A 144179-nucleotide genomic window follows, 5' to 3' on the forward strand; every position below is an offset into this window, starting at 1 on the left:
CAGCAGCGCAACTCCAGTCCCAGGCTTCTGGCCCAGACAGGGACCAACACTGAGAGAGGGTCTGCTGGCTCCCCCCCAATCCCTTTACCCCCCCATCACTTTCCACCCCCAATCACTTTCCCCCCATCCCCTCCCTTTCCCCCCCTCCCTTTCCCCCTCCCTTCCCCCTCACTCTCCCCTCCTTCCCCCACACCCCCTTCCCCCCCAACCCCCCTTCCCCCCTCCCTTTCCCACCCCTCCCTCTCCCCCCTCCCTTTCCAACCCCCCTCCCCTTCCCCCCCACACCCCCCCTTTCCCTTCCCCCCACAACCCCCCCTTCATCCCCCACCCCCCCTTCCCCCCCACACCCCCCCTTCCCCTTCCCCCCACAACCCCCCCTTCACCCCCCGCACACCCCCATCCCCCCCACCCCCCCTCCCCACCCCCCCTTCCCCCCCACACCCCCTTCCCCCCACCCCCCTTCCCCCTTCCACACCAGCCTACCCCCCCTTCACCCCCCACACCCCCCACACCCCCTTCCCCCCCACCCCCCTTCCCCCCACCCCCACCCCCCTTCCTCCCCCACACCCCCTTCCCCCCCACACCCCCCGTTCTCCCCCCACCCCCACACCCCCTTCCCCCCCAAGACCCCCCTTCACCACCCCCCCTTCCCCCCCACACACCCCACACCCCTTCCCCCCCACAACCGCCTTCCGCCCCCCACACCCCCTCCCCCCCACACCCCCTTCCCCCCCACACACCCCCACCCGACCTCCCCACACCCCCTTCCCCCCCCACACCCACTCCCCCCCACTCCCCCCCACACCCCCTTCCCCCCCCACACACCCCCACCTCCCCCTTCCCTCCCCCACACCCCCTTTCCCCCCCACTCCCCCTTCATCCCCCCACACCCCCTTTCTCCCCCACACCCCCTTTCCCCACCACACCCCCTTGCTCCCCCCACCCCACCCCTTGCTCCCCCCACCCACCCCTTGCTCCCCCCACCCACCCCTTGCTCCCCCACCCACCCTCCCCCCCCCCCTTGCCTCCCCACACCCACCCTTGCTCCCCCCACCCACCCCTTGCTCGCCCCCACCCACCCCCTTGCTCCCCCACCCCTTGCTCCCCCCACCCCTCTCTGTCTCTCTCTCGTCCCTCTCTCTGTCTCTGTCTCCCCTCTCTCTCTCTCTCTCAATCCCTCTCTGCCCTCCTTTGCCTTCCCTCTCTCTTCGTCCTTCCCCCTCTCTCTCGCCTTCCCGCTCTCTCTCGGCTTCCCCCTCTCTCTCTCCTTCCCTCTCTCTCTCCTTCCCTCTCTCTCTCCTTCTCTCTCTCTCTCCTTCCCTCTCTCTCTCCTTCCCCCTCTCTCTCTCCTTCCCCCTCTCTCTCACCTTCCCGCTCTCTCTCTCCTTCCCTCTCTCTCTCTCCTTCCCTCTCGCTCTCTCCTTCCCTCTCGCTCTCCTTCACTCTCTCTCCTTCCCTCTCTCTCTCTTTCCTTTCCTCTCTCCTTCCCTCTCTCTCTCTCTCTTCTCGCCCGTCTCTCTCTTCCCACCTCATAGCTCTCTCTCTTCCCCCCCAGTCGCTCTCTCTCTTCCCCCCCAGTCGCTCTCTCTCTCTTCCCCCCCAGTCGCTCTCTCTCTTCCCCCCCAGTCGCTCTCTCTCTTCCCCCCCAGTCGCTCTCTCTCTCTTCCCCCCCAGTCGCTCTCTCTCTTCCCCCACAGTCGCTCTCTCTCTTCCCCCCCAGTCGCTCTCCCTCTTCCCCCCCAGTCGCTCTCTCTCTTCCCCCCCAGTCGCTCTCTCTCTTCCCCCCAGTCGCTCTCTCTCTTCCCCCCGTCGCTCTCTCTCTTCCCCCCCAGTCGCTCTCTCTCTTCCCCCCCAGTCGCTCTCTCTCTTCCCCCCCAGTCGCTCTCTCTCTCTTCCCCCCCAGTCGCTCTCTCTCTTCCCCCATAGTCGCTCTCTCTCTTCCCCCCCAGTCGCTCTCCCTCTTCCCCCCCAGTCGCTCTCTCTCTTCCCCCCCAGTCGCTCTCTCTCTTCCCCCCCAGTCGCTCTCTCTCTTCCCCCCGTCGCTCTCTCTCTTCCCCCCCAGTCGCTCTCTCTCTTCCCCCCCAGTCGCTCTCTCTCTTCCCCCCCAGTCACTCTCTCTCTTCCCCCCCAGTCGCTCTCTCTCTTCCCCCCCAGTCGCTCTCTCTCTTCCCCCGCAGTCGCTCTCTCTCTCTCTTCCCCCGCAGTCGCTCTCTCTCTCTCTTCCAACAACAACATGCCCTCAAAAGACCCTCGGCACTGCCGGGCACTTCAGCAAGTATACATATAGATTGGATGCAGATCCAGTCAAGATCAGCCTGTAGATAAAGGCCATCTAAATGTTTAACCAGACAAAAGGGAACAGTTTCATATTCATGAGAAGAGCATCAAGGACCCGTTAAGGACATCACCAGGACATTAAAAACAATGAAGGTCATTCCAGACCAGAGATGGCCCTTTACCGGCCATCCAAGAACAGTTTAAAATATAATAACTACCCCATTGTGCTCCCAGCCTGCCAAAATTAAAACAAAAGACTAACCTGATTTGGCGCGAGATAAGGGCTTCTGATGAGAAGTATATCTGAGAACCCAGGGGTAGGAAGGAAAGGGAAGCCATCGTGGTGCTACCATCGTATCGGTAGCATCATCGCTAGAAGAAGGAGAAGAAGCTGGTTCGAGCTGGTGTCCCGCCCCGGTGTAAAACATCGGGAGATCATCGACCAACCCTGGGCCGTTGACAAAACGGGAGGCCATCGACCCACCCCGGCTCGGGAGAAGAGACAATGAAAAACTACAGAAAAAATGATGGGGGCCAGCCCGAGGCTCCTCTGACCGGGGTCGAGCAAATGATCCCCGACCCCGCCGACATCCAAGCCAGCCGGTGTCCAGCCGTCCCCGACCCCCACCTCAGGAGAGAGGTGTGGCGCAGTTCGCTGGGGCTCCAACAACCACGTGGAGACGGGACACCTGAAAAGATCAAACGCAGACCTGTTTCAAAACATTACACTTCCTAGTTGGATTGGTGAGCATGTTTCTGGCCCTTCATAATCAGATCTAGATAGGTTTAAGGGGGTGGACATTTAAGGGTATAATTAACATGAGTTGTTGTCCCTCGATGTTCCGTGTGTTTCCCCATTTCATGATGATCTTTGTAGAGTATAATATGCCTGTACTTGCCTTAGTTAGTATTGTATCGTTATGATTCGTTTGTGTTTTCCCCTCCCATGTACCCTCTTATTTGCTTGCATTTTGATTTGTTTTACATTATGCAATAAAATTCTATTTCGTTTCATCAAACTTGGTCTATAAGAGTTTTCTCTACATTGTAGTTCCTGCCCCAAAGGCCAGAGTACAGAATCTAAGGGGCGAGTGGGTCGAACCACTCACGGTTTTACTGTGCAAAAGAGAAAGGCCTCTAGAGAGAGAAACCTCTGTGATCTAAAACCCCTTACCGTCTTTCCGTGGCTTAAACCACTGGACGCTTGTTCCTCCCTCCAGTCAGAATTGCCAGTGAAGCTGAAGATCTCTCTGTTATGGACAAGCCGTCATTTATTGTTTTCCTTTTATTTTTAAAAAAATTATTCAAGTTATTATTTAATGAAAGGGAGATGAAGATAAGATGCATTGTGGTTAGGATCTGTTTGGTCATTATCACATTATTGTTTGTTGGAGCTTGCTGTGTGCAAATTGGCTGCTGCACTTCCTACATTACAACAGTGACTACACTTCAAAAGTAATTAATTGGCTGTAGAGCACTTTGGGACATCTTGAAGAGATGAAAGGTGCTATATAAATGGAAGTCTTTTTCTATTCTATATATCAAATGTGGATCCAATTTGGTGGTACCATGTAAGATCCATATTTTTTTGAAATGCTCCTTGACACTTAAATAAATGGTTTTCTTTTCTCTGCTGTTCCTATTTTAAGCTGTGTTTTGGTACTATGTGCTGTACAATTTCTCCCACAATACATATATTCTATCTTGGCTGCTTTGACGTCTGATCCCCATCTGTTCATTGAGTCATTTGTTCTCATTATTGTCTCAGTTACCTCATCCTCTGCCTTACCTTTCCAGAAATGAGAGGAAAGATTTTCTACACTTTTCTCACTGCCATTATAGTTCACAGGGGGGCTTGTGGGGTAGCCTTGTCAGTTATGAGATTGAAAAGATCGAGCGGGTGGTATCGCTGCATCTCTGTAGCCTTCCCAGGGTGATATTTAACTATAATCAGTCAAGCCTGGAATTCTGCAGGCATCTCTTCTACTTTATGATGCCAATTGGGTGGGTGGCTTGTGGGCATTGGAGCCAGGATCGGACCGCCACCTGTATGTCATCTACAGCCCCTTTTCTGTGTGCATCAACGTACACAACCTCCAGTCATGCCACCTGATGAAAGCTATTTGCAAAGAACAATGCTTGCATGTAGATCAAATTTAGTTCAATTTTTATTTTAAACCCTACTGCTTGTGTGCTTAGTCCTTCTTAACACTGTGCGTCCCTTTGACCAAATCGTGTTTTATTTTTATTCATTCATGGGATGTGGACATTGCTGGCCAGGCCAGCATTTATTGCCCATCCTTAATTGCCCTTGAGAAGGTAGTGGTGAGCTGCCTTCTTGAACCGCTGCAGTCAGTGTGGTGAAGGTACACCCACAGTGCTGTTAGGGAGAGAGTTCCAGCATTTTGACCCAACGACGATGAAAGATCAGTGATATACTTCTAAGTCAGGATGGTGTGTGACTTGGAGGGGAATTTGGAGGCGATGGTGTTCCCATGCACCTGCTGCCCTTGTCCTTCTAGGTGGAAGAGGTCGCGGGTTTGGGAGGTGCTGCTGAAGAAGCCTTGGTGACTTGCTGCAGTGCATCTTGCAGCCACGGTACGCCAGTGGTGAAAGGAATGAATGTTTTTTAAGGTGGTGAATGGGGTGCCAATCAAGCGGGCTGCTTTGTCCTGGATGGTGTCGAGCTTCTTGGGCGTTGTTGGAGCTGCGCTCATCCAGGCAAGTAGAGAGTATTCAATCACACTCCTTACTTGTGCCTTGTAGATGGTGGAAAGACTTTGGGGAGTCAGGAGGTGAGACACTCGCCACAGAATACCCAGCCTCTGACCTGCTCTTGTTGCCACAGTATTTATGTGGCTGGTCCAGTTAAGTTTCTGGTCAATGGTGACCTCCAGGATGTTGATGGTGGGGGATTCGGCGATGGTAATACCGTTGAATATCAAGGGGAGATGGTTAGACTCTCACTTGTTGGAGATAGTCATTGCCTGGCACTTCTGTGGTGCGAATGTTACCTGCCACTTATCAGCCCAAGCCTGAATGTCATCTAGGTCTTGATGCATGCGGGCATGGAATGCTTCAATATCTGAGGAGTTGTGAATGGTGCTGAACACTGTGCAGTCATCAGCGAACATCCCCATTTCTGACCTTATGTTGGAGGGAAGGTCATTGATGAAGCAGCGGAAGATGGTTGGGCCTAGAACACTGCCCTGAGGAACTCCTGCAGCGATGTCCTGGGGCCGTGATGATTGACCTTCAACCACCACAACCATCTTCCTTTGTGGTAGCTATGACACCAGCTAGTGGAGCTTTTTCCCCTGATTCCCATTGACTTCAGTTTTACTCGGGCTCCTTAATGCCACACTTGGTCAAATGCTGCCTTGATGTCAAGGGCAGTTACTCTCAAGTCACCTCTGGAATTCAGCTCCTTTGTCCATGTTTGGACCAAGGCTGTAATGAAGTCGGGAACCGAGTGGTCTTGGTGGAACCCAAACTGGGCATCTGTGAGCAGGTTATTGGTGAGTAAATGTCGCTTGATAGCACTGTCGATGACACCTTCCATCACTTTGCTGATGATTGAGAGTTGACTGATGGGGCGGTAATTGTCCGGGTTGGATTTGTCCTGCTTTTTGTGGACAGAACATACCTGGGCAGTTTTCCATATTGTCGGATAAATGCCAGTGTTGTAGCTGTACTGGAACAGCTTGGCTAGAGGCATGGCTAGTTCTGGAGCACAAGTCTTCAGCACGATAGCTGGGATGTTGTCGGGGCCCATAGCCTTTGCGTATCCAGTGCGCTCAGCCGTTTCTTGATATCACATGGAGTGAATCGAATTGGCTGAAGACAGGCTTCTGTGATGCTGGGGACATCAGGAGCAGGCCGATATGGATCATCCACTCAGTACTTCTGGCTGAAGATAGTTGCAAATGCTTCAGCCTTGTCTTTTGCATTCACGTGCTGGGCTCCACCATCATTGAGGATGGGGATATTCATGGAGCTTCCTCCTCCTGTTAGTTGTTTAATGGTCCACCACCACATTACATAAGAACATAAGAAATAGGAGCAGGAGTAGGCCAATCGGCCCCTCGAGCCTGCTCCGCCATTCAATAAGATCATGGCTGATCTGATCCTAACCGCCAATCTACTATCACAGAACCATCTCCTGAATCTAACAGAATTAGACACACAAAATAGGAGCAGGATCAGGCTACATGGCCCCTGGGCCCACTCCGCTACCCACAGGGCCATGTCCGATCCGAACCTAGACTCATGTCCAAATTCCTGCCCGCTCCCCGTAACCCCTAATTCCCTTTACTTCTAGGAAACTGTCTATTTCTGTTTTAAATTTATGTAATGATGCAGCTTCTACAGCTTTTTGGGGCAGCATATTCCATGGACCTACCACCCTCTGAGTGAAGTAGTTCCTCCTCATCTCAGTTTTGAAAGAGCAGCCCCTTATTCTAAGACTATGCCCCCTAGTTCTAGTTTCACCCATCATCGGGATCATCCTCCCCGCATCCACCCGATCCAACCCCTTCACAATCTTATATGTTTCAATAAGATCGCCTCTCATTCTTCTGAACTCCAATGAGTAGAGTCCCAATCTACTCAACCTCTCCTCATATGTCCATCCCCTCATCCCCGGGATTAACCGAGTGAACCTTCTTTGTACTGACTCGAGAGCAAGTATGTCTTTTCTTAAGTATGGACACCAAGGCCTAGAAATTCACTATGGCCCCGCCAGCTGGCTTGCGCCCAAAAGTTAGCGCTGGGCGCGGAGCCAGTTGCGACCGTCAGGTATTCAGTTTTTGCGCCCCAAGTCAGAACCGGGCGCTATTCCAGGGTGTGCCCGCCCCCGCTTTGGGCGCTGAAACTGAATTTCAGCGCTCTAGGCGCCGCTGCGCCACCCGCTGTGGAGCGGCAGGCTGCGGTACTGCAGGCCTCCTCCTTCTCTTAAGGGGGAGGTGCCTGCCACGGGGAGATCGCCGCTGGATTGTGCCGGCAAATGAGCCCGGCACCACGGAGAAGTGCAGGGTTCGCGGAAGGCAGCCGGCAATGCCGCGGGGGGGGGGGTGGAGGAGGCTGGGGAAGGAGGTGCGGGCAGGCGGCCGCCGAAAAAGCGGCCGGCCGCACCTCCACCTTAAAGCGCCCCACTAAGGCTACAGTACGGCCCCGTTTTCTGGTCACTATTTGCGGCCGCTGCGGAAGAGGCGGCCGCAACTAAATATGGGGGTCGGGCCGGTATTGGGGGCGGAACCGGGGCACTACGCACACCGATGACGTCATCGGTGCTGGCGCAGCGCTAACGGCTACCGCCGCCATTACCGCTGCGCTGAATATCAGCGCAAACTCCTGTATTGGCGCAGAAGCCCTCTTTAGGCGGTAACTGGCCGCAAAGCTGCCGGCGCCTTAATGAATTTCTAGGCCCAAAACTGTATGCAGTATTCCAGGTGCGGTCTCACCAATACCTTGTACAACTGAAGCAATACCTCCCTATTTTTATATTCTATCCCCCTAGCAATGAAAGCCAACATTCCATTGGCCTTCTTAATCACTTGCTGCACCTGCATACTAACCTTTTGAGTTTCGTGCACCAGGACCCCCAGATCCCTTTGTACTTCAGTACTTTCCAGTTTCCTGCCATTAAGATAATAACTTGCTCTACGATTTTTCCTGCCAAAGTGCATAACCTCACACTTTCCAGTATTGTATTCCATCTGCCAAATCTCTGCCCACTTACTTAGCCTGTCTATGTCCCCTTGCAGGTTTTTTATGTCCTCCTCACTCACTACTTTCCCTCCCATCTTAGTATCATCTGCAAAATTTGATATGTTACACTCGGTCCCCTCCTCCAAATCGTTAATATAGATTGTAAAGAGTTGGGGACCCAGCACTGACCCCTGTGGAACACCACTAGTTACTGATTGCCAGTCTGAGAATGAACCATTTATCCCAACTCTCTGCCTTCTGTTAGATAGCCAATCCTCTATCCATGCCAGAATATTACCCCCAATCCCGTGATTTTTTATCTTAAGCAATAATCTTTTGTGTGGCACCTTGTCAAATGCCTTTTGGAAGTCTAAATACACTACGTCCACTGGTTCCCCTTTATCCACCCTATATGTTACTTCCTCAAAGAACTCCAGCAAATTTGTCAAACATGACTTCCCCTTCATAAAACCATGCTGACTTTGTCCTATTAAATTATGATTATCCAAATGTCCTGTTACTGTCTCCTTAATAATGGACTCCAAAATTTTACCTACCACAGATGTTTACTGCCCTTTTTAAATAAGGGTGTTACATTAGCAGCTTTCCAGTCTGCCGGTACCTTTGCTGAGTCCAGGGAGTTTTGGAAAATTATTACCAATGCAGCCACAATCCCTACCGCCACTTCCCTCAAGACCCTAGGATGTAAGCCATCAGGTCCAGGTGATTTATCCGCCTTGAGTCCCATTATTTTACCAAGTACCACTTCCTTAGTGATTTTGATTGTGTTTAGCTCCTCCCCCCCTATAGCCCCCTGTTTGTCCAATGTTGGGATATTCTTAGTGTCCTCTACTGTAATGACTGATACAAAATATTCATTCAGTGTTTTTGCCATCTCCATGTTTCCCACCATTAATTTCCCGGTCTCATCCTCTAAGGGACCAACATTTACTTTAGCCACCCTTTTTCATTTTATATAACTATAAAAACTCTTACTATCTGTTTTTATATTTTTTGCTAATTTACTTTCATAATCTATCTTCCCTTTCTTAATCAATCTTTTTGTTATTTTTTGCTGTCTTTTAAAGTTTTCCCAATCCTCTATCCTCCCACTAGACTTGGCTACCTTATATGCCCTTGTTTTTAGTCGAATACTATCCTTAATTTCTTTACTGAGCCACAGATGGCTGTCTTTTCTTTTACACCTTTTTCTTCTCAGTGGAATATATATTTTTTGGAAGTTGTAAAATAACTCCTTAAATGTACACCACTGATCATGTATCGTCTTACCCTTTAATCTATTTTCCCAAGCCACTCTACTCAATTCCACTCTCATACCTTCATAGTCTCTTTTATCCAACCTTCTCACCCTCTAATTGAGCATGGAATTCAACCATGTTATGGTCACTCATTCTAAGGGATCCTTTACTAGGACATTTTTAATTAATCCTGTCTCGTTACACAGGACCAGATCTAAGGTTGCTTGCCTCTTGGTCGGTTCAGTTACACCCTGCTCAAGATACCCATCCCTAATACACTCAGTGAACTCATCCTCAAGGCAGCCCTGCCCAATTTGATTTGTCCAATTAATTTGATAGTTAAAATCCCCCATAATTATAGATGTTCCCTTATTACAAGCCTCAACTATTTCCTGATTGATACTCCGTCCAACAGAGTTGCAACTGTTCGGAGGCCTATAGACTACGCCCACTAGTGTTTTTTTCCCCTTATTATTCCTTATCTCCACCCAAACTGTTTCATTATCCTGATCTTTTGACCCAATATCATTTCTCTGTATTACAGTGATTCCTTCCTTTATTAACATAGCCACCCCACCTCCCCTTCCTTCCTGCCTGTCCTTCCTGATCGTTAAATAACCTGGTATGTTTAATTCCCAGGCATTGTCACCCTGCAGCCATGTTTCTGTAATGGCCACAAGATCATACCCATATGTAGTTATTTGTGCCATTAACTCGTCTATTTTGTTACGAATGCTACGTGCATTCAGATAGAGAACTTTCAAATATGTTTTGTGACACTTAGTTCCTGCTTTTGCCCTTTTTATTACTTTACCTTTTACTCCATACCTTCTGCCCCTTCCTGACACGCTCTGGTTTTTAATTTCCCCACTGCTACCTAAGTCTATGACCTTCTCTGTTGTCATTTTTATTATTTGCTCTCTGGGAACCTCCCCCCCACTAGTTAGTTTAAAGCCCTCTCTACAGCCCTAGTTATATGATCCACCAGGACTCTAGTCCCAGCACTGGCCAAGTGAAGCCCGTCACAAAGGAACAGCTCCCTCCTGCCCCAGTACTGGTGCCAGTGTCCCAGGAAGCAAAACCCATTTCTCCCACACCAGTCTTTGAGCCACGCATTTAACTCTCTAATTTTATTTGTCCTAGCCAAATTCGCTCGTGGCTCAGGTAACCCTTGAGGTTCTGTTTTTTAATTTGACCTCTAGCTGCTCATACTCCTTTAACAGAACCGGCTTCCTAGTCCTATCTACGTCGTTTGTACCAACATGGACCACGACAACTGGATCCACCCCCTCCCACTGCAAGTTTCTTTCCAGCCCAGAGGAGATGTCCTTAACCCTGGCACCGGGTAGGCAACACAGCCTTCGGGACACTCGCTCTCGGCTGCAGAAAACTCTACCTATCCCCCTAATAATACTATCCCCTACCACTACAACATTTCTATTTCCTTCCCCCTCTTGAATGGCCCCCCGTTCCACGGTGCTGTGGCAAGGTTGCTCATCCTCCCTGCAGTCCCTGCTCCTGTCCCCACAGGGAGTAAGAACCTCGAACCTGTTGGACAAGAACAAGGGCTGCGGCTCCTCCAGTTCTACCTCCTGGATCCCCGTACCTGTCTCACTTGTAGTCACACCGTCCTGTCCCTGACCATGGGCTACATCTGAATTACTTAACTTCATATGTGTGACCACCTCCTGATACACAGAGTCCAGGTACTTCTCCTCCTCCCTGATGTGTCGCAGTGTCTGAAGCTCAGACTCCAGCTCATCAACACGGAGCTGGAGTTCCTGTAGCAGCAGACACTTGTCACAGACGTAATCACCGTGAGCCTCAATGGGGTTCACCGACTCCCACATCTCGCAACAGTAACACATCACCTGCTCCATTCTATGTAATTAATTAAATTTTTTATTGTTAGTTATGGACACCCTCTGCCGGATTTTAGATGCTAGTATCCCCTTTAATTAATTGGATTTAAATTAAATCAATCCCTCTAGTTACACCAGTTAAATGGTTTACCAACAGTCACTCTGCACCAGAAACTCCTTATTAACTACAACCCACAGAGTTAAAGTTTGAAAAGAGCACCTAACACCCCACTTACCCTCACTCACACTTACCCAAACTCAGAGCACTCTTTGATGACTCGCACCCAGTGCTTGCTCGCACTAGGACTGGTCTTTTTATACTGTTTGTTTGTTTACAGCCAAATGAGCCACCCCTGCTGATTGGTTAGAAAACTAGTTTCCACTGCCTGCAATGCCAATTTACTCCTACTGCAGTGTACCCTTGTTTTACTCTTCTTAAACCAACAGAATCCCAAATATTTAACTTTTCCCCTTTACTTAAACTGCTTAAGTAATCTTATCAAGAATGATTTAAAGAGAAATAACAATTAAAGAACTCACACTTACCCAAACTCACAGCACTTTTTGATGACTCACACTCAGTGCTTGCTCGCACTAGGACTGGTCTTTTTATACTGTTTGTTTGTTTACAGCCAAATGAGTCACCCCTGCTGATTGGTTAGAAAACTGGTTTCCACTGCCTGCTGTGCCAATTTACTTCTACTGCAGTGTAACCTTGTTTTACTCTTCTTAAACCAACAGAATCCCAAATATTTAACTTTTCCCCTTTACTTAAACTGCTTAGGTAATCTTATCAAGAATGATTTAAAGAGAAATAACAATTAAAGAACTCTCACACTTACCCAAACTCAGAGCACTCTTTGATGACTCGCACATTGTCGGATAGATGCCAGTGTTGAAGCTGTACTGGAACAGCTTGGCTAGAGGCGTGGCTAATTCTGGAGCCACACAACACCAGGTTATAGTCCAACAGCTTTATTTGAAATCACAAGCTTTCGGAGTGCTGCTCCTTCTTCAGGTGAAGTGGAGAAATGCATAAAGACACAGCTTATATAGTCAGAGAATCATGTCAGATGTTTACAGGTAACCTTTCCAACTGCCATTTATCACACCTCGGCAGAGAGATAATCACAGCAGTCAAAGGTGTGAATGGTGTCCAAACAGGTCAGTCAGGGAAACATTACATCAAAGAACAATGAGGTGGGGTCACAAGGGGTCAAATATTGCAGATGCTGGGGTCTGTATGAAAAACAAAAAAACAGAAAAAAAACATTTTTTTTGGCTGGAAATCACAGCCGGTCCGGCCGCATCTGTGTAGAGAGAACAAGCCAATGTCGACTCGAGTCTGGATGACCCTGCATCAGGTGGGGTTACATGTAGCGTGACATGAACCCAAGATCTCGGTTGAGGCCGTCCTCATGGGTGCGGAATTTGGCTATCAGTTTCTGCTCGACGATTTTGCGTTGTCGTGCGTCTCGAAGGCCACCTTGGAGAATGCTTACCCGAAGATCGGAGGCTGAATGTCCTTGACTGCTGAAGTGTTCCCCGACTGGGAGGGAACACTCCTGCCCTAAGCTTGACATGTATGCAGTGCAGCAACCGAAGAAGAAAGAGTCAAATTGGACCCCTCCGGAGGGTCGCTGCCCTAAGCTTGACATGTATGCTCAAGCTGTCAGGAGATGCATCAACGCCAGATTCATCAGCCGCACTCACAAGACAGTCCAGAATGTCACCCGAGCACAATGCAACGCCATCCACGCTCTCAAGACCAACCGCAACATCGTCATCAAACCAGCAGACAAAGGAGGTGCCATCGTCATACAGAACAGAACGGACTATTGCAAAGAAGTATACCGACAACTGGACAACCAGGAACACTACAGACAGTTACCCGCAGATCCGACCAAAGAAAACACCCGCCAGCTCAACAGGCTGATCAAAACCTTCGATCCAGACCTTCAAAGCATCCTACATGCTCTCATCCCACGTACTCCCCGCGTGGGAGACTTCTACTGCCTCCCAAAGATACACAAAGCCAACACACCTGGACGTCCTATCGCATCAGGCAACGGAACCCTGTGTGAGAACCTCTCTGGATATGTCGAGGGCATCCTGAAACCCATCGTACAGGGAACCCCCAGCTTCTGTCGCGACACTACAGACTTCTTACAGAAGCTCAGCACCCACGGTCCAGTTGAACCAGGAACACTCCTCGCCACGATGGACGTCTCGGCACTCTACACCAGTATCCCCCATGATGACGGCATCGCTGCGACAGCCTCAGTACTCAACACCAACAACAGCCAATCTCCAGACGCCATCCTACAACTCATCCGCTTCATCCTTGACCACAATGTCTTCACCTTCGACAACCAGTTCTTTACCCAAACACACGGCACAGCCATGGGGACCAAATTCGCACCCCAATACGCAAACATCTTCATGCACAAGTTCGAGCAAGACTTCTTCACTGCACAGGATCTCCAACCAACGCTATACACCAGATACATCGACGACATTTTCTTCCTATGGACCCACGGCGAAGAATCACTGAAAAGACTACACGATAACATCAACAAGTTCCACCCCACCATCAAACTCACCATGGACTACTCCTCAGAATCAGTCTCATTCCTGGACACACGAATCTCCATCAAAGACGGACACCTCAGCACTTCACTCTACCGCAAGCCCACGGACAACCTCACGATGCTTCACTTCTCCAGCTTCCACCCTAACCACGTTAAAGAAGCCATCCCCTATGGACAAGCCCTGCGAATACACAGGATCTGCTCAGACGAGGAGGAACGCGATGGACACCTACAGACACTGAAAGACGCCCTTGTAAGAACGGGATATGACGCTCGACTCGTCGATCGACAGTTCCGACGGGCCACAGCGAAAAATCGCATAGACCTCCTCAGAAGACAAACACGGGACACAACCAACAGAGTACCCTTCGTCGTCCAGTACTTCCCCGGAGCGGAGAAACTACGCCATGTTCTTCGCAGCCTTCAACATGTCATCGATGATGACGAACACCTCGCTAAGGCCATCCCCACGCCTCCACTACTCGCTTTCAAACAGCCGCCTAACCTCAAACAGACCATCGTTCGCAGCAAATTACCCAGCTTTCAGGAGAACAGCGACCACGGCACCACACAACCCTGCCACAGCAACCTCTGCAAGACATGCCAGATCATCAACACAGATACCATCATCACACGTGAGGACACCACCCACCAGGTACATGGTACATACTCATGTGACTCGGCCAACGTTGTCTACCTCATACGTTGCAGGAAAGGATGCCCCGGAGCATGGTACATCAGCGAGACCATGCAGACAGTGCGACAACGGATGAATGGACACCGCGCAACAATCACCAGGCAGGAGTGTTCCCTCCCAGTTGGGGAACACTTCAGCAGTCAAGGACATTCAGCCTCCGATCTTCGGGTAAGCTTTCTCCAAGGTGGCCTTCGAGACACACAACAACGCAAAATCGTCGAGCAGAAACTGATAGCCAAGTTCCGCACCCATGAGGATGGCCTCAACCGAGATCTTGGGTTCATGTCACGCTACATGTAACCCCACCTGATGCAGGGTCATCCAGACTCGAGTCGACATTGGCTTGTTCTCTCTACACAGATGCGGCCGGACCTGCTGTGATTTCCAGCCAAAAAAAATGTTTTTTGTCTGTTTTTTTGTTTTTCATACAGACCCCAGCATCTGCAATATTTGACCCCTTGTGACCCCACCTCATTGTTCTTTGATGTAATGTTTCCCTGACTGACCTGTTTGGACGCCATTCACACCTTTGACTGCTGTGATTATCTCTCTGCCGAGGTGTGATAAATGGCAGTTGGAAAGGTTACCTGTAAACATCTGACATGATTCTCTGACTATATAAGCTGTGTCTTTATGCATTTCTCCACTTCACCTGAAGAAGGAGCAGCGCTCCGAAAGCTTGTGATTTCAAATAAAGCTGTTGGACTATAACCTGGTGTTGTGTGACTTCTTACATTGTCCACCCCAGTCCAACTCCGGCACCTCAACACCATAATTCTGGAGCACAAGTCTTCAGCACGTATTGCGTGAGTTCTTAAACCTATCCTCGTGCTTGGCCCATTTGAATGGCAGGAGTATGTGTGGTGGCTGCCTGCTGCATTCTTATAGCAGCCTCGTTGGACGAAGGTGATCCGTTTCATGGCAGCTAAACTCTGACATGGGCCTTCTGCAGGCTGTACTTCTTGTGTGGCCACATGTGTTGGCATTGCAAGGGAGCAACAGGAGGGCCTGCATGTGTTGCCATCCTTATATTGATGACAACACATTAATTCCCATTCCTGCCATGTGACTGGTACCAAACTCTGGCTCCACATGGTCACTGGTCTGCAGAAAAGTAAACTGAATAGTACCAACGAGGTCAGTAAAGCCCATGAGATACTTCTGAAACTCAGCCCCAATCATTAGGAAGCTGGAAGAGGCAACCCTTTCGAATCAGACACCCCAAGCCTCTATGGCAACAGTCTGAGCATAATTGGAGGAAACACAAGCTGCCCTTGTAGATAGTACAGTGAGCAAGGTTCTCTGTTTGACCTGTGGGTCTCTATTTCTTTAGCTGGATACGAGGCAAGACGCACTCTGGTTTATGAGAGATATAGGTTTGCTTTTGCGAGTGATCAGTGGCCGGAGCCCGAATAGAATATCTACTGTGAAACATAGCAAACAATTCTATCATTGGTAAATTTAATGATTATGGACACATTTGTAGGTTACTGTTCTCCCTCAGCATAGCACTAGCTAGTACAGTTTCTGGATGCAATAGCTTTTAGAAGCATTTCTGTTCTAGCTTAATGATGCATTTCATGCCTTCAATATGGTTGCCATGCTTACATTTCATTCTGCCTGGTTTGTTAAATTGGGTGTTGGTACAATGTCTGTGATTTTTATTTGGGTCGATGATCTTTGCTCTGTTGAACATCACTCTCCATGTGTTCTGTCAGTGCCTCCCATAACACCTTCTGTCAGAGACTCACCTTTTTCATCACCATATGTGTTTAGTTGTCTCTAGCTCTGCCCGCCAGAATCAGCTTGTTAGATTTTGATTTTTAACCACTCGTCTGAGCTTGGTGGAGAGAGTTGGATCAGAAATTCAGTCCTTCTCGAATGCAGATGGTTGCTTACAAACTACTTCTGCAGCAGCAGTGCTGACAGCACTGTGGAATTTGGAGCATGACTTGCCTCTGCCTTCAAATCTCAGTTGATTAAGACTATGTTCAAACCTTACCCTGTGTCAGGAGGAGGAATGACAAGCTACTTTGCGTCTTTGATAAACGAAACAGCAAAGCAACTCATCATGTTATAGCTGTTTCCTTCTATCTGAAACTCTTCAGTACATCTCATGTTACTATTCTGTTGCCTTTGGTCTTTTTGTGATATGCTGCCTCTTTTCTGTTGCACATCACAATTCCTCAACTAAACCAATGGTATATCTTATTCATTTTATTTTTTAAGGATTATTTCTTTCTCATTAAAATTTAAACAAGTTTTTCCACCATTGGAAAAGTTTGAGGTTATCATTGTTTCCTCTTGAGCTCTGTCAGAGTAGCTAGAACATTGAGCAAGTGGTGGGTAGTGCTGTTGGAATCTATCACCTTGCAGTACTGTACACTCACATGGCCTCAGCTTCATTGGATCCTTTCCACAGCATCACAGCCCAAGGTAGTTGCTTGTAGACTCAGGTAAAGCCTCTGTGACAAGAAGGGTGGTGAACTGTGGGCAGCCCTGGTACTGGCTGCAAATAGAACATATCTGCCTATTGAATGGGCTTCTATCCCACGATAGTTTAAGGATGTTTAAATGGGGAAGTTGTCATTCGAATTACCAAATAATATTATTTCTAACAAAATGAATAATCTTTATTCTGACTAGCTCTAATTTTAACCATTGAAGTCAACGGAGAGTAAAATCGGGTGGGGTGTAAAACTAGCGTCTAACCCGATATCCTGTCCTCTTTTCTGTCGGGTGAATTAGGTTGAAATCGGGGCTTCTTCCTGTTGGTCCTCTGTGCCATGTATTAAAACTGCTGGTTAATGATTGCCTGAGAGCTTTTTAAAATGCTGGATGGGATAGAGGGCCACTCTCCCTTCCTGAATTACAGGGTTTGAACTTTATGATAATTACATAAGAACATAAGAAATAGGAGCAGGAGCAGGCCATTCGGCCCCTCGAGCCTGCTCCACCATTTAATGAGATCATGGCTGATCCGATTTTGGCCTCAACTCCACTTTCCTGTCTGTTTCCCATAACCTTTGACTCCCCGTTGCTCAAAAATCTGTCTATCTCAGCCTTGAATATATTCAATGACGCAGCCGCCACTGTTCTCTGGGGTAGAGAATTCCAAAGATTCACGACCCTCTGAGAGAAGAAATTCCTCCTCATCTCCATCTTAAATGGGTGACCCCTTATACTGAGACTATACCCCCTCATTCTAGATTCCCTGATGAGGGGAAACATCCTCTCAGCATCTACCCTGTCCAACCCCCTCAGAATCTTAGATGTTTCAATAAGACCACCTCTCATTCTTCTGAACTCCAATGAGTATAGGCCCAACCTGCTCAACCTTTCCTCAAAAGACAATCCTTCCATCCCAGGAATCAACCTAGTTAACCTTCTCTGAACTGCCTCCAATGCAAGTATATCTTTTGTAGAAACGGGGGGGGGATGTGTTGGGGTTATTGTCTCTGGCCAGTCAGAAGTATCTGAGCTACTCCAGAGCCCCATGTGGTTTCGAATCGCTCCACTTTTCTGGTTCTGACCGCCGGACTTATTTCAGTAGCGATATAGACAAAATGAGACTTGTGGTTGGGTGCAAAGAAGACCAGTATTTATTGAAATAAAAAGAAATACATTGAAAATAATCAATACAGCACACCTTTGCTTAGTACAGCACTCTTTTGCTTAGTACAACAGATTTTTATTTAATACAGCAGACATTTACTCAATACAACACTCTTTTGCTTACTACAGCACACCTTTGCATAGTACAGCACTCTTTTGCTTAATACAGCAGACTTTTACTTAATACAGCACACTTTTACTTACTAGGGGAGGAGAAAACGGACATATCGAGGGAAAATTGACTAAAATTCCCCTTTATTCCCACCCCTTATACCTATCTAGGTTGCCTTGTAATGGGCCAGAAAATCTATGCTCACCAGTGAACGCCTGCTCCGTGCTCCTGCGGTCTTATCGGACAAAGTCAACATGGATTTACTGGAATTTTTTGAGGATGTAACTGGTAAAATAGATGAGGGAGAACCAGTGGATGTGGTGTATTTGGGCTTTCAGAGGGCTTTCGATAAGGTCCCGCATAAGAGGTTAGCGTGCAAAATTAAGGCACATGGGATTGGGGGCAAGGTATTGACCTGGATAGAGAACTGGTTGGCGGACAGAAAGCAAAGAGTTGGAATAAACGGGTCGTTTTCCGAGTGGCAGGCAGTGACTAGTGGGGTACCGCAAGGATCGGTCCTAGGACCCCAGCTGTTCACAATATATATTAATGATCTGGATGAGGGAATTGGATGTAATATCTCCAAATTTGCAGACGACACAAAGCTGGGTGGGAGGGTATGCTGTGAGGAGGATGTCGTGAAACTCCAGTATGATTTGGACAGGTTGGGTGATTGGGCAGAAACATGGCAAATGTACTATAATGTGGATAAATGTGAGGTTATCCACTTTGGTGGCAAAAACAGGAAGGCAGATTATTATTTGAATGGCAATAGATTGGAAGAAGGGGAAGTGCAAAGAGACCTGGGTGTCCTTGTGCACCAGTCACTGAAGGTAAGCATGCAGGTGCAGCAGGCGGTTAAGAAGGCAAATGGTATGTTGGCCTTCGTAGCAAGAGGGTTCGAGTACAAGAACAAGGATGTCTTGCTGCAGTTGTACAGGGCCTTGGTGAGACCGCACCTTGAGTATTGTATGCAGTTTTGGTCACCTTACCTGAGGAAGGACATTCTTGCCATGGAGGGAGTGCAGTGAAGATTCACCAGGCTGATACCTGGGATGGCAGGAATGACGTACGAGGAGAGATTGTGTCAATTGGGCTTATACTCACTGGAGTTTAGAACATTGAGAGGGGATCTCATCGAAACCTATAAAATTCTGTCAGGTCTGGACAGACTAGATGCAGAAAGGATGTTTCTGATGGCCAGGGAGTCCAGAACCTGGGGTCATAGTCTAAGGATAAGGGGTAAGCCATTTAGGACTGAAATGAGGAGGAATTTCTTCACCCAGAGAGTGGTGAACCTATGGAATTCTCTGCCACAGAGGGCGGTGGAGGCCAGTTCATTAAATATATTCAAGAAAGAGTTGGATATATTTCTTGAGGCTAAAGGGATCAAGGGATATGGGGAGAAGGCAGGGACAGGGTACTGAATTTGAATGATCAGCCATGATCTCATTGAATGGCGGAGCAGGCTCGAAGGGCCGAATGGCCTACTCCTGCTCCTATCTTCTATGTTTCTATGTTTCTATGTTTCTATATTCTTCACCGCCCTGAAGTAGACTTACCCCAGTATTTAAAAGTAACTGCTGGTATTCCACTTCTTTGGGCAGGCTGTTGAGTTGTTCTTCTTGCAGGCAGAGCATGGAGGCAAGGCGGCAGAGAGAGAGATGGCTTCCTGAGAGGCTATCTTTATACCCCATTGGGAGCCATAATCTTTGTGCCCAAATCCGGATGTATCTGGGCTATACAAAAGGGATCCAAACTGTCCCCATTGACTGTAATGGGTTTTGAATGTATTACACATTTCCTTATGACTGGTATGCGCTTAATACAAAATGTCTCAGACATCCTGAAGTGTTCAGTCAACATCAACTCAAGTGGTTTGTAAACAAACCCATTGTCCTGTGGTCAGTCCAACGTCAATTGATTGACAGCTTTAAGTACTTAAGCCTTTGTGTCAACATTGTAGAGAGTTCTGTAAACAAACAACCCCTTTGTCCTGCGGTTGAAACTTCCTAAACTGCAGTTGATTGACAGTTTCAAGTACTTCATGCATTTCGCATAGGATGGTGTTTTTTTCAAATCCTTTGTAGATATACAAGCAGGCTGTCTTTTGTCTCCTGCCACGAGGGCTGACAGCCATTTTTTATGCCCTGGATTTTTAAGGTATATTCCACCCAGGTTTTCTTTAATCAAAAAAATAATCTTCGGGCTGTAGAAATTTTTGAAATTCTTGCAAAACCTTACAGTCCCCCATCGGATACTAAAACTTGCTTGTAGTATCCTGTCCAAAGGTGAGCAATAATTTCTGACCCTCCACAAATAACCTTCCCTTATACTTATCTATATCTATCTTTGATCCCCCAACACCTCCATCTCCCCTACCCAGAGAGAATCACAGCACACGGTAGGCATCTATTGACAGAAAAACAAGATTAGTTACAATAATGCAAACACGGAGGGGTCCAATGCCCCTGCACCACTGAGTATTCAAAATAATTCAAGCATGGAGGGGTCCTATGCCCCTGCACCACTTGTGACATAGTTTTAACACGATACAACATCTTCAATGGGGTTACCACAAAGCCAAAACATATCTGTTAAAAATACAAATGGAAGAAAACGAGCTTCCCTTTTTTTAAATGCAATTGCCTGACACTTTAATAAATGGCACCATCCTTCAGCCAAAAATGTTTTTCAAACTTTCACAATCTACAAACACAACAATTCATAGGCACATGCAATTTATTCAATTAACTCTAAACAAGTAGTACAATCTCACAGTTAGGAACTAAATTCACACATTATTTCCTTTGGAGTTGGGACCATTACATAATACAAAATATAAAATATTTAACAAGCTTTTTGCTAACTCTTAATCTTAATCGGGATTTCTAATAACAGTTTAAATGCTGTGGGCATCTGCCTCCTGCAGAGCCCTCCCTTCGTGGGCTAGGGGTGCTCCCTTCCTCGAGCATCCAAAGACACTATGGTCCTCTGTACCTTCCGAAAACTCTGAAAAAGACTTAAAAAAACATCTAGCCAGGTTCCCTGGCTCGGGGGAATGTGATCGGGTCCCGCGACCTTGGCTCACATAGACACTCTGGAACGGTACCATACTTAAAACTTATACTCTAATTATTAACACTACCAAATTGCAATATATAATATTTTAAAATTAACACGTTCTAACTTAATCCTTTATACACATTACTTGAACAAAGCTATATACAAGTGCCGCCCATCTCCGGGCGGCCAGCCTAATCCCTGTTTGGGCTGCCACAGGCTGCTCCCTGCGGCGTGGCTGGACTGATTCCAACTTCGAGTCCCTCGCAGCTTATGGCTGCTGGTTGGGGACTTCTGTCTTTTGGCTTCTCCCTGACTCGGGAGACTGCCCTATTCCACTGGAAAGCTGGTGACCATACTTTCTTGTGCTGGGGTACCCGAAGAGATCTCCTAGGGAGTGTCGCTGGTGGGGCTACCCTGACGAGCGGACCCTTAGCTCGGGTCACAGTCCTTGTTGGCTGGGGACCCTCTCCCTCGGGTCCCTCCCTTCCCAAACCTGGGCTGGGGACAGGCAATCTCTTGCCACCGGCTGCCGGTGGCTGAGAGTCTTCCCCTTCAGGTCTAACACCTGTTTCAGGCTCCTCCCCGGAGTCCCACAAGAGAGGGGGAATCGCTCGGGCCAAGTGCTGGGGAACATCTCATCTCACGCACGCGACTGTGCCTGCGTGTGCAGTCTGTGTGAGTGTACGTGCTGCAGGCTGAGGATTTCTGATCTCAGGTTCAATCCCAGCTGCCTGTTTCCCTGCCTCCGGCTTAAACAACCTGCATTGTTATATAACTGGCAACCTGCCAGTAACCTTGTTCTAAATCCTTTTCCCTTACCAGGGTGGCCTTAAAGGCAGAATCTTGGGCTTGGACCTGCTTTTGGTCTGGGGCCAAAATTATCCCCTGTGTGCCTCCCTTGTCCCGGATTGCTGCTACCGGGCCTGCTCTACAGGGGTCCCAGAACTCTCCTTCCCTGTCCCCCTGCTTAAACAACTTATAGTGGTCATGAATGGCTCCTCCCCTAACAGAAGCCACTGCACCTGCCTGTGCAGCCTGTGAGCTTGTACCCTCTGCGGGCTGAGGATTTCTGACCTCAGGTTCACGCCCAGCTGTCCGTTTCCCTGTGGGTCCCATTAAGCTAAATGGGACCTTGTTAGACCGGGGTGAATTGGTCAGGTCTTCTGAGTGGACCACCGTGCTGGGTCTCCCCTGCACCGTCTTCACCCTCATCTTATCATAGGGCCTGCTCCCCTCAGCATTTCTGCGGGGACACAGGTCGACAGGCTGCGCTGGCTCTAGTCATTGCTGGGAGTGGGATGGGGCAGACGGGGTCAAAGCACCGATGGTGGCTGCTACTCTCCCCTGGCCAGTCAGAAGAGACCGTAGGGACTGTAAAAATGACTCGATAGCAGCGGGAGGGATATCTGGCCCTGCCTTTTGGGCTGGGGCTGTGGGATCCTTTCCCTTGTTATCCTTCAAGGGATTCTTACAGTCTTTTCTCCAGTGACCGTCTTTCCCGTACCCATAACAATTTAACCTAGCCTGGGAGGGATGGTTCCCCTCCTGGTGCCACTCTTTCTTACTCTGGCTCCCAGGTTTAACCTCATGGGCTTTTCCCTTGGGTTGGGGCACCTCGATACACCTCATGTTTCTAAAGGTTACTGTGAGCCGGCGGATCACCGCTTCTTCGGTGGTCTGGGGATTTCAGGGGTCAAACCAAGCCACGACCTGGGCTTGGATTTGGGGTAGGCTGTTTGTCATAAGACAACGGAGCCAGTGAGTCAATTGGACTGGGTTCAGTGCTGCCCGCCCTGGCATTCCCGGACATGCGCTCCGGTAGACTGGCCACAGCCTGTCTGCGAATGCCTGCGGGGACTCCCCTGGGAGCTGCACCGTTCTTTCTACCCGGGCAAACGGACTACCGTCATTGAGTCCCATGGCCTCCAATATCTCATTCTTCAGATCCTCATAATCCTTCTGCCCCCTTTTGCACTCACCAGATAGGGCCTGGAGGAGATCACCTCCCAGGGAAAACAGCAGCATTTTTGCTTGCTCTGCATCATCGCAGTCATTAACACAAGCTGCTTGTTCTATCTCCCTGAAGTGCAGTAAGGGGTCTCCCTTTTTAGTGAGCTTGGGGATGTGGTTAACCATGTCCCTGAGCTGGTGGGAGCCATACGGCACCACAAACTGATTCTGGATGGCCCCTGGGTCATCTTTATCAACGGGCGGACCGTACCTCCGTTGTCGGAGGGGTACACTGGTCCTGGTCCCGGCCTATCTAGCAGGGCCTGCTGTGCTTCCTCTACAACCTCATCCTCCAACCCCCTTTGCTGCCAGAGCTCCTGAAAGCTCGGAGCTGTGGGTGGCGGTCGTGGGACCTCTGAGTCCCTGACCAACCTTGTTCTGGGTGTTGCCTGTGGGACGGTTCTATTAGGGTTGTCGGTAAAACCTGACTGACCTGTCTTCGGGCTGATAAGACATATCATTTGCCCTCTTTAAAGCCATATTCAAGCTTTCTATCTCTTCCCTACAGGGGCCATGATCTGCTTCCTCAAACCCTTGGTCGTAGGCCAGCTTATACGCTGCCTTTACCTCCCTAACCTTTTCCTCCTGCTCTTTTACTTCTTGTATGAGGTGGGCGTTCGCCCCCCGCACCCTCATCTCATTGCTCTTGGCCTCTGCAACTAGGCACTTCAGGTACTCTAATTCGTGCCTCGTGTGGCATTTACCCTCACTAAACTGGGCCACCAGGCGCTCTACCTTGGCCTGGTATTCTTCAATCTCCCTTTCCTTATCCCAACTCTCTGCTCTAACTTCCCTAAGCCTGCGGGAACCTAACCACAAACAGATCAGTGGGATAAAAAGAAACCCAATAACTGCTGCTCTCTCCAGACACAAACCACCGTCTGCTACATCGCATGCTGTTGCCGACGGTCCTGCCGCGGTCGCCATTTTGTGGAAACAGGGGGGTATACTGGGGGTACTGTCTCTGGCCAGTCAGAAGTATCTGAGCTGCTCCAGAGCCCCGTGTGGTTTCGAATTGCTCCCCTTTTCTGCTTCTGACCGCCGGACTTATCTACTCTATCGCCCTTGAAATAAAGGCCAACATTCCATTTGCCTTCCTAACTACTTGCTGTACCTGCATGTTAACTTTTTGTGTTTCATGTATGAGGACAGCCAAATCCCTCTGTACCGCCACATTCTGTAACCTTTCTCCATTTAAATAAAATGAGGTTTTAAATGAATATTTTGCATCTGTGTTCACTATGGAGAAGGACAATGTAGGCATAGAAATCAGGCAGGGGAATTGTGATATACTTGAACAAATTAGTATTGAGAGGGAGGAGGTACTAGCGGTTTTAGCGGGCTTAAAAGTGGATAAATACCCAGGCCCAGATGAGATGTATCCCAGGCTGCTGTGTGAGGCAAGGGAGGAGATTGCAGGGGCTTTGACACAAATTTTCAGAACCTCTCTGGCCACAGGGGAGGTGCCAGAGGACTGGAGGACAGGTAATACCATTATTCAAGAAGGTTAGTAATGATAAACCAGGGAATTACAGGCCAGTGATCCTAACATCAGTGCTAGGGAAATTATTGGAAAACATTCTGAGGGACAGAATTAGTCTCCACTTGGATAGGCAAGGATTAATCAAGGATAGTCAGCATGACTTTGTCAGGGGGAGATCATGTCTAACCAATTTGATTGAATTTTTCAAGGGGGTGTAGGTGTGTGGATGAGGGTAATGCAGTTGATGTAGTCTGCATGGACTTCTGTAAGGCTTTTGTCAAAGTCCCGCATGGGAGACTGATCAAGAAGGTAAGAGCCCATGGGATCCAGGGCAATTTGGCACATTGGATCCAAAATTTGCTTAGTGGCAGGAGGCAGAGTGAAATGGTCGAAGGTTGTTTTTGTGATTGGAAGCCTGTGTCCAGTGGTGTGCCGCAGGGATCGGTGCTGGGTCCTTTACTGTTTGTAGTGTACATTAATGGTTTAGATATGAATGTAGGAGGTATGATCAGTAAGTTCACAGATGACACGAAAATTGGTGGAGTGGTAAATAGCGAGGAGGGAAGCCTCAGGCTACAGGATGATATAGATGGTGTGGTCAGATGGGCAGAACAGTGGCAAATGGAACTTAACCCTGAAAAGTGTGAGGTGATGCATTTTGGGAGGACTAACAAGGCAAGGGAACACACAATGAATGGTAGGATCCTAGAGAGGATAGAGGATCAGAGGGACCTTGGTATGCATGTACATAGATCCCTGAAGGCAGCAGGACAGGTAGATAAGGTGGTTAAAAAGGCATATGGGATACTTGCCTTCATTAGCTGAGGCATAGAATATAAGAGCAGGGAGGCTATGATGGAGCTGTACAAAACGCTAGTTAGGCCACAGCTGGAGTACTGTGTGCAGTTCTGGTTGCCACACTATAGGAAGTACATGATTGCATTGGAGAGGGTGCAGAGGAGATTCACTAGGATGTTACCTGGGCTGGAGCGCTTCCGCTATGAAGAGAGACTGGGCAGGCTGGGGTTGTTTTCTTTAAAGCAGAGAAGGCTGAGGGGGGGACCCGATTGAGGTGTACAAATTTATGAGGGACATAGATAGGGTAGATAGAAAGGAACTTTTCCCCTTAGTAGAGGGGTCAATAACCAGGGGGCATAGTTGCAAGGTAAGGGGCAGAAGCTTTAGAGGGTATTTGAGGAAAAACTTTTTCACCCAGAGTGTGGTTGGAATCTGGAACTCACTGCCTGAAAGGGTGGTAGTGGCAGAAATCCTCACAACATTCAAGAAGCATTTAGATGAGCACTTGAAACACCACAGCATACAAGGTTACGGACCAAGTGCTGAAAAATAGGATTAGAATAGATAGAGCTTGATGGCCGGCATGGACACGAATGGCCAAAGGGCCTCTTTCTGTACTGTATAAATCTATGACTCTATGGGGGAAAAATTCGGTTTGTTTGTGCCTCCCGTTAGCACCTTAAGAGGGCGCTAATTGGACGCAATACAACAGGCACCCGTGCACGGCGATGTTTCCGCCGCTCACAAAATTAAGTAGACATTCTGCAGCAGCGCTAAACACTACCGCCAGTATCTCCTGCACTGGCAGATCGTGACGTCAGTCAAGAGTGCAACACCCCAGTAGCGCCCCGGACCGGATATTGAGTGGCACCCCCTGTCTTACTGCCTGCCGCTAGCAATGACATGTTGAGGGGAGCGTTTTGCAGTCGGGAAGGGACTGGGGGAGTGCTATTTAAAGGCGGACGCTTCCTGCCTTTCTTTGTCGGCGAAATATTTGCACCACGCATTCTGAGTGAGAGAGAGAGAGACTGCAGGAGATATTCAAACCTGTGTTGAGGCGTTTTGGGTACTAAGCAGCACTTTGCAGGTTCTTTCTGATTTGATCTTCCTTGCATCGATTTAGAAGAGACTGTGGGGGCTGCACTCTGAGCTCTTTCCCTGGGTCTCTCCATTGTTCTTTCCAACAAATTTGATGTACAGGTCTCTCCAGGCCGAGATTCAAGGCTGCAATGTGCAGGGTGTGGATGGAGTGCAAGATTGATCCTTCTCTTTAAGAACTGACCGGCACCTGTGTGTCTGTGTTCCATTGCTGAATGACATCATATGAGCTTTGCCAGTGCTCTGAGGTAGCGTCTCGCTCTTCGGCCTTTGCGCCTTAAGACAGGTGCGTAGCACTCCAATCACCTCCAGGGGTGATAAAAGCCAAGTTTGCAGTCAGAGGCGATAATTAGCGCCAGGTGCTAATCTTTGCGCCCAGCCGATAATTGCGCCCCAAATGGTACTGAATTTCTTCCCCTATGACTCGAATATTTTTCTTTTCCATTCTTCCTGCCAAAGTGGTTATCTTCACATTTTCCCACATTATTCTCCATCTGCCAAATTTTTGCTGCCCACTCACTTAACCTATCTATATTTCTTTGCAGATTCTTTGGCCGGGATATTACCTGAAGAGGCGCATTGGGGATGGGACTGCTGCCTTTCGGGTTCTAGTCCCGCCCCCAGTGACATCCGACGCACAGATGCTATTTTGCGTCAATTGCCCTTGTTAAGCCCACCCTGCAGGCTTGCCAGCCAATTAAGAGAAAGCTGGTGTCAGATGACATCAGTTGATGATGTGTCATCTGCCAGTTTTCTTAAAGGGGCCACCACCATTTCTTTTTGACATGATTTTTTCAGTGTTTGACAGCATTGAGGTGCTACAAACACTGACAATCACTGTACAAAGGTGAGCCCTTTCACCCAGGCTCTCCAGTGACTCTCTCCTTAGGCTAAAACAGATGGCAGCTGCAGGTGAGGTAACAGAAGCAATCTGTCACTGGTGAGAGTGGTTCTCCCAACGAGGCGGGACTACACAAACACTTCAAAGCTTGTCACGGACAGAAAATTCTAACCACATTAAAAATGACTTTCCCAACATTTTCTTACCTCTGCAACTCACCAGTGTCCCATTGGATTCTTCACACCACTTCTGCAGCTGTCATCTATACACAAACATTATAGTAGACCCACAGCATGCTACACTTACCCTGGCGGGGTTTCCCGGTGTCGAGAAGCCCGCAGTAGAAGTGTCAAAATTGGAAAAAGCCTCTTAACTGCCTGTAACTACCTGTTAACAGGCAGTTAAGTGGGTATAATTCTCTTCCCACTGCTAGGAGTCGGGTCCCTGTGCAAATCGGGGACCCGACTCCCGGGAAGATTGATTGGAGGTGGGTTGGAAGCGGGTTCGGGACCTGCTGCCAATCTCTTTGATTTTGCCAGCAGACCCGCCTCCAAACCTGACCCCTGAGCGCTGGCAAAATCGCCCCCTTTGTGTCCTCTTCACAACTTGCTGATGAGATTCGAGACAAAACATTTACTGCCCTGCTCCTTCTCATGAGCAGTTTCAAAACTAAAAAACAGAGGAAGATTAAGAGATGCCAATAAATGTAGCTTTATGTCCCTTTAGCATTCAGGATTTTATGGTGATCCAGATTGTGGTGTATGTAACCTGTTCCACCTTAAGAGAACTTAAGCCTGTTCCACCTTAAGAGATGTACTACTTTCTCTGGCTGCTGTATACGTAATACCGGTGGTGACCACCGGTATATAAGTACTGTGTAGTGATATTGTATTTAGTATAGTCCTGACCTCCAACTAGTAAAGACCTGTTGAACTTTATTCTTGTAGTCTGTGTCAGTAATTAATCTTAATACAACTGGAACACACAGACTTAACAGTGGCGACGAGTCCGATTCTTACCCTGCGGCAGTTTATATCCACGGCGGCTTCGTCCACAGAACGGGTGTCGAAGAGAGGCATCCACCCTCATCACCCTGCTGGAAGACAAGTCGCGCGGCAGGCATCGAGAACCCGGAGTGCAGAAGACATCCTGACCTCGAAGCCTCCATCAGCGGCAGTCAGCTATCTTCTTTCTACCTCGGTGGTGGGTAAGCCGGTCAGCGACGTGAGCAGAAAGTCGGCCGCGTTGGCTGTACAGACGGGGGGAGGAAGACGGAGGAATAAGGGCGGTGAGATCGATCGCGACCGGAGATAAGGGCCGGGCCGCATTCGGGCCGAAAGGCGCAGCGCGGGGACATCGATCGCGGCTGGTGATAAGGGCTGGGCCGCTTTCGGGCCAAAAAGGCGCAGCGTCTGGGGCGACTGAAGGCGCGAGAGCCGTGGTGAAGGCGAACGCAGCCGGTGCTAATAACCGGGCTGCAAGAAGGGCTGCGAGGCGCGACATCGGGGAAGCGCGAATGCCCGAGGGAGCCGCGGTGAAGCGGAGATAGCGTTGGGGGAGTTACTAACCGCTGGGAAAGGGGAGCAGCAGCGGCACGCCAAACGCCATTGCAGCCAGTGGGTGAAGACCGCCAAGCGCGGGAAAACCGCCATTTTGTAGGCGGAGGATGAAGACAAGAGCGGGAAGCCGCCATCTTGGGATAAAATAAATTGCAATGATGCCTAAACATGGGAACATTGATACCTTTGATGGCGACATCGAAGATTGGGCCATGTATGTAGAACGCATACAAAATTATTGTAAAGCAAATAAAATCCCAGATGCAGAGAAAGCACTAACGTTATTGAACTTAATGGGTGCGAAGACATACGGGCAATTGAAACACCTTTTATCACCAGATGACCCGGCGGATAAGACGTTCGAGGAGATTGTTACTGTCCTGAAAAATCATCTAAACACCACACTGCTGATGCTAGCGGAACGATTTAAATTTTACAGCAGATGGCAGCTGAAGGATGAAAGCAATGCTGAATATTTAATGGAATTGCGTAAGCCAGCAAAGTACTGTCAGTTTGAAACGGGACTAACAGACGCGCTAAGAGATAAATTTGTGTGTGGATTATTAAAAGAAGATACACAAAAGTGACTGCTCGAGGAGAATGAGCTGACGCTTGAGAAAGCGGTCACTATGGCAGCAGCAAACGAAGCCGCAGCGAGAGGCACGGCAGTAATGCAACTACGGTCACCGGAACACAGTACAAATAAATTGGGTTTGAGTACTGTAAAATGTTATCGTTGTGGAAAGACAACACACGATCAGAACCAGTGTTGGTTTAAAAACCAAGAATGCAGAACGTGTGGCAGGCTTGGCCACATAGCTAAAGTATGCCGGTCAGGAAAGAAGACCAGCAACAAAAAGTCACCGCAAGGAAAATACATAAAGGTGCACAAGGTGACAAAGACCAGTTCGAACGAACAGAAGTCAGATTCAGACGCTAGCAGTAATGAACTGGGTAGCTTAAGCGTACACAACGTTGGTAAGGATGCAGATCTCCAGACAATTTGGGTCACTCTTCAGATAGCAGGAGTCCAAGTAAAGATGGAATTGGACACTGGATCGGCATTGACGGTCATGAATAAGAAAGATTACAAAAGGTTATTCCAACATATTCCCCTACGGGGTACGGAGATTATATTGAAAACATACACGGGGCAAAGAGTGTACCCCATCGGAAAGATAGAGGTAAAAGTGGTCCACAAGGGCGAAGAAAGCCAAGTAATGGACTTATATGTGCTACCTGAAGGAGGTCCACCACTACTGGGACGGGAGTGGATTAGGAAAATGAATAATGACTGGCACTCCTTAAAAGCACTAACGGTAGATTCCGGGGAAACAGATGTCAAACCTAAACGATTGTCCAAAATATTGGATGATGCAAAAGAGGTGTTCCAGCAAGGACTGGGAACACTGAAAGGAATTACAGCAAACATCAAGATTGATGAACATGCACAACCAAAATTTTTAAAAGCCAGACCTGTACCCTATGCAATACGACCGACTGTAGAAGCGGAACTGGAAGCGCTAGAACGTTCAGGTGTACTGTCTAAAGTAGATTGGAGTGAGTGGGCTACACCCATTGTTCCCGTTATGAAACGTCCTTCGAGCAACAAGCCAGGAGAACCAGGGAAGGTTCGCATCTGTGGAGATTTCAAGATCACCGTTAATCCGGTGCTTCACACGGTGCAGTATCCGCTTCCGCGGATTGAGGATATTTTTGCTTCGTTGTCTGGCGGGAAACACTTCACTAAGATAGACCTGGCGCAGGTGTACTTGCAGATGGAGGTTGATGAAGAGTCACGCCAGTGCCTCATGATCAACATGCATAGAGGTTTGTACCGGTATAATAGGCTGGTTTTTGGAGTGGCATCGGCTCCGGCAATTTGGCAGAGGGCCATGGAGCAGGTATTACAGGGAATTCCAGGCACACAATGTTACCTGGACGATATTCTGATTACAGGTGATGGTGATGAAGAACACCTCGCAAACTTGGAACTGGTGCTCAACAGACTGAAAGAGTATGGACTTAGAGTTAATCGGCAGAAATGTGAGTTCTTTCAGAAGCGGATCTCGTACTGTAGTCATGTCATTGACCGGGAGGGGCTTCATAAGTCTCCTGACAAGATAGAAGCAGTTGTAAAGGCTCCCGCTCCGGATAATGTCTCTCAGTTGAGGTCGTTTCTGGGATTGATTAACTATTACCATAAGTTTCTACCGAACCTATCCACGGTACTGCACCCGCTGAATGCTCTTTTACAGAAGGGGGTACCATGGGAATGGAGCGAAAACTGTAAGAAGGCATTTCGCAAAAGCAAAGAATTGATCACCTCAGAGGAAGTGTTGGCTCACTTCAACCCGACACTGCCTATTCGGTTGGCTTGTGATGCTTCTCCATATGGTATTGGGGCAGTACTCTCACACAAGTTGCCAAATGGCACGGAAAGGCCAGTCGCGTTTGCATCCAGATCATTGACCTCCGCTGAGCGCAACTATGCGCAGATCGATAGGGAGGCTCTCAGCCTTGTATGGGGAGTGAAGAAGTTTAATCATTACCTGCAGGGCCAAAAATTCACACTTCTGACAGACCATCAGCCGTTGGTATCCATTTTTAACCCTAAGAAGGGTGTTTCGGTGATGACAGCACAGCGACTCCAGAGATGGTCCCTTTTCCTAGGGGCACATCAATATCAAATAGAATTCAAAGGTACAAAGCAGCATGGCAATGCTGATGGGCTGTTGCGCCTGCCACTACCTGAAGCAGAAGAGACGACGAAAGTTGACCCTGTTGAGTTATTTCATTCGACCATCATCGAGTGTTTACCAGTCACCAATGCAAGTATTGAAAGAGAAACCAGGAACGACCCGACACTGTCCTGAGTTTACGAGGTGACAGTGAAGGGATGGCCAACACATGGTGATCCTCTGTTAGCGGCATTCTCGGCAAGGCGAGACCAGCTGTCCGTCTGCCATGGTATTTTGATGTACGGGACACGAGTGATTATTCCTCCCAAGTTACGGGAAAGAGTTCTAAAGGAACTGCATGAAGGTCATCTGGGGGGAGTTAAGATGAAAAGTCTTGCTAGGGCTTATGTATGGTGGCCGGGCATTGACTAACAGATAGAGGAGTTGACAAAAAGCTGCGCTGGGTGCCAAAAAGTGCAAAATGCACCTCCGATCGCACCGCTACACCCATGGGAATGGCCTTCAGCCCCATGGCAATGCGTACATATTGACTTTGCTGGTCCATTCATGAACTCCATATTCCTAATTGCGGTGGACGCACATTCCAAATGGCCAGAAGTCATCAAGATGAATACCACTACTTCAGAAAAGACAATTGCGGTGTTAAGAACAATATTCGCAAGGAACGGATTGCCAGAACAGATATGTTCGGACAACGGACCACAGTTCGTGTCGGAAGAATTCCAAAAATTCTTAAAGAAGAATGGGGTGAAACATTATACCTCTGCCCCATATCATCCGGCGACAAACGGGTTGGCTGAGAGATTTGTCCAAACATTCAAAAAGGCAATAAAGGCCATGAACGATGATCAGATTCCGTTACAACACAAGGTGGACAATTTCCTAATGGCATATCGAAACGCCGCTCATGCAGTGACTAACCAAAGTCCTGCCATGATGTTTTATAACAGGAGGTTGCGGTCCAGGTTGGACTTGTTAAAACCAAATGTGCGGAGGGAAGTGGAAAACAAACAGTTCCGGCATATTAATAACAAGTCCACTCGAAGTTTCGACGTAGGACAACCAGTGTTGGCAAGGGGCTATGGAAACGAAAAATGGCAGTCCAGAACAATTCAGGCCAGACAAGGACCTCTGATGTACACAGTAGATATTGGTAACAATGTGATAAGGCATCATGCGGATCAACTGGTAGAATCAAGAGCAAGGGTCGAACCCATGGTTGCGACAGAGACAACTGTGGAAGACGTTAATGAACCTGAAGCATCTACCTCGGCAGGGACTGTACCTGATGATGACGTCCAATACATAGGAAACCAACAAGAAGAGTCACCTCAGCAACAAGAATCAGAGACCACTGAAAGGCGTTATCCAAACCGAATCAGAAGGCCTCCTGAGAGACTGAACCTTTGAACTGTTTATACCTGATGTTATATATGTATATATGTTATGATGTTATGTTAAATGGGGATATGACTGTTAAGCTAAAAAGGGAGGATTGTGGTGTATGTAACCTGTTCCACCTTAAGAGAACTTAAGCCTGTTCCACCTTAAGAGATGTACTACTTTCTCTGGCTGCTGTATACGTAATACCAGTGGTGACCACCGGTATATAAGTATTGTGTAGTGATATTGTATTTAGTATAGTCCTGACCTCCAACTAGTAAAGACCTGTTGAACTTTATTCTTGTAGTCTGTGTCAGTAATTAATCTTAATACAACTGGAACACACAGACTTAACACAGATGTGTACACTTTCCTGTTAAATAGTATGACATGTACACTGGACATACTTTATATGAAATAAATATAGTCATTAGAAGAATTTTGACCTTTTGGGGAAGCAATATTATGGCTTTATTGGAATACTAGACACACGATTGGCTACAAAACAGCAGCCATTACATTTTGAAAAGTAATTAATTGGCTGTAAACACAGTGGGATGTTCTGAGGATGTGACAGGTGCTATATAAATGAAAGTTCTTTATTTATTCATGTATACTTGTAATGTTAAGATGTTCACTCTCAAATAAAACGAAGTTGTTACTTTAACTCCTATTTCAAAAGACATCCACATGAATTGGTCATTATTGGCTGTTTTGCCCCTGTGCCCTTTGTGAATTGGTCTCATCAATCTAAGATGCAGTTAGATAGGTGATGCATTAGAATATAGAATATAAGACTAACTTTGTATCCAGGGCGAATGAATCAGAAAGTTACAGTATATTTTTTGTAGATTTTTGAAGCTGCAGGTATTAATAGCTGTTGCACTCAGTTACCTCAATTGATTGCCTTTAGTGAATGCATGTTATTTCAGTATAATCCTTGCAGAGTAAAGAAGATGAGGACAATGTCTGAAAAATGGTTTTTCGAAGCAATCATATGATTAGTGTCTGTGTTAAATTTAAAGTTGTGAGATGTGTATTGCAGATGACTGTTCGCCTGTAATTGTCAGCAAAATTTCACGAAAAGAATTGAACTGAAAAATGAATCACATAAAAAATTCCAATTGATTTTTCTTCTCCCTTAAGGAGAAAAACATATTGTGTGGAACAGTACAACTGGCAGTAATTACCTCTCTGTCCATAGGGATAATCAGTGGATTCTGGGCTGATATTAATGTACTTTTTATTACTTTTGATTTTCATGATGATGAGAGGCAAAGGCTATTTATAAGTGTCGTATTGGCAAAATTATAGCTTGTAAAATAATGGCTGAAATGTCAGTTATGGCAGACATTTTGTCTTTATGGATGAATATCTATGTGTAGCAGAATTACTATCCAATATTTTTTCTGCACTTTGTGCTCCATTGATTCTTTTCTTTCTTCCACATTCACTTCCCTAGTTCCTTCCACCAAAACTGTAGCTGAGTGTTCTGTAGAGCTAGTCCTGAACTTCCATGAAAAACAGGGCATCAACTAGTCATTTCTATGTGAGTTACCAAGTCATCTCTTCTACTCTTTTCAACCTTGCTCCTGGACATCACTGCTAGATGTCTTAATTGAAAGAAGTCTCTATAGTCCCACTTAGTTGTCAGGTTGGCAAAGATAACCATGAATTCAACAACAATGTGTACATTGAGGACAGCTGGATGTTGGTTTGCAGCCTGTTCTCAGTTTGGTGTAGTGTGTGCATCCAGTCCATTCTGCCATAAGAGATGTGACATTTTAGTTAAATATTTTTGAAGCATCTTTAATTTTAACGTGCATATTGCTGAATTTGTTATGACAGCACATCACAAAAATGACATGACAAATGGATTCTAAATTGAGCGTGACTAATTGACATTTGAGTATACCTTTCAGCTTTCAATATTCAAATGAAATGTAACTCGATGCAGTTTTCTGGTTAGATTGTCAGTCATTTCTGAGAATGAGACTTCTGCCTACACCAAAGGGCTTATGTTAACACAACACTGCTGGGCCTCTAACAGACAGTTAAAAAAAAAAATGTTGGGCCTTCCCCTCTATTCACCCCTTACTCCAATTGACCACCTGTGTTCCTACAATGCTTCCCCATCCGAAGAGCAGGAGAAGTTAGCCAAGGGATCTATTGTCAATTTTGTTTTGGCCCATTTTCGGCCACAGAATTGTCGGCATGTTGGGAGTGTGCTGGGGCATGCTGGGAGCGTGCTGGAGCATGTTGGAGGCCAACCTAAATTGGGCCCGAGGTCTCATCAGCATATTTCTGATGAGCTGCAGAGGGCATTTGGGCATCTAGAGGCAGCTTGCCTGTTTAAAGAGGATGAATTTGGGACATCTGCCTTGCCAGCAGTGGCCCTCGGGTGAATCCAGGGGAGGAGGAGAACGAGAGGAATCTGTGCCGGCAGTGGCCTAAAGTAGTGCTGTGCAGCCAGGAGGAGCACGCCTGCTCCCCTCCACATCCCACCCCCACCCCATCCCCCCCACCCCCGGCTCCTCATAAAGGTAAGTTTAAAATAAAATATCATTTTTATGGCGGTCTCCAGTGGATAGTCCTAACGGATTTCTAGGCAAGGATGTCACTGAGAGCCTGCAGGACATTCTGAAGGGGGAGGGTCAACAGCCAGAGGTCGTGGTCCATATCGGTACCAACGACATAGGTAGAAAGAGGGATGAGGTTCTGCAAGCAGAATATAGGGAGCTAGGAAATAAATTGAAAAGCAGGACCTCAAAGGTAGTAATCTCAGGATTACTCCCAGTGCCACGTGCTAGCGAGAGCAGAACTAGGAGAATAGATCAGATGAATGCGTAGCTGGAAAGATGTTGTAGGAGGGAGGGATTTAAATTCCTGAGACTATGGGACCGATTCTGGGGAAGGTGGGGCCTGTACAAACTGGATGGATTACACCTCGGCAGAAACGGGACCAATATCCTTGCAGGGGGGTTTTCTAGTTCTGTTGGGAATTATTTAAACTAGTTTGTCAGGGGGCTGGGAACCTAAGTGTGGGCCCAGAAAAGAGAGAAACAAAGCTGGAAGTGCAAGTTAGAAAAGTAGTCAGCAAAACTAGTAGGGAGCAGAGACAAAGTCCAACAGTAAAGAGGGTCAAAGTGCAGAAAAATATTAAACAGGCAAAGTTGAAGGCACTTTAGTTAAATGCACGTAGCATTCGCAACAAGGTGGATGAATTAATGGCACTAATAGAAGTAAATGGGTATGATGTAATTGCCATTACAGAGGCATGGTTGCAGGGTAACCAAAGCTGGGAACTGAATGTTTCAGGGTACTCAACGTTTAGGAAGGACAGACAAAGAGGAAAAGGAGGTGGTGTAGCACTGTTAATAAGGGATGAGATCGGTATGGTAGAGATAAAAGATCTTGGCTCGGCAGATCATGATGTAGAACTGGAATCAGTTTGGGTGGAGCTAAGAAACAGCAAAGGGCGGAAAACATTGGTGGGAGAAATAGAAAAAGCCATTGACCTGGAACAGAGGGACTTACAAGTTCCCCTCAATGTTCATCTCTGGTCATCATCTAAAGTGACAGTTGCAGTTTTCTATAATGAAAAGAGAATAGTGTCCATTCAGTTCCATTCTTATAACTTTTCCAATGTCGAAAGGAGGTACGTTAAAAAAGAATGGGTCATGACTATGGTAGTCCAGTGCCTCATCAAGGCACGAACCCTTCAAGGGAAATACCCCATTACCATCTATACTGAGATTCCCGATTTAAGATCAATATTGAGGATGGCCTCTGATGAAAAAAGAGCCACCCAGATCTGATATGATAAATGATCCGACACTCATTTTTAAATTCCTCTCCCTGGAAATGGACTTCGAGCATCTCCCCATCATGGAGGACGATGATACGGAGGAGGGAATCAGACAAATACCTATGAGACCGTTACAGAGTACCATCGAGTCATTCACTGTGATGGATCTTCGATGACGATTAAAAAAGGGACATCCCAACAATCCTCAGCTGGGATAGGGATAGTAATAAGGACTTTTCGAGATCCCTATTCTTTTTATCCAGAAGAATTACTGTCTATACCCCTTGGCCATAAGACGGCGCAATATGCTGAAGCCGCAGCATTACGGTATGCTTTAGAAAAGGCAGGCCCTATTAAACCCACACTAATCTGCACAGATAGTGACTACTGTAAAAGAGGCTATAACCAAGATCTAGTTTTCTGGGAACAAACAAATTTTAACAATCATAAGGTAAACCCATAAAACATAAGTCATTGTGGGAAGACATTCTCCGTTCGAGAATGGAGAAACAGAATTGTCAGGTGATTCAGGTAAACGGGCATACCACTGGGATAGTGGGGATAGTACACTCAAAAGGAAACAGCCTTCCAGATGAACAAGCAAAATGTTCTGTCTACATGACACCCCCTCGAGAGGGGCTGCCAATGTTAGTGTAATCACTAGGGCAGAATGGGCAGCTAATCAGGATGAGGAACTGATTCAGCTATTAGACCCAACAAAAGAGAATCCACCAGGATATCCACCAAAGTACTTTTACTCGGAAACCCCTATGGGTATTGTGCTAGTTAAGTTGCCCAAGGAAAACCGAGAAGTACCCCCGAGACACAAACGAGAACAGCTTGTAAAAGAAGCTCACAAGGGCATAGGTCAAGCACATTGTGGTACCAGAACAACATTGTGCAAATTGACCCCCTTATATGGGTGGCCAGGCATGCTTAAGACCTGTAAAACATATGTGGCAAATTGTGAGCCATGCTATTTAACCAATAAGTCATCACTAATTAGGCCACCACCATTGGCTCCTGTGAAAGCTGATGAGACAATGGGAACATTTTTTATTGACTTTATTGGACCACTTCCCTCATCATTGGGATACAGACATGTTCTCGTTTGTGTAGATGGATGCACTTCCAGAAGGCTGGTCCCCACAAAACTGATTCGGAAATCGCACTCGCCAAGGCTATTTCTGGCATAAATACTGTAGCTGGTGCACCCAAAATCTTACACTCCAAGGTCTTCAAAGATGACTGCGAACAAAGGGGGATTGGGTTAGAGCACAGCACGCCACGTCATGCACAATCAGCGGGGCTGGTGGAACGTAAAAACCAGGAAGTAAAAAAGCTATTGGTCAAACTGTTGAGAATCAGGGGGGCTAAATGGACCACCATCATTTTGGAGTTACAGCTATCACTTAATAATGTGCCCACATCTGCATCAGGGACAATGTCCCCTAAAACTCCATATTATCTGATGTATCGGGTTGAGATGAATACACCGCTTACCCATAGTTCTATTATTGCCTCTACACTCTCTGCGTCCTTGACCCGACAGCGACAGTTAGATTTAAAAAAAGAAGTAACAGAGGAGATTCATCAAATTGATCAGAGGATAAGGGAGACAAATAGTCTCAATGTATGTTATCGCAGATTGACTTAGTTATGCATTGGTCATCCACTTTATATATGTAACTCAAGACCACTTCTTTTGTCTATCTTTCTATGCAGTTTGGCTGATGATCAAGATCCAAACTCTCCTCCTTTCCTGTTGACACTTTTCATGTCCTAATTGACTCCCCTCTTGCAGCCACACTCCACTATTCCTCTAACAATGGTGTTTCCTGCCACCATCCCCTGCATTGGCCCACTGCTTTCCTCTGCTCCACTCTAGACCCACAGCAGCTCCTGACATTGGCTCTATCAAAGCAGCAACCCTCTTTACTGGTGCAGTATTCACCTACCTCCTTCCTGGGAGAAAAGCTGTCCAACTTCCTCTCTGCCCCTTTCTCAACTCCCCCCATCCTCCTCTAATGAGTTCTGCAGGCTCCCTATTACCCATTCACTCCCTAGTCCTTTCAGAATGCCCAGTCCCTTCCGAATAAGGCCTTCCCCACCCACCATTTCATCCATGATGACTCTGTTGACATATTTGTTGAAGGAAACAGAGGGGCAGGGTTGCACCACAGGCAATTTGAATAAAAAGAAAGAAGCACTTGCATTTCTATAGCACCTTTCATGACCTTAGGATATCCTAAAGCATTTTAGTGAAGACAACAAGCATAACATGAAGTACCTTTGAAGTGTCGTCACTGCTGTAATGTAGGAAACACGGCAGCCAATTTGCACACAGCAAGGTCCCACAAAACAGCAATGTGATAAGGACCAGATAATCTGTTTTAGTGGTGTTGGTTGAGGGATAAATATTGGCCAGCACATGGGGGTAACTTCCTTGCTCTTCTTCAAAATAGTGTCAAGGTATGCTTTACGTCCACTTGAGAGGGCAGATGTGGCCTGGTTTAATGTCTCATCCAAAAGACGGCACCTCTGACAGTGCAGGACTTCCTCAGTACTGCACAGGAGTTTCAGCCGAGATTATGTGCTTAAGTCTCTGGAGTGGGACTTCAACCCATGACCTTCTGACTCAGAGGCGAGGGTGCTACCCACTGAGCCACGGCTGAATAGAAAACCATATATGTTGTTACTGGGTCATCGGTTGGCCGTCCTGGTGTAAATATAGGTCATCACAATTTTGGAGAATAACATGCTCTCATTACTTCCAGCAGGAAAGGTTTAGTAAACTGAATCTGACTGATGCTTTATTCAAGGCACATGTGTTATCTCTGGATATCCTTTGAGGAATGACACAAGAGAAATAAGATTAGAATGTGACAGAACATCTTTATTGGAAGACAACAAACATAACATAGAATGTCGTGATCAGTCTATTACATCCAGAGTGACACTGCTAGATGTCAGCCTATTCAAATGGATGGCACGATACCCAGCTTCTCTCTCTCCTCTCAGCAGGTGCAGACTAGTGACAGAGATATATTCCTTCAGGCAGAAATGAATTGCCAATAATAGACGGCAATTTCTTCAAGATGATGACTTTGCAAAGACACTTCAGGTACCTTCTCTGCCGAACTTGCCCAAAATGCAGGGATATTTTACCAGCTTTCTCCTGTCCACCAGAAATAACAAACATTTATAGAGAGGAGTAAAAAGACAGCTAAAGTCTGCACAGGAAAGCTTCAGAATGAGAAATGCTTTCCCACAGGTGGCAATCAATGCTAGATTGATTGCAGCATTTAAAAGGGTGCTAGGTACTTACTTAAAGAAGAAGAAGAATGTAAGAGTATGGGGAAAAAGCAGGAAAATGGGACAAGTTTGGGGAGAAAATAGGAAAATTGTGTTGTTAAAATCAGCCCCTGAGAGATGCTTAAATTCAGCACAGACAGGGTGGGTTGAATGCCTTCCTGTGTTTTTGTACAATGTATGTGTGTGTGCGGCTGTGATGTGAGGACCAAAATGGGCTTAACTATGATACACCCACTGTCAAATAGCCTCCAATACACACAATCTGAGCTCACCTATGAAGAAGAGTGGCTACCTTGGTGGGGTATTACAAGTTGCCTCGGGAAGATGGGAGGAAGAAATTAAATCTGATTAAGACAGGGACTACTCGAAGGGATTTGATTTTCATTCATTTATATGCCCCTAAATACCACTTGGGTCCAAACTGTTTGGTTTGTTCAGAAATGTGTGTTTTTTCCACAACTGCACAGCATCCCCTGAACTTAGATGCTCTTGGACTTCTTTATCTGGTAGTTTGATCCATGTTGCACTCATTCATGCCCTGTAGTCAGGGGTTATTAATAGCAATATTATTCATAAAAGATAAAAGAAACTGCTTTCCAATTTACTTCTTAAATCACACACTGGTATGGCTGGCATGCCATAGATGAGGGATCTGTCAGCTATCGGAAATCATTGGATTTGTTTTCTTTTTTAAATGACTGTAACGTTTTTATTAGATTTGAACGCAGGTGGTTTAGAAGTAAATAATTAATCAGTTTAAGCTGTGAGTCAGTTAGTTAGTCGATTCTTGTCAAGTATTTTTGATTGAGTTGGTTTTCCTCTTGGAAACTTCAATTTGTTATCTTGAAGCTCTTTTGGTATCCACTGAAATAAATTAATATCTTTTGTGCGGAATCACCGTGTGCGTGCTGATGTGTTAGTGTATTTAGAATTTATCAGGAGACTATCACTGCTGGTAATGAGATCTACAGATCTTAGTGCAAGCCTTAACAGGTCAGAACAAGATTCCAGTGGCAAAGTTTGACCTACCACTTCTCTTCCTTACAGAACATCTCTGATTAACTGATCACTCAGGACTCTTCTTTTTATCTGCATGAATTCAAATGTAAAATTAGCCATCACCTACTGAACCAGTGCTCCCTGTAGAATACATTTGATTGTATTCTGATGACCTTGGAGAGGGTGCAGAAGAGCTTTCCTAGAATGGTACCAGGGATGAGGGACTTTCAATTCTGTGGAGAGACTAGAGAAGCTGGGATTGTTCTCCTCTGAGCAGAGAAGATTAAAGGCAGGTTTAATAGAAGTATTGAAAATTATGAAGGGTTTTGATAGAGTCGATAGGGCAAAACTCTCTCCACTGGCAGGAGGGTTGATAAGCAGAGGACACAGATTTAAGATAATTGGCAAAAGAACCAGGGAGGAAGTATAAGAATTTGTTTTACGCTGGGAGTTGTTATGATCTAAAATGCACTACCTGAAAGCGGGATGGAAGCAGATTCAATAGCAATTTTTAAAAGGGAACTGGAAAAGGAAAGATTTGCAGGGCTATGGGGAAAGAGCAGGGGAATGGGACTAATTGGAGAGTTCTTTCAAAGAGCTGACACAGGAACGATGGGCCAAATGGCCTCCTTCTGTGCTGTAAGATTAAATCCGGCTCTGTAGCGCCTGGTTTTTCAATGCTCTTTTGTGTCCAAAATGGCGTCCAAATAGTTCCTGCACACTTCTGGTATGGGCCGCGCCAGATGGCATTTTGGTGAGGGCATTAGCGTTAGCGCAGGGAGCGTGCATTGGAAGTAGACAGATCGTGACGCCAATCGGCGTGCAATGCTGATTTGATGCCAGCGTTGCCATTTTCAACGTCAACGGTGGAGCTAACGCCCTCTTGTAACCTCGCACAGCTGAACATGTGTTCAGCAGCAGGAAGGACCCCCCAGCAGCGCTATTTAAAGGGATCATCATCTACGTACAGGTTAGTTGCTGATTGATTTCTACTAGCGTTTATTGAGTTTACAGAAGTGTTTGGTCGTTTCTAAAATTCTTCAAAGTTGCCTAAAGGCTACAGGGAGTGGTGTGGCACATGCTAAAGGACTTGGTACTGATTTGCACGGCTTCTGCTCATACCAGTTGCTCCCAGACATGGGTGCAGTATCCCCCTTGGCCTACGGCATGACAAGGAGCATGAGCACAGGCGGCACAGAGCAGGACATGCTGCGAGAAGAGGGAGGAGGAAGCGGAGAAGAAGGGCTCTCAGCAGGAGGCCATAACCACCCAAGGTCTTCAGGGAGCAATTCTCCTACCTCAACCTCAGCAAGGAACAGTGTGTGTGACATCTCTGTTTCACTAAGGAGGTGCTCACTGAAATCTGCCACCTATCACAGGCAGAACTGCTGCCTCAGAGCAGGGTGAGGACCACATTGCCAGTGGCTGTCAAGGTGACCGTGGCCATGAACTTGTATGCATCGGACCCCTTCCAGGCCGGAGCAGGCGATATTTGCAGCATCTCCCAGTTCACTGTCCACTGCTGTACAAGGGAGTTCATTGAGTCGCTGTGTGCAAAGAGAGCTGAATAAATTTAATTCTCTCATGCTAGAGGGAACCAGGCGGAGCGACTTTGTGAGGATTGCGGGCTCCCGCATGGTGCAGGGTGCCATTGACTGCACACATGTTGAACTTCTTTCCTCAGGGCAACACTGCTGGCATTGACCTCCATCACTATCAGCTCCCACTGCCTTCACAGTGTCTGTCTGGAGGGCCTCTTAGTCCCCTGTGGATACAGGACCTCCCTCCTTCTTTCCACCTCCCTCCTTCTTTCCACCTCATGCAAAAAAGTCTCCAGTGCTGCATCGGAGAATGTTGGAGCCCTCTCTCTGGCATGATGTTCTTGCCATGGAGGGAGTGCAGCAAAGATTCACCAGACTGATACCTGGGATGGCAGGAATGACGTATGAAGAGAGATTGGGTCGATTGGGCTTGTATTCGCTAGAGTTTAGAAGAATGAGAGGGGATCTCATTGAAACTTATAAAATTCTAACAGGACTAGACAGGCTAGATGCAGGAAGGATGTTCCCAATGGCGGGTGAGTCCAGAACCAGGGGTCACAGTCTAAGGATAAGGGGTAAGCCATTAAGGACTGAGATGAGGAGGAATTTCTTCACCCAGAGAGTGGTGAACCTGTGGAATTCGCTACCACACAAGGCAGTTGAGGCCAATTCATTAAATATATTCAAGAAGGAGTTAGATATATTTCTTAAGGCTAAAGGGATCAATGGATATGGGGAGAAAGCAGGGACAGGGTACTGAATTTGGATGATCAGCCATGATCTCATTAAATGGCAGTACAGGCTCGAGGGGCTGAATGGCCTAATCTTGCTCCTATCTTCTATGTTTCTATGTTTCTATGTTGTGCCATTCCTGTATGTTTCCCAGGTGAAATTCCCTTCTGCAATGACTTCTAGCACCTGTTCTCATCAAACTGCACCTCGCCTTTAAGAGATGTAGGCTGGCTTTAAGAAGTGAAGGCTAGCTTTAATTGCACAAACTTGAGACAGGTTGATATCACATCATGATCCCCGCTTCCATTTTTGAGTCTTATCCAATTTCTAGGCCTATGATTCTATGAATATTGGGAATCTAGAAATTATCTGTTGATACCCCAGTGCAATTTCTCTGTTTCTTGGACTCCCAGTAATGACCGTTGTTAAATACATAAAATATGTCTCTTTGTTGCACCGGTCTCTGCCTGTGCCTAATATTTTTTAAATGAACAATTTTCCATGTTCTATTAAGCTCCGTTATAATGGATTACTGGGCAATAACTGAAATAAGGGGAGGGGATTTTTGGGGGGTCAGTGGCTGCATTTGTTGTTGGGTCAGCTGGGAAAAAAATGTTTTGATAGTGGGTAGGGAACCCGCTGTCAACCTGCCTCCACACTAGTCTCCCAGATGTAGTGTCTGTCATTGCTGAACAGACCTGACACCAAGCGGCGAGGGAGGCAATTTAGATTATTAAGAGCTTGTTAACAGGCACTTAGAAATTATTTTAAGCTCACCTTTAGATTTTAAGACTTCGCCCACGGCTTCCCCGCTGCTCGGGGATCATGTCAGGTAAGGAAGTCGGGAGTTGTGTCAGCATGGGGTAATTTCCCACAAATCCTTAACCTTTTTGTTGGAGTTTTGAGTTTTCTTCACCACTTGTCCCTGAGCTCAGTCAAAGGTACTGAAGATTTTTTGGCTGAAGAGAGCTTGATACTGTTTTATAGATGAGAGGTGGGTGAACAGCATCACAATCAGTCTCCCTCGACAGATTTATTGATTTGGTCTTCATTGTGTTGAAGATAAAACACCATTTGCCTGCCCGCTGTCCAGTTCTGTTTGTGGCTGCTTGCAGTGATTTGCTTTCCGCTCGTCTCTCAGATGGGGAGTTATCCACTCTGTAGGAAGCACTTTCGTTAGCAAAGTAAATAATGTCACTTTTGATGACATCAATCACGTCACTAATGAAGAGAAACCAAGTTGCTCTACGGGGTTGTTGGAACCTACAGGACAAGCGTGAACGTAAAAGAGCGCTTGAATCACAATATTTCCTTTTTTTAAAATTCTATGCATTATCAATTGTTTTAAATTTAAACAGATTCCTGAGTTGATATTGATAGCTTCACTATGTGGTACAGCCAGAAACAGCAAGTGATCGGAACTTTAAAAGAGGGAGTGTCACCATTATTACGAATTGGTGAACAAATCAGATTAACCTTAATGTTCTTTTGTTCCCCTCCCCCATGTAGACAACAAGTGATCAGTAGGTTATTAGAAAGAAAGACTTGCATTTACATAACGCCTTTCACGACCACCAGACATCCCAAAGTGCTTTACAGCCAATGAAGTACTTTTTGAAGTGGAGTCACTGTTGCAATGCAGGAAACGCGGCAGCCAATTTGCGCACAGCAAGCTCCCACAAACAACAATGTGACAATGACCAGATAATCTGTTTAAGTGATGATGGTTGAGGGATAAATATTGGCCAGGACACTGGGGATGACTCCCCTGCTTTTCTTCAAAATAGTGCCATGGGATCTTTTACATCCACCTGAGAGAGCAGACAGGACCTTGGTTTTAACGTCTCATCCAAAAGACGGCACCTCTGACAGTGCCGTACTCCCTCAGCACTGCACTGGAGTCAACCTAGATTTTTGTGCTCAACTCTCCGGAATGGGACTTGAACCCACAATCTTCTGACTTAGAGGTGAGAGTGCTGCCAACTGAGCCATTGGCTGACGTTAGCGGATTTGGATTGATGGAGTTAAGAAACCTAAAAGTTTAAGAAGGCTGAAGCAACATCTGTTATGTACAATTGTTAACCTGGAGTGCTTTGACAATCTTGTAATTTCAATTCAGTTCACTCAGTTCCCTCCAAGTTAAATTGCCCAAACATATCTTCCGGTCATAAGATGCATTGGGGATGAATTTCCACCAAAGCTTCGCCGAAGTTATGGTGCCAGAGTGGAAGAAGCTGCAGGGAAGTCCAATCCCTCGTTGATAAAGAAAATGGCCCAGAATTTGCAGTCAGTGGCGAAGCGACTGCACTCACCGCTGACGTTCAAGAAAGCTGCCCACAAAAATCTAGCGATCTCCGTGGCGTGAATTTCACCTCTCCTGAAGTTAGTTTGAATTTGGTGCCAAATCAAGCGAATCTCCAGCGCCCAGCAACAGTGATGTCATCAAGCAGTCTAAGCAGCCAATCGCATTAAAGAATTCTCACAGAGCGCAAACCAGGAAATAAAATGCACAGATTATAATTTACTTCTTATAAATTTTAAACAGAGCAAATAAATATTGGGACATAGACATAGGATTAAGGTAGAAGCTGAAATAGCACAAACAAACTTTTTTAAAAAGAATACATTTTTATTTTATTAAAAAACAATTAATTCATATCACATTCAGGAAAAATTTGACATTCCACAAATATAAAATTAGTTTTTCAGGGCCAGAACGGTTGTTCAGCAGTCAATACACCATTAAAAACCCAGTTACACCTCTTTCAACAAGGCTTAACTTTTTCAGGGGTCTTAACATTGATATTCCTGTGTAATGGGGAAGTCACCGTCAGAAATTATGAGCTAAATTTTACCGGTGATCAGAGGGTGTCTTCAGAGGTGGGTCAGTTTTCAAAATAGCAAAGATTGACAGTGGGTTCCCTAGCTGCTGTCAACCCGCCTCCACGCAAGTCTCCCAGGTGTCGGGTCTATTGGCGCTTAACAGACCTGACACCAAGCGGTGGGGGAGGCAATTCACTTCATTAAATGGGTTGTTAACATCGAATTAACTGTTATTTTAAGCCTACATTTCAATTTTTTGTGCCCCCCCCACCCCACCGCAGAGATTACCCGCTGCTCGCGGAACACGTCAGTTCAGCATGGCGTGAGTGAATTCAGCATTGAATTATCTCATGACCTGACAGCTGCCAAAGTTGTATAAAAGATCCCATGTTACAGCTGTTCACTTTCAAAGCTCAGAAACTGTTGGTTACTGTATTTGGAAGACATACTGAGCTTTCTGCAGCTTGCAAGTGTTTGGAGCCAACTCTCTATCCAGTGCCACCTCATTGGAACAACCTCTCTCACCATTGACAGATTGCTTCTGTCATCTCAACCTCACGCCATCTATTCCATCAGCACATTGCCCTTGAAAATATCTCACCTTTGTCCTCAGAATCCCACCAAGGTCAGCCCCAACACCAGTATCACCAGGCACACCAGCAGCAACAACAACACCAGCCTTCTCTGCAATCAACTGATGCCCTGCATCCTGTGCAGCATCAGCACGCAACCACATTGCTGCCCGGGAGGCCAGGGATGGCCTCACCATGGCCAGATTTACTTCACTTGATGCTGTACAGCCTGGCTGCCACATGATGCCCCAGGTTGGCACCACCCCACATCAACACCATAAAGCATCCCTACAATGCCCAAGCCATTCCTTTCGCCATTGCGGGGTGGGGGGTGGTGGTTACCCTTATGTCTCACAATTCACTGCAGCTCACTAAGCCACTTCTAAAGGTGCACACAAATCTGTCCAAGAATGCAAAGTGCTGAAAATAAAGGTTTCAATGTTTGACAGCACATTACCAGAAACTTTACATAAACATTGTCTAAAACACCCAAGTGCCTACCCTTGGGTGTTGTTAGTTGGTATGATTGGACTAGGATGAGGGTAAGTGTGAGGGGTGGCTAGTGAGATGGGAAAGTGATAATGTAGATAGAGAGGGATGTGTGGAGGTGCAAGGTAAGTTGGTGTGAGTAAAGATGTGCAGGAGTAGGGTAGGGAAGGCAGAGTGATGTGGATGTGATGAGTGGCACAGCAGGATGAAGTTGAGTGTGGCTTGGCAGTAATGTTCCAAGATCTACTGAGATCATTGATAGGTTTGTGCCACTGCAGCCTGGTCCTCCTGATGACATCCCTGCTTGTGCCCTCCTGTGCAATGTGCAACCAGGCTGCGTTGATCTCCTGGGGAGGTCTCTTCTGCCCATGGGAAGGGAAGAGAACCTCCCTGCGTGTTGTGACTCCCTCCATATGGAGAATATCATGGGAGAGCCTGGGTGCAGCCGTACACTTCTGTGCAGTGCTTGTCAGTGTTTGCAACACCTCAATGCTGTAGAACGCTGACAGCAGAACTGTCAAAATCAATTTGGACATGGCCCCTTTAAGGAAACCAGCTGGTGACACGTCATCATATAACATCATCAGACCCGCTTCCTTTTAATTGACTGGGAACCTCACAGGGCGGTCTTAACAAGCCCTATTAACATAAAATCACTCGGAGTGGGCGGGCTGCAGTAGGCAGCGGGCTGGGACCATGACACCGACCCCGGCCTCCCCAGACCCGCCTCGATCGTCGAAATCGCGGCCTACACTTCAGTGTGATTTGAATTGATTGTGGGCTCCACGGAGTTCCACAGCACAACCTGTGGAGAAACGTAGAATCACTGACAGCAACTCCTGGACTCCGTGTTTATCTGCGCATGTGCTGACTCCAGAAGTTGCTGTCACTTTCAGAGGAGTATCGACGGCGAATGTTGATAGTTTCACCATCATTACCAGCACAAAATCTGGGCCATTGTATATCGTTGCTGTGTGTGCGGTCTTGCTTTGTGCAAAATAGCTCTTGTGCTTGCCTGCATAAGAAAATAATTGTGAAATGCTTCAGGAGTCTTCTGAGAGACTTGATAAGTTGCTGTATAAATGCAAGTTTAACTTTATATTGTTTTTAGGGTACTTTATAATCCAACATGATACAGAAGTACTAATTTTTGTTTGTTGCAAGCAACTTTATATTCAGGCACACTCTGCTTACAACTTCCATGTTGCAGACTCACTTACTTCTCCAGCCTAGTTCCTTTGCTCAACGCCTCTCTAAAACATTGAATGAACATCTATGAATTTGAATATTCACACTGAAACGTTAACAGTTGGTGATAGCCGATAAATTCTCATGCTCAAACAAATATTTTGCAGAATCCTTCTGCAGTTTGTTTTCTAATATGCCCTTCCTGAGAATTGCTTGATCCGCAACATCAATGAAAGGAAAGACAGAGAAGCATTTGGAAATTAAATAGTTTTACCAGGTGAACTGTGAGACGTTCCTATTTGTATCTGGTAATGTGGTGGATTCAAGAATCTGGGCATCTCTGTAGGAAACATGTACTTTATGAAAGCATCCATTTCAGTCAATTCAATTGTACAGTATTTCCTTTCGAAGGCAGATTTTGGTCTTGGTGCCTGGGTGGAGTAATATGGCAGGGCAGATCACCCCACCTTAATAGAACCCACTTGATTCTCATTCCTTAGAATCTTACAGCACTTCTTTGAAAGAGCTATCCAATTAATCCCACTCCCCTACTCTTTCGCCATAGACCTGTTAATTTTTCCTTTTCAAGTACATATCCAACTCCCTTTTGAAATTTACTATTGAATCTGCTTCCACCACCCTTTCCTCCCTTTTCAGGCAGTGCAATCCAGATCATCACAATGTGCTGTGTAAAATTTTTTTCCCATCTCCCCCCTGGTTCTTTTGCCAGTTGTTTAGGCAGGGTAGTCTAGGTGGGGTAAAGGAACAAAGGGATCTCGGAGTACAAATGCACAAATCACTATAAGTTGCGCCACAGGTTAGCAAGGCCATAAAATAGGCAAACCAAGCACTAGGGTTTATTTCTAGAGGGATAGAATTGAATAGTAGGGAAGTTATGCTAAACCGGTATCGAACCTTGTTTAACCACACTTGGAGTACTGCGTGCAGTTCTGGTTGCCATATTATAAAAAGGATATAGAGGCACTGGAGAGGGGGCAGAGAAGATTTACAAGGATGATGCCAGAAATGTGAGGGTATACCTATCAGGAAATGATGAACAGGCTGGGTCTCTTTTCTCTTGAAAAAAGAAGGCTGAGGGGTGAGCTAATAGAGGTCTATAAAATTTCCTTCCCCTCCCATGGCACCTTCCCGTGTGGGCATGGCAGATGCAACACCTGCCCTTTTAGATAGATTTCAAGTAATTGGTAGAAGGTTTAGAGGGGAGTTGAGGAGACATTTTTCAGCCAGAGGGTGGTGGGGGTCTGGAACTCACTGCCTGAAAGGGTGGTAGAGGCAGAGACACTCATCACATTTAAAAAGTACCTGGATATGCACATGAAGTACCGTAACCTACAAGGCTATGGACCAAGTGCTGGAAAGTGGGATTAGGGTGGATAGCTCTTTGTCGGCCGGCACAGACAAGATGGGTCGAATGGCCTCCTTCTGTGCTGTAAATTTCTATAATTTCAATGAAAGGTTTTGATAGAGTGGATACAGAGAGAATGTTTCCACTTGTGGGGAAGAGCATAACTAGAGGCCATCAATATAAGATAGTCACCAAGAAATCCAATAGGGAATTCAGAAGAGACTTCTTTACCCAGAGAGTGGTGAGAATGTGGAACTCGCTACCACAGGGAGTGGTTGAAGCGAATAGTATAGATGCATTTAAGGGGAGGCTGGACAAACATCGGAGGGAGAAGGGAATAGAGGGTTACGCTGATAGAGTTAGATGAGGGAAGACAGGAGGAGGCTCGAGTGGAGCATAAAAACCAGCATGGGCTGGTTGGGCCGAATGGCCTGTTTCTGTGCTGTATATCCTATGTAATCCTACGTAATCCTATTTTACATCTGTGTCCTCTGGTTATTGACCCTCCTGCCTGTGGAACCAATTTCTTTCTATCTACTCTGTCAAAACCCCTCATAATTTTAAATACTTCTATTAAATCGCCCTTGTCTTCTCTGAGGAGAACAACCCCAACTTCTCTAGTTGCTCTACATAACTGAAATCCCTCATCCCTGGTACCGTTCTGGTAAATCTCTTCTCCACCCTCTCTAAGGCCTTGATGTCCTTCCTAAGATGTGCTGCCCAGAATTGGACACAATAGGCCAAATCTTCCTGGAAAAATAACAGCTTATTCACAATGCATGCTGTTATTAATGTGCCAATCGGCCAGCAAGTTCTGGGGATGAAGAGATACGCCGTGAGTTACGAATCTCCAGAACATGCTGGTCGATCTATGCCGCTCCGCCATTTGTCTCGCACAAACGGCATCTCGCCCTTAGCCCCCCGTTATTTTTAAGAACTTGCTGAATTTGCACAATAATTGCCCATTAAACTCACTGCAGAAAGTTAGGGCTCATAATTAACAGCGTAAGTACCCTTTTAACGACGTGATAATTGTTAATGCAATGCCAATCGATCTCTCCAGCCCAGAAAGGCATCTAATTCCTGCACGTAGAAAATTGTTGTTAGAAATTTTAAAAATGTTTTTTTTTTCTTAATTTTCCTTTCTGTCTCTTTTTTCCTCTCCCTCTATCTTTATTTCCTTCTCTTTATTTCTTTTTCTGCCCCTGAACTGACTATAATTCACCTTATTTGGCCCTCCGTCATCCTCTGTTTCTTTCTCAATCCTTGAATCTCATTGGTTAAGGAGATACACTGTTGGTGTCGCCATTCACTGAGGTCCCAAATGCCCTCTTGCCCTCGCTGCGTCGTTATCAGCTTGCCCTTGCAGCAAGTGACGGCGCAAACATATTTCAAGCCGAAGGATGTGGGAAAAAGTCTAACTAATGGCGCACGTCTTGAGTTGCCATGCTCCAGCAAAATTTGGTTCAGTACTCCAGCCGAGGCCTAACCAGTGATTTATAAAGGTTTAACATAACTTCCTTGCTTTTGTACTCTATGCCTCTATCTATAAAGCCCTTGTGATTCCTTGAGTCCTTGTTGTTTAATGACACTCAGTCACCCAATGGAACAAAGTTGAATTTGGTTTAACCCATACATTTTTTTGTGGTAAATGTAATTCGCAAGTACATCTTACAAATGGAAAACTTGTTCATTAAAAAGTGTAATGGATACAATTATTTTCTCAGTGGTAACAAGGTGAGCGCTGCAAATCCTTATTGTAGTGCAGTGTTTGGAAGCAAGCCAAAATCCACATTGTAATACATGCATTTTAAAACGGTAGAGCAGTAATTTTTGTTCATTTTCATTACCCAAGCTTGGTTCTATGAGCAAAACTTTATAGAGTGACTTCTGCTGAGCTGTGGATCATGGGAAAGATCTACAGCTATTTGGATTTCTGTGGGGGTGATTTTGTCAATGGGGGTGCGTTGGAGGCGGGACTGCTGCTTGTCAGGTTTTAGTCCCGCCTCCATCGACTTGTGGCCAACCCACGCTATTTTCCCTTGATTGACCTTGTTAAGCCTGCCCAGCGGGCTTAGCAGGCCAATTAAGGGAAAACAGGTTACAGAGAACATCAGGTGTATGGCGTTTCATCAGTCAAAAATTTTTGACAGGTGAATTGTCATCATTTGACAGCTTTGAGAAGCTGTCAATCACTGACATTCTCTGTTCTTTGGTGAGTTCTTGTACTCAAGGCTCACCAAACCTATTTCCTGAGCAGAAATCAGATGGCTGTTGCATCTGAGAATGCAGCAGCCATTCTGTCATCTCTGCCGTGGAGATTCCGGAGCCTCTGGATCCCCAACGATTGAAGCCTGCAGGAAGAAACAAAGGTAAGTAAATGTTTTCTCAGATTTTTCACTCACCTCACATACTTATCTCTCCACACTTGTACCCATCACTCACCCCCACAGCGCACTTTTGGACCCCCTCACCCCCGCAGGCCCACTGCTCGCCTCGCTGACCCTGGCGGGGTTTCCTGACATCGGGAAGCCCACACCTCTGATGGAAAAATGGGGATAATCCTCTTAACTGCCTGTTAACTACCTGTTAACAGGCAGTTAAGTGGCTGTAATCCCCTTCCCGCCTCCAGGAGACGGGACCCGGTGCGGGTCGGGTGTCTGCCTCCTGGGTTGGGGGCGGAATGTGTACCCGCCCCCAGATTCTGCCATTTTCCGGGGAGTCCCGCACCTGGGAATCCCTGGCCCAAGACCACACAAAGTGGAGGAGAAGCATCCGGGAAGGCGCCGAACACCTCGAGTCTCTTCGCCGGGAGCAAGCGGAAGCGAAGCGCAAACAGCGGAAGGAGCGCACGTCAACCCAAGCACCCCACCCCCCCGCCCCTTCAACCACCATCTGCCACACCTGTGACAGAGACTGTCAGTCCCACATTGGACTCATCAGTCACCTGCGAACTAATTTTTAATGTGGAAGCAAGTCATCCTCGGTTCCGAGGGACTGCCTAAGAAGAGAAGAAATCCCGCCTCCAAACCCACCTCCCCAGGGCTGGCAAGATCGCCCCCATGCAGTGTCAATCCCTTAATCAGTTGGGAAGTCAGAAAAATACAGCACCTGAGCTCACAAATGTCAGGAGAATGTTGTATCAATGGGGTTACTGGTAAACCACTAAATAAGTACAAGGAGGATTTGAGCCCAGTAACAGTGAATGCTGCTCATTTTCTTTAAATGAGTACGAAAGCCCACAACACTCAAATCCTACTGATTGGATGCAACAGTTAACTGTAAATACATTGCCCTTTATTAGCCAAAGGTGAAAGCTACAGCTCACTCATACCTCCAAAATAATGGCCCAGAAATTCGGGTCAGGGGCTTCCTGCGGGTGCAAGCCCCCGATCTGCACTTACCTTGCATGCCGGCCGTTGAGCTCTGGGCCCCCGTGGAATTCCGATCCGGGGCCTGCTCCAGCTGCCGGCACGCAGTGCTTGCGTATCCCCGGGGCGCAGTTAGTTCGATGCGTCCCCTGGGATCACGTGGGCCATGGGGAGCCAATCGGAGCAGGGAATGCTCCATTCATAAGTCTGACAGGAAGTGCTGTCAAGACTTATAAATACTACGGCCCCAAAATAGCACTAAATCTTCAAATAAATTTTTAAAAACCCACATTTTTTAAATAAACTATAAATTACATGAAATAACTATTTTAAACAATAATTTAAATTTTTGTAAAAAATAATTTTATTTTCTAACGGGGCTAAAAATAAACTTACCTTGCTTTAAAGTATTTAAAAATAATAAACCTGTGGAAAAAATGTTTTAATTTTAATTAATTCACCACTTACCTTGTAAAAAGCAGGCCTTACGCCTGCTTTTTACATTTCTAACTTCTGCAGACTTACCCTCCCGGGAAAACCTGTAAAAAAGAAAATGAAGTTCGATGCGCACGCGCAGCCGCCCCCGTGCACGCGTTCGACCTCTGAACCCCTTCTTTCAGGGGAACGGAAGTGCCGTTTTCCTGCGCATGCGCAGTGCATGCAGGAAACCAGCACTTCCATTGGGCCTACGGGTGAGTACCCCGTGCGTACTCACCCGTGGAGACCCGAATTTCTGGGCCATCAACCTAGTTAGCAAAGCAGAGTTAATGAACAGCGTTAAGGCTAAAACATTTACTCTGGGAATCTCCTCGGGGATCCTCCCAATTGGCTGCTCTTATTTCAGTGGAAGATCGGCAAGAAAAGCGGATTGCGTGGTTTCTCCGGGGTTTCTGCCGAAGTTATGGTGGCCGATTGGGAAAATCCCCAAGGAAATTCCTCGCGGTAATATCAGATTAGCAGAAATTCTGTACTTGGGTCACCACAGGGTGAGGGAGCAAACTGATGCCCAACTGGGTGAAAGTCCAACTAGAGAATTTCACTGTGTAAAAAGTGAGTGGCTGTATTTCAAGATCAATTTTAAGCAGGGAGTTTGTGCAGGAGAAATGCTCTTGTTGTTTTGACGTTTGAAGGAGAATAATAAAGTTTGTCATTTCTGTAAATATACTGTTTGTACTGATTTCTGATTTCTTTTTTGGTGTTAAATACATTTGTTGGTATATAGGCGGAGTCATTGTCTGATGGAGTGTATAGATGATGGCATGTGATGTATCCCTTTACCCTGGAATACAGTGACAAGGAGCAAATCTTCAACCCCTAAGCCACACCCCATTTTACCTAGATATGAGGGAGGTAAAGCCATACTCTGCTTTGTAGGGGCTGTAAAATCTATTAATAGGAATAGCCAGTGTACCCAGGAAGAATATGTAATGTAAAAACTCAAAAACGTAATGAAAGCCTTGCACCACCACATAGATTTAGCTCATTCACCACCAACTCACGTTCATATTAAACTGTACACTTTATATTGCAGTATAAACACTAAAAAAAAATACCTCTTAGAAAATAAATATACCAATTCCTTCGGCAGAACCACTTTACAGTAAAAGCCAATTACGCCCATTGTGACTGATGTTAAGTTATTGCTCAGTACCTACGTAAACTCCATTTCCAAATGTACTGAAATAAAATAACTATGAGTAATCTTTGTTGATCATCATTTTTATGTTGAGATGAAAACAGAATTAAAATTTAAAACAGAAGATTTGACATAAGTTTGCAATTGCAGTACTATGACGTTGGCTCATTGTGTGTTAACCTTTATTAGCAAGCCAGAAGAGCATTTTGGAAATGTTCTAAAGGCTTCAAATCTCCCGGGTCACTGAATGGATGATCTCAGTCATGATTTCCTGATCTCGGTCATGATTTCCTGATCTCAGTCATGATTTGAGGATCTCACTCACGATTTGAGGTTCTCACTCATGATTTGAGGATCTCACTCATGATTTGAGGTTCTCACTCACGATTTGACCTCTGCTCCATGCATCTTCAGGAAGGAGGGAGAACCAGAGGGAGAGATGTTTGAGGATGTTGTCCCATACCTTCTGGCAGCCATTTCGGAGGACAACCAATGAAGGCTTTCAACAGCTCATGCACCTGGTGCCTTGGCTGCACCTGGCCTGTGGGGGGAGGGGACCGGGGAGTATAGAGTGCTGGAGAGAGACTAGAGGGAGTCATACACTTGCAAAATCTTTGAAGTACATTAGTTAGACTTGCCTTTTAATAGTTTTCTCCTCTTCACTTCTAATGTTGGGGTATAGTCCACAGGTATTGACTTTCTCCAATGCCTAATGCAAGTGGCTATTTCTTTATATGTGAGCCATGGCAGTCAGTATCGGCAGTCAATATTGGTTCATCATGATGGATGAGGGCACATCATTCTCAGCTAGGGGCAGACTTTCCTCTTCATTGCCTGGATGTAAGAAGTTGGTAGAATGGAAGCGCTTATTGCAGACTTGAGCACAAGTTTTCCATGATTTCCCATCCAGCTTGTTCCCAAGTTTACAGTAAGTGCTACCTGTGGTGTATGTAACCGTTCCACCTTTAAGAGAACCGTTCCACCTTTAAGAGAACTATTTTAAGAGTTGCACTACTTTATCTTGGCTGCTGTATACTGTAATACCGGTGGTGACCACACCGGTATATAAGTGCTGTGTAATGATTTATTGGGCAGTTCCGCCCTGACCTTGGACTAGTAAAGACCTGTTAAAATTTACTCTTGTGGTCTGTGTAGTAATTCTCACTATAACACACAGACTTAACAGTGGCGACGAGTACGATCGTACCCTGCGGCACAGATACATCCAAGGCAGTTGACGGGCGTTGAGAGGAGGCATCCGCCCTCATCATCCTGCTGAGAAAAGACGCAGGTCTGAAGAGCAAAGGAAGAATCCTGACACGAAGTCTTCCATCAGCAACAGGCAGTGATCATCCCTTCTATCATGGTGGTGGGCAAGCCGATCAGCGACGAGCAGCAAGTCGGCCACGTTGGCTGTGAAGTAGGGGAGGGAAAAACGGAGGATATAAGGGCGGAGAACTCGACCACGGCCGGGGAAAAGAGCCAGACAGAAGTCGGGGCCAGAGGCGCTGAGACTGGGGCAGCGTAAGGCACGGGAGCCGCGGTGAATGCAAACGCTGCCGGTGTAAAAGACTGGGCTGCAAGCGGGCTGGGAGACGCAACAGCATCGAGAGAGAGCTCGACCGCGACCAGTGAAAAAGGCCGGGCAGCTACTGAGGCCGCGAGGTGCAGCGACCGGGTCAGTGTAAGGCGCGGGAGAAAATTTTAAAAAAACCGCGGAGAACTCAGCCGCAGCCGGGGGAAAGGACCGGACTGCAAGAGGGGCTGGGAGGCACGATTTGAAAACCGCTGGGGAGGCCGAATGCAGCAATACGGCAATCGCCATTACAGCCAGCGGGGGAGAAAGGCAAATGCGGGAAGCCGCCATTTTCGTAGGCGGGGGGGGAAGAAGACAAGCGCGGGAAACCGCCATTTTGAAAAAAAAATAAAAGAAAAATTTCTTTTTGTTTCTCAAGAAGATTGCGAGGATGCCTAAGCGTGGTAACATCAATGATTTCGATCCCGATGTTGAAGATTGGGCCACGTATGTAGGACGCATAGAGATATATCGTAAGGCAAATAAAATATCAAATAAAGATAAAGCACTAACCTTACTAAACTCAATGGGTGCGAAGACATACGGGCTATTGAAGCATCTTCTATCACCAGCTAAACCGGCGGATCAGACTTTCGCTAATATTGTTGCTGTCCTGAGAAATCATTTGAACCCCACACCGCTGATGTTAGCGGAACGATTTAAATTTTATGCGAGAACGCAACGGAAAGAGGAAAGCAACGCGGAGTATTTAATTGAATTGTGTAAGCTAGCGAAATACTGTCAGTTTGGGGAAAGACTGACAGAGGCACTGAGAGACAAATTCGTGTGTGGATTGTCGAAAGAAGGAACACAAAAGTGGCTACTTGAAGAGAATGATCTTACACTTGATAAGGCTGTCACTATTGCAGCATCGCACGAAGCCGCAGCGAGAGGCACTGCGGAAATGCAGCTGAAGGCAGCGGTACTCAGCGTAGATCAAATGGCTTTGGGTACAACGAAATGTTATCGTTGTGGGAAGACAACACACAATCAGAACCAATGCTGGTTTAAAAACCAGGAATGTAGAAAATGTGGCAAGCTTGGTCACATACCTAAAGTATGCCGGTCAGGAAAGAAGACCAGCAACAAAAAGTCACCGCAGGAAAAGTGCAGGAAGGTACATAAGGTGGCTGAGAAGAGTTCGGATGAACAGAATTCGGATTCAGACTCCAACAGCAAGGAACTGGTTAGTCTGAGAATTCACAATGTGAGTAAGGAAGCTGACCTACAAACTATCCGGGTCTCACTGCAGATAGCAGGAGTCCAAGTGAAGATGGAATTGGACACCGGATCGGCGTTGACGGTCATGAATAAACAAGATTACAAAAGGTTATTCACACATATTCCCCTACGGGATACGGAGATAGTATTGCAGACATACACAGGGCAAAGAGTATACCCCATCGGAAAGATAAAAGTCAAGGTGATACACAAGGGCAAAGAACACCAAGGAATGGACTTATATGTACTACCTGAGGGAGGTCCACCACTTCTGGGACGGGAGTGGATCAGGAAAATAAATATGGACTGGCACTCCCTAAAAGCAATGATGGTAGATTCCGGAAAAAGAAAAGATGTCAAACCTGAACGATTGTCCAGAATATTGGATGAGGGCATATGCAGCAGTAACAGTGACAAAGCAGAGAGTGAGAACTCGGTGAAGACAATCAGCTCAGACTCTGGAACTGATGATGGTAAGACCAGCCCATGTGCAAAAGACAAGTCTAAAATGGACTTGCAGACTAATGATGGAAAAACGAAGGAGTGCATAAATGCTTCAGAAGAGAACAAAGTATCAGAACAGAATTCCACTGAACAACAACAACATAGTTTGACAGAGAATTCTGAGTCTGTCCAGTCTACAGATATGCACATTTCTGAGGAACACCGGGCTCGAACTCAACTTCATTTCAAACTACAACAGCAATTAGAACAAATGATTCGCCGTTTTGAGCAAGAGATGAATGCAAAGAAAAAGTTCTTTGACACAGAGTTGGAGAATCTGGGAAGACAGCAGAAGCAGCTGATTGAGAAAATGGATCAGGAACACACAAACCGTCTGCGCGATGAGGCCAAACGAATCAAAGCTGAGCAAGAAAGGGAATATGTCAAATTCATCGATCAGTTGAAAGCTAAGAAGAAAGAGCACCCTTTTGTGAGCAGTGTCAGCAGTAATAAGCCACTCAGGGAATTGGTGGCAGAGGCAAAAGCTGAAGTGATGGTGGAAATAGAAGACAATAGAGAAGAAGCAGAAGATGATGACTCATCTGAACCATTATCACCCCTACCAGGTCACGCATGTGGTCCCTCCGAACTGAGCCAAATCAGTCTGGAAGTAGAAAAACTTCCCAAGGTACTCGAGCCTTTAGAAGTCAGCAATGCTGGTTCTGAAGTTACGAAAGTTCAAGCTGTTAAGTCCAGTGAAGGACTATTAGATGAGTCACCCCAGCAACGAGAACCTACTACACCACCGAAAACTACTACACCACCGAGGCGTTATCCGGACCGAGTCAGGAGACCTCCTCAGAGACTGAATCTGTGAACTATTTTTACATGAAGTTGTGTATATATGTTAGTATGTTATGTTTAATGGGGAATATATACTGTTAAGCTAAAAAGGGAGGATTGTGGTGTATGTAACCGTTCCACCTTTAAGAGAACCGTTCCACCTTTAAGAGAACTATTTTAAGAGTTGCACTACTTTATCTTGGCTGCTGTATACTGTAACACTGGTGGTGACCACACCGGTATATAAGTGCTGTGTAATGATTTATTGGGCAGTTCCGCCCTGACCTTCGACTAGTAAAGACCTGTTAAAATTTACTCTTGTGGTCTGTGTAGTAATTCTCACTATAACGCACAGACTTAACACTACCACCCTGCCAAACTCTTACACTGGGCGCTGCAGAAGTAAATCCAGCCCCCTGATGGCCACACACAGAGGGGTTAAATTGGCTAACCCCCCAAAATGGGCACAGGGATCATGGTATATGATTAACCCGCGCCCGTTCATTGTAAATTTGTGCTGCCTGCTGTTTTACGTGATTGTTGCATACAGCCAGCACTACCGGTGCTGTTCATTGGCTGCATGCGTCAGCAGAGGACCTGATATCACGAATGGCGAGCACTGGTTAACGGCAGCCTGCACCTCTTAAAGGGGAGGTGCATTGCGGCTGCAAGAAGTGGTGGTATTCCTTTGTAAACGGAATCTGGGCTGTGATACTTAGAGGAGTGGCTGAAGATGCAAGAGAACCAGCACCAAGGTTCTCAGCCACTGCACTGGAGGTCTTGGTGCAAGAGGTGGAGAGAATGGGAGATGTCCTGCAACCGCAGGGCAGCAGGAGACCCTACAGACATATGCTCAAGAGGCATAGGAAACAAATAGTGGCGGACGGCAATCCCAGGAGTGTTGCTTAAAGAATATGGAAGAGGATTAATGATCTGACGTGAGTTGTCAAGGTAAGTAAGTTCAATCATCAAATGGCATACCCTACCACCTGCACCACTTGCCTCATCCACTGCTCAATTCACTGCACTCCCATCACCCATTTACCAACAATCTCTGTCAATCAGTACACAGCATTTCAATTCATATGCTTTACCTCACCCTCACACATTTAGCACTGTAGCAAGCCTCACACCCACAATTCACAGCTCACACACACTGGCAGCTATTCACCCATGACAGCCAAATCAACCAAACATGAGGACTCAGATGAGGACATTGATGGGCCAGGCTGCAGAAGAAGGCTGATGGGTGTTGTAAGGGGTTTTGATCGTCGAGGTCTCTCTCTCGCTCTAGAGGCCTCTCTCTCTTGCACAGTAATATACCGAGTGGTTCAACCCACTCACCCCTTAGGTTCTATACACTGGACTTTGAGGCAGGAACTACAATGCAGAGAATACTCTATAGACCAAGTTTAATGAAACAAAATGAAATTTTATTGCATAAAGGAAAGATTGAATGTAAGCCAATAAGGTACATGGGGGGGGAAAAACAAATCATAATACAGTACTAACCAATATATATACAGGCATATTATACTTTACAATGGTCACCATGAATTGGGGAAACACACGGAACATCGAGGGACAACAACTCATTGTTAACTATCCCCTAAAATGCCCACCCCCTAAACCTAGCTAGATCAGATTATGAGGGGCCAGAAACATGCTCACCAATCCAGTTAGAAAGTATAGGGTTTTGAAAGTCTGCATTTTGGTCCTCTCAGGCGTCCTGTCTCCACGTGGTCGTTGGGCTGTAGGAGCAGCGAGCTGCTCAAGCTGATTTCAGCAAGACGCGCCGACCATCGTTTCGCCCACGGGCCGTTTTCTCGGTGCTCCTTCACACCACGATGGTGGTCACAGTCCCAATTTCTCTGTGCTCCTGCATACAACGATGGCCACCCATTCTGTAGGGCATTTCGTCTCTTCTTCTTCTTCAACCATTCTCCTCGTCTCGTCAACGGCCCGGGGTTTGTCGATGATCTCCCGATAACTACCCCGGGTCTCGTCTTCTTCGACTGGCTCTCCAAAAAGCTTGAAAGGGCCCCCGATAACTATCCCGGGTCCCCAATTATACTTCTCATTGAGGCCCTTATCTCCCGCCAAATCAAGGTTAGTCTTTGTTTAACTTTTGGCGTGCTTATAGCACAGCGGGGTAGTTTTTGTATTTAAAGTACCTTCGGTATGGCCGGTAACTGCCATCTCTGGTCTGGAATGACCTTGTATTGTCTTTAATGGGTCTTGATGTTCCCCTATGAATTTGAAACTGTTTCCCTTTGTCTGGGTAAACATTTAGATGGCCTTTATCTACAGGCCGATCTGATTGGATCTGCATCCAATCTATATGTATGGGGTTCTGTCTGGTTTCGTTTTCTCCGAAACTGTGTTCCAGAACTTACTGTGGGCTGAATCCACAAAAGCTGTCTGTGGACTGCAGGAACCATTTTAAAATGTCCCAAAAAGCTGGTCACGGGGTCTGGTGGCCATTTTGTGTGCCCCTTTTTCTGGGCTGCTTTTAAAACAGTCTTTAAAAATGAAGGCCTTTTCTGCCAATAGACCCTTATAGGACAATGTTCAATTTTGTGAATCCTACAGTTCTCCCTGATGATACTATAACTTGCTTGAAGTATCATAATTCTGGGTGAGCAAAATTTTCTGACTCTCCGTAATCAAACCATCCCCTGTATTTACCTATCTATGACTCCACGACACATGCATTTCCCATTTCAGAGAACCCACAATGTACATTAAGCATCTATAGATGGCAATACATTGGAGTTAAAATCTGACACACATATTTCCAGGTGTGGAGGGGGGCCTAATACCCCTACACCACCTGGTTCATACATATTATCTTTTATTAATAACAACACACATAATAAACAATAATAAAATAGAGGAGGGAGGGAAACTCTAACTCTATACATAGCAGCAAAATTTAAACGGGTGTCTCCTCGTCTACCCGCACATAATGCTTCCTCCATTCTCCTCTGTTCTCATACTTCTGGAAACGTTTGTCCCTCTTACAATGTACAAACAGTGAATAAATCAAAATAAATATCTGACCTACCACAAGGATGTGGGAGGCTATCCTAATCCAAGAAGGGACTTCTATATTAGTGATCAGGTCCCACCACTGTGGGGTCACTATATCTAATATGTCTGCCCCTATTTCTAATGTCTTCTGCTCCAGCGTGTAAAAATGTTTCTGTGAAACGGCAATGGCTTTTAGTATCTTGGTGAGGTGTTCAGGGAGAGGGGGAATGATGTAGCCAAAATGTGCAATGAATCGTTGGTGATCGGTGAAATTTTCTTTGACAGTGAGGTGAACAGAAGAAGGTTCATGAATAGGGACAATTCGCTCTTGGGCCACTTGAACTTCTGCCTTGGGTTTGAAGCAGAAACTGCTGTCACTGACCGGACACCAGCCGTGCTGTCCATGTTGGTAGTGGGGTGCTGCAGTATGTCCCACCTCCTATATATGCCACCTGCGGGGGCACATGGCCTCGTGCCATTGCCCCCATGGTGCAATTTATAGGCTTCGCGCCAGCAGTTCTGAACCCACACTGTGGTTTCGAATAGGCATTCAAGTGCTGGGGACACAGGATGATGTGTGCTCCCCGGCTCCGGCACCCCGAGAGGTCGGAACCCGTCATTGCATGCTCCCATCGAATGACGTAAGGTGGGACCGCTGTGTAGCGAATGTGTGCACCCCCGTGAATGACTCCAATGTCCTCCACCCTGTATACCGGGGCGGGTTTAGCTGTCTTTCCCATAACTGGCATTCTTACCACTATACCCATAATGTTGTGATTAGACTGCCCACAGTCCACTGGGACTGGATAGGCTTCTGAAGCTAGTCTGAGCTGGCACGGACTTAATGCATTCTCAAAATGGTGGAGGGCTGCGAGGTGCTTATTGCTGATCCAGGAGGGGACCAAACCTTGTTTTAAATCCTCCAGATTACTGCGGCCGTCACCCAGTAACCACGCCCCGTACAGCACGCACGCCTCGTTCTGCGCAGCCTGATCTGACGCATTCCGATTATCTCTGATGAGAGCATTTACCGTTTTAGCGTGTTTCTCCAGCTCAGCTATGATTTCTTTTACGTGTAGTGTCATGGCCTGGTCCTCATGTAACTCAGATCCCACTACCTTATTCTCGTCCGTCAGTATCTTTCTTAACTGCACTTTTAAACAGTTGATCTGGGTCTGCAGCTCCACGTCATCCAGAGTGTTGATGACGGAAGTCCCTGTGTTAAAGGCGGTAAAAATATCATTGACTGTACCCCTTCTTTATCTTCCTACCCTGTCCAAGACCTCATGTGGTATGGTGTACAATCCGGCTCTTTCGACATCGGCAAAGTCGAACTCATAAAATTGTCTGAACATACTTGTTAACAGGACCTGGTACAATTGCTCCGTTTCCTTGGGGCAACACTCTGGCAATCGCACCTCGGTGAGGTTTAAAATCACCGAGGCCACCGCGTAGTGCACCCCTTGGTATAGCACCTGACCTGTGGGTACCAATACCAGTCCGTTCCCGGGTCCCTTGGTAGTGGTGGGGCACCCTTCCTTGCGGGCTTTGGCTACCGGAATCGTGGGCAGGGGCTTGCGGGGGCGGGTGATGAGCTCAGTGGCATTCACCAGGATCTGAAAGTATGGGACTCCGCACGCCCGTGTGCTGACGTCCCACCTCATCCCTTTCCCAGCATCCTGCCACTGTCTTTGGAAAAAATGGAGATGCCTGTGAGGCAGACGCGTTCTGAACCCCACATGCAGATGTAAATCCCTTCATCTGGTTCCAAACATTTGTCCCAACAGACATTCAATCCCCCATGAATCCCCGTAATAGTCCGATGGGTATTGTTACCCAGTCGCTCCCAATCGACCGTGGAGTTTTTCATGGTCTTACTCAGCTTCCGAAGCCACCACCATCTGTCCAAAAGAACATGTCCGTTGCACACCAAACAAATCTTCCTCCCGACGGTTACGCTGACTCTGGGCGTGATGATCCTCACCCTGGGACACATTAGAGAAGTCTCTCCGTATGCAAACCCGGACTGGCTGGAGTATCCCGTAGAGTTCGACCCCAGCCATCCTGGCCACCTCCCTTCGTGGAAGTAGGTGGCTGTTTCCTCAACGTCCCGTTCACCTGTCCCATCAGTTGCGATGGGGGCTGTGTCCCCGGAGCATCCATACACGATGGAGTCCTTGGTGTAGCCCCGATAGGCCAAGCAACACCTAATCACCGCGAACACGATGAGAATCCTCTCCATGGTACCTTTGGTTCCTGCAACAGATTAAACGATACAGCCAGGCTCCCGAGAGATTCTGGCCTAGGTGAAGGCATGATCGGGCCTTTCGGCCTCGATCCAAAACAAACACACATGCTGGGCAGATTCAAAAACTATCTCTTATAACACCCATCACCTTAAAAATTTACACACCTTGGCCTAGAAATTCAGTATAGCCACTTTTGGGGCGGAAAAGTCGGGCGGCCGCTAAAGTTTGCGCCCGGCGCAAAGTCGAGGCCACTTCACCGATATTCAGTAGCTTCGCCCTAAGAGTTTGCTTGAGCGCTAAAACTGGCGTTCCACAACTATCTTTAGGCGCAAAGCCGGCGGTGCTGAGCTAAACCGCCGAGGCTGGGCGCAGCGCAGGTGTGGTCATTTCTTGATTGACAGCAGACACCCTGGCGCCGGCCAGCTCTTAAAGGGGGAAGGGTCGAGTTCGTCTGCTGCCACGCCCTGGACACTGCAGCCCTCCAGCTAGGCCTAAACACTGCTGCTGAACAGAAATAGCGCCGGGAAAGATGCAGAAGGCCCATGAACGAGCGCAGCGCTTCACTGGCCATGATTTGAGGGTGCTGGTTAGGGCTTTGGAGAGGAGACGCAAACACCTGTTCCCGGACAGTGGGAAGAAGCCTGCGACCAGCGTCTACAGGAAAGCCTGGAGGGAGGTCGCCATCAGGGTGACAGCCAACAGCGAGGTCCCCAGGAACTGTATCCAATGCAGAAAAAAGTTCAATGACCTCACGAGGATTGTCAGGGTGAGTAGCCTTTCCAGTGTCCTCCTCATCCTTGCATGTGCACCTCACATTATGGGCAAAGGGACCTGAAAGCCCTAATGGCCAGCCCTCATCCAGCAGCTATGGGACTGGCATGAACATCAATTGCACATTCTGCACTTGACACACTGGCCAAGCTATTCGACCATGGGAGGCAGTGCACACCAGATGAGGGCTACACACTGTACTTAGAGGCCGTCCTTTCTCTTGCAGGCCAAGCTGGCCCACAATCAGAAGAGCCGGACTGAGACCGGGGGAGGCGGTCCCCAGATCCAGCAGCTCACTGACCTGGAAGAGCGCGTGGGTCGCCTCATGGGAGCCCGGGTGATTGGCCCCGTTGCCAGTGGAGATGCCGACCCTGTTCTGGGCACCAATGGTAAGGACATCACCTTTTGGACCTCTCTCGTCCCACTTGCGCATCAGATCTACATCCTTTGCCACTGTCCGACCAATGCGCTGAATGCCACCACTCATGCCTCCCTCGCTGACGCCCTCTCCTCAATCTAAAGCTACTCTTGTCCCTTCCTGCTTTCAGATGGTGAGGAGGAGGTCCCTGAAGCTGCCACTGACAGCCCCTCGGAAGAGGAGGAGGAGGAGGAGGAGGAAGAGGAAGAGGAAGGCGGCCCATCAGGGGAACCCTCACCCGCGCCAGGGGATGCCAATGTAGGGGACACGTCTTCCCTGGAGGAGAGCGTGGGGGAAGTGTCGGAGGGGAGTGTCGCTCCTGGGACCAGTGGCGTGCAGCAACGCAGGGGGTGTGCGGTTGCTCAGCGGCCTTCTTCCCAGAGGGGTGTAGTTGCTGGGCCCAGTGGCATCCAGCAACGCGGGAAGGGTCGGCCAGTTCGGCGGCCTTCTCCCCAGAGGGAGAGTCCGGCCTCCAGTCCGCCGACGGTCAACTCTGAGGAGCTGCGCCTCCTCGATCAAATGTCCGTGGACTCGGAGCGCCGGCACACCGAGCTCATGGGGGTTGTGGCACGGATGCCTGAGGCCATCGAGTCCCTGGCTCATAGTGTGGCCGAGTTCGGGGCCTCACAGGCCAGGAGTTTGGAGCTATTCGGGGCAGCACAGGACGCGAGTCGTGCCGAATTCGTGGCAGCACAGGCAGCGAGTGGGCAGCTGATCAGTGGTGCCGTGCAGTCACTGGCTGGTCTGATGCGGTCACAGACCAGGGCAGCACGGGCACTCACTGCTGCCACACTCGCTGCGTCAGCCAGGCATCGCCAGGACACCCGCCGCGCTGTAGCAGCACAGCGGTCTGTCGTTCGGCACATGGCAGCGCATGCTGCAGTGCGGGCCCGGGCGAGTGCCAGTGTGTCACTTGACCAGCGGCGGCCTGCCATACGCCAGCTTGCCCCCATTCCTCCAGCCGCCACTGTCACTCCCCCAGTGGAGCTGCCACGAGATGCTGGTCTGACTGATGCTGGCCAGCCACAGCTGCAGCATTCACCAGCCGGCCCCTCGAGGCCCAGACCTCGTCTAGGCCGACCCCCAAGGGCATCTGCCGTGATGACATGTGCCCCTCAGGAGCCTTCCCCCAGCCTTGCTGCAGCCACTGGCCACGGTTTGAGGAGGAGCAGCAGGGCGGCCAGGGGCCGCCAAAGGCTGGACAAGGAATCGCCCTCGCGGGCCACAAAGTAGAGGGTGTGGACAAATGTTTGTTTATATTGGGATGGTTGTCTTGTTTCTGGGGATGGTTGTCTTGTTTCTGGGGATGGTTGTTTTGTTTCTGGGGATGGTTGTTCTGTTAAGGCCGAGGATGAAGACCATTTTTGTTCAAATGTTTTGTTATTCCTCCCCAGGTTGTGGGAGTGAGTCATGTGTGTGACTGTTTTTTGGGGGGTCTTGTCTGTTTTTGGGTTTCATGTGGGAAGGGCCCTGAGTTTGTTCAATAAAGCATTTTATTTATTCATATTGTCCATGTTTGATCTTTGAAGTGTTTGTTGCCTTAAGCGGCTGAGGGCTTGCGGAGCGGCTGCATTCATGTTCTTTCATTGGCACAAGCCATGCCCTGACAGGGGCCCTAGAAGTGACGTTCAATAAGCCGCCGACGGGCGTCCCTTGGACCTTGTGCCTCCCTCCTGGCCTGGTACTCCTCCTCCTCCTCCTCCTCCTCCTCCTCATGCTCCTCCTGCTCCTCCTCCTGAGGTGGTGCTCCAGCGTGAGGTGGCAGTGCCTGAGTCCTGCGGATAGCCAGGTTGTGCAGCATGCAGCAAACAACCACGAACAGGGAGACTCGCTCCGGCGAATACTGCAGAGATCCGCCGGAACGATCCAGGCAGCGGAACCGTTGCTTGAGGACGCTAATTGTTTGTTCTATGATGTTCCTAGTCGCTTGATGGCTCTCGTTGTATGCCTCTTCAGCAGGGGTCCTGGGCGCGCGGAGCGGGGTCATGAGCCAGGTACACAAAGGATAGCCTTTGTCCCCGATAAGCCATCCTCTTGGGTGAGGCTGTGCCTGGAAGATATCAGCCACAGTAGTCTGTCGCAGGATAAAGGCATCGTGGCTGCTGCCTGGAAAGCGGGCATTGACAGCTAGGATGCGCTGCCTGTGGTCACACACCAGCTGTACGTTGAGGGAATGGTAGCCCTTCCGATTGCGGTAATCCTCGGGATGGTCCACAGGTGCCCGCAAAGCCACATGCGTGCAGTCAATGGCGCCCTGTACCATGGGGAAGTCCGCGATTCTTGCAAATCCCACTGCACGCTGCTGCTGCCTCTCCAGGGTCATGGGGAAGGAGATGAACTGGCGTCTCCTTCTGAAAAGGGCATTGGTGACCTGGTGGATGCAGCAATGGACGGCGAACTGGGATATGTTAGCAATGTCCCCAGCAGCTGATTGGAAGGAGCCGGTGGCATAGAAGTTCAGAGCCACCGTCACCTTCACTTCCACCGACAGAGACGTCCTGCAACTCAGCTGCGGACGCAGATCTCTGTGAAGCAGATGGCAGATCTCTGCAACCACCTCCCTTCTGAATTGCAGCCTCCTAACACATCGCGCGCCAGTCATGTTGAGATACGAGACCTGCTGGCGGTATTGCCTGAGTGGGTAAGGCCCACGTTGCCGACGCCTGTTGCCCCCTCTGCGTCTAGCCAGGGCTGCCCCTCTAACCCAGCGTCTGCAAGCCCTTCCGACATAATCCTGAAACTCAGCATTGGCACCCCATGCAGCCTCCATAATATGCTGGCAAACAATGAGATATCAGTGAAGGCGAATTGCCAAGCTCTGGCCTGAAGCCAAAACTACCTGTCCTAGTGTTGGCCCAAAGCAGTAAGCTCCCTTCCTTGGTTTTTTTCAAAAAATCCGTTGCACAGGAGTGATTGCTGCAAAATGGCAGCCCTTTATAGTGCAGGGTAAGTGCCCTTTAATTTGCGCTCCCCGCGGCCTGCTTCGGCTGTGTACCGTTCCACTCCACAGTCGTTAGGGCCGCCCGGCGCACAATGGGCCAGCGTGACTGAAGTTCCGGTTTGGGGCGCACAAAGGGCGTTGCACGAGGAAATGACGTCATAATCTGCGCGCGCAGCAGGGCGCGCGCAAAGACTTTGCGCCGGCGCTAAATGTCTACTGAAGTTGGGGCGAGGCGCAGATCGCGCTGCGCCCGGGCGCTAAGCGCCTAGCTCTCGAGATCTACTCCTCCTAAGGCGCTAACGGCTGGCGCACACTACTGAATTTCTAGGCCACTATACTTAACCAAACTTAAACTTAACTAACTTATGTACAGCGCCGCCCGTCCCCGGGCGGCCTGCCTAATCCCTGTTCAGACTGCAGCTCACCGCTCCCTGTGGCGGGGCCGCACTGACCTGTAGCTTGAGTGCCCCGCAGCTTTTTGCTGCCAATTGGTGACTGCGTCTTTCTAGGGATTTCCCAAGTCGGCGTCTGCTGAAGTAGGGGGAATCTGGCCAGAGTTTTATTGGCTGAGGCGTCCGAGACAACCTGCGAGGGGGTACTTCGGGCGAGGCTCCCTTTGCGAGTGGACCTTTGGTTGGGACTTTAGCCCTCACAGCCCGTGGCTTTTCCACGACTGTCGGCTTCAGCTCCCTTCCCTCAGACTCCGCCCCTTTGGGATTTGGGTCTGTGGCAGACGACTCCTCCCTACCTGTCCCTACAGGTGGAGAATCTCCGCCCCCAAGTTCTACCTCCCCTAAGCTTGAGCCAAGGGCGGGACCTCCGTCCTCCGACTCCACCTCCTCCAGAATAGTGTCAGGGGCGGGGCCTAGCTGTTCGGGCTCCCCCCTAACTGTGCTCGGGTCAGGGGGAGGGCCTTGGTCTTCGGGCTCCTCCCCGTCTGAGTCCCAGGCCAATGGGGAAACCTCCCAGGTGGGCGGGATAGCTCCTCCCCTCAAGCAGGCTGCGGTGCCAGCCTGTGTGGTCTGTGACTCTTTGCACGCCTCAGGCTGAGGATTTTTACCCTCAGACCTGGCCTCGGTTGTTGGCTCTTTTGCACCCGGCTTAAATAGTTTGCACTGGTTTACGTGAAACCATTTAGTGCACCGGGGCAACTTCACTGCGTAGGTGGTGGGGACCGATGGGTCTTGCACGGGTTCCCGTCTAGCCTTGTCAATGGGCTGCGCTGGCTCAAGTCATTGGGGTGAAACGGTCGGGGCCGCGGGAACGACGGGACCGGTGGTGACTGCTCTCTTCCCCTGTGAGATCATAAGAGACCGCATTGTCTCTAAAATTGATTCTATCGCAGCGGGATCTATAGCTGCACCGGCTCCTTTTCCTGGGACAGGGGCTGCGGCTTGGACCTGGACTCGTGCTGGGGCGGCGGTCTGGGCTTGGGCTTGGGCTGCGGGAGATCTTCCCTTATTATCCTTCCACGGATTTTTACAGTCCCTGCGCCAATGTCCATCCTTCCCACACCCGTAGCAATTGAGCTTGGCCTGGGGAGGTCGATTCCCCTCCTGATGCCACTCCTTTTTACTTGGGGCTGCAGGTTTTGCCTCATGTACTTTTCCCTTAGAGGGAGGTGCCTCCTGACTCCTGCAATTCTTATATGCAATGGTGAGCTGTCGGAGCACGGTCTCCTCCGTGATCCCAGGACCTTGGGGGTCAAACCAAGATTTGGCTTGGGCCTGTATCTGCGGTAAGCTGTTGGCAACCAGGCAGCGGAGCCAATAAACCCGCTGGACATCGTTCATTGCGGCCCGTTCAGGCATGCCCCGACAGCTGCGCTGATACACTGGCCACCGCCTTTCTGCGAAAACCCACGGGGGTTCTCCAGTTAGCTGCACTGTCCCTTCCACACGGAGGAACGGGTTGCCGTCGTCCACTCCTAGAACTTCCAGGACCTCGTCCCGGAGTTCCGCATACCCTTTCTGTCCCCTCTTACTCCCGTCTGAGAGGCACTGAAGGATTGTGCTACCCAGGGAGAATAGCAACATCTTAGCCTGTTCTGGGCCGTCACAGTCATTGATGGCGGCTGTCTGCCCTATCTCCCTGAAATGGACTGAGGGATCTCCCTTCTCGGAGAGTTTTGGAAGGTGGCTCACCATCGCTGAGTTGTTGGGCACCGTGGGGCAACACGATCTGGTTCAGGAGGGGTCCGTCAACGCCATTTGCGTCGACGGGACCGTACCTCTGGTGCCGAGTAGGACACATTGGTGCCGGCTCCGGCTTTACTACCGGATGTTGTCCTTCCTTTTCTTCTACCTCGGCTTCCTCCCCTTCTACCTCCCCCCCTTCGGGCTAAACCTCATTATAGCTCGGTGGTGCTGAGGGTTCAGTGGCTGGTGCCACAACTACTTCGCGTGGAATCGGTCTTTTGGATTCCTTCAGGAAGTCTATGTGACTTGCTTTTGGGCTTACGAGGCATACCATGCCTTTTGCCTTCGCCAGGGCCGTTCTTAGGTCTTCTAACGCCTTCTGGCAGGGGCCGTGGTCTGCGCTCTCAGACCCGTTCTCAATGGCCAGCTTGTAAGCTGTCTTAACCTCTACTACTCTCTCCTCCTGCGCTCTTAGCTGTTGTGCGAGGCGGGCGTTTTTCTCCCGTATTCTCGCTTCATGAAACTTTGCCTCAGTGACCTGACATTCCAGGTACTCTACTTTAGCCTGATGTTGGCTGGCTATAGTTTGGCATTCCTGATTCAGCGCGTGAAGCGCTGCGATCAGCTTTTCCCCACCCATGGCCTTTTCCTCTATTTCTGAAGCCTGGGTTTTGATCTTGGCTGCCTGCGCTGCAACGACTCTGTCCAAAATCTGGACTTGTCTTTTGTAGCACATCAGCCACACTGCCTTCTCTACTGACTTTTTATGTTCTTTACTCTCTGTCCACCTGACGGCTGCGTCTACCGGACGCCCATCCAGTAAGAGATCGGAAATCTACTGCTTAGTGAGTTTTACCTTACCAAAAACATAATCCGCTATCCTCCCATCCATAACATTTCGTCCATTTAAACCTGGGTCTAATACATTGCAATCCTGCTGCCAATGTCCTGCCGCGGTTGCCATTTTCTTTAAGGGGTTTTGATCGTCGATGTCTCTCTCTCACTCTAGAGGCCTCTCTCTCTCTTGCACAGTAATATACCAAGTGGTTCGACCCACTCACCCCTTAGGTTCTATACACTGGACTTTGAGGCAGGAACTACAATGCAGAGAATACTCTATAGACCAAGTTTAATGAAACAAAATGAAATTTTATTGCATAAAGGAAAGATTGAATGTAAGCCAATAAGGTACCTGGGAGGGAAAAACAAATCATAATACAGTACTAACCAATATATATACAGGCATATTATACTTTGCAATGGTCACCATGAATTGGGGAAACACACGGAACATTGAGGGACAACAACTCATTGTTAACTATCCCCTAAAATGCCCACCCCCTAAACCTAGCTAGATCAGATTGTGAGGGGCCAGAAACATGCTCACCAATCCAGTTAGAAAGTATAGGGTTTTGAAAGTCTGCGTTTTGGTCCTCTCAGGCGTCCTGTCTCCACGTGGTCATTGGGCTGTAGGAGCAGCGGGCTGCTCAAGCTGATTTCAGCAAGACGCGCCGACCATCATTTTGCCCACGGGCCGTTTTCTCGGTGCTCCTTCACACCACAATGGTGGTTACAGTCCCAATTTCTCCGTCCTCCTGCATACAACGATGGCCACCCGTTCTGTAGGGCGTTTCGTCTCTTCTTCTTCTTCAACCGTTTTCCTCGTCTCGTCAACGGCCCGGGGTTTGTCGATGATCTCCCGATATCTACCCCGGGTCTCGTCTTCTTCGACTGGCTCTCCAAAAAGCTCGAAAGGGCCCCCGATAACTATCCCGGGTCCCCAATTATACTTCTCATTGAGGCCCTTATCTCCCGCCAAATCAAGGTTAGTCTTTGTTTAACTTTTGGCATGCTTATAGCACAGCGGGGTAGTTTTTGTATTTAAAGTACCTTCGGTATGGCCGGTAACTGCCATCTCTGGTCTGGAATGACCTTGTATTGTCTTTAATGGGTCTTGATGTTCCCCTATGAATTTGAAACTGTTTCCCTTTGTCTGGGTAAACATTTAGATGGCCTTTATCTACAGGCCGATCTGATTGGATCTGCATCCAATCTATATGTATGGGGTTCTGTCTGGTTTCGTTTTCTCCGAAACTGTGTTCCAGAACTTACTGTGGGCTGAATCCACAAAAGCTGTCTGTGGACTGCAGGAACCATTTTAAAATGTCCCAAAAAGCTGGTCACGGGGTCTGGCGGCCATTTTGTGTGCCCCTTTTTCTGGGCTTCTTTTAAAACAGTCTTTAAAAATTAAGGCCTTTTCTGCCAATAGACCCTTATAGGACAATGTTCAATTTTGCGAATCCTACAGTGTACATAACCAAATGCTTGGTGCACTGGAAAGCCTGCCAGGAAGCCTGCGCATAATGTCAAGGAACATGGAGGAGTCCACCTCCAACTTGGCACAAGGCTTTGTGCGGAGCTTGGAGCCCGTCCTTTCCAGCATTAGAAAGAGGATAAGACTGGGTGTTGGATGGAGTGTGGAGTTCCAAAATGGCAGCGGTGACTTCAAATCAGCGATGCACACTGATCCACATCATGATCTGCATGCTGCCAGTGGTCGGGCGCAACTTGGACCTCATTTGGAAACCTTAGCTGGCCGCACAGCACCTATAAAATGTTAACCCCCATGGACTTTCCTGCACTGGCTGGCAATCAGGACAAGGAACCCTGGCTTATTTTCCCACCTCCCAAGTCCAGGGACACTGAGGTTAATTGTAATGCCCATCCCACAATCCTGGAGATCAGTTAACTCAGTAGAGACCAGGGAATGAAGATGGGTGGCACTGTATCACTGGGCATTGCATTTATATATTGTGCTATTGGAGAGCGGTTGTTGTTTTTTAAAAACCGCTCTTACCTATTCTTAAAGTGAACGTAAAAGTTCACATCACAGACAATGTCACAAGCACAGATATTTTGGCGCAAGTGTTCCTTGATTCGGCTGAAGGTCTCTATCTCTTTAACATCCAATATAATTAATGCTTAAGCTCTCGGAAATAGTACTTTGAAATGCGAGATAGTGCCACCGTTGCTGAATTCAAGCATGCAATTCATAATTGAATGCTTCTGTGGAGCTGATGTGACGAGCACCTGGGACCTCCGCATTCTCTTCAAAATACTCATTCAGAAAAGCAGTTATACTTGAAAGATTTTCCATTTTAAACTAAACTGACTGACTGCCCAGAACAAAACACCCAGGACCTCATCAGCGTCGCATAATCAAATGTCAACTCTATTCATTGTTATTATGTGAGGCAAGAGATAATAATACATTCAATACGATATTAAACATGAAAAATGTAGTAATAAAGTGTCCCTAGTTTTAACTTGCTGCAGTCGCTGAACAGAAACATTATGTAAGGTGACATCTTGATGAGCTACAAAACTCCTTATAATCTGACCTCCAGTTTATTTGGAATTGAATTGTAAAAGCTGAACCAAACCATGCTCTGTGCTGTTATATAGGGCTTAATGTTCCGTCTTTTACCATTTGAGGGCCGTAATACACCTCAGCACCAAAATCAAACTCTAATAATTATTCATATTAAACTTATTTCAAATGCTCCAATTTTATTATGTATTTGAATTTTGTAGATTTTCTTTCAGTGTTTAACCCTCGTTGGTGAATTTTTATAATATAAACAGAAAATGCTGGAAATACTCAGCAGGTCAGGCAGCACCTGTGGAGAGAGAAAGAGAGAAACGCAGGTCGGTGACCTTCCCTCAGAACTGGTGAATTTTTATGTTCATCAAGATGAGAGTTATCAATGCTGTGGCATTAAATGCTTTTCAAATTTTTGTACTCAATATTGGGATCAAGTGCTCATTTGTCAGATATAGCACAGATTGGATAGAAAGTAAAGCTCTCTTTACTCTGGCTTAATTGCGTGCCTTAACTCCAATCTCGGCAAGGCACCAATGTGGATTTCGCATTGCCCACACCAGGCTCTTCTACGGCCCCTCTGACTCAGATTGCCAACTTGCACACTTATGTACTGTGAGTTGAAAAGCTGGTGAATACGCAGCAGTGGCCAGCAAGATGAGGAGTGCATTGTACTCTCGTCTGAAATTACTGTAGAGGCGCTGAGGCAAATGTGCGCTATTGCACTTAATCCATGGACTAGGATTATTGTGCCCATTGTGCCCAGCATGGCTGCCCGTTATGACGAGGCTGCACCCAGTATCGTTCTTCATGCGCCAGATGTGACACATGTTGACACCACCGAAAGGAAATAGATCGGTGGCCGAGAGGGAGGATCGGTAATCAGCGCTGGGGGGGAATCAGTAGCCCACTCTGGGGAATCAGTAGCCCACTCTGGGGAATCAATAGCCCACTCTGGAGAATCAGTAGCCCACTCTGGAGAATCAGTAGCCCACTCTGGGGAATCAGTAGCCCACTCTGGGGAATCAGTAGCCCACTCTGGGGAATCAGTAGCCCACTCTGGGGAATCAGTAGCCCACTCTGGGGAATCAGTAGCCCACTCTGGGGAATCAGTAGCCCACTCTGGAGAATCAGTAGCCCACTCTGGGGAATCAGTAGCCCACTCTGGGGAATCAGTAGCCCACTCTGGGGAATCAGTAGCCCACTCTGGGGAATCAGTAGCCCACTCTGGGGAATCAGTAGCCCACTCTGGAGAATCAGTAGCCCACTCTGGGGTGAGTGCCGGCTGTGGCGGGGAGGTGGATGAAGGTCAGTGCTCCTGCTCCTGCCAGATCCACATTCAGGTAAGTATATTTTGAAAACATACCTCATTGGTTGCAGCCTGCAGCCATCTCTTTGAGGTTCGCCTGTTACACCACATGTAGGGCTGGTTTTCCTGAGTGCGCCGGCTGCCTCAGGGCAAACCAAACTTGTGTATGCAAAGAGCCGACCGTCTGATTCAGGCATGGGCACCGCACGCCGGTATTTTAGCCTTTATCAATGTGACGGGTGGCGCATTTCCTACCCACCATATTGGAGGCATAGGAGGCTGTTTAGCGCCTGAGAAACTGGCTGAATTTCTCGGCCCAAATGTTCAAAAGAAGTTATTCAGTTGACGAGAGCTGATTATAATGTAACAGATTTTGATTTTTTTTGTTGGGGGGGTGGGTGGGGACTGTTATAGATCCCCATTGTAGCACCTCCAACAGATGTAAGCATTTGATACAATGCTAGTTATTGATGAGACTGCGCACTGAATGTATAGAGGTCAGCATCAAATCTGCAGTGATAGTTGTAAAGTCTGTGGGTTGTGCAGTTAATAAATACACAGACTTCAGAAGTAACAAACAAACAGGTCTTTACTATTCGAAGGTCCGGGCGAATCTGCCCCAGCAATCCTGCCACAACACTTATATACTGGTGTGGTCACTATCGGTATTATAGTATACAGAAGCCAAACAAATAGTGCCACACCTAAAGTAGTTCTCTTAAAGGTGAACGGTTACATTCAATAGTTCCCTTAAAGGTAGACGGGTACATACACTACAATCCTCCCTTTTTAGCTTATTACTTACAGAGTCCCCGTTAAACATACATATCTTCAACTTACTATAAAACAAATTACAGATATAATCTCGGTGGAGTCAATGTCATATAAAACAATTTACAGATATAATCTTGGTGGGAACAGTTCACAGGTTCAGTCTCTGCGGAAACAGTTCATAGATTCAGTCTCTGATCTTGACTCGTTCCGAACAACATTTCTTTGGTGTAGCTGGTTCGCCTGGTTAGCGTGACTCCTCCATAGCCTTTTTCTTGACGTAACAGCTTGAACTTTCGTCCTGTTGAACCAGCAGTGCGGACTTTTACAACCAACTGGCTGTCTTGACATTTTCCAGTTTTTCAACTAATTTAGCTCCTTTAGTAATGTCCCGCCTGGGATGGTAGAAGTGCTAATATTTTAGACAGTTATTATCTTCTGCTTCTTCTTTTTCTTTTCTGCCTTTTTGAAACTCTCGGAGCTCCTTTCTCGGCTGCCAGCTGTAGCGCCACCAACTGTCTATGTTCCTTAGACCTTAAGTGCTTCATCCGGATTTCAGCACTTTGGGAGTTTTCATCACAAGCTGGGCAGACCACATCCTCGTAATATTCAGTGTCACTCAATAGGTCATGGTAATATTCGGGTTCGTCCTGAGTTAGGCCAGCGAGAGAGCCTTCTTCTTCCTCCTCACCCGTCTGGACGTTAGCTGACGGTGGTTCCTTCCCTAGACAGCTTTCTTGAAAAGACTTCTTCATGCATTCATATTCATCCCGCTCTTCCTGGGTTATCTGCCATTCCTTCACGACGGACCTCATTTGTGAGTTCAATACCTTCCCTTCCATCGGGAATTGCGTTATCAGGCTATTTAAACCTTCTACTGAAGTAACGGTTTCCACCTTCTTCTGTTCACCTTGACGTGATTCAACGTACTTTTGGCATCCTTGTAAAATTTGTGTTGCCACCTCAGCTATCTCCGTGACTTTTGAGAGCTCCGAACTCGTTCCCCCTGAAGATTGAAGCTCGTGTTCAGATTGTTCCCCATGCAGAGTCTTGTCCTTCAGCATATGAAGGAGTTGGCTGACCGTTAACTCTTCCCTGGGAACACGGTGGATCAGAGTCTTCTCCATTTCATCCACCTCTTTCTCCAATACTTCCACCTTACGTTCCTCTTGAACTTTGGCTTTCAGCGCTCGGAAAAGTTGCGCCCTGATGCTCTCTAGTTCATGTTCAGGGACCATTCTTACAGTCTCTGAGTTTCTTACAGTTTCCTTTTCTTCCACTGACAGGATTCCCAGTTGAATCTGTTCTTCAAGTTGTTGAACCTCGGTCATTGCCGCCTCATATTTGTCTTGGGTGTCCTTCAATGTTTTTATGAGTTCTTGGACATCCTGTCTTTCATGCTCTGCCATGTTTTTCACCTCTAATTTCTCATCTATGGATGGAACTTCTACCGATGAGTCTGTCTTGGCCTTGAGCTCATCAAGAATTTCCTGCAGCCTTTGGACTTCTTGCTCATGTTCAACCTTTAGTTGTTCATAAGCTTCTACTGAAACTAGCTTTTCGGAGGCTGCCGAGTTAACCCCCTCCAGAATTGTAGCCTGGGCCTGTTCATACTGTTCTTTCAACTTCTCACACTCTGCTTGTAAGGAGTCGTAGAGAAGAACTGGAATAAAATCCTGGCTTCCTGAAGATTCCTCTTCCTTTGGTTCGTTCTGTAAATATTCTAGTTCCTGAACAGCATCAGGGGAATGTGATTGGTATTTGACCACGATGGCTCTATGGTCGCTCTCTGCTTGAGCTAGCTGTCTCTGTTGTCTTTCCAGGTTCTCCCATTCGGTGTCCCAGAACTTTTCCATATTTTTCATCTCTTGTACGAGACGGTCACTCAACTGTTCTAATTGTTGTCGTACTTTGACATAAGTTTGCGTCCGAGCTCGGTGTTCTTCCGTCGTGGATGAATCCTTTGCTTGAACAGGCTCAGAATTCTCTGTCAACCTGGAGTTCTGCTCTGCAGCTTTATTCTTCTTGGTACCATAAGTCCTTCTGCATGTCTTCGTTTTCTTCCCCATCGTCGGCAAGTCCCTTTTAGCCTTGTCTTCCATATTCGACTTGGTCTTATCATCATCCATTTCAGAATCTGAGCTAATAGCTTGCACCGAGTCCTCCCTCATTGTGGCTTTTAGGTAATGCCATTCCATGTCTATTTTCTTAATCCACTCCCGTCCTAGAAGTGGTGGTCCTCCCTCAGGTAATACGTACAAGTTCATTCTTGGGTGTTCTTTACCTCTATCTCTCACCTTGACTCTTATTTTCCCCACGGGGTATACGTTATGCCCCGTGTATGTCTGTAATACGAACTTGGTATTTCTTAAAGGTATGTGAGAGAATAGCCGGTGGTAGTCCCTTCGGTTGATGACTGATAGAGCTGATCCAGTGTCCAGCTCCATTCTTACTTGGACTCCAGCTATTTTTAGTATGACCCAGATGGTCTGTAGATCCGTTTCTTTACCCACATTGTGGATTCTCAGACTACCCAGCTCCTGGTTGTTTGGGTCTGAGTCTGAATTCTGTATGTCTGAACTCTTCTCAGCCACCTTGTGTACCTTGTTGTACTTTTCTTGTGGTGGCTTCCTTTGATTGTTGGTCTTTTTCCCGGACCGGCATACCTTCGCGATGTGACCCAGTTTGCCACATTTCCTACACTCTTGGTTCTTAAACCAGCATTGATTCTGGTCATGCGTTGTCTTCCCACAACGGTAGCATTTTGTTGTGCTTGAAGTAATTTGGTCCACCCCGAGTGCCGCCGCCTTTAGTTGCATTTCCGCCGTTCCTTTCGCTGCGGCTTCGTGCGATGCAGCTATAAGGACAGCCCTGTCCAGTGTGAGGTCGTTCTCTTCCAGTAGTCGCTTCTGCATCCCTTCTTTGGACAATCCGCATACGAACTTGTCCCGCAGCGCTTCTGTCAGATTCCCTCCGAACTGGCAGTATTTCGCTAGCCTACGCAGTTCGACCAAGTATTCCGCATTGCTTTCGTCTTTCCTCTGCGTTCTTGCGTAGAATTTGAATCGTTCAGCCAGCATCAACGGTGTGGGGTTCAAGTGGTCCTTCAGCACAGCCACAATCTCTTCGAAGGTCTGATCCGCTGGTTTATTTGGTGCTATTAGATGCTTCAAGAGCCCGTATGTTTTTGCCCCCATCGAGTTTAGCAATGTTATCACCTTGTCGTCTTACTCTATTTTGTTGGCTTCGCAATAGATCTCTATGCGTTCCACGTACGTGGCCCAGTCTTCTATTTCAGAATTAAAGTCGTTAATATTCCCTCGCTTAGGCATCTTTCTTCCCTTGGGAGCAGCACCAGTATTTCTTTAAGTATTCTTATTTATTTGTTTATTTCTAAGATGGCGGTTTTCCCGCGAAATCGGCAGTTTCCCGCTCTTTCCTTCTCTCCCCGCCCACTTCAACGGCGGTATGTCAGTTAAGATGGCGGTTTTCCCGCGAAAATGGCGGTTTCCCGCTCTTCCTTTCTCGCCCCGCCCACTTCAATGGCGGTTTCCCGCTTCTGGCGTCTTCTCCGCCTAATGGCGGCTTCCCGCGTTTCTTCCCGGTGGAAGGGGTACGCTTCCCCCACAGCGGACAGGTTCAGCCGCTGGCTGGCTTCCGCACAGCTCCCCTTACTCGGCTCTGTCTTTTCCTCCCGCCCGCACGGCTCTACCGGCGCTGGGTACACCCCGTTAACGGAGGACAGTTCAGCCGCTGGACCGGCTCTCGCGCAGTCTCTCTCTCCGTACCCGGCTCTGTCGCTCTCTCTCCCGCACGTTCGGTGCTACCGGCCCTGGGTACCCCGTTGGTGGAGAACAGTTCAGCCGCTGGACTGGCTCTCGCACAGTCTCTCTCCCCTTGCTTGGCTCTGTCGCTCCCTCTCCCGCACGTTCGGTTCTACCGGCTCTGGGTACCCCGTTGGTGGAGGACAGCTCAGCCGCTGGCCTGGCTCTCGCGCAGTCTCTCTCCCCTTGCTCGGCTCTGTCTCTCTCACCCACCCGCACGGTTCCTGTTCACCTCCCAGCCCTCTCGCAGACCGGTGTTTCCCTCCCCGGCTGCGGCTGGGTTTCTCTTCCCGCGCCTACTCACAGTCTCAGCGCTTCGTGGCTGCGGTCGCTGCCTGGTTTTCCCGGCGATCGAGGTCCGACTGTCTCACGATGCCGTTGGACCCGACTTTCTGACCGGCTCCGTTCCCCCCTCGACCGTGGTCGAGTGCACAGCCCTTATCCTCCGGATATTCTCTACACCTTCCCCTACTCACAGTCTCCGCGGCTGCCTTGTTTCCAGCTGATCGGCTCACTCCGCACCGTGGTAGAAGGATAGTCAGTGCCTGTTGCAGATGGAAGCTTTTGTTGCTAAAGTCTTCCTCCTTCCTCCTGCTGCAGCCTCGTGTTTTCTTTCAGCAGCACGCCGAGGGCGGTTGCCTCTCTTCGACGCTCTTCGTTGCTTTGGTAGTCTTGCCGCAGGGTACGATCGGACTCGTCGCCACTGTAAAGTCTGTGGGTTGTGCAGTTAATAAATACACAGACTTCAGAAGTAACAAACAAACAGGTCTTTACTATTCGAAGGTCCGGGCGAATCTGCCCCAGCAATCCTGCCACAACACTTATATACTGGTGTGGTCACTATCGGTATTACAGTATACAGAAGCCAAACAAATAGTGCCACACCTAAAGTAGTTCTCTTAAAGGTGAACGGTTACATTCAACAGTTCCCTTAAAGGTAGACGGGTACATACACTACAATAGTTAGCTTTATTTTTCTAGGGATCTGCCCTGTCTTCTTGAGATCCCTTCACTCTATGAAACATCTCGCCTCGTTACCTCACCTATGCAGAGGCAACCAGATCGGAAAAATAAATAAATGTCTGACTCGTGGAAAACCTCAGAGAAAGTGAATAAATATATATTATTGAATGCTGCTCCCTCAAGAGGCTGAGTTCCTGCTCTTCACTGACAAGTCCTTCAGCTGTGATGTATAAATGATAACGGAATCAGGAGCCGAACCAGCAAGAGCCTTTGTCAAGACACAGCTAAGATAATGAGGACCCAGCAGAAATAACTCGTGATTGAAGATCAGTAGAAGCTCACCGTAGCGGTGTTTTGTAATAATGTCGTTTATTATGAACAGCTTATATAATTAGTTTCTTTGGACAAACAAAACAAATTCCAACCAATTATACTTGACTGTGTTTCTAAGGCAAGCCACAAGCATTGTGCAGCTCTCAGGCAGCCTCACTGAGGATGCAGACAGTTTTAATTATGTACAGTGATGTGCTAATCACTTTAAAACTCAATGTGGCCAAACTTATAATAAACATATAATCAGGCTTACAGAGGAAACAACTGGAAGAGGGGGAAAACTGAACTAGATATTCAATTAAAAAGAAATCAAAGAAAAAGACAGATGTTTGGTGTGAAAGTAAAATCAATTACAGTAGTGAGCGAGAGAAGGTTCTAAAAAAAAGAAGAAAAAGAGTGGGACTGAATTTTGAAACTTTAGCCTTTACTCCATTTTGAACTAATATGCTCATCGTATAAAGAACTGTTTCTCCCCCCATCTGTGTACTTCTTATCCGTTCATATGTCCATGTCAGATGCAGTTAAGAAACTCTTCCAAGAACATTGGGCGAGAGGGAGACTGCTTTGAGAGTCTTTGTGCGACACTGTATGGATTTGTAATGTGGGATGTTGGGGTGCGCTTCTGTGGTGGGTGTGAGGTGATACAAAGCAAGCTGCAAATGATTCTGTTGCACAACTTAATCATTTGGGGGTGAAATTGGTCATTGCCAGCAGCACAAAAGAGGCTCGTAGCGAATCGACAGCTCGTTTTAAACTGCGCCCGATTTCCTTTTCCAGTGACTTCAATGGAAAAGAAAATCGGGCACGATGCAGGAATGTAACCTTAAAAAATGGGTAGGTAGGAAGCATGGGGCTATTTGAAGTGTTAAAAATGTGAATCCCAACCTGAACCCACCTCCAACCTGCCCACTTGGTTTTAACAGAGGCGGGAGGGGGGTGCGGGATGGGGGAGGGGCGTGCAACCAACCCGCTGCCAGGAGGCGGGGTGTCAATTTAAATATTATAATGAGGCTGGAAGCCTCTTCTTTAACCTCCATTTTGTGTTTAACTGTAGCTGATTGGGTTTTGGGTGTTACACACCTCGTAAAACCCGGAAGCTACAGCAAGGCGAGGACTGCACCATCTGGGAGGTAAGTGCCGTTACGCTGACTCCCTGTATCCAGGGTCCCTGCCTAGCCCACCCACCGCAATCGGAGACCCCCCCCCCCGCCATGAGGCCTCTGATTGCCTTCCCGGACTCCTCCCCGCCCCCCCCCCCCAACCAATGATCCTCAGGCCAGCCCCGAAGCTTCCACCCCGCCATGCTCTGGCCCTGATATTCGCTCCCTCCCCCTGATCCTCCGCTGCACAGGAGTCTGGTCCTGATCTTCTCTCCCTCCCCCTGATCCTCCGCTGCACAGGAATCCGGTCCTGATCTCCTCTCCCTCCCCCTGATCCGCTGCTGCACAGGTGTCCGGTCCTGATCTTCTCTCTCTTCACCCTCCCGATGGTCAGGAGTCCGGCCCTGATCTTCTCTCTCATTCCCCTCCCCTTAAGCTCCGACCTTGATCCCCCCTTTCCCCCCTTCTCCACCCCCCCAGATCCTCCTCTGGCCGAACTAGGCCCCCCCGCGATCCCTCCCTCCTTCCTCTGTTCGGCCTAGTGCCGCAGGCCTACCCATCCGCAGCCAGCTAGCCTTTCCATCTGGCTTCACATGCAAATCAGGCCCTGCTGTTAAAGTCGACAGGGCCTGGGGGGACTCCATTCTCTCAGGTTTCCCGACCGCCTCGGAGCCCCCCTGCCCCGACCCACCTTTCCCATTAAAATTTCCAATGTAATCAGGCTTCCAATTCGCTACGAGGCCATTTCGTTACTGGCAATGACCAATTTCACACCCTTTATGTCTAATTACCCTGTGCATTGTGTTGTGTGGCACTTCTAGCGGCAAATATTTGAATGAAGAGATCTGCAATATAGATATCTGGACAAAACCTTTATTTTAAAGCGATGTATATAACATTCATTGCCTGTTCTTAGAAAACCTGCACCAGGTTAATGAAGCAGGGCCCCCACTTTGAATTAACAACAGAAAATGCTGGAATCACTCAGCAGGCCAGGCAGCATCTGTGGAGAGAGAAACAGAGTTAACGTTTCAGGTCGATGACCCTTCGTCAGAACTGGAAGAAGTTGGAGATGTAACAGGTTTTAAGCAGGGAAAGGGGGAGGGGGCGGAGGGGAGGAAGAAACTAAAGGCACAGTCTGTGCTAGGATTGAACTCAGGAGGGATAAAATGTTGCAAATGGGGATGGCAGAATCATCAACAGCTGCCGCCTGAACAAATGGGGGTTTATAGTCTGAGATTGTTGAACTCAATGTTGAGTCCAGGAGGCTGTAAAGTGCCTAATCGAAAGATGAGGTGCTGTTCCTCGAGCTTACGTTGAGCTTCATTGGAACAATGCAAGAGGCCGAGGACGGAGAGGTCAGAGTGGGAGTGGAGCAGAGAATTAAAGTGACAGGCGACCGGAAGCTCGGGGTCACCCTTACGGACTGAACGGAGGTGTTCCACAAAGCGGTCGCCCAATCTGCATTTGGTCTCCCCAATGTAGAGGAGACCACGCCGTGAGCAGCGAATACAGTGCTGGCTGTTTTAACATGAACGGTGCTTTTCTAGGCATTCTCCCACTGGATCCCCTGACGCTGTTTGAAAGATTTTCCTTGAAACTGAAGTCAATCTAACTTTATCATTTATTTAGTAGTGAAGTTATAATGTCTCTGTGCTTCTGAGGCAAGCAGGAAGCTTTGTGCAGATATGAGGTTATATTTTAACAATGAGGTTATATTAAGTCACTTTCCAATCGGTTAACCCCTAAATATCATGAATTTTCAGAAATTTCACTTGAATCTTCACTAATATCTATAAGGCTTGTATCAGTGTCAGCCATAGCTCAGTGGGTAGCACTCTCTAGGTGGGAGGGGCTAGGAGTGAGCAGATGCTGCTGGATGCTTGATTACTGCAAGGAGTTGGAGTGAGTTTGTAAAAAGTTGGTGGTATTTTTCTTTCAGGTTTTAGGGCCTTTTTGGTCCTTAAACAGCAGCCAGATGGCTGCTGAGGGGGCCAGAGTGCCGGGCCCCTCAGAGGTTAATGTTCTCAGGATGAACTTAATCAGGGGAGAAAATGTTGGGGGAAGGGAGAAAAAAAGGCCCAAAGATTTGGGCCGGGACCCCAGGAGGTTTGGAAAAGAAAACACGGTGGTGCTTCAGTGCGAGGATAAGGAGATACGAGCTTGGGATATTATCCAGGTGGTACATGAGGATTACGGCGAGGGGAGCTGCTTTGCCTGCCGACCAAAGCCAAATGTTGGGTTTGAGGTGACGGTCAGTGGCCGAGAGGAGGTGGAAAGACTTTTACTGAGTTTGAAGGTTGGAGATAAGTTCTTGGAGGTATCTCTGCTATATGCTGAAAAGGTGGTGGTCTCATTCTTAAACCTGCCAGTTTATATTGAGGACGATGTGCTAATAAAAATGTTGGAGTCGTGGGACACTAAAATTTGCTCGGCAATAAAGAGGAGATACTATCCAGGAATATGGGTAGCAGATGGAACCCGTTATGTAAAGGTGCGGTTCCCAGAGGGGGTGAAGTCATTGCTGTATAGCATGAAATTCGAGACAATGGAAGGAGTGCAGTACTTCCAGGAACTGCATGATAACCAGGTGAAGGTTTGTTATTATTGTCTTGGACATGACCATCTTGTAGGAAGCTGTCCAGACTTGTACTGTTATAACTGTGGCGAGTCTGGACACATCGCTCGGAGCTGCAAGGCAGAGAACTGTGGGGTGTGTCACAAAGGCCCCACCCGCTGTGAGTGTGAGGCAGAAGGAAGCCCCTTGAGTGACCAGGAGATGGGAGAAGGAGAAGGAGAAGGTGGTGTGAGTGGAATGGCCAGAGGAGTGGAGCAGGCGGAGGGCACAGCTGGTGAATGGAAGGAGAAAAAAGCACAGGAAGAGGCAGAAAATTGTGGAGCAGAGAACAGGATGGAGATGGTGGAAGACACACCAAGTATGGTGGAAAAGGACAAAGACAGCAACGGGCAGCACAGGTCGAGGCCATAATATGGCTCGGCTCTCTCTAAAGAATCTGTTGTCCACAGGGGAGAGGAGGCGGGGTGGGGTGCGGGGTAAGTGTAAACATTCCAAAGAAAGACGGGGAGTCGGACATCTCGGGGAGTAGGAGGGGGTAAGACAAGGAGAGGGTGCATGAGGCAGGAGCCTTAAAGGGGCAGCAGGATGGGAGTGGGGAGACAAAGATGCCAGAAGGGAGCAAGTTAGGAGTAGATGCGCCATTGTCCCAGAGAGAGAAGAAACGGGGAGCAAGGGTCAGTGGTGGAGATGAGGCCGAAGGGAGTGGCACTGTTGGAGAAACCATGATAACAGGAAGACTCTCTAAGGGAGATTATGTAACTGACGGGCAGCAGGGACGGAAGGTTACAGAAGAGCTCGAGAGCGAGGAGTCAGAGGGGGGCAGAGACATGGAAGTGGGGGGTGGGCTGGCATTGTGTGGAAAGGGAAAGGTTAGTGAGGGGCAGAAGGAGGGAGAAGGGGCAGCTCCTCGGCCCAAACCTAATGTAAGGAAGAGGCTGAAACTGCAGGGAAGTTTCAAACAGGAGGTGAAAAAGAGCCGGAGGCTGCAGGAGAAAGCAACAGCTGCCCAAAATGTTGAGAAGGAGCATGAGAGAAGGGAAGGGCCGGAGGTTAATGATGGGGGGATTATCAATCACACTTCCCTTATTTGGAGCCATGATTACTGATCAATGTTTAAAGTACAATAGATTAGTATATGTTATACTAGGTGAGACCACACCTTGAGTATTGTGTGCAGTTTTGGTCGCTTTATCTGAGGAAGGATATTCTAGCCATGGACAGAGTGCAGTGAAGATTCACCAGGCTGATACCTGGGATGGCAGGAATGACGTATGAGGAGAGATTGGGTCGATTGGTCTTATACTCGCTGGAGTTTAGAAGAATGAGAGGGGATCTCATTGAAACTTATAAAATTCTAACAGGACTAGACAGACTAGATGCAGGAAGGATGTTCCTGATGACCGGGGAGTCCAGAACCAGGGGTCACAGTCTAAGGATAAGGGGCAAGCCATTTAGGACAGAGATGAGGAGGAATTTCTTCACCCAGAGAGTGGTGAACCTGTGGAATTCTCTACCACAGAAGGCAGTAGAGGCCAATTCATTAAATATATTCAAGAAGGAGTTAGATATATTTCTTAAGGCTAAAGGGATCAAGGGATATGGAGAGAAGGCAGGGACAGGGTACTGAATTTCGATGATCAGCCATGATCTCATTGAATGGCGGAGCAGGCTCGAGGGGCCGAATGGCCTACTCCTGCTCCTATCTTCTATGTTTCTATGTTTCTATAAATGCAAATCTTTCTTTAAATTTGCCTCTGGATTTGGTGCTTTGTTCACTTTAAAAGCACCCAAATCTTTTTAACCATTTTTGTTGTTATCTGCTGCCCCTGGGCTGATCTCTAATTGAAGCAAATCTCCAACCTCCTTGCCTTTTTAGTAATGAGAATCAGCACCGTAAGCCAGCGTACAATAGCACCAGGTGTAATAACAATGTGAGACATCACAGTTACACACCACTGGTCTATCACCTCATTGGCGACAACTGCCCAATTTAAAATGGCCACTTCAGCTAATAAACAAAGGATCAGTTCTTTCATGAATGCCTTGTTTTAATCTTTCTGGAGTTTCAACCTTGATCCAGACCATGATTTAATTCAACATTACAGCACCACACTTTGCAGTACTCAAGTTCTCAGACTGTGAACATGACTAACGCAAAATTGACTTTCTGTTAACTTTAAATTCCAAATATAACACGTGTTCTATTGGACTAACTGCAGAATATATCATCCCAAACATCTGATACAGGATAATAGATGATTGGCAGCAAGTTACAAGGCTGTAATTCTGTTCACTGGTTTTGATAACATATCCTTAGAGTGAAAGCCGAGCAGTTCATGAACATCTGTAAAATATAAGACTGAATTTATAAGCCTAAAAGCATTGCTGTCTAATTTTTTCCAATTTAAAAAGATGCGTTCAATTTGCCAGATAGCTAGTTTTGTCACACTGTACTTTACAGGTAAGTACAAAGGTACATTGAAGTTCTCATTACAGCTGTGCATTTGTTGGACACAGTATGCTGTTTGAGGGGAACAAGATAATTTGGCAAATTATTACCGCGTTGATGCTAAATATGGCTGGCATGCTCAAAGGACTGTCTACTGAGAGGGAGGATGAAAGCAGTCATTTTTATTCCTGCTTTTGTTCACTGACAGTTCAGCAAAGTTACTTTCATTCATATGTCACAAGCAAGGAGCTCTCCACATCAACATCAAACAGTATTGATAGAAATTCGTAGAAGTCACAACACAGGCCATTTAGCCCAACCAGTCAGTGTTGGTGTTGATCCTTCATGCGAGAAAACAGACCTAATTGTATTTAAATAGAATTACATAGGATATACGGCACAGAAACAGGCCATTCGGCCCAACCAGTCCATGCCGGTGTTTATGCTCCACTCGAGCCTCCTCCATTTACCCACCCTGTTCCCATATCCCTTCATCCCCATTTCATTTATCCACCTATCCAATCTGATCTTGAATGTTGACATAGATTCTGCCTCAACCACTAACCCTGGAAATGAATTTCACAGCCTCACAACTCTCTGTGGAAAAGTTTCTCCTGCCCCCAGTTCTAAATCGCATACATTAAATCTTGTATCTATGGCCCCTTGTTCTAGACCCCTCAACTACTGAAAACAGTCTGCATCTATCTATCCTGTCTCATTATCTTATCATTTTAAATAATTCTATCATATCTATCCATAATCTGCATTGTTCTAATGAAAAAAGAACCAATTTTTTAGACCTTTCTTCATATTTCTACTTCCTCATACCTGGCAGCATCTTAGTGATTCTGCATTATGCTCTTACATAGGATTACATAGGATATACGGCACAGAAACAGGCGATGCCGGCGATTATGCTCCACTCGAGCCTTCTCTCGTCTTTCTTCATCTAAATCTATCAGCGTAACCCCCTATTCCCTTCTCCCTCATATGCTTGTCTAGCCTCCCCTTAAATGCATCTATACTGTTTGCTTCAACCACATCCTGTGGTAGCGAGTTCCACATTCTCACCACTCTTTGGGTAAAGAAGTGTCTTCTGAATTCCCTATTGGATTTCTTGGTGACTATCTTATATTGATGGCCTCTAGTTATGCTCATCCCCACAAGCGGAAACACTCTCTCTGTATCCACTCTATCAAAACTTTTCATAATTTTAAAGGCCTCTATTAGGTCTCCCCTCAGCCTTTTTTCAAGAGAAAAGAAACCCAGCCTGTTCATCCTTTCCTGATATGTATACCCTCGCATTTCTGGTATCATCGTTGTAAATCTTCCCTGCACCCTCTCCAGTGCCTCTATATCCATTTTATAATATGGCGACCAGAACTACACGCAGTACTCTAAGTGTGGTCTAACCGTGGTTCGATACAGATTCAGCATAACTTTCCTACTTTTCAATTCTATCCCTCTAGAAATAAATCCTAGTGCTTGGTTTACTTTTTTTATGGTCTTGCTAACCTCTTCCCCTAAGCCTTATTATCTTTCCCCTGGGTGGAGCCCAGTACTGCATACAGTTCTTTAACCAAAGACTTATTAAGGTTTTATATAGGCTCATCATTACCTCTCTGCTTTTATATTCTCTACTTCTTGTGATGAAACCTAGAATTGCATTTTTTTTAAATCAATCTAAGATGCTGCCTTTAATGTCCTGTGAACCTGTATCCCCAAATCCCTCTTTCACAGCACCGAGCCTACTTTCATTCAGAGTATGATACTCCTGGTGTATCACCTCACACTTACTGGCATTGAATTCCGCCTGCCATATTTTAGCCCATTCCCCCATCTTACAAATGTCCCTTTGCAGCTTGCTTTGTTCTTCTAAGGAATTAACCATTTTAGTATTGTTGGCAAATTTCAATACCATTTCCTCAAGGCCTATATCCAAATCATTGATATACATACTTAACAGAAGTGGCCCAGAACTGAACCCTGTGGGACACCACTACCCACTTCCGACCATGCTGTTAAACTGCCCTTAACTCCTACTCCCTGTTTCTCCCTTCTAATCAATTTTGAATCCAATTTGCTCTCATCCCTCTAATTCCATACCTCTTAATCTTCTTCAATAATCTCTCATGTGGTACATTAACACAGGTTTTCTTAAAGTCCATGTACACTACATTCACTGTAATTTCCCCATCTATCATGTCTGTCAACTCCTCAAAATATTATGAAGTTTGTCAAGCACCATAGGATTTTGAAATCCATGCCACTTCTAACTATTTTCTATATTACAACAATGACGACGGGCTGGATTTTGCCAATGGGGAGCTTTTGGAGGCGGGACTCCCACATGTCAGGTTTTAGTCTCGCCTCCATCGAATTCTGGTCATCCCACGCTAATTTCCCTTGATTGATCTTGTTAAGCCCGCCCAGCGGGCTTAGCAGGCCAATTAAGGGGAAGCCGGTTACAGAGGACGTCAGCGTATGACATTTCATCTGCAAAAAATAGACTCATCAAACCTCTTTTGTGAGCAGAAATTAGATGGTTGTTGCATTGGAGAATGCAGCAGCTGTCTGTCATCTCTGCTGCGGAGATGCGAGACTCTCCACATTCCCAACGATTGAAGCCTGCAGGAAGAAACAAAGGTAAGTAAACGTTTTCTATCACTTTCCACTCACCTCACATACTCACCTCTCCACAGTTGCACCCATCACTTACCTTCACAGAGCACTTTTGCACCCCGCAGACCCCCGCAGACTCACTGCTCAACTTGCTGACCCTGGCGGGGTTCGCAGCCTTCGGGAAGCCTGCACTTGTGTGGGTAAAATGGGGATAATCCTCTTATTTGCCTGTTAACTACCTGTTAACAGGCAGTTAAGTGGCTGTAATCCCTATACCGCCTCCAGGAGATGGGACCTGGCGCGGGTCGGCTACCCGCCTCCTGGGAAGATGACACGGAGGCGGGTTGGGGGTGGGATGGGCACCCACCCCCAGATTCTGCCATTTTCCCGGCAGTTCTGCCTCCAAACCCGCCTCCCCAGGGCTGGCAAGATCGCACCCTACACTTCAAAAGTACTTCATTGGCTGTAAAGCACATTGTGAGAACAACAACAACTTGTATTTATATAGCGCCTTTAACGTAGTAAAACATCCCAAGGTGCTGCACATGAATATTATAAGAGAAGAACTTTAACACCGAGCCACATAAGGAGAAATTAGAACAGATGACCAAAAGCTTGGCCAAAGAGGTAGGTTTTAAGGAGCGTCTTAAAGGAGGAAAGTAAGGTAGCGAGGCGGAGAGGATTAGGGAGGGAATTCCAGAGCTTCGGGCCTAGGCAACAGAAGGCAGGGCCACCAATGGTTGAGTGATTATAATCAGGGATGCTCAAGAAGGCAGAATTGGAGGAGCGCAGATATCTCGGGGGTGGGGGTTTCTGGGGCTGGAGGAGGTTACAGAGATAGGGATGGGCGAGGCCATGGAGGGATTTAAAACAAAGTCATGGATGAGGGTTTCATCAGCGGATGAGCTGAGGCAAGGATGGAGACGGGCGATGTTACGGAGGTGGAAATAGGCGATCTTAGTTATGTCGCAGATATGTGATTGGTAGCTCATTTCAGGGTCAAATATGACATCAAGGTTGTGAACAGTGTGGTTCAGCCTCAGACAGATGTTAGGAAGAGGGGTGGAGTTACTGGCTGGGGAACAGAGTTTGTGGCGGGGACCGAAAACAATGGCTTCGGTCTTCCCAATATTTTATTGGAGAAAATTTCTGCTCATCCAGAACTGGAAGTCAGACAAGCAGTCTGACAATTTAGAGACTGTAGAGGGTCAAGAGAAGTGGTGGTGAGGTAAAGCTGGGTGTCGTCAGCGTAGATGTGGAAACTGTTGCTGTGTTTTCGGATGATGTCACCAAGGGGCAGCAGTTAGATGAGAAATAGGAGGGGGCCAAGAATAGATCCTCGGAGAACACCAGAGGTAATGATGCGGGAGTGGGAAGAGAAACCATTGTAGGGGATTCTCTGGTTACGATTAGATAGATAAGAATGGAACCAGGCGAGTGGAGTCCCACCCAGCTGGACGACGGTGGAGAGGCGTTGGAGAAGGATGGAGTGGTCAATCATGCCAAAGGCTGCAGACAAGTCAGGAAGGACGAGGAGGGATAGTTTACCTTTGTCACAGTCACAAAGGATGTCATTTGTGACTTTGATGAGAGCCATTTCGGTACTGTGACAGGGGCAGAAACCTGATTGGCGGGATTCAGACATGGAGTTGCGGGACAGATGTGCACGGATTTGGGAGGGAACAACATGTTCAAGGACTTTGGCGAGGAAAGGGAGGTTAGAGATGGGGTGGTAGCTTGCAACGACAGAGGGGTCAAGGGTTGGTTTTTTGAGGAGCAGGGACGTCCTGAGGATGTGAAAGGTGCTACAGAAATGCAAGTCTTTCAAGTCTTTCTTTATCCAGATACATTGCAATTTCATTCTTAATTAAAGGCTCTAAAATTTTTCCTACCACAGATGTTAAAGTAACTGGCACATTATTACTCGGATTAGCTCTGTCTCCCTCTTTAAAAAAGGGTAATAAATTGTCCACTCTGGCACACATCCACAATCAATAGAGCCCTGAAATATAATTTCTAGGACCTCAGCAATTTCTTCCCTCAGGATCCAGGATGTAATCTGTAAGGCCCTGGCACTTTGTCTTCCTTTAGCCTAACTGTCTAATCTGAAATTTTCCTTTTATCCATCATTATATCACTCACCTTACTCTCAACCACTTCAGGATTCACCTCCTCTCCAATGAGCTACCCATGCTACCCACTCTGTAACACTTTCTTAGGTCTTACATTGCCTGTTCTGTGGCTTCTGATTTGAAGCTTAATAATTGTATTTCAGAGCAGTTTTATATCATAGGTTTGCGTTTACTTGGGCCAGAATTCTGATTGTTAACAGTGTAAATGTTCCGCTAAATTGAATTAGAGGTTCCTGTTGGTACTTTGTACCCATTATTTTCATCATATAAATGTGAGGACAAAACAGACAGTCTACATTCCTCTATGTTTTTATGTTTGATTATATTTAATCATGCCTCTGTTATGTCTCTCTCTTCATCTGTGTGCATGTGCGTTTATCTGTGTCTTTGGGTGCACTTAACCCTGTCTGTGTTTGGGTTACTCTGTGTGTTTCTGTGTCTGCATTTGTAATTCACTCTGGGTTTGTATGTGTGTCTGTGTTTGTCTCTGACTCTCTCTGACAGTCTGTATGTTTCTCTGTCTATGCTATGTGTTTAATTGTGTCTGCTTATTTATTCCTGTGTGCCTGACCTTGGTTCATACACTCTCTCTTCCTCTCTGTCTCTCTCTCTGTCTCTCTCTCCCTCTCTCACTCTCTCTGTCTCTCGCTGTGTCTCTCCCTCTTTGTGTGTCTCTCTCTATCAATATCTCTCTCATCTGTCTTTGTCTCTTTCTCTGCCTCTCTCTCTCTGCCTCTCTCTCATCTCTGTCTCTCTCTGTCTCTGTCTCTCTCTTCTCTCTCTCTCTCTCCTCTTTCTCTCCCAGTTTATGATCCACAAAATCATTAAGAAAGATGATCATAATTTCTTTCACTATTTTCAAAAGTCCATTTTTGTCAGAAGAACCTGTCTATGTGCCTCTTGAGAAATACATGCACTGGAGAATGAGTGACAAGTCATTTTTTAAATCTAAGGCTGTTTTTGCGTATCATCCACTGTATCTGAACAATCACAAGAAACCCAGGATCGATGTGTCTTTCTGTCAAATTGAGATAACGTCTCAGCATCATTGCAGTGTTATTGACAACCCATTCTCTGCAAGTACCTTGTCTGCTTCATTTTGAAAAGTACTGTAATTACCTAGAGTGGTAACCTCAAAAGTGGCACGTTTAAAATAAATTGTTGAGGAGGTACCAGCGATTGGCACAAAGAGCACTTCAAGCATATACAGAATAACAGATCCCAGGTAGTGTGTGACACTGAGAATAAAACATGGCTGAGAGTGTGTTACAATGCAGCAAGATACTTAATGCATTATGAAATCATCTGAACCTTGAGAGTATGATACAGCCTTGAAGGAACTCTCAAGCGTCCCTTTGTTTAATACTTTGCTTCCTCCCACCCCCACCTTTCTCTCCCGAACGAGGAGACCCTTGCTGAGCAACATGTGCCAACTACCTCTGCTATCTCCACCGAGTGACCATTCTTTATGTGTGAGCCTATACAGCGGGTATCACTAAGCCATTAGACAGTGGGTGGGGGGGGGGCATTGTGGCTGAGATCAATTTGATCCTGGCCCGGTTTTCACACGTGCATACTTATCCAGCACTCTGCCAACCCTCATTGACAAGGCTGACAAGGTGGAGAATGACCCCTTGGCTAAGCTGCTGGAGTCTTGTGAGTGTCCATGGGACTGCACTCCAGCATGAGCCAGTGTCTTCAGAAGAGAAGGTGTGGTATCTTGAGCTGGCCATAGATGGAGACAGACACAGGTTAACTCCTTAACATGGTTTAATCAACCCTTGCACATAAAAGCTTCTGCCATGAGGCAGCATAAACAAAGAGTACAACAGTACAGATCAGACTTAACTCGGGAGAGCAATTGCCACAGCACCACCTGGTGGATCAGGTTACTCATAACCTCCCAGGTTACTACAGAAGGGAAGAAGGGAAAAATTGAAATGAAATACACTCCACTTCTACATTAGAGAACTACAGATATTCTTTTGTTGTGGAAGCAGTCACATGCTCATTTCAAAAAGAACACGCTGTATTTCAAGAGTTAACCTGCTTTCTAAGTACTGTGATACTCTTTGAAAGAAATGTCAGGACAGCGTGTGTCTGTGCTACTAGTTATTTTGCTTTTCCCTTCAGTACAGATCAGTTGAAGAGCAATCAGCACCAGAAATTCTGGCAGATTTTCCTTTGCCACTCCCAATTCCAGGAATTTTTTTAGGTCAACTGCAGTGCTCGTACTGCTACTGTGACTGAGATCAGCCTTCAAAGGATCCCTGCTCTGAGTTAGTTGATCTCAGCTGAGATAGTATTTGGAAAGCCTAATTTTTTTCATTCACGGGATATGGGCGTCGCTGGCAAGGCCAGCATTTATTGACCATCCCTAATTGCCCCTTGAGAACTTAGTGGTGAGCCACCTTCTTGAATACAACGGAGTGGCTTGCTAGGCCATTTCAAAGGGCAGTTAAGAGTCAACCACATTGCTGTGGGTTTGGAGTCACATATAGGCCAGACCAGGTAAGGACGACAGATTTCCTTCTCTAAAGGACATTAGTGAACCAGATGGGTTTTTATGACACGCCAATAGTTTTATGGTCAACATTACTGATATTGAACTCATGTCTCTGGATCATTAGTCCAGGCCTCTGGATTACGAGTCTCGTAACATAACCACTATGCTACCGTACCCCATTTTTACCCTGCTTTCTAAATTGACTTCATTATCTCTGGACTAGGAAGGGGAAAATCATCTTAAGATATTTGTTCCTGATCACTCTCCGATACCTTGTTTTGGAAAGAGAGAGAGAGAATGTGTGTGTGTGTGTGTGTGTGTGTGCATGTGCGCGCCCATACATGTGTGTATGTGAGTAAGCAAACATTGGATGAAGACATGATCAGCTTGTGATGCATTCCACCACCACTCCTATCCAGTATTCTCATTGACAAGGCTGACATGTGGAGAATGACCCCTGGCTAAGGTGCTGGAGGCTTGTGGGTGTCCATGGGATTGCACACCAGCATGAGCCAGCATCTTCAGAAGAGAAGGGAAGGAGAAGCGAAAAAATTGAAATGAAATACACTCCACTTCTACATTAGAAGACAGACACAGATATTCTTTTGTTGTAGAAGCAGTCACATGCTCATTTCAAAAAGAACATGCTGTATTCCAAGAGTTAACCTGCTTTCTAAGTACTGTGATACTCTTTGAAAGAAATGTCAGGACAGCGTGTGTCTGTGCTACTAGTTATTTTGCTTTTCCCTTCAGTACAGAGAAGATTTCACACCAGATAAGGCTGTGGCTGTTCTTTCATGAGTGTTGAAGACAATGAATAAGTCATGATTAGGGGTTGCTCTTGAATAAAGGGATATTTGAAATGCATCAACACTGTCTAATCTTCTGCTTAAAACTCCCGTAGAGAACGGGAGATTTAGTAGAATCGTCATGGAGTTAGTGTTTTGTTTTCTATTTTCTCCCTCCCATCAAATATTCCTATATCAGATTCAGCACTGGGCTGTTGCAGACAGATATAGAACAGAATTAAACATTGGTGCTGAACAAAGATCCATCTGACCTTCTGCAGCAGCCATAATCTCAATCTTAGGCCTCCAACCCCGCAATTGTTTCCACAGCTTGAAATCCCTCTTTTACCAGCATTGTCATTCCACCTCCTTTCTATCTTATTTTTTTCCTATCCTTCGTAAATATATTATATCCTGATATGTTCATGTTCCACTCTTGTCCAGTTTACAGCCAGATTTCTGTTAATGCTATTAAGTCTAGATCGACCTTTTAAAATAATTGCTTTCAACTCCCCAGTTCAGTTCCCAGACTCTGTGCATGGTAGTCCATGCATTTTAACCATTTTTGCCATTTTGACACTATTCCTATTCTCATGATTTTTATTTTAAGTTCCACCCCCATCTTTATTTCTGCCTTCTCCCTGTTTATAACTAATCCACCTGATTTTATTCCTCTAATGTTTTCTGTATGAATATTATCTTATTTCTCCATTCTCTATGTTCTGATCCTGGTTGGTTTTATTTTCCTATCCCCTCTCCCTTTTCCTAGTTTAAGTACCTCATCACTTCCCTATTTAACCATTTTGCCAGTACATTGGCACCCTCCTTTATCAGACACAGCCTATCCTTGCGGAATAGCACCCACCTGTCAAAGAACTGGTGCCAAAGCCCAGCAAAGTGTAATAGCTCTTCCTAACACCACGGCTTTAGCCATGCTTTGATCTTCCAGTTGTTCCATGTTCTGGCTGGGGAAGTAATCCTGAGATTACCACATAGAAACATAGAGGATAGGAGCAGGAGTAGGCCATTCGGCCCCTCGAGCCCGCTCCGCCATTCAATGAGATCATGGCTGATCATCCAAATTCAGTACCCTGTCCCTGCCTTCTCTCCATATCCCTTGATCCCTTTAGCCTTAAGAAATATATCCAACTCCTTCTTGAATATATTTAATGAATTGGCCTCTATGGCCTTCTGTGGTAGAGAATTCCACAGGTTCACCACTCTCTGGGTGAAGAAATTCCTCCTCATCTCTGTCCTAAATGGCTTACCCCTTATCCTTAGACTGTGACCCCTGGTTCTGGACTCCACGACCATCGGGAACATCCTTCCCGCATCTAGTCTGTCTAGTCCTTTTAGAATTTTATAAGTTTCAATGAGATCCCCTCTCATTCTTCTAAACTCCAGCGAGTATAAGCCCAATCGACCCAATCTCTCCTCATACGTCATTCCTGCCATCCCAGGTATCAGCCTGGTGAATCTTCGCTGCACTCCCTCCATGGCAAGAACATCCTTCCTCAGATAAGGCGACCAAAACTGCACACAATACTCAAGATGTGGTCTCACCAAGGCCCTGTACAACTGCAGCAAGACATCCTTGTTCCTGTACTCAAACACTCTGGCTACGAAGGCCAACATACCATTTGCCTTCTTAACCGCCTACTGCACCTGCATGCTTACCTTCAGCGACTGGTGCACAAGGACACTCAGGTCTCGTTGCACTTCCCCTTCTCCCAACCTATTGCCATTCAGATAATAATCTGCCTTCCTGTTTTTGACACCAAAGTGGATAACCTTGCATTTATCCACATTATATTGCATCTGCCATGCTTCTGCCCAATCACCCAACCTGTCCAAATCATGCTGGAGTTTCTCGGCATCCTCCTCACAGCACACATGCCCACCCAGCTTTGTGTTGTCTGCAATGTGATGTCCTGCTCCGAAACTTGTTTTCTAATCTCCTAAATTCATCTTTCAGGGCTTTAGGCCTTTCCTTACCTATGTTATTGGCTCCCACATTGATCATGATGATTGGTTGCTCTCCTGCCACTTGCAAAACCTTTTCCAGTCTATGCGATATGTCCCTCACCCTTGCACATGGGAGACAACAGATAATCTGCCACTGTTGATCAGGACTGCAAAAGATCATGTCAGCCCCTCTAAATATTGAATCCCCTATCACTACTGCATTTTTAGCTGTGTTGTTAATCTCTCTCCGCTGCCTCCCTCCCGCCCCCCCTGCCAATGGAGCCATTGATATTTATTTAATGTCCCTGCCCAGAGTCCTCATTTTGCTCACAAGAAGCTAAAGCTTCAAATATGTTTCTGGGTGCTCCTCTTCTAATCTTTCCTTCCTGTCTTTCCCAACCTTCGTCTTTTCCCCTGCACTGCTTGTTCCCTATCTCTCATCGGTGTGATTACCATGTCAAACTCCCACTCCAAAAGCTGCTTTCCTTCCACGATGTGTTGAATTGTCTCCATCTCCTTCTCGAGTTCTGAGATTCCGAGCTTGAGCGATATGAGTGACGACACGTCCCACAGACATGATTGCCCGAATCAACCCCTGGTGCTCAATACTCCCACGTCTTTTAGGAACAGTACATCACTGTCCCTTCCTGTGCTGCCATTATTAGGTTTATTTAGCTTGCTGTGCTTTAAGGGTTATGTAACTTGCATTGAATATCAGCGAGTGCACTTAGTATCTCCATCCCCCTCTGCACCTAATTCCCACTCTCACAAAAATCTAGTTTTAGAAGACCTTATTCTGATGCTCTTTCCAGCTCCCCTGTTCTCACCTCTCTCCATTGCCAGTTCACTCCACGATTTGCTCTAAGCTCAGTTAAGTCTGAGAAGGATTATTCAGCCAGCTCTGAATGGAGCCATAAAGATTTCTTAGTATCAAACTGGATTTATACATTTCTAAATGTTGAAAGCCTAGTGAAACACTATGTACCAAGGAAAGCAATGTTTTGGTTTACATTTGTGTACAGTCACTCTTTCTGCCTATCTACACACATTGTAGATACAGTGTAAATGTATTCTGGTGCATTTATGCCACAAGTTTAGCATTGAGGCCAAGTGGTTTCAACTTTACACCAAAGGTAAACTTGTGGGCCTAAATTTTTTTTTCCTGTAACGCTAACGGTAACCCTTTTTTAATTAATGGGTTACCATTGGCTTTACAATAAGAAAACCTAAACTACATGGTGTCAATTGGCTGTTCAGGTCCTAACTGAATCAAAAGTGGTGTTGGCCCCTGAATCCAAATTTGGGCTTTTTAAACTGTAATCCAAGTGCAAAGTGAAAGTGCTACAAACTGCCACTGCAGCTGATAGTTTAAATGCAACCTTAAAAGCACACACGGGGCTGAATTTTGCCGGTGCTCAGAGGGCGGGTTCGGAGGCGGGTCCGCTGTCATAATGGCAATGATTGACAGCGAGGGCGGAAGTCTGCTCTGAACCCGCCTTCTTGTTAATTTCCCAAGTGCCGGCTCTGCCTGCGGTTTGCAGACCCGGCACTAAGCGACGAGTCAGGCAATTGAGATACTTAAGAAGCTGCTTAAAGGTATTTAAGCAGCATTTTACCAGGTCCTCACAATTTTTACATGTTTTTTTAGGAGGTTCCCGGCGCTCGGGATCACGTCAGGTAAGTGTGTCGGGTTCTCAATGACTCTCCATTGCTGTGAATAGTTGACAGCTGCAAAAGTGGAATAAAAACTACCATTTCTAATCTTAGAAGCTGGAGCCTTCAGGATTCAGAATATACTTTTCAACTTTATGGAGGTTTGAAGTGTTTGGAGCAAACTCTCTATCCAGTGTCACCACCTTGGAGCAACCTCTCTCACGATTGATAGATCGCTTCTGACTTCTCATCTTCAGCTGTCAGCTATTCCATCAGCATGGGTGCCCTTGAAAAAATCTCAACTTGGTCCTCAGGATCTCACCACAATCAGCCCCAATACCAGCATCACCGGGCACACCTGTAAGGTTTGCAAAATTTCGGCAGCCCCCGAAGATTACTTGATTAAAGGAGACCTGGTTGGAATGTACTTTAAAAACCCAGTACATCAAAGATGGCTGCAGCAAGCCTCATGGCAAAAGAGAAAGACAGCCTGTCTGAATATCTCCCAGCACTGGATGACAAAGGATTGAAAAAAATACCAGCTTCTGATATACTGAAGTACTTGAAACTGTCAATCAACTGCGGTTAGGAAGTTTCAACAAGGAACAAAGGATTGTTTGTTTACACAAACTCTTAGCAGTGTTGACTCAAGGGCTTAAGTGATTGCTATCAATCTAGTTGCGTTTGAAATGTAACCACAGGACAAAGGATTGTTTACACTAACACTTAAGGTTTGTTTATCAAGCACTCAAGAAACCAGTGGGACATTTTTAAACTGGGACAGCGCTATTCACAAACCAGTCAAACGAATGGGAAATGCATTCAAACCCATTACAGTCAATGGGGACAGATTGTTCCCTTTTGTGTGACCCAGATATGTCCAGATTTGGGCGCGAAGATAAGGGCTCCCAATAGGGTATAAAGATAGCCCCTCAGGAAGCCATTCTCTCACTCTCTACCGCCTTGCCTCCGGTGCCCTGCCTTCAAGAGGACTGTCACAGCCCGCTCAAAGAAGTGGAATACCAGCAGTTACTTTTGAACTACTGGGGTATCTCTACTTCGGGCGGTGCAAAATCCAAGGCAGACCGCAGGGCACGGAGCAGGCGTTTCAACATCGTAGTCTGGTGAGCATAAACTTTCTGGCCCATTACAAGGCAACCTAGATAGGTATAAGGGGTGGGAACTAAAGGGGGATTTTGTTAAATTGTAATTTTAGTCAATTTTCCCTCGATGTGTCCGTCTTCTTTTCTCCTCCCTGTTAAGTAAAAGTGTGCTGTATTCATAATTGTTTTCACTGTATAGCAATTAATTCTTTATTACAATAAAACACTGGTTTTCTTTGCACCCAATCACTGGCCTCGTTTTGTCTATATCGCTACTGAAATAAGTCCGGCGGTCAGAACCAAAGGGGAAGCGATTCGAACCACACGGGGCTGGAACAGCTCAGACACACGGCTGACCTACCACCCCAACTAAAAAAAAACCTACAACCAGCAGCACCAACAACAACACCAACCTTCTCCGAAATCAACTGATGCTGCACAGGACACAGGGCATCAGCACCCAACCACATTACTGCCCAGGCAGCCAGGGGTGGCCTCACCATGGCCAGATTTACTTCACTTGACGCGTCACCTTAATTGGGCTTGTTAAGCCCGCCCAGCGAGTTTCCTGACCAACTAAAAGGAAGCGGGTCTGGTGATGTCATATGATGATGCACCATCAGCTGGTTTCCTTAAAGGGCCAACTTTATTTGACATTTGTGCTGTCAGTGTTCGACAGCATTAAGGTGCTGCAAACACTGACAAGCAATGCACAGAGGTGCACAGCTGCACCCAGGCTCTCCCATTACTCCCTCCATTTCCTAATGGAGGGAGGCATAGCACGCAGGGAGGTTCTCTCCCCTTCCAATGGGTGGAGCAGACTTCCCTAGGAAATCAACACAGCCTGGTTGCACATTGCCGAGGAGGGCACAAGCAGGGATGTGGTCAGGAGGACCTGGGTGCAGTGGCGCAAAACTTTCAATGTTCTCAGTAGATCACAAAACGTTAGTCCAAGCCACACTCAACCTCATCCTGCTCCGCCATTTAATGAGATCATGGCTGATCATCCAAATTCTGTACCCTGTCCCTGCTTTCTCCCCATATCCCTTGATCTCTTTAGCCTTAAGAAATATATCTAACTCCTTCTTGAATATATTTAACGAATTGGCCTCAACTGCCTTCTGTGGTAGAGAATTGCACAGGTTCACCACTCTCTGGGTGAAGAAATTCCTCCTCACCTCTGTCCTAAATGGCTTACCCCTTATCCTTAGACTGTGACCCCTGGTTCTGGACTCCCCTGCCATTAGGAACATCCTTCCTGCATTCAGTCTGTCTAGTCCTGTTAGAATTTTATAAGTTTCAATGAGATCCCCTCTCATTCTTCTAAACTCCAGCGAATATAAGCCCAATCGACCCAATCTCTCCTCATACGTCATTCCTGCCATCCCAGGTATCAGTCTGGTGAATCTTCGCTGCACTCCCTCCATGGCAAGAACATCCTTCCTCAGATAAGGCGACCAAAACTGCACACAATACTCAAGGTGTGGTCTCACCAAGGCCCTGTACAACTGCAGTAAGAGATCCTTGCTCCTGTACTCGAATCCTCTCGCTATGAAGGCCAACATACTATTTGCCTTCTTAACTGCCTGCTGCGCCTGCATGCTTACCTTCAGCGACTGGTGCACAAGGACACCCAGGTCTCGTTGCACTTCCCCTTTTCCCAATCTATTGCCGTTCAGATAATAATCTGCCTTCCTGTTTTTGCCACCAAACCTCGCATTTATCCACATTATACTGCATCTGCCATGCATCTGCCCAATTACCCAACCTGTCCAAATCATACTGGAGTTTCTCAGCATCCTCCTCACAGCACACGCCCACCCAGCTTTGTGTCGTCTGCAAACTTGGAGATATTACATCAAGTTCCCTCGTCTAGATCATTAAGATATATGGTGAATAGCTGGGGTCCTAGCACCGATCTCTGCGGTACCCCACTAGTCACTGCCTGACACTCGGAAAAACAGTCATTTATTCCAACTCTTTGCTTCTTGTCTGCCAACCAGTTCTCTAACCAAGTCAGTACCTTACCCCCAATCCCATGTGCTTTAACTTTGCACGCTAATCGCTTATGCGGGACCTTATCGAAAGCCTTCTGAAAGTCCCAATTCATCACATCCACTGGTTCTCCCTTATCTATTCTACCAGTTACATCCTCCAAAAATTCCAGTAGATTAGTCAAGCACGATTTACCTTTCGTAAATCCATGTTGACTTTGTCAGATCCTGTCACTGTTTTCCAAATGCTCTGCTATTACATCTTTTATAATGAACTCTAGCAATTTCTTCACTCAGAGGTTATGAATCTTTGGCATTCTCTACCCCAGTGCGCTGTGGATGCTGAGTTGTTGAGTATATTTAAGACTGAGGTTTTTGGACTCTTTGGACGGATATGGGGATTGGCCAGGAACGTGGAGTTGATGTAGAAATTCAGCCATGACCTTATTGAATGGCAGAGCAGGCTCGAGGGGCCGAATGGCCTACTCCTGCTCCTAATTCTTATTTTGTTATGTTCTTAAACATTGTTTTTTTGACATACCTTAGGTTGGTAGCCGCCAGGGCTGCTGAAGTATCCTGACCGGGGCAGGCCTAATGCCTAAATAAAAGGCCCCACCATTTTAGCATTGGGGCCAGTGCTTGCGCAGATGCACACAGGCCTTCCTACTGCTAATTTGATCTGCTTTGTGTCAGTTTTTATGCCTGAGAAACAGGCCCAATCCATATCAATTTCTACCCCATTTACTTCACAAGATCCAAAATTGATCAAGTTTATTAAGAGGAAAGAGTCAGAGGAATTTGTTATATATAATAAGCATTGCCAGGGATTTGGCAAAAAGACTGTAAAGCATTTATAAAAAGCGTGAATATTTAGCGCCAGAAAGAAAAAGGCGAAGAGGAAGAACTAGGGACTTGAGAGTTATATTTAGTTCATATGAAGAACTGTTTCACTCCTGACTGATCACTTTAGTTCCACCTTTCTAATTATATTTCAATAATTCTACAGCCCTGCCTAAAAGGCTTGTTCCAATTCCATGGTGGAACCATGAAATTTCTCTAAGTAATATAAATAACTATTATTTTCACTCATAGCTGAGTGACGAACTCTTGTCATACTTACCGATTCATTCAGATGTGACTATTACAACTACAGGTCTATTACTGTTACAGCTGATTCTGAAGTTGATCTACTCAGTTGCAAATAATGCTATTCAACCTGAACTGTGGCACTTAAAGTGGAAACTAATTTGGAAATTAACGGTTAGTTTTCAAAATACTATGGTTTTTACGGATTTTTTTATCTAATGAATGAATGAATGAATGAATCCTAATTTCAAAGTGTCTGTAAGTTCATTTATGAAAGACTGAGCTGATTTTTATAGTCACAAACTTCATAAAGTAAGTTCTAAGGGGGAAAAATTCAGTGTCGACCATTTTGGGGCTCTAATATCGGCCGGGTGCAAAATTTAGCGCCTGGTGCAAATTATCGCCGACGACCGGGAAATTCATCTCCGGTGCCACTGGAGATGATTGGCGTGTTAAATCAAGCACTTACACAATTCGCTTAGGGCGCTAACGTCGAGGAACAGGGCGCTACCTCAGAGCGCTACTCAAGCCCAGGCGATGTCAATTACCTTATACTCAGACAGACTGGCACCTTCCAGTTCTTAAAGGGAAGGGTCCATCTTGCTGCACAGCCTCACCCTGCTCATTGCTGCGGTTGACCTGGGCCTGCAAGGAGGTGCAAATCTTGAACAACGATTAACATGGCTGCTCAGAGGCGCAGGGAGAGAGCTCACCAGTTTAGCGACTGGTTGCGGCTGTGGAACGTTGATGGGCAGTGCTGTTTCCAGACACTGGCAGGAGGCCTTTGCCCCAGGAGTTTACAAGGGTGTGGAGGGAGGTTGCCAATTATGTATCGTCCAGGAGCCTGGTCCAAAGGACTCACACCCAGTGCTGCAAGAAGTTCAATGGCCTCACTTGGGTGGTCAGGGTGAGTAGATGCTTGAAATACCTCTACATCCCACCATCTCAACCTCACTCTGTGCACAGACGGTGTAAAGTGCCAAATCCCAAAAACTCACCCAGCAACTATGCCCATCTACCAAAAGTCACAGCCATATCACACACCTTGCAGACATTAATGGCTATTCAACTATGGTAGGCCAAACACATGGCTGCACATTCACTCACCGCTGGCCTTTTCCTTGCAGGCCAAACTTTCACATAACTGGAGGGAGCAACAAAGCACAGCAGGAGGTCAGGCAGAGCTGCACCCCCTCACACAGCTGGAGGAGCGAGTACACAGACTAATCGCGAGTCATGTGGTGGGCGCTGTGGCAGTTGGAGAGGTCAACCCCCATGGGGACAGCAATGGTATGTTCATGATATCTCTCTCCTCTCTCATACCACTTCCCCATCACAACACGAGCCCTTCCCACTTTCCATCTAACTATATTATCTCCATTCCTTGCTCCCTTCCTGCCCTCCTGCCCTCATGTTAAAGCCACTCTTGTACCTTCCTGCTTTCAGATAGTGAGCCACCATCTGACCAGCCTGTCCCTCAGCCTCCCAGTGGCAGTGACGCGGGAGAGGAGGAGGAACAGCAAGTTCCGATACTGGGGCCACGCGGTCACTGGAGGGGCGAAGAGGAAATGGATCTGATGTGGGTGAAGCTCCGTGACCCATTGGGCTGTGGCAATGCCATGGGGGAAGGAAAGCTCAGGGGCCATCTCCCCGGAGGGTGAGCACGCACAAGTTCTGCTGCACAGGACTCGGATGAGGACCTTGATATCACGGCAATGAATACACAGGCGATAAGCATTCATATAGAGCTCATGAGTTCAATGGTAAGGGTGTCCGAGAGCATGGATGCACTGGCTAGGAGCGTGGAGGTGATGGGATAATTACTAGTCCTAGCCCCTTTAGGGTTACCCCGGATCAGGCGTATTCCTCAGATGCTCACTTTCAACTAAAGTTTGAGGTAGCCGAATACTAAAGATGCTTAATTGGGTCTAAAGGTCCAGAGTATCTCTCCCTAAAGGAAAGGAACAACCTGAAAACATTACCGTCCTCCAGATAGCACTTTTAATAAGTTTAGCTGGACTGTAACATTCCAGATATTATAAGGGTCCAGAAAAGTCCCCCAGAATTCTGCAACTGCTCACCAAAGAATGTACAGAGATTGAGTTTGCGAGTTTGATACAGAAGTATTATGTGAGACAATTCTAAAAATATATAGATTTATTAAAGAACCGACATATAATTTACAGTTGGTGAGTCAATCGCAACATTAACAGTTCCAAAAACAGAAAGCTTACAATTCTATTATCAGAGAACGTACTCTTAAATCTTAACTTCGCTACAGTTTTACAGTTCTTAAAGTTTTATTCAGGATATCCACCAAAATCAAATACAGTACCTTTGATCCCCAAGGTACAAAGAGTTGGAGACTTACAGAGCTAGCTCTGAAGTCAAGAATCGCTTTGCCCCTTTAAGCGAGTCTACTATCCCATTTGAGAGTTCAATATTTATACCCTTTTCCAGTGGTATGCCCTTTAAGATTTTCTGCTGCTGTAAGCTAATTATCTCTAGTCATTTTTCTGCTGAACCCTGCAATTCTTACAGTCACCTCAGCTGGTAGCATTACAGAACCATGTCTCTCCTCTAGGTGTTCTAAGTTTATCATAAAAAACAGTGTAACAGCAGGTGCGCTTTACTTGGTATAATTTTTACGAAGGCAGATGTTTGTTACTTTTATGTGCTTTTTTACGAGGTGTAAATTAGAACACATTGTACAGGGTGAACTATTGTCTTGTTCCCAAAGGTTCAGACTGTCAGGAGCGTTTAACCTTCTGTTTCAATAAGGTTATTGATTCAGTGTCAACAACTTATCTTATCTCAGTAGCCAGAATGCTATCACAGCTTTTACATCATTCGGTTTCTAGATTTCCAGACCCAGTTTGTCATGTTTTAATAAGCCCAGAATTCTTTCATAGAATGGTGTATTTTTCTGAATAGGTTATATTTCTTATTCCTTCACAGAGGAGTCCGCCGCCAGCACAGCTGTGCGCAGACCCTTGAACTCATCGTTGCCTCGTTGCAGAGGATGGTTGACTTGCAGAGAGACCGTGGGGAACCAGACCCCATGCTGCGTGTAATGGGTAAGGTGGCAGCATCTATTGCAACACAGGCCAAGGCAACGCAATGGCTTAGTGCTGGAATCGAGTCATTGGTTGGTGCCATCCAATCTCAGACTGCTCTGATGCAGTCTCAGATTGATGTCACACAAGCGCTGACTGCTGCCATCCTCGCTGGGTCACCCACTGCCCCCCGGGGATCTCACAGTGCTGCAGCAAGCCAGCAATCTGTGCTCCAGCAGATTTCTCCCGATGCTGAGGTTCTGCCCTGGGGGAGTGGCAGTGTGTCAGTCGAGCAGGGAGGTGCTGTCCTCTCTCAGGATGACAGCACTCCTGCTGCCACCACAGTCACTTCCCCATTGCACTTGCCACAGCCTGTAACCCAGCCAGCCCAGACTGCGGCCGCCCATGCTGAGTTGGTGCAGTCTGCAGCCGGGCCCTCCAGGCCCAGAGCTGGTCGAGGGCATCCTTCAAGGTCATCTGCAGTCTCTGGATCCAGCATTCAGCAGCCTTCCACCAGCCTTGCTGCAGCCACTGGCGCCCCATTATGGAGGAGCAGTAGGGTGGGAACTGGGGAAGTGCGAAGGGGAGGGAGATCATTGAAGAAGGCTGAATAACTAAAATTTTTCTAACATATGGGGGGAGTGTTTGTAACAAAGTTGGATGTGTATGTAAATATATTGTTCACTCTGTTTAGACTTATTTCGATGTGGTAAGAACCAGTTTTGTTTGTTAATGAATTGTTGTGTTTGTTTGTTATTGGTTGTGCTTAATAAGACACAGTTGTTCAGAAAAAGATTTTTTTTAATTGAAACGTTACAAGTATCCTCATGTTACTCATTGGAACTTTGCCCGGTAATAAGGGCAGCGGGATGGTTGTAGTGATGTACTTGTTCATTCCAAAAGCCATTTTCTCTGTCATTCATCAGAAGCGCTGTCTTATAAGGCATTCATGAACGGCCCTTGCAGAAGCAACATTGAGCATTTCCCTTCCACGTTGTTGTTGCTTCATCCTCCTCCTCCCACTCCTGTTCTCCCTCTTCCTCCTCCTGAGATGGTCCACCAATCCCTGGTAGCAATGGCTGGGCTCTCAGAATTGCGAGGTTGTGAAGCATGCAGCACACAGGTAGTGTTTAGCGCCACCACAAACCGCCCCCTCCCCCCCCGGAGGCGCTAACGGGAGGTGCTAACCAACCGAATTTTCCCCCTGAATGACTTAACCTTCTGTCTAATATATTTTAAAGAGGAAGAGAATCATAAAATGAGTGAAGATGAAGACCTAATCCTTGGTATAATGGCATGTGACTGGCATGAGGCCCGGTGTCAACCAACCTTCCTGGCAAACAGGTCCAGATGTTGATGTCTCTCCATGTAAAGAAACCTGTTCTTATTTCCATGTGGTCAAGGCAATCATTTCATCGTGGTACTTTTCTCACTTCTTTTACTGTTACATCTCTGTCTGCTGTTGCTGGTTCCATTTTCAGAGCACCCTCTCTGCAGTTATTTAACATTGTAATAATACATCATCTGACCTTTTCCCTGTCATCGATGGATTGGATTTATGTGAAGGAATTACATACAGTTTCCTAGAGGACCAGGTGACACAGAGATTTTAAACTCAAACTTTTTATACCCGAGACCTGGGTTCACATTCATCCTAAACTGAAAGTAATTTGTTTTTTATTCCAGCTGTATAAATGAGTTTTACCCCAGTCCTAACTGAATTCAAAAAATCTGCAGCAAAAACTGTTTATAATTCAGCACAAATTGCTAATCTCACTCAGGAAAAAGCCCATAAAACAGACTGGGGGTGAAATAGAAATGCAGTAGGAAAGCCTCTCTGATGCTGAGGGGGCAAGACATTGTACGGTACTTTACACTCATCCAACAGTGGCTGTACCTCATCCAGAAGTGGTTATTGCTGATACTGGGTGCTAAAAGTGGAAAAGAAATAAAGCAAAAGAGAATGAGAGGTGTTGTGCTTTCTCTCACTAATTAAGCAAGCCTTTAGCTAGTTGTGTACAGATAAAATAGCCTGGGGGAATGTTTGGGTTTCTGAAGTATTTGGCCTTGTCTGGTCCACAACTCTGATCTTCATGAAAATGAAACCAGAATTAAGCCTGGGATCATGGACAGGTATGTACACACTGTCAGCTTGAGAAGGAATCCAACTCACAATCACACCAGACTGAGAAGATTTAGGTATTAAAAAGAAAGACTTACATTTGCATGATGCTCTGTGATGTCTGATATAAATGTCTCAAAGCATTTCACGTGCAACCAATTGGTCTGAAGAGGAGTGATTGTTGTTACTATTATGTAGATAAATGTGCACCAACATGAGACTGAGGGCATTCGCCCTATGTATGCACAGAAACTAGAGGAAGAAGGTTTGTGTATTCACACAACTTACTAAGAACGATCAGGCATTTTTTTTTATTCATTCGCAGGACGTGGGCATGGCTGACAAGGCTGGCATTTATTGCCCTAGTTGCCCTGAGAAGATGGTGGTGAGCCTTCTTCTTGAAGCACTGCAGTCCATCTGGTGGGTACTCCCACAATGTTGTTAGGGAGGGAGTTCCAGGATTTTGACCCAGCGATGATGAAGGAATGGTGATATTTGTTCGTCAGGATGGTGTGTGACATGGAGAAGATTTTGGAGGTGATGGTGTTACCATGCATCTGCTGCCCTTGTCCTTCTAGGTGGTGAAGGTCGAGGGTTTGGGACGTGCTGCTGAAGAAGCCTTGGCAACTTGCTAAGAGCATCCTGGAGATAGTACACTTTGTAGCCATGATACCCTGGTGGTGGGAATGGATGTTTAAGCTGGTAGATGGGGTTCCAATCAAGCTGATTGCTTTGTCCTGAATGGTGTTAAGCTTCTTGAGTGTTGTTACAGCTGCACCCATCCAGGCAAGTGGAGATTATTCCATCACACTCCTAACTCATGCCTTGTAGATGATAGAATGGCTTTGGGAAGTCAGGAGGTCAGTCATTCTCAATGTTCCAGTTGAGTTTCTGGTCAAATATGACCCCCAGGATGTTGATGGTGGAGAATTCCGCGACGATAATGGCACTGAATGTCATAGGGAGGTGGTTCTCTCTCTCTTGTTGGTGATGGTCATTCCCTGGCACTTAGGGGCAAGCAACAATCAAGCCACCTATCAGCCCAAGCTTGGATGTTTTCCAGGTCTTGCTGCATGTAGGCATGGACTGCTTGTATTCCACAATCTTATAAATGTATTCCTCAATCAAGCCCAATTCTATATCAGGCCATGTGTAATCTTCCCTATTATGGGCTCTAATCAACTCCTATAATCTCCTCCCCACAACTAAATCTTTCAAGAAGATAAAGCACTTTCAATGTCCTGCATGATCCTCCCAAAGAAACCTTAATGAGCAATTTTCAGTGAAATTCCAAATAAAGTTAAATAATAACAGTTCTTTATTTTCAGCTGATACATCCACTGGGCCAGTCAGAAATGTCAACTACCAGACAGGACCTTAACAATTGCTTGCAGGCAACCAGATGCTGGGAGCGCCAGTCTGCATATAGTAGGACATTTCAATAAAGTGCCCACAGGTTATCAGAACTTTAGGTTTACTGAGGGATTCATTTTCTTGATGGGGTAAACTGGTGAATAAATAGACTCAGTGCTACAGGGCTAGAGTGTTCTCAGAATGATGATAAGCATTAACCCAATTTAGCCTCATTAGCAATCTGATAATGGGAAAGTGTTTTATTAGCAAGAAGATATTACAGTGTGCCACAAGATGCAGCAGACACAAGTGATGTTTACATAATGGAGCTGCATCCTCTAATGTACCATTGCAAACTGCTAATTTAGCATAAGCATTTTGATGAGCACCATTAGGCTATGAAGGAACACATGGGATTAAAGAGGAAATCATGTTAGAATCTTGAAAATCAATTTCCAGGAAATATGATTAATATGTAGTATCATTTGATTTATTTTTCTCTTAAAATTTTCACTTTAACAATGAGTGCTGATGACATCAATGGGGAATGGCCTTGGAGGAGATGCTGAGCGTGGCAGTGCGAGGGAGGGAGGGAGTTAGATTAAAGCTCCCATGGTTGTAATGTTGAGATTGCTGAAGTACCTTAGGTTAACGATTGTATCTGTTGTTATTAATCAGCTCCCTCGCATTATCAGATTCATTTACTCATCCCAGGCAGGTTCATCAGGGGTGCCATTACCATTCTCTATTTATAACAAAAACACTTGTATTTTAAAAAGCGAGAGAGAGAAATAGAACTGCAGATTGATATTGATAAAGTTAATGAGATTTGTGTTTTGCAATGGTCCGGTTTTTAAAAAGGATATCACCACTGAGAGTGTGTAATAAAGTGGTTTTTCATCTCTGAAACATTGACTTGAATCCTGCTGCAGTAATTGGATGGAATCAATGTACGTCCATAATGAAGTCCAACATTATATGAATTTGGAGCAGTATCCAGCCAGTCTCTGATGGGCGTGAGTCTACAACAACAACTTGCATTTATATAGTGCCTTTAACGTATTAAAACTTCCCAAGGCGCTTCACAGGAGCGATTATCAGACAAAATCTGACACCGCGTCACATAAGGAGATATTAGAACAGGTGACCAAAAGCTTGGTCAGAGAGGTAGGTTTTAAGGAGCATCTTAAAGGAGGAGAGTTAGTGAGGCGGAGAGGTTTACGGAGGGAATTCCAGAGCTTAGGGCCCAGGCAGCTGAAGGCTCGAAGGAAATCGGAGATGCACAAGATGACAGTTGGAGAAGCGCAGAGATCTCAGAGGGTTGTAGGGCCGGAGGAGATTACAGAGATAGGGAGGGGCGAGGCCACGGAGGGATTTGAATGCAAGGCTGAGAATTTAAATTTGAGTCTACAGAATAAAGTTGATAATAATTCAACAGTAATCAGAACCAAATTGACAAAATTACTCAGAGAGACCAGAAAATAACCGATGTGAGAGCTGAAAATGTCACACTGTGGGGAGGGTGGGGGGTTGTGGATTTATTGTGGTTGGATTTGAGGCGTAGTGTCGTACCAATGTAAACAACATCTAATTGTGCTGTACCTGATCTGGAAATGCTTCGTCTTTATGCTTGATGGATATCAGTGGAAACGTTTCGCTCCCTTACACCTAGAGAAGCACAAAACCCCCCCTCAAAAATGCTAATTAAAAAAGGGACTTCTTTAAAATATCACTAGTGATCAAAAAAGGAGCATTCTTCTTAATCTCTGCAATGTACTTCTCTAAAAAGGATTCTGACCTCTCCCTGACTGAATATGGGAAAGAGTCTAAAATGGACTTGCTAGGGATTTGGTCTGGGATATTTAAATCAAGCTTATATTTTGAAACATCATAGAAACATGTAGGGCTGGATTTTCATTCAGAAGTCGGGAGGGAGGCGGGACTACAACCAGCAGGCTCAGCAGGCCAATTAAGGGCCACCCGGCAACAGGTGATGTCACAGACTGAAATTTCATCTGTCAAGACGTGTTGACAGATGAAATATCAGTGTTTCACAGCTGTTTGAAGCTGTCAAACACTGACAGTCTTACTTCTAACCTGAGTCCTTCTACGCAGACTCAGTTAGAAATCTCACCGGCACTGAAAGCTGAAGGCTGTCACTTTTGACAGCTCGCGGCCATTCTGCTTTCTGTGCCAGCTGAATGATGGACTCCCGAAGCCTAGAGGAAGGAAGGCTGTTAAGGTAAGTACAGGTAATTTAAACATCTTTACACACTTTAGACACACCAAACACACTTACCTTTGCACTCATGCACCCATCACTCACCTGAACACCGACATCTCGACCCCTCCAAGTCCTTCAACCCGACGGCCCGCCTCCTCTAACCTGGCGTGGTTTGGAGCCGTCGGGAATCCCACACGACACCCTTCAAAATAGGGATTAGGCTAAAAACTGCCTGTTAACTACCTGTTAACAGGCAGTTAATTGGCACTAATCCCTTCCCGCCTTGGGTCGGTGGGTCCCAGTGCGGGGCGGGTACCCGCCTCCTTTGAAACTTACGTGGAGGCAGGTTTTGGGCGGGATGGTGTCGGGACACCCGAGTTCAGGATTTTTGCCCCCCGCACGCCTAAAAGCCCGCCTCATGGCACACTGAAAATCGACCCCGTAGAGTTACATAATTGAAAAGTCATGCTTGTGACTGCGTTGTTTCAGTAGTAATGCACGGTTACATAACCACATGGGAATGGTGAGTGAATTTCATTCCTATCTCACTATTTCTGGAATCTGATGGTTTTGTACCAAAATAGCATTTGTCGTGAATCAATAACTTGTTTAATGCACACTCTGATATGCCTTGAAGTGTTGTAAAGCCCATTCTGTAATGTTATATTGGAAGAGGTGAAGAATGAATATTCCAGCACAAGGCATGTTACAAGGGAGTCTTTTTTTTCATACAGCTCTTCATCACTAAGGAAGCCAGAATTGTGTTTATGGAAGTAGAACTGTAATTCAGAGGTTTGTACAGTGAGGAGCTAATGTAATTTTAATGACTTGAACTCTGATTCAAACTGAATATAAAATCATGTCTAGACCAGTAGAACAAAATTCTATTTTGTTGAATGGTTCTGAAATTTCTATTACTCCCAAGAATAGAACTCGTTTTTAACCACGCCACAACCAGCGCACCAAAAAGCAGGTTAAGCACGCAGCCATTAATTGAACATAAGAACATAAGAAATAGGAGCAGGAGTAGGCCAATCGGCCCCTCGAGCCTGCTCCACCATTCAATAAGATCATGGCTGATCTGATCCTAACCTCAAATCTTCTATCAATCTCTATCCCACCCGAACCCATGTGATCTCCCAGGAGAGGCGAAAAACCAGATAAAAAACCCAATGGCCAATTTGGGAGAAAAAATCTGGGAAATTCCTCTCCGACCCATCTAAGCGATCGAAACTCTTCCAGGAGATCACTCTGTCCCTATATTTTCTACAGTACTTACCTTCTGTAAAGGCGATCTCCACCCCAGCCAGGAACAGGAATAAAACCATCTCCTGAAATCTAACACAGAATTAGAACACAAGAAGTAGGAGCAGAACCAGGCTACATGGAAGTCATACATGATGAAAATTAACAGTGTATTAAATTGCATTAATTGCAAACTCATTTTAGTAATCAATGGAACATTTTATATGCTTCATTTTCCACTAATAATACGAGTATGGAAGAATTGGCTCTTTTTTCCTTCCTGCTAAACAGATGCCAACTGGCACAAGGTCACATGGCTTGGCTCATGCGCTTTTGACCTTTTTTGGATACAGCTGTGCAAAGTTCCAATATATGTAATGTGAGTGAAATAAAGTAAAACATTTACCCTCAGCTATGTGTGGAAAATCTTACTTGATTGGATGTATAAATCTAAATAATCCAATCAAATAGTCATAACCAAAGATCCAGTTGTGTGAAAGGGAGCTTTTCTGATCCCAGGTCAGGATTGCCATGACAACTCGCATGTCGGTAAAAGAGGAAAAGTTCTTGTGAGACCGTTTCTGAAAAGTTTGTGAACCAGCCTTTAATTTTCAGCAGGTTGTTGTGTCCATATCCCCAAATGCTCTGGAGTGAGAAATGTTTAATTCAGTCCGTGAAGAGTGGTGCACATCATATTGAATGTTTACTTTCTGTCTCTGTGAGCACAAAACACTCTTCAGAGAGGAACCATTCCATTTCTATAAAGGCTCAGAAACATAAAGGTTCAATGTGTTGCATAAAACTGTTTCAGTTTACCATTCGCAAACTTGAGGGTTGTATTCAAACAAAAGGTGAATAATTCTGTTCTGTTTCCATAAAAGTTTTTTAGATGGCATGCAAAAAATTGAGACATCATGTACACTGGAATGATAATGTCACAGTTATTACTGATGGTTTAAGTTCAGTTGTTCAGAACTTGTGCATTCAATAACTGTCTCATCAATACCTTTTTGTTATACTTAGTATTATAGGATTTTACAGCACAGAGGATTTTTATTTTACTCAGCAGGGCCGTGCCAGCACTCAGAAAAAACTGCCCATTTAATTTCATTCCCTTGACCTATCCCCATACCCTTTTTATTTCTTTATTTTTCAAATACTTATCCATTCCCTGTTAAAAGCAGTTGTGGATTCTGCTTCCACCATTGTTTTTGATAGGCCATTCCTTGAGCAGGATTTTCATTGGGCCGTGGAGGCGGGATTGGAGGCGTGTGGGGGGTTAAAATCCTGAAGTTGGTGGGCACGAACCCATCCCGCCCCCACCCCGCCTCCATGCCAGTTTCAAAGGAGGCGGGTACCCGACCCGCACTGGGACCCGCCTCCCCGAGGCGGGAAGGGGATTAGTGCCAATGAACTGCCTGTTAACAGGTAGTTAACAGGCAGGTTTTAGCCTAATCTCTACTTTCATTGGTGAAATATGGGATTCCCGACAGCTCCAAACCACGCCAACTTAGCGAGGTGGGCCGTCAGGATGAAGGGCTTGGAGGGGTCGAGATGTCCGGTGTTCAGGTGAGTGATGGGTGCATGAGTGCAAAGGTAAGTGTGCTTGGTGTGTGTAAAGTGTTTAAAGAAGTTTTACTTACATATACTTACCTTTACAGCCTTCCTTCCTTCAGGTCTTGGGAGTCCCTCATCTCACCCGCACAGAAAGCAGAATGGCTGCGATCTGTCAAAATCTGCAGCATTCAGCTTTCTGTTCTGGGGAGATCTCTAAATCATCCTGAGAGGAAGGAATTAACCTGGAGTACAGATTGTCAGTGTTTGACAGCTTCAAACAGCTGTCAAACCCTGATATTTCATCTGTCAAATGGTCTTGAAAGATGAAATATCAACCTGTGAATCACCTGTTGCCGGGTGGCCCTTAATTGGCCTGCTGAGTCCACTGGGCAGGCTCAACAAGGTCAATCAAGTCAAAATCGCATGGGTTGGCTAGAACTCAATGGAGGCGGGACTACAACCCCAAAAGTTGTAGTCGTGCCTCCTACCCGCCTCCTCAATGAAAATCCAGCCCCTTGTCTCAACAACCTTCTGCATAGCAAAAATAATCCTCATCTCTCCCTTTGTACTTTGGTGATGATCTTAAACTTACACCCTCTAGTTATCGACTCACCCAGCTGCGAAAATAGGTATTACCTATTTACCATATCAAAACTTTTCATAATTCCGAACACCTCCATCAGGCCTCCTCATAACCTTTTCTGCTGTAATGAAAACACACCAGTTTCTCAATTTATCCTCATAACTGAAGCCTCTCATCCTTGGTATCATCTTAGTAAATCGCTTCTGTATCCTCCCCATGGAATTGACATCTTTCTTAAATTAAGATGCCCAAAACGGGATACAATATTTTAACTGTGGCCTAGCGAATAGGTTTAGCATTACTTCTTTGCTTTTGTATGCTGTACCTCAATTTATAAAACCTGGAATTGCAAACATTATCTTACTGATTTGTCAACTGGTGCTCCCAATTTTAATGATGTGTGTATCTGAACACACATCCACAAGGATCAGTCTTGGGGCCTCAGCTATTTACAATCTATATTAATGACCTAGATGAAGGGACCGAGTGCAATGTATCCAAGTTTGCTGATGATACAAAGCTAGGTGGGACAGTAAGCTGTGAGGAGAACACAATGGGCTAGATTTTTCCAGCCCTGAGGAGGCGGGTTTGGTGGCGGGGCTGCTGGGAAAATGGGAAACATTGGGAGTGGATCCCAAACCTGCTCCCAACCCACCTCCGAACCATCTTCCCGGGAGGCGGGTCCCTGACTCGCGCAGGGACCCGTCTTCTAGCGGCGGGAAGGGGATTAGAGCCAATTAACTGTCCGTTAACAGGTAGTTAACAGGCAGTTAAGAGGCTTTTCCCCATTTTCAGCCTGCTGATGTGGGCTGCCTGACGGCGGGATACCCCGCCAGGGTCAGCGAGGCGAGCTGTGAGTCTGCTGCAGTGTAAATGTGCAAATGACAGCTGCAGAGGTTGTAGCTTTTAAAAGCTCTGAATTAATTTGTCCATGACAACACAAACCACTCTGGGTACAGGTGTATTGTGTATAAGTAAAACAGGTTTATTAAGTATTAAACACCCTGTACAAAGAAGTAATACTTAACAAGAAGATAGTCACAGTCTGTTCATCGAACCGCGGCGTTTGTTCCGAGTGACTGTGTGTTCTGTTGACTGAAGCTTCTCATCCTCTGGTTTCGCACTGCTTTCAGTGTTCAATAGCTGTTCCTTTATACCTTTTTTTCCTTTCAAAATACATAGCAACTTGCAACTGCTTGGGCTATCTCACCATTCTGACCTTCACAGGTACGGTCTCTGATTCCCTGCCCTTTTCTGCTGTGAGCTTTGAGTATGAGAACTTTTACATAGCCAGACTTCACATGAATTACGACAGAGGTATTTTGCCTTTCCCATAGCCCATTATCTAGGCTGGTCTTAAACTTAGCGATAAGGGAAAACCCTCTATCTTACTTTGAGACTTAATTAATGTTTTGTCCTTCACTGGCTTCTTGTTTTTAATATAACAGAAAAACTACACTACCTCAGCACTATTCTCGCAGTTAACATAATGTTGGCTTAATTTTACTATCATGCTTTGCATCCCAACCATTTGCCATTTTAGACAGGCTTTTTAGGTTTTTAACTTATAATTTCACATATTATAGTTATTTAATAATGGTTACAATATCTTAACAATGTTTACTAAATCCTACAGATACACTCTATCCTACACGATAGTGTGATGGGTGCAATTGTGCACAGGTAAGTACGACAGGTGAGAGAATATAGTGAGAAATATTTTTATTCTGTTTATATGGGGGTGATTTTCTGATGTTGGAGGAGGCGGGTTTGGAGGCGGGAAAGGCGGGAAAATCAGATTCAAAGAGGTCAGGTTCGGAACCCGCCTCCAACCCGCCTCTGTGGGATTTTGCCGGTGCCGGTTTTGGAGGTCGGAAAACGTTCCCGCATCCAGCTGGCCATTGCGCTATTAAAGATCCTTAAATGCTTGATAAGGGCCTCTCTAAGCCTATTTTGAGAGGCCCTCATGATTTTTCCAGCTTTTCGGTGTGATCCACGCACCTCCTAAACTACGCCAGGTAAACCTGGCGGGTTGATTCGTGGGTGACCTCCTCACTGCTGCAGGTCTAACAAGACATCGTTCACTGCAGCAAGAATTACTTGCAGGTGCCAGACCTTGGCTTTAAAAGGTCTCTGAGCACTTTTAGAAGACCTTCCAAAGTCAGAGGTGCTGCAGCTTGACTCCATCAACTGTGGGACTTCCTTGGAAGACCCTCTCCCCGCTTGCAATGAGCGCTTCCCCAAAGGAGGCATCTACAAGCAGCATGGGAACCTTTTGTTTTCTTTCTGCATGGACCTCAGATGAGGATGAGGAGGAGGAGGATCTGGAGGAGGTCAGAGCACCGGTGTATTGACCAGCGGCAGCGGCAGCACGTGAGCTCATGGCTGCCCGGGATGCAAGGGATGAACTTATCATGGCCAGATTTGCATAGGTTGCCCAAGTTGGCACATGCCTTTTGCTCCATCCTAGGACATCATTGACAATGGACATGACTCTCTGTCCTCCTTTCACTCAGGCCACCAACCTGACAACGCAAGTGTGGCGGTGCCCGTAATGTGGAGCTGCCTAAGGCGAAAGAACAGATGGCATAACGGCAACATTTTGGCTTCAAATCGTTTTAATGTTTTCCAACAGGGATAACATTTCATCAATACACAGAAACAGCCTCCCAATCTGCACACAGATCTGGAGGTTATATCCCTTGCCAGCTGGACCCACACAGCCTTGGTTTCTTTGGCAGGCCTCTTCCTCCGAGATGAGTGGAAGAGCACCTCCATGCTAGCTCTCACCCCCTCCAACAACATTTGCGGCGCCTCATCCGAGAGCCTCGGGTAGGCCCTTGCCTTGGAATTGGACATAGTGGTTTTTCAAAAGATGTTGGAGGTGGTGCAGGAGACGCAGAAATGCTGTGGAATGAGCTAAGGGAGCAAGAAGCCATAAAATCAGACTGGAAAAGTGCTGTCAACAGAGGTGCATTTCAGTCCCAAAACACTAATTGAACAAGGGCATCCCACACCTCTGAAATCAAGTGGACAATCATGGGAAAATCGCAAATTTTTGAAACCTATCAGTGGAGATGGGTTTCAAACCCACCCAAACTGAAACCTGCCTCCATCTCGCCTCCAGTGGGAAAATCGCCCTCTATGTATCTGCAGGTGACAGGATTTGATATTTCTGTGAAGCCTCATCTGATCGAGAGAATTGACAGATGGCTTCTGCAATCTCACATGCATCTGCCATCTGTTTTTTCCTAAGGAAAGAGTCACTGGTGAGCTTGGGTCCAAGGGCTCACCTTTGGACAGTGATTGTCAGTGTTTGACAGCATTTCAATGCTGTCAAACACTGACAATTCATCTGTCAAAAAATTATGGGGCCTGTCCCTTTAAGAAAACCGACAGATGAAGCGTCATCTGACATCGACTTTCCCTTAATTGGCCGGCAAGCCCGCAGGGTGGGCTTAACAAGACCAAGCAAGGGAAAATAGCGTCTGTTCGCCAGACGTCGCTGGGGGCGGGACTAGAACCCAGAAGGCAGCAGTCCCGCCCCCAACTCGTCTCGGCTGGCAAAATCCCAAAGTGTCTGCAAAGGGATATAGATAGACTAAGTGAGTGGGCAGTAAGGTGTAAGATGGAGTATAATGTAGGGAAATGTGAGGTTATTCACTTTGGTAGGAAGAATAGAAAAACAGAATGGGGGAAAAATTCGGTATCACCCCATTTGGGGCGCCGTTATCAGCCGTGTGCAAAGTTCAGCACCTGGCGCTAATTAGCACCTCCGACAGCAAACTTGGCTTTTATGCCCCTGGAGATGATTGGAGCGCTAAATCAGGCGCTTCACACCTGTCTTAAGGCGCAAAGGCCGAGGAATGAGGCGCTACCTCAGAGTGCTGGCGAAGCAAGGAAGGGCAAATCAAAATAAACCTGCAAAGTGCTGCTCAGTACTCAAAACACCTTCACACAGTGTTGAATATCTCCAGAAGTCTCTCTCTCTCTCTCTCTCTCTCAGAATGCGTGGTGCAAAAATTTCACCGACAAAAAAGGCAGAGTGCGGTCGCCTTTAAATAGCGCTCCCCCAGTCCCTTTCTGACAGCATAATGCTCCCCTCAACCTCTCGTTGCTAGCGGCAGGCGGTAAGGCAGGGGGCGCCACTCAATATCCGGTCCGGGGTGCTAGCGGGGCGTCGTGCACTCGAATGACGTCACAATCTGCCGGCGCAGGATATCGTGGCGGAAGTGTTTAGCGCCGTTGCAAAATGTCTAGTTAATTTCGCGAGCGGCACAAACATCGCCGCGCCTGGCCTCTAGTTGCTTTGCACCCCAATTGGCGCGCTCTTAAGGTGCTAACGGGAGGCGCAAACAACTGAATTTTTCCCCCAATATTTTTTAAATGATGAGAAACTTTCAAATGTTGGTGTTCAGAGAGATTTGGGTGTCCTGGTGCAAGAAACACAGAAAGCAAGCATGCAGGTGCAGCAAGCAATAAGGAAGGCAAATGGCATGTTGGCCTTTATTGCAAGGGGTTGGAGTATAAGAGTAAGAAGTCTCGCTACAATTGTACAGGGCTTTGGTGAGACCACGCCTGGAGTACTGTGCACAGTTTTGGTCTCCTTATCTAAGGAAGGATATACTTGCCTTGGAGGTGGTGCAACGAAGGTTCACTAGATTGATTCCTGGGATGAGAGGGTTGTCCTATGATGAGAGATTGTGTAGAATGGGCCTATACTCTCTGGAGTTTAGAAAAATGAGAGGTGATCTCATTGAAACATACAAGATTCTGGAGGGGATTGACAGGGTAGATGCTGAGAGGTTGCTTCCCCTGGCTGGAGTGTCTAGAACTAGGGGGCATAGTCTCAGGATAAGGGGTAGGCCATTTAAAACTGAGATGAGGAGGAATTTCTTCACTCAGAGGGTTGTGAATCTTTGGAATTCTCTGCCCCAGAGGGCTGTGAATGCTGAGTCCTTGAGTATATTCAAGGCTGAGATAGATAGATTTTTGGACTCTAGGGGAATCAAAGGTTATGGAGATCGGGCAGGAAAGTGTAGTTGAGGTCGATGATCAGCCATGATTTTATTGAATGATGGAGCAGGCTCGAGGGGCTGTATGGCCTACTCCTGCTCTTACTTATGTTCTTATGAACCTCTAGGTGTTTCTGTTCTTCTACTCTTTTTAAAGTCTTACTATTTCGTACATATTTCCTTTCCTTATTTTTGCTCCCAAAATGTATCAGCCATTATTTCTTTGCAGTGAATTTCATTTTAAATCGATCTGTCCAATCTACTAGCCTCTCTATGTGCTCCTGAGTCACTTACAATCCTTTTCACAGTTAATCATGCTTCCTATTTTTGTGTTGTCTGTAAATGTTGATATTGTGCCCTCTATACAGAATCCAGGTGATCTATATATATAGAGAAGAGCATTGATTTTAACAGTGAAAAACAGCCATTAGCCACTGCTCTCTGTTTTCTGTCCTTTACTCACCTTTCTCTCCATTGCTACATTCCTGTTAATACCATGCACCTTCATTTTATCAACAAGCCTTCGCTGTAGCAACTTATCAAATGCCTCTTGAAAATACATTTACAAAAAAACCCACTGCCATTCATTTATTAATCCACCCCATTATTTTCTCAACGAACTCTACCATAGTTATGGCAGCAGATCGGGAGAACCCTTGAAAATTCTCCATCACTCACTCCTTGGGGTCTAGTCCATGGATGTTGGCTAGCTTCCAGAGTCAGGGGTCAATTTTAACTCTACTCGCTCAGCAGAAACCTGGCGGGTGGGCAGTTAAAATTGCCCTGGCTCTTACCTGTCCAAAAACCACCAGGATCGCAACATCTGCAATTTTAACCTGCTCTCCTGAGCAGGCAGCAAGGAGATGCATCCAGAGTCAATGGGGTCCTTCTTTACATATGCATGTTGTGGCCCGATGACATAATTGAGCCCCGACTGTAATTGTAACTCAGGCCTGAGCGGGGAATCCACCTGGAGTTAAAATCGATCCTAAAATATTCATCTTAATCTGTAAATGCTTGTTTTCATGGATTGCAGTGCATTTCAAGGGTATTATGGGCAGATTTGTTAGTACATCCTCAATTAAAGGTCACTAATGCTCCAATGCGGTGAGACCGAGATTATCTCAGACAATAATTTCACATCAACCAATGGAAATTTCCTTCTTTTTCAAGGTTGCAATGGAGATGCCAATGCAGCAAAACAAATGAACTAAATATCTAATCTGTACTTCAGAACTTGTGAAATGTATTATTGCTGTTATATACAGGCACACAGGGGCCGATCTTCCCACTGAAGGCGAGATGGAGGTGGATTTCAGTTTGGGTGGGTTTGAAATTCGCCTCCACTGATAGGTTTAAAAAATTTGCGATTTTCCCATGATTGTCCACTTGATTTCAGAGGTGTGGGATGCCCTTGCTCAATTTGTGTTTTGGGACTGAAACACGCCTCTGTTGACAGAACTTTTCCAGTCTGATATTATGGCTTCTTGCTCCCTTGGCTCATTCCACAGCATTTCTGCGTCTCCTGCGCCACCTCCAACATCTTTTGAGAAACCACTATGTCCAATTCCAAGGCAAGGGTCTACCCGAGGCTCTCGGATGAGGCACTGCAAATGTTGTTTGAGGGGGTGAGAACTAGCATGGAGGTGCTCTTCCACTCGTCTCGGAGGAAGAGCCCTGCCAAAGAAACCAAGGCTGTGTGGGTACAGCTGGCAAGGGATATAACCTCCAGATCTGTGTGCAGATTGGGAGACTGTTTCTGTGTATTGATGAAATTCCATCCCTAATGGAAAGCATTAAAATGATTTGAAGCCAAAATGTTGGTGTTATGCCATCTGTTCTTTCGCCTTAGGCAGCTCCACATTGCGGGCACCGCCACACTTGCATTGTCAGGTTGGTGGCCTGAGTGAAAGGAGGCCAGAGAGTCATGTCCATTGTCAATGATGTCCTAGGATGGAGCCAAGCACATGTGCCCATAAGGCAACTTATGCAAACCTGGCCACGATAAGTTCATCCCTTGCATCCCAGGCATCCATGTGCTCACGTGCTGCCACTGGTTGATACACTGGCGCTCTGACCACCTCCTCCTCCTCCAGATCCTCCTCCTCCTCCTCCTCCAGATCCTCCTCCTCCTCCTCCTCATCTGAGGTCCATGCAGAAAGTAAACGAATGGTCCCCATGCTGCTTGGAGATGCCTCCTTTGGGGAAGCATTCATTGCAAGCGGGGAGAGGGTCTTCCAAGGAGGTCCCACAGTTGATGGGGTCAAGCTGCAGCACCTCCAACGTCTGAGGGCCTCCTAAAAGTGCTCAGAGACCTTTTAAAGCCAAGGTCTGGCACCTGCAAGTAATCCTTGCTGCAATAAATGATGTCTTGTTAGACCTGCAGCAATAAGGAGGCCACCCACGAGTCAACCCGCCAGGTTTACCTGGCGTGGCTTAGGAGGTGCGTGGATCACACCGAAAAGCTGGAAAAATCATGAGGGCCTCTCAAAATAGGCTTAAAGAGGCCCTTAATGAGCATTTAAGGATATTTAATAGCGCAATGGCCAGCTGGAGGCGGGAGAGTTTCCTGACCTCCAAAACCAGCACTGGCAAAATCCCACGGAGGCGGGTTGGAGGCGGATTCCGAACCCGAACTCTTCGATTCTGATTTTTCCACCTTACCCGCCTCCTCCGACGTCAGAAAATCACCACCACAGTGTCTAAACCAGGAAGTGTAAATTAGAATATTTAATTCAATGGAAAATCATGCACAGAAACGTAATAAAGAGAGGGAAAGAAAGATGGGATTAAGAGAAAGAGATAAAAGAGACAGAAAGTTGGGCCGGATTTTCCCATTTCCCACCCGTACAATACGGGGGGACCCGGGAGACGGTGGGAAACCCAGAAGTTCGGATTTCCCGGCACGCTGAGGAGTTTTAACTCCACAGCGTGCGTGTGACATAAAGGGCGGGTTCCCTGCCCAGAAGTCAGTCTGATTGACAGGCTGGCTTCCGGTTGTGCGGAGAACGACGTTCAGAAGGCCATAGGACCAGGTAGGTGCTGGGCCCAGGATGGTGGGGGGGTGGTGGTTCCAGGCCATGGTGGGTGGGGGGGTCTGATCCCCAACCCCGGGGCTGAATCATGATCCTGGGGGTGTTCCAAGCACTGGGGGGTCCGAACCTCAACCCCAGTGGGTGCGGGCTGCTGGTGGGGGAGCTTGGGGGTAGGGAGGAAGCACTCCTGCTCCTCCCAGCCCACAAGGATTGCTCCCAAGGCTGTGGCTGCCTCGTTGCAGCTACCGGGAATCCGGAGCCTCGGGATCCCTGGCTATCTGCAGTAAAACCTGCAAAGCAGCTTACAGTGGAGGCTTCAGGCCTCATTATCATATTTAAATTACCAACCCGCCTCCTGGCAGTGGGTTAGCTGCCCACTCCCCCATCCCGCCAGAGTAAAAAGTAAAAGATGGGCAGGTTGGGGTCGGGCTTTAGATTTATACACCTTTCACTTCCCCCCCGCTCCAACGCCTCCAACCCATTCGTTTTCTCCTGTGAAAATTCCAGCCAAACTAAAAAAAATTGTATTTAAAAAAAAATCTCCAACAATAATTAAAATCTGATGGATTGAGATGCCACACTTGTAAAAGTTAATTTTCAGTGTCAGAGAGGTTGCTTGGCTGTAATTAAGATTTATCACGCCGTTAAAAATTCACTTACACTTGAATGGACCAGCCTTAACCTTTTCTGGCATGTTTAGTGGGTACCTAGTGGGTAACTACAACAAATTCATGCCCTTCATGTCTTTGAATGCCGAGTCGCTCGGTGAGGTACCGGTGTAGCGAAGCTTGTGGAGGAGCAGGGCAAATCAGACAGCAACTTCCTGATTCCCGAGTTTAACTGCGCATGTGCGGACACCGAAAGTTGCTGGCCGATTTACTCCTTAATAACAGCGAGCGCTGATAGCCTCACCATTATTCTTAATGCAAAATCCAGGCCAATGTTATATGAGAAGCTAGCTCGACATATTCATACTGCCAAAAGGGTATCAACACATAGGTTTTGTCCTTTAAACAATCTACTGTGTCTTGACTAAGTGGGGACAATGCTTATTCAGTGCATAAACTCTGATTCCGCTTCAGTCCTTGGAGTGCTCTGCTGATACTCATCATTGCTCTCTCTCTCTTAGTTTGATTTGCTCCCATCTTACTGATACAAACTGCAGCACCTAGGCAACGCAATCATTTTTGCCCTTTGAATACTGAAAGTACAGTGTGGTTCGCAGAAAGACACTTTCATTTTTTGTCGTACATATCTACAAGAAGAATCCCATTGTGACAAAGATTTCTACCCAATACCTCGACCTGTCCTTTCAGATATGGTCAGAGCTGTTGCGTATTTCCAGAATTTTTCCAATTTCCAGACTTTGCAATTTTTCTACCTGCCTACAAAAAAATTTGCTAATGCTGAATATTATCAAGTAATGCTTAAAGTTAGCTGAATCCGTTGTCAGTTCAATGACTTATTTGGACTGGAGTTCAAGAGCAGGCAAGTTCTCCCTGGCGTCCTGACAAATTTTGATCCCTCAACCAACATCACTAAAACAGGTGATCTGGTCACTTACCTCATTGCTGTTTGTAGGACCTTGCTGTGCACAAATTGGCTGCCGAGTTTTCTACGTTACAACTGCAAAAATACTTAATTGGGTGTAAAGCGCTTTGGAACGTCCTGGGGTTGTGAAAGGCGCTACATAAATGCAAGTTCTTTCTTTCTCTTCTATTTGTTTTCTTATATGTAAAGTAACAATGATGTGCTCAAGATTACAACGTTATGAGTTTGTCGCTGGAATTTCATAACCTGTAATGTGCAGATGTTTCCATATGATGCCAATGTGAGCCTGAGAGCTCAAAGTTTCAGCCACTCCCTCCCGGTGTATAGTTTCTGATTGACATCAAGGGTAGTCAGTCAGGAGCACATTTTCCTTTAGTGGAAGTGGTGGTGTAGTGGGTGCACTAGCATACTGGCTATGTTACAAGGCTAACAACTAAAAGGCTGTGAGTTTTAATCCCACCCTGGAAAGTTGTAAAATTGAATTCAATACGTCTGGTAATTTGTGGGCTGGCACTAGAAGAGATGATCATGAAAGCTCCCAGATGATCATGAAAACCCAAATAGCTCATTGTCTAGAGCAGGAAACCTGCCATCCCCATCTGGTCTTGCTTGCATGTGACTCCAGTCCCACACTACATTAATGGGCTGGATTTTCTCAGCCCCGAGGAGGCGGGTGTGGAGGCGGGACTGCCGGGAAAGTTGCAGAATTTGAGGGCGGGTGGTAAACCCGCCCCCAAACCGCCTCTGTGCCCTCTTTCCAGTAGGCGGGAAGCCGTCCTCCCCCGGGTCCCGTCGCCTTGGAGGCGGGAAGGTAGTTAACAGGCAGAAAATAGGATTATCCCCATTTTTCATTCTGAAGTGCGGGCTGCCCAACCTGTGGGAACCCCGCCGAGGTGTAGGAGGTGAGTAGGAGGTCTGCGGGGGTTGGAGGGGTCTGAAACTGCAATGTAGAGGCGAGTGATGGGTGCAAGTGTGGAGTGGTAAGTATGTGAGGTGAGTGTAAAGTGTTAGAAAATGTTAACTTACCTTTGTTTCTCCCTTCGATCCAACAGCCAGCTGATTTCTGCAAAGTTGAAAGGTTTGATGAGTCCTGAACACAAGGGGCATGAATTTCCAAGCCCTGTGGAGGCGGGTTTGGAGGCGGGAGTGGTGGGAAAATTGCAGAATCGGGGGGCAGAAACCCATCCCACCCCCAACCCGCCTCCGTGCCAATGTCCCAGGAGGCGGGTATCCGACCTGTGCTGGGAGCTGCCTCCCCGAGGCGGGAAGGGGATTAGTGCCAATTAACTGCCTGTTAACATGTAGTTAACAGGCAGTTTTTTGCCTAAACCCTATTTTTAGCCCTGAAGTGTTGGCTTCCCGACGGCTCTGAACCACGCCAAGTTATCGAGGCGGACTGTCGGTCTGCAGGGGTTGGAGGGGTCAAGATGTCTGTTGTGCAGGTGAGTGATGGGTGCATGTGTGCAGAGGTCAGTGTGTGAGGTAAGTGTAAAGTGTTTTAATAAGTTTTACTTACCTTTACTTTCTCCTGCAGGCTTCCTTCCTTCAGTTCTCGGGGGTCCCTCAGTTCACCGGCACAGAAAGCAGAATGGCCGCTGAACTGTCAAAAGCTGCAGCCTCTGCTTTCTGGTCTGGAGAGATCTCTAACTGAGTCTGAGTAGAAGGACTCAAGTTAGAAGACAGATTGTCAGAGTTTGACAGCTTCACAGAGCTGTCAAATGCTGATTTTTCATCTATCAAAAGTTCTTGACAGATGAAATGTCAATCACTGACGTCACCAATAACCAGGTGTCCCTTAATTGGCCAGATGAAAAATCAGCGTTTGACAGCTCTGTGAAGCTGTCAAACACTGACAATCTGTCTTCTAACTTGAGTCCTTCTACTCAGACTCAGTTAGAGATCTCTCCAGACCAGAAAGCAGAGGCTGCAGCTTTTGACATTTCAGTGGCCATTCTGCTTTCTGTGCCGCTGGGCGGCCCAACAAGGTCAATCAAGGGAAAATAGCGTGGGTTGGCCACAAGTCGATGGAGGCAGGACTACAACCCCAAAAGTGGAAGTCCTGCCTCCATCGCGTCCCCATTGACAAAATCCAGCCCAAGGACTCATCAAACTACACAGAATGTCAGTGTTTGACAGCTTCACAGAGCTGTCAAACGATGACATTTCTTCTTTCAAAAATTCTTGACAGATGGCACGTCATACATTGACGTGCTTTGTCACTGACTTCCCCCTAATTGGCCTGCTGAGCCCGCTGGGCAGGCTTAACAAGGTCAATCAGGGGAAAATCCCGCTGGTTGGCCAGAAGCTGATGGAGGCGGGGCTGAAACCGGGCAAGCAGCAGTCCCGCCTCCAACACGTCTCCATTCATAAAATCCAGCCCATTGTCTCTTAATGCCTCTGAACTGGCCTTGTAAGTCACCCAGCTGTGAATTATTACAAAGATCACCGCCACCTTCTCAGGAAAGCCAGGCATAGGCAATAAATGTGGCCTTGCCACTGTCACCCACATGCTGAGCAAAAATCAAAGTCTTGCCTCTGGACTTGCTGTATCAAATTTGGGTATCTGTAATCTCACTGTTTTATATCTATAATTAAAGCCATAGTTAAGTCAAAAAGTTTTCAGGTGGCTTCAGCAAATTTAACAATTAGGAATGTTGTCTTGTTCCTTGTTCACACTGCTTTTTGATCATTTTCTTTTGCTTTTTAAAAAAATTAAAAACACCAGTGAAAAGAATTGATTTGTAGCACCGAGCACCATTGGTGACATTTTGATGTTGCCACGTCTTGGTGTTAATGTATATCTTTCTGTGCGTACAAACACTGCGGCAAATCTTACAAGTTTCTCTACCATGATAGCAGTTCCTCGTAAAAGGAATATTTATCAGTTGGATCAGACTGAATGCTGGAAAGCTGCCAGATGGAACCATCTGGTGACAGACACACCGTGGAGGTTGTATAAGCTGGGTGGAAAGACCTCGGTTCCTTTATAATCTCACTGAAGGGTAAGTGTATAGCATCAAATTGCCACATGTATAAGGCGCTGTGTTTTATGCTTTAAAACTATTGGTAAAGTGCAGCCTGGGATCAGACAGATTGTTTCGACACCTAGGCCGCGATTTCGCCTACCGAGGCCGACTAAGTGTGGCCGAGGTAGGTGCCGGACGGCGACCCCACTCCTGGTTCCATCCCACGATGTGAGAAGAATTTTCTGATGATTGGGTTTGCTAAGCCTGCCCTGCGAGGTTCCCAGCCAATTAAAAGGAAGCGGGTCTGATGACGTCATTTGATGACGTGTCATCAGCCGGTTTCCTTACAGGGGTCATGTCCAAATTGAATTTGACGGGTGTGCTGTCGGTGTTCGACAGCATTGAGGTGCTGCAAACACTGACAATCACTGCACCCAGGCTCTCCAATGACTCCCTCCATATGCTTATGGTTGCACATTGCAGAGGAGGGCACAAGCAGGGATGTCGTCAGGAGGACCAGGCTGCAGTGGCGCAAAATTTCAATGACCTCCGTAGATAACGAAATGTTACTGCAAAGCCACACTCAACCTCATCCTGCTGTGCCACTCATCACATCCCCATCACTCTGCCTTCCCTACCCTACTCCTGCACATCCTTACTCACACCGACTTACCTTGCACCTCCACCCATCCCTCTCTACCTACATTATCACTTCCCCATCTTACTAGCCACCCCTCACATTCACCCTCATCCTTGTCCAATCATACCAACTAACAACACACAAGGGTGTTTTAGCCAATGTTCATGTAAAATTTCTGTATAGTGGTGTCAAACATTGAAATTTTTATTTTCAACACTTTGTGTTCTTGGACAGATTTGTGTGCACCTTTGGAAGTGGCTTAGTGAGTTGCAGTGATTGGTGAGACATAACGGTACCCCCCGCAATGGTGATGAGTGTGAAAGGAATGGCTTGGGCATTGTACGGATGCTTTATGGTGATGGTGTGGGGTGGTCCAACCTGGTGCATCCTGTAGCAGCCAGGGTGTACAGCTTGAAGTGAAGTAAATCTGGACATGGTGAGGCCAACACTGGTGTCCTGGCCAGCAATGTGGTTGGGTGCTGATGCCCTGTGTCCTGTGCAGCATCAGGTGATTGCGGAGAAGGTTGGTGTTGTTGTTGGTGCTGCTGGTGTGCCTGGTGATGTTGGTGTGCCGGGTGATGTTGGTGTTGGGGCTGATCGTGGTGGGATTCGAGAACCAAGGTGAGATGTTTTGAAGGGCACCGATGCTGATGGAATAGATGGCAGCTGAAGGTGAGATGACAGAAGCAATCTGTCAATGGTGAGGGAGATTGCTCTGAGGAGGTGACAGTAGATAGAGAGTTTACTCCAAACACTTCCAAACTGCATAAAGCTCAAAAGTTGGTTTCAAATCATGAAGGCTCCAGCTTCTAAGATTGGGAAGTGAACAGCTGTGAAATGGTAGGTTTTATACCAATTTTGCAGCTGCCACCTATTCACAGCAATCCACAGTCATTGAGAACCTGACATACTTACTTGATGTGATAGCCGCTCTCCAGGAACCTCATTAAAAACCTGGTAAAATGGCAAGTACATGGGAAAATGGTGCTTAATTTCCTTTTAACAAGCTTTTAAGTAATTAAGTTGGCTGACCCGCCGCTTGGTGTCGGGTCTGTTCAGGGATGGCAGACCCAACACTTGGGTAAACAAACAAGGAGGCGGGTTTAGTGCAGGATACTGACCCACTGTCAATCTTTGTGATTTTGACAGCGGACCTGCCTCCAAACCCGCACTCTGAGTGCCGGTAAAATTCCGGCCCTAATGTGGCATCATGAACAGAGTGAGCTGGGGGTATATGTGCACAAATCATTGAAGGTGGCAGGGCAGGTTGAGAAAGTGGTTAAAAAAAGCTTACGGGATACTGTGCTTCATAAATAGAGGCATAGGGGGCGATTTTCTGATGTCGGAGGAGATGGGTTTGGAGGCGGGAAAGGCAGGAAAATCAAATTCAAAGTGGTCAGGTTCGGAAACTGCCTCCAACCCGCCTCTGTGGGATTTTGCCAGTTCCGGTTTTGGAGATCGGGAAATGCTCCCGCCTCCAGCTGGCCATTGCGCTATTTAACATTCTTAAATGCTTGTTATGGGCCTCTCTAAGCCTATTTTGAGAGGCCCTCATGATTTTTCCAGCTTTTCGGTGTGATCCACGCACTTCCTAAACCACGCCAGGTAAACCTGGTGGATTGAAACATAGAAACATAGAAGATCGGAGCAGGAGTAGGCCATTCAGCCCCTTGCATTTAACCACATTATACTGCATTTGCCATGCACCTGCCCAATCACCCAACCTGTCCAAATTGTACTGGAGTTTCTTTGCATCCTCCTCACAGCACACACGCCCACCCAGCTTTGTGTCGTCTGCAAACTTGGAGATATTACATCTAGTTCCCTCGTCTAGATCATTTATATATATTGTGAATAGCTGGGGTCCTAGCATCGATCCCTGCGGTACCCCACTAGTCACTGCCTGCCACTCGGAAAAAGACCCATTTATTCCAACTATTTGCTTCCTGTCTGCCAACCAGTTCTCTATCCAAGACAATACCTTACCCCCAATCCCATGTGCTTTAACTTTACACGCTAATCTTTTATGCGGGACCTTATCGAAAGCCTTCTGAAAGACCAAATACACCACATCCACTGGTTCTCCCTTATCTATTCTACCAGTTACATCCTCAAAAAATTCCAGTAGATTAGACAAGCATGATTTACCTTTTGTAAATCCATGTTGATTTTGTCCGATCCTGTCACAGTTTTCCAAGTGCACTGCTATTACATCTTTTATAATGGACTCTAGCATTTTCCCCACTACCGATGTCAGGCTTACCAGTCTATAATTCCCTGTTTTCTCTCTACCACCCTTTTTAAATAGTGGGGTTACATTAGCTATCCTCCAATCCATGGGAACTGTTCCAGAGTCTGTAGAATTTTGGAAGATGACCAACAATGCATCTACTATTTCTAGGGCCACTTGCTTAAGTACCCTAGGATGTAGATTATATGGCCCTGGGGATTTATCGGCCTTCAATCCCATCAATTTCCCTAAAACCATTTCCCTACAAATACTGATTTCATTCAATTCCTCCCTCTCATTAGATCCTATGTTCCCCGACATCTCTGGGAGTTTATTTGTGTCCTCCTTTGTGAAGACAGAACCAAAGTATGTATTTAATTGGTCTGCCATTTCTTTGTTCCCTATTATAAATTCCCCTGATTCTGACTGCAAGGGGCCTATGCTTGACTTTACCAATCATTTTCTCTTCACATATCTATAGAAGCTTTTACAGTCAGTTTTTATGTTCCCTGCAAGCTGCTCCCAATCCTCAGGTTTGCTGCTTTTCTGGACAATTTATATGTGCTCTCCTTGGATCTTATGCTATTCCTAATTTCCCTTGTTAGCCATGGTTGAGTCACCTTTTTTGATTTATTTTTATGCCAAACAGGGATGAACAAATTCTGTAGTTCATCCATGCGATCTTTAAATGTTTGCCATTGCCTATCCACCATCAACCCTTTAAGTAACAATCCCCAATCCATCCTAGCCAACTCGTGCTTTATACCATCGTAGTTTCCTTTATTTAAATTCAGGACCCTAGACTCTGAGTCAACTACTTCACTCTCCATTTTAATGAAGAATTCTATCATATTATAATCGCTCCTCCCCAAGGGGCCTTGCACAACAAGATTGCTAATTAATCCTTTCTCATTACATAATACCCAGTCTAAGATGGCCTGATCTCTAGTTGGTTCCTCAACATATTGGTCCAGGAAACCATCCCATATACACTGTAGGAATTCCTCCTCCATGGTATTGTTACTAATTTGGTTAGCCCAATCTATATGTAGATTAAAGTCACCAATGATCGCACGCCTCTCTAATTTTCCATTTAGTGCCATCCCTAACCTCAGCATTACTGTTTGGGAGTCTGTATAAAACCTGCACTAACATTTTCTGCCCCTTGGTATTTCTCAGCTCTGCCCATACAGATTCCATATCATCAGAGCTAATATCCTTCCTTACTATTGTGTTAATCTCCTCTTTAACCAGCAATGCTACCCCACCTCCTTTTCCTTTTTTCCTGTCCTTCCTGAATATTGAATACCCCTGGATGTTGAATTCCCAGACTTGGTCGCCCTGGAGCCATGTCTCCGTAATCCCAATTATATCATATCCGTTTACATCTATTTGCACAGCTAATTCATCCACCTTATTACGAATGCTCCTTGCATTAAGACATAAAGCCTTCAGGCTTGATTTTTTAACACTTTTAGTCCTTTTAGAATTCTTATTTACTGTGGCCCTGTTTGATTTACACCCTTGATTTCTCTGCCTTGTACTTTTGCTTTTCTGCTTCCTGTCTTTTGTTTCTATCCTTGCTTCCCTTTCCTCTGTCTCCCTGCACAGGTTCCCAACCCCCTGCCATTTTAGTTTAAACCCTCCCCAACAGCACTAGCAAACACTCCCACTAGGACATCAGTTCCGGTCCCACCCAGGTACAAACCATCCAGTTTGTACTGACTCCACCTCCCCCAGAACCGGTTCCAATGTCCCAGGAATTTGAATCCCTCCCCCTTGCACCATTCCTCTGTCAAGTATTCATCTGAAATATCCTTCTATTTCTACTCTGATTAGCACATGGCACTGGTAGCAATCCTGAGATTACTACCTTTGAGGTCCTATTTTTTAATTTACCTCCTAACTCCCTATATTCAGCTTTTAGGACCTCATCCTGTTTTTTACCTATATCGTTGGTACCTATATGCACCACGACAACTGGCTGTTCACCCTCCCCCTCCAGTATGCCCTACTGCTGCCCTGAGACATCCTTGACCCTTGCACTAGGGAGGCAACATACCATCCTGGAGTATCGTTTGCAGCCGCAGAAATGCTTATCTATTCCCCTTACAATAGAATCCCCTATCACTATAGCTCTCCCACTCTTTTGCCTCCTGTCCTGTGCTGCAGGACCACCCATGGTGCCAGGAAGTTGGCTGCTGCTGCCTTCATCCGATAAGCCATCTCCCTCAACAATATCCAATGTGTTATAGCTGTTTGAAAGGGGGATGGCCACAGGGGTCCCCTGTACTACCAGCCTGTGCCTACTACTCTGCCTGGTGGTCACCCATTCCCTTCCTGCCTGTGCAGCCTTTACCTGTGGTGTGACCAACTCCTTAAATGTGCTATCCACGATGTCCTCAGCATCGCGAATGCTCCAGTATGTATCCATTCGCAGCTCCAGCGCCGCAATGCGGTCTGTCACACATGGTCATCAGGGACACAGGAAGTGTCCCTGATTTCCCACATAGTGCAGGAGGAGCATGCCATGGGACCGAGCTGTGCTGCCATGACTTATCCTTTAATTAATTCAAATTCAATTAATTCAAATCAATACCCCTAATTACACTACAATTAAAAGATATACTCAAGGGCCCTTGTTAACTACCACGCCCCGCTACACAACAGAGACCCTAGAAACTTTAAACCACAAAAATTAAGTTTGGAAAAAAGCGAGAAAGAGAGAAATACTCACCAACCAATCACTTACCTGCTTTCTGGTGACGTCACACTTCGATTACTTTTTACTTCTTGTTGCTGCCGCCGGTGAGTCTGGGCCACTCTCTCTCCCCGCTCCTTAACTCCTCGGTCTCCACGCTCAGTCTCCACCCAGGGCCACTCTTGCTGCTGCCACCAGTGAGTCTGGGCCACTCTCTCTCTCCCCGCTCCTTAACTCCTCGGTCTCCACGCTCAGTCTCCACCCAGGGCCACTCTCAATGCTGCCGCCGGTGAGTCTGGGCCACTCTCTCTCTCCCCGCTCCTTAACTCCTCGGTCTCCACGCTCAGTCTCCACCCAGGGCCACTCTTGCTGCTGCCACCAGTGTTTCTGGGCCACTCTCTCTCCCTGCTCCTTAACTCTTCGGTCTCCGGGCTCAGTCTCCACCCAGGGCCGCTCTCGCTGCTGCCGCTGGTGAGTCTGGGCCACTCTCTCTCCCCGCTCCTTAACTCCTTGGTCTCCACGCTCAGTCTCCACCCAGGGCCACTCTCGCTGCTGCCGCCAGTGTTTCTGGGCCACTCTCTCTCCCCGCTCCTTAACTCCTCGGTCTCCACGCTCAGTCTCCACCCAGGGCCGCTCTTGCTGCTGCCGCCGGTGAGCCTGGGCCGCTCTCTCTTCCCGCTCCTTAACTTCTCGGTCTCCGGGCTCAGTCTCCACCCAGGGCCGCTCTCAATGCTGCCACCGGTGAGCCTGGGCCGCTCTCTCTCTCCCCGCTCCTTAACTCCTTGGTCTCCGGGCTCAGTCTCCACCCAGGGCCGCTCTCGTTGCTGCCACCGGTGACTCGTGGGTGGCCTCCTCACTGCTGCAGGTCTAACAAGACATCATTTATTGCAGAAAGGATTACTTGCAGGTGCCAGACCTTGGCTTTAAAAGGTCTCTGAGCTTTTAGAAGGCCTTCCAAAGTCGGAGGTGTTGCAGCTTGACTCCATCAACTGTAGGACCTCCTTGGAAGACCCTCTCCCCACTTGCAATGAGCGCTTCCCCAAAGGAGGCATCTACAAGCAGCATGGGAACCATTTGTTTTCTTTTTGCATGGACCTCAGATGAGGATGAGGAGGAGGAGGAGGAGGAGGTGGAGGAGGTCAGAGCCCGGGATGCAAGGGAATGAACTTTTCATGGCCAGATTTGCATTGGTTGCCCATATTGGCACATGTCCTTCGCTCCCTCCTAGGATATCATTGACAATGGACTCTCTGGCCTCTTTTCACTCAGGCCAGCAACCTGACAATGCAAGTGTGGCGGAGCCCGCAATGTGGAGCTGCCTAAGGCAAAAGAACAGATGACATAATGCCAACATTTTGGCTTCAAATCATTTTAATGCTTTCCAACAGGGATGGAATTTCATCAATACACAGAAACAGCCTCCCAATCTGCACACAGATCTGGAGGTTATATCCCTTGCCAGCTGGACCCACACAGCCTTGGTTTCTTTGGCAGGCCTCTTCCTCCGAGATGAGTGGAAGAGCACCTCCATGCTAGCTCTCACCCCCTCCAACAACATTTGCAGCGCCTCATCCGAGAGCCTCGGGTAGGCCTTTGCCTTGGAATTGGACATAGTGGTTTCTCAAGAGATGTTGGAGGTGGTGCAGGAGACGCAGAAATGCTGTGGAATGAGCCAAGGGAGTGAAGAGCCACAAAATCAGACTGGGAAAGTGCTGTCAACAGAGGCGAGTTTCAGTCCCAAAACACAAATTGAACAAGGGCATCCCACACCTCTGAAATCAAGTGGCCAATCATGGGAAAATCGCAAATTTTTGAATCCTATCAGTGAAGGCGAGTTTCAAACCCACCCAAACTGAAACCCGCCTCCATCTCACCTCCAGTGGGAAAATCGCCCTCATAGTGTGCAAAAGCAAGGAAGTTATGATGAACCTGTATAAAACATTGGTTCGGCCTCAACTGGAGTATTGTGTCCAATTCTGGGCAACGCACTTTAGGAAGGATAGACTAGAGAAGCTGGGGTTGTTCTCCTTAGAGCAGAGAAGGTGAAGAGGAGATTTGATAGAGCTGTTCAAAATCATGAGAGGTCTAGACAGAGTAGATAGAGGGAAACTGTTCCCATTGGCGGAAGAGTCGAGAACCAGAGGACTCAGATTTAAGTTGATTGGCAAAAGAACCAAAGGTGGCATGAGGAAATACTTCTTTACGCAGCGAGTGGTTAGGATATGGAATGTACTGCCTGAAAGGGTTATGGGACAGATTCAATCCTGGCATTCAAAAGGGAATTGGATAAGTATCTGAAGGAAAATATTTTGCTGGGCTACGGGAAAAGGGCGGGGGAGTGGGGCTAGCTGAAGTGCTCTTGAATAGAGCCGGCACAGGCTAGATGGGCCAAATGGCCTCCTTCTGTGTAGTAACCATTCTATGATTCTATGAATGGGGGTAATGTGGGGCGCTCTGTAGAAAATATCTACTCCTGGATTGACACATATCAGTAGTTTGAAAGAATAAAACACACTACCAGAAAGGCAACAGAGAGATTACAGGAGTTGATAGGGTAGATAGAGTGATTTTCTCTGGTGAAGGAGCCCAGGGCATAACCTTAGAATTAGAGCTGGGCCATTCAGTGGTGATGTCAAGAAGCACTTCTTCAAACAAAGGGCAGTGGAAATCTACAACACTCTCCCCCAAAAAAGCTGTTGAGGCTGGGGGTCAATTGACAATTTCAATATTGATATTGATAGATTTTTGTTATTTAAGGGTATTAAGGGATATGGAACCAAGGTGGGTAGATGGAGTTAAGATAGAGATCAGCCATGATCTAATTGGATGGCAGAACAGGCTTGAGGGGCTAAATGGCTGACTTCTGTTCTTGTGTTCCTTCCTAGGTCACTTAAAACAGCACTTTCAAGCTACTAACTGCCTAGTCTTTGGCCTTCCATTCACCACCACACCTCTGCAGCTGTTGAATTGCTTAACTACTCCCTCACCTCTACTCTCAATGGCATTCATTGTCTCACATCAGTCCAGGTCCAAGGGATGCAAGAATGAGTATAACTGATATACTACTGGCATAGCCATCCATCACCAGATCTGGTTTGACACAGTAAGCTCTACTGTGCCTTGCTTTCCTCTAGCAAAACTGCTTACCCTTCTAGGATCATCCTGGAGAGCAATGGTAGCACCAGGTTCCCTTTCTCTACTAACAACCAGCTTCTTCAAACCTCCTGTGGTGATTATTCTTGTTTTATAAGAAGCATTGTAATTGGTTGCCTGTTTTCCTGCCTTGAGATATATGCTGTAAACTTATTGGTTAGTTGATTCCATGTGACCTGTGGTGGCCATCTTAAATTCAGTTCTCTACAGTTTGGTTGAGACTGGGTGCTTAACATGTACTGCTGGTTTTTTAAGGTTAATAAAGCCTAGCTTTTGAAAGGCAAGCTACTCTTTATTTCAATTTATTAACCTTTTGCTATAATGGAACGATATCTTCGACCGGAACGATTTAATGCTGACCCTAATTCTGCAGGAGTGGATGATCAATGGAAACATTGGTATTGTACATTTTAAAACTTTTTGGGCGTGTTGGATCAGCAATCTCTGAATAAGTTGGATATACTAATCAACTACATTGCTCCGGATGTGTATAAGTATATTTTGGACTGTGAAACTTATGAATTGGCTATTGCTACGTTGGAAATTTTTTTTGTTAAACCCAAAAATGAAGTATTTGCACGTCTCCTTTTATCTGCCCGTAGGCAGCAGGCGGGAGAATCCTTGGATGCTTATTTACAAGCACTCCGGCGCCTTGGTGCTAACTGTAATTATAAGGCTGTGTCTGCAGAAGAACATAAGGAAGAGTCGGTACGGGATGCATTTATTAATGGATTACTGTCTAGATCAATTCGTCAGCGGATATTAGAAAATAAGACCTTGGATCTTAAGAGTGCTTTTGAGCAAGCCTCTACATTGGATTTGGCTCAGAGAAGTTCGGATTCTTATGCTCTTTTTGATCGGCCTGCGACCGTGGTTTCGGCAGTTCCGGATGAAAGGGAGTCACGTGGATTTAATAGGAGTGGTTTACCAGATTCCAAAACAATTTCTACTTCGGCAGCTGTTGCCTCTAGGATTCAGAAGTGTTATTTTTGCGGGAACGCCCGGCACCCCCGTCTGAAGTGCCCTGCCCAGGAGGCTGTGTGTAGTAAATGCGGCAAGGGAGGTCATTATGCACATGTTTGCAAATCGGTTGCCTCCTCTGCGACCATTCAGCCTTTAGATAGGGCGTTTATTGCATCAGTTTCTGCCGCCTTTTCCCATGGCCTAAACAAAGCTATAGTTATGGCCCAAGTTAATGGGTTAGAAGTGAAGGCCCTTATAGATACGGGCAGTACTGAGAGCTTTATAAGGCTTCAGTTTGTGAGGGAGAAGCGTTTGAAAATTTCGCCTGCTTCCTATCAGGTGTGTATGGCTCAGACGACTCTCACCTCACAAGTAGCTGGTTGTTGCCTTGTGAAATTAATTCTCCTAGGTAATACGTATACTGATATATGCCTATCCATTCTGCCTAATCTCTGTGCGGACATTTTGATTGGTCATGATGTGCTTCAATTACATGAGTCCCTCAGTCTTTCTTTCGGAGGAACTAAGCCACCTTTGTCTATTTGTGGATTAACTTCTTTATTCATTTCTCCATTATCACTTTTTTCCAATTTGATGCCGGACTGTAAGCCAATTGCTACCAAGTCAAGAAGGTATAGCAGTCAGGATAAAGAATTTATTAATTCTGAAGTTCAACGTCTTTTATCGGAAGGAATCATTGAACCTAGTTTTTCGCCCTGGCGGGCACAGGTAGTTGTCACCACTAATGAGAGACATAAGAAGCGAATGGTGATAGACTACTCTCAAACTATTAACAGGTATACTCAATTAGATGCGTACCCCCTGCCTAAGATTGATGAGCTTATCAATAAAGTATCTCAATATAAGGTTTTTAGCACTATTGACCTAAAGAGTGCTTATCATCAGATTCCTATCGCTAAGAGGGACAAACCATATACGGCCTTTGAAGCTGGCGGAAAGCTGTACCAGTTTTGCCGAGTACCATTCGGTGTTACTAACGGTGTCGCCTGTTTTCAACGGGCAATGGATGCTTTTATAAGTGATAACTCTCTCTCTGACACCTTCTCATATTTAGATGACATCACGGTGTGTGGCAAATCAAGGGTGGAGCACGATTTTAATCTAGAAAGATTCCTTCAAGTTGCGGAAAAAGTTGGCTTAACTTTCAATAAAGAGAAGTGTATCTTTTCGACCACCGAGGTAAATTTACTGGGGTATATTATCTCGGGAAACAAGATTAAACCAGATCCAGAACGGCTGCAACCACTGATTGAGTTACCTTGCCCTACTAATTCTAAGGCCTTGCAACGAGTTGTTGGACTGTTTTCTTATTATTCTAATTGGATTGCAAACTTCTCGCAGAAGATCCGGCCCCTTATTCGGGTTACGACATATCCTCTATCATGGGAGGCCAGGATGTGTTTTGATAATCTTAAAAAGGATATCCTTGGAGCAGTTGTGCATTCTATTGATGAGCAGGTTCCCTTTGTGATTGAGACGGATGCTTCCGATTTTGCAATTGAGGCTACCCTGAACCAAAATGGAAGACCTGTGGCCTTTTTCTCACGTACTCTGAGCAATAGTGAGCAGAGACATTCATCAATAGAGAAAGAGGCGTACGCAATAGTAGAAGCACTGCGTAAATGGAGACATTATTTATCTGGGCGACATTTTACGTTAGTAACTGACCAAAAATCTGTGTCCTTCATGTTTGATGTCAAACATTTCGGAAAGATTAAGGGCTAGATTTTCAGTATAGGCAGTTTTGGGGCGCTAACCTTAGCGCACGCCCGAAGTTAGCGCCCGCCCCAAAGTAGCGCCCCGTTGCCGGGAATTCAGTGGCTTCGCCCTAAGAGGTTGGTGGAGCGCTAAAAGAGGCGTTCCACTACTCTCTTTAGGCGCTAAGCCGGCGGTCCAGAGGGATAGCGCCCAGGCGGGGCGCAGCACGGGTGCGGTCATTTTTGCACTGACAGCAGACCCCGTGGTGCCGACCAGCTCTTAAAGGGGGAAGGGACGAATTGGTCTGCTGCCACGCCCTGCACACTGCAGCCTTGCAAAGAGGCCTCAACACTACTGCTCAGCCCCAGGGAGTCATGGCAACGCCAGAGAAGGCCCGTCAGCGTGCCCTGCGCTTCTCAGAGGGTGATCTGGACATCATGGTCACAGCTCTGGAGGTGAGGCGCAAGATCTTGTTTCCAGACAGTGGGAGGAATCCAACCCACCACGACTACACCAAAGCCTGGAAGCAGATCGCCCAGAGGGTGACGTTCACCGGCGAGGCCCCCAGGACCCACACACAATGCCGTAAGAAATACAACGATCTGACCAGGATTGTGAGGGTGAGTAGCCTTTCCAGTCTCCTCCTCATTCTTGCATGTACACCTGACATGATGGGCAAAGGGACCTGAAAGTCCTTTTGGCCAGCCCTCAGCCAGCAGCATTGGGACAGTCATGAGCATCAAATGGCCATTCGGCACTCTACACTTTGGCCAAGCTATTCCACCATGGGAGGCAGTGGACAGTACATCAGGGCTTCACTCTGTCCAAGCTATTCCACCATGGGAGGCAGTGGACAGTACATCAGGGCTTCACTCTGTCCAAGCTATTCCACCATGGGAGGCAGTGCTCACTACATCAGGGCTTCACTCTGTCCAAGCTATTCCACCATGGGAGGCAGTGCTCACTACATCAGGGCTTCACTCTGTCCAAGCTATTCCACCATGGGAGGCAGTGCTCACTACATCAGGGCTTCACTCTGTCCAAGCTATTCCACCATGGGAGGCAGTGCTCACTACATCAGGGCTTCACTCTGTCCAAGCTATTCCACCATGGGAGGCAGTGCACACTACATCAGGGCTTCACTCTGTCCAAGCTATTCCACCATGGGAGGCAGTGCACACTACATCAGGGCTTCACTCTGTCCAAGCTATTCCACCATGGGAGGCAGTGCACACTACATCAAGGCTTCACTGCGCACTTACAGCCCGTCCTTTCTCTTGCAGGCTAAAGTAGCGTTTAATCGCCAGGCCCGTGCCAGGGGTGGCCGCGCCAAGCTGCAGAAGCTCACTCAGCTGGAGGAGCGCGTGTGTGTGCTCATGGGAGCATGTGTGATTGTCCCCACAGCGTGCGGTGTAGCCGACCCTCCACTGCCCGGCAATGGTAAGGACCTCGCCTTTTGGCCCTCTCGCGTCGCACTGGCCCATCCGAGCTACCTCCTTTGCCACTGTCCCAACAATGCGCTGAATCCCACCAGTCCTAACTCCCTCGCTGACGCCGTCTCCTCACTCTGAAGCTACTCTTGTGCATTCCTGCTTTCAGCTGGTGACGACCAGGACCCTGAGGCTGCCAGTGACAGCACCTCCAACCAGGAGGAGGAGGAGGAGCAAGCCGGACCTTCGGGGGAACAGTCACGTCCCGCAGGAGAGGAGGAAATGCTCGACACCTCCTCACTGGACGAGTGCCTGGAGGAACTGTCGCAGGGCAATGCAGCTTCTGGGACCAGTGGCGTCCAGCCACCCAGCAGCCGTGCGCGTGGCCCGCGGCCTTCCCCCCAAAGGGGGGAAGGATCAGAGGGGAGTGCTGCTGCTCGGCACACTCGCCGTCACCAACGCGGCAAGGGTCCCCTAGTTCGGCCCCCTCCTCCCCAGCGGGAGAGTCGCGACTCCAGTCCGGACACCTTCACTTCGGAGGAGGTGCGGAAGCTCGATCAGATGGCCGACGACTCGGACCGGCGCCACACGGAGCTCATGAGCGTGGTGGGGCGCATGCCTGAGGCCATCGAGTCGCTGGCGACCAGTGTGCGCGAGTTCGGGGCAGCAACTGCCGCGACTGGCCGCATGCTAACTGATGCCGTCAAGACCCTGGCGGATGTGATGCGCGCGCACACCAGGACCACAGGGCCACTCACTGCTGCCACACGCGCTGTCTCAGGCAGGCATCGCCAGGGCAGGCGCCGCGCTGGACCATCCCAGCAAGCCGGCCGTCGGCTGATTGCTGCGGATCCTGCAGTGCAGGCCCGGCCGAGTGCCACCGCGCCACAGCACCAGCCAGCGCATCCCAGACGCCTGCTGGCCCACATTGCGCCATCCGTCGCCGCCATTCCCCCTCTGGGCCGTCAAGGGCAAGCGGCTGCAGCTGATGGTGGCCAGGCTCAGGTGCGCCACTCAGGAGACGGCCCCTCGAGGCCCAAACGCCGTGTAGGCCACCCCCCAGCGGCATCTGGCGGAAGGGCATCTGAGCCTCAGGCGCCTTCCCCCAGCCTCGCAGCAGCCACTGGGCAGAGCTTGCGAAGGAGCAGCAGGCAGGGCAGGGGAGGCAAAATGCTGGCCAAGGTCTCGCCCTCGCGGGCCACTCAGTAGAGGGTGTGGCCAGCTTTCCTTTAATATGGCGGTGGCCATCTTTATTTTGCCCATGGTTGTGCTTTTGGAGGGCTTTTTTTTTGCGTTAGGCCGACGTTGAGGCCCGGTTTCAATAAAGGTGGAGTGGCTCCTCCCCAGTTTGTGGGAGTGAGTCGTTTGTTGGGCTTTTTGTGGGGCCCGTTTATTGTTTTTGGGGATTCATGTGGGAAGGGCTTTTCATTTTTGTTTAATAAAAAATTATCTTTATTCATGCAGTCTCCATGGTTGTTCTTCTTAGTGTTTGTTGGCTTCGCCGGCTGAGGGCTTGCGGAGCGGCTGCATTCATCTTCCCTCATGGCCCCTGGCCATTCCCTGACAGGGGGCTTAGAAGTACCGTGTAATAAGGTGGCGTCGTGCGGCCCTTGGCCCTGGTCGCTCCCTCCTGGGAACGTACTCCTGCTCCTCCTCCTCCTCCTCCTCCTCCTCCTCATGCTCCTCCTGCTCCTCCTCCTGAGGTGCTGGTCCAACGTCAGGTGGCAGTGCCTGAGTCCTGCGGATAGCCAGGTTGTGTAGCATGCAGCAAACCACCACAAATTGGGAGACCCGGTCCGGCGAATACTGGAGAGCTCCTCCGGAGCGATCAAGGCAGCGGAACCGCTGCTTGAGGACCCCAATAGTTAGCTCGATGATGTTGCGGGTGGTTTGATGGCTCTCGTTGTAGGCCTCTTCAGCAGCGGTCCTGGGCGCGCGGAGCGGGGTCATGAGCCAGGTGCACAAAGGATAGCCTTTGTCCCCGAGTAGCCATCCTCTTGGGGGAGGCTGTGCCTGGAACATGTCATGCACAGTACTCTGCCGCAGGATAAAGGCATCGTGGCTGCTGCCTGGGAAGCTGGCATTGACTGCCATGATGCGCTGCTTGTTGTCACAGACCAGCTGCACATTCAGAGAATGGTAGCCCTTCCTGTTGCGATACTGCTCGCCATGCTCCAGAGGGGCCCGCAAAGCCACATGCGTACAGTCAATGGCGCCCTGCACCAAGGGGAATTCCCCGAGTCTGGAAAATCCCAATGCGCGCTGATGCTGGCTCTCCAGGGCCATGGGGAAGGAGATGAATTGGCTTCTCCTTCTGAACAGTGCTTCGGTCACCTGGCGGATGCAGCGATGCGCGCCGTACTGGGAGATGTTTGCTATGTCCCCAGCAGCGTATTGGAAGGAGCCGGTGGCATAGAAGTTCAATGCCACTGTCACCTTCACTTCCACCGACAGAGACGTCCTGCACCTGAGCTTTGGCCGCAGATCTCGGCGAAGCAGGTGGCAGATCTCTGCAATCACCCCCTTCCGGAATCGGAGCCTTTTAACACATCGCGCGGCACTCATGTTTAGGTAGGAGCGCTGCTGGCGGTATAGCCTGACTGGGTAAGGCCTACGTGGCCGACGCCTGTAGCCCCCTCTGCCTCTAGCCAGGGCTGCCCCTCTCACAATGCGTCTGCGAGCCCTACGGACATGGAGCTGCAGCTCCGCGTTGGCACCCCATGCAACCCCCATCAAATCCTGGCAAACACTCTAATTTCCAAATGGCCACTTGCAGCGCTGTTGCCTGAGTCCAAAAATACCTGGCTCTTGCTGCTTGAAACCAGTTAGCTATCCTCCTTGTTGTGTCTCCAGAAATGCGTTGCACAAGACTGTTTTCTGAAATAATGGATGGCCTTTATACTGGAGAGGACGGTCCCTTTAATTAGCGCCCCCCGGGGCCCGCGCTGGTTGTGTTGCGTTCCTTTTTCCAAACGCTCCGGCCGCCCGCCGCACAATGGGGCGGTCCGACTGAAGTTTGCAATCGGGGCGGCCAAAGGGCGTTGCACGAGGATGTGACGTCATTTTCTGCGCGCGCATCCGGGCGGGCGCTAAACTTTGCGCCGGCGCTAACGGGCAACTTAATTTGGGGCGGGGCGCAAACTGCGCTGCGCCCGGGCGCTACACGCATAGCGCCCGGAAATCACTTCTCTTAAGGCGCTAACTGCTGGCGCAAGCAACTGAAAATCTAGCCCTAAGAATGATAAAATAATGAGGTGGAGGATCGAGTTGGCATGCTATAATTTCGATATAGTCTATCGTCCGGGGAAGGATAATGTTGCTGCTGATGCGCTGTCGAGGGCTTATTGTTCTGTGCTTCACGGAGATACGCTTATTAATCTTCATAATGCTTTGTGCCATCCTGGTGTTACGAGGATGATACACTTCGTACGCAGTAAGAATTTGCCCTTTTCAGTTGAAGACGTCAAGCGGATGACTTCGTCATGCTCTGTCTGCGCCCGGTGTAAACCGAATTTCTTTAAGCCTCAACGAGCTCATCTTAT

Source organism: Somniosus microcephalus, chromosome 20 (assembly GCF_052327205.1).
Source record: "Somniosus microcephalus isolate GS21.2 chromosome 20, FLI_Smic_1.0, whole genome shotgun sequence".
Taxonomy (NCBI): Eukaryota; Metazoa; Chordata; class Chondrichthyes; order Squaliformes; family Somniosidae; genus Somniosus; species Somniosus microcephalus.